This window comes from Sander vitreus, chromosome 20 (genome assembly GCF_031162955.1).
Source record: "Sander vitreus isolate 19-12246 chromosome 20, sanVit1, whole genome shotgun sequence".
Classification (NCBI taxonomy): Eukaryota; Metazoa; Chordata; class Actinopteri; order Perciformes; family Percidae; genus Sander; species Sander vitreus.
Window position 1 is genome coordinate 8,944,840 of NC_135874.1, and position 107,700 is coordinate 9,052,539.

The 107,700-nt window shown below is 41.6% G+C and overlaps 1 protein-coding gene across 1 annotated transcript; it reads right to left on the reverse strand.

Moving 5' to 3' along the window:
* Nucleotides 1-2,597: 2,597 nt before the first annotated feature.
* grin3ba (glutamate receptor, ionotropic, N-methyl-D-aspartate 3Ba) lies at nucleotides 2,598-75,986 on the reverse strand. Its single transcript, XM_078278215.1, has 12 exons — nucleotides 75,453-75,986; nucleotides 39,425-40,125; nucleotides 32,718-33,214; nucleotides 31,320-31,591; nucleotides 30,408-30,644; nucleotides 27,272-27,418; nucleotides 26,818-26,963; nucleotides 19,971-20,086; nucleotides 8,920-9,071; nucleotides 8,076-8,240; nucleotides 6,601-6,668; nucleotides 2,598-5,087 (listed from the first exon to the last, which is right to left on the reverse strand). The coding sequence occupies exons 1-12, from the start codon at nucleotides 75,984-75,986 to the stop codon at nucleotides 4,121-4,123; spliced, it is 4,002 nt and encodes a 1,333-aa protein (XP_078134341.1). The 3' UTR covers nucleotides 2,598-4,120.
* Between the last annotated feature and the right edge of the window lie 31,714 nt (nucleotides 75,987-107,700).

Here is a 107,700-nt window from a genome sequence, read left to right on the forward strand (position 1 = left end):
ACTAAAGCATTAGCGCGGAGCAGAAACTTTGACCTTTGAAAGCTGCGTTATGCAGGTTCTTGAGCTAGTAAACAGATCGCTCACACACTAATGATTCAGTACTAGTTTTTCTGCTGGAGACCCAAGCGGTGCGTTTTTGCAATGCTTTAGTGAGATCAGACTAACTACTAATGGCTGTGCCTAAAAAACGCAGATCTTTCAACCCCTTCTGATCCTCACAAGTGCTAAACTGAGCAGGAGCACAGTTTCACATTTTTAAACTCGATGAGCAATAATCGTTGACAGGTAAAAGGTGTGGGGGAAAGAAATCCATCTTAAAATCTAAGCTACATGATTTCTTCACGAATATGGACAACAATGCAATACCAGATATAGAATAAAACTATCAGATTGTTGAAAACAAAAATTACAGGATGGAGGACAGGATGTTTTGCTTTCTCACACTGTACCCATAGGTTAGTTAGTTGTGTTAACATTGATCTGTAAGCTATTGCATATGAATGTATTGTGGTTTATTTGTCTCAGGTATCCATATTTCCATGTTTTTGAGGCGGTTTAATTATGGTTAATATTTCTTTTTAATCTTTTTTTGTCAGCAGTAGGTATCGGGCACCTTTAAGAACACTTTACTGGGATTTGCCTCTCTCACACCTGTGTGAATAGTAGTGTTGGGGCAGATATGCCCTGTTTTGCACTCTTGATGAGGTGAGAAGTTGAAATGGTTTTGATCTTGCACATTTAGCCAAGCTGCTGTTTAATATGCACCTAATAACACATTTTATATTGCCGCTTTTGACTTTCACGGCATTGAAATTTGTGGGAAGTTAGTGTTTTTGTACTCACGTATGAAGTGGCCTTGACAATGAAAGTCTGCAAAAATCATTAGAACAACATTTGATTTAATGACCATACACTAATGCAAGGAAATTAGTGAATGAATGGATTTTAAATGGGTTTGATGGGGGCCAGATTTATCAAGTGATTGGGACAATGTGCTCATCGTGGTCATTTACAGTGGATTATCCTAGGAGGTTAAAGCTGGAGTTCTGCAGTTCACACTGAAAATATGAGATAATGCAAGTAAATAAGTATATAAATGTTTATTTCAAAACATGAGAATGATCATGATAAAATTCAATAATATGCTAATACACTTTTTTTTTATAAGGGGTAAATTTAAAAGTATTTGTTTAAATATCCAGTACCACAAGCTCTTTCTCATCAAAGACCTAAAATATATATTTCTTCCTCATAGACACCATGGCATGTCAACACAACCACTTCACACCACAGCAAAGTCTGAAACGTTTAAATGTACATCAGTACCATTATAAAATTCTGTTTTAGTAGTATCACTGTCTGGGTCTCAGACCTGTGGGCCAGTGAAATTCCCAACATCTCTTTAAAGTGTTCTCGCACAAGATTGAATATCACAATACTATTAGGTGACATCGCATTGTGTAATGCTAGAGTGATTTCATAAAGGCCTTATTTCCCCAGGTCCTCTGAGCTGTTGCTTGAGAACAACCGCACAAAGTGCAGCTTCCGTCTGTCATATTTATTTTAGTGGTTTTGTTGGAATGAAACATCAATCCATAAACTCTCCATTGTCCATAGCCGCGGGAAGCAGGGAGGCAGCTCCCTCTGCTGGTTGACTGAATAACTTAATGGGAGTCCCAACAGTCAACCTCTCATCTAGCCTGGTTGACACCAGACCCTTCTCAGCTGTAACTGAGAGTGGCAGAGCAAATCTCAAATTCGACCGGAAGTTCGTCAGGGTTTTCCCAGGCTACCTCTCAACCTCTCTTCGTCACTGACATGGGGCATTAAACATGACATGGGGCTTACTTCACTTTGTTTTAGTAGAAGGCAACTATTATGCTTAATCTGAGTGGAAACAGAGTGAAAGAGGACATCTATTTGAATGATTAATAATGATTAAAAAAAGCATGAGGTCTCACTTATCGGAGCTGATTCCCGATCTGCAATGAGCTAGGGAATTGTAATCAGAGTGAATTCATGCGCAATACAATCACCGAGCACAAAATTGTTGCCAGAATTATGATGCGTTCCTTCAGTTATGAATACGTTGAACAAATTATTTCCAATTGATGGCACTTGTTAACTGGCAGGAGCCACAAATATAAGCAGATATGCAACTGTTTGGAGCTGTTTGGGGATTTAGGTTGATAATTAAAAAGTTCAGTGAAATGACTTTGAGATTTTAATTTTGTTCTGTAGTTTTGCAGGACTTTATACAAGCACAATGGATTGTTACATTATTACCAGTATTAACAGTCTGAAGGTGACCTAAAGAGCCACCATCTTTGAAATGATGCCACCATGACATCAACTACAGCACTTTGGAAAATGAGTTTTGAACACCCATCCATCAAATAACACTTGCAACTCTGACCCATGTTGCTGCAGCTACTGATGGACACATTAAATGTAATGTAGTCCTGCAAGTACTGTAATTGGATGGGTCAGCTGTGTTTCTGCCAAAAACAAAATCCTATATAGAGAAAAGGCCGGGATGTAAAGGGGTACTGCATTGATTTAGTATTCCACTTCCACAAAGTTTAGGGGACAAAAAAAAAAAAAAAGAGTCCTGATATTTATGGGTCAAAAGTGGTAGAAATACTAGATTTCCCTATATGATCCTTTTATTGCACTTGATGTGGAGGAGGGTTAACCCAACTTAATATTACCCACCTTTATATTTAAGTTCTTGGAAAGTAGTGTAGTGTCAAAATGTTTATTTGTCATTAGGGATTATTTTCTTAGACTTGAAGCTCATTTCAGAGTCACAGAAGACATATATACTACTGTTTTCACAGGCTGAGTTATACCCTTCATGACTATTTATCATTATGTGTAACACTGGAGTTGCCCTTTAAAAAATACTGCACGTGAAAACCTTGTGTGATGCCCATCATGACACAGGGTAACCATAAGGAAAACTATTTAAATGGCGTGGTACTTTAAGTTAACTCTAAAATAAACCTTAGCAGCCATACAATGGGCTGGGTGTGTGTATTTGGGTCTTGAATCCATTTTACTCTAACAAACCATTTTCCCTTATGTGCATTTTCCTGCCTTAATATCCTTTTTTATGCAGAACCCATCAAATCACAGGGGACAATTACCATCTCAAAGTGTCTGTTTGGAAAGTGCTCAGTTTACAAAGACCTTTTTAATTTGACACATTTTATGAGGGTGGGATTTTGCTATAGAAATATTCAAAAATGCGTCTTTTGACAAAGCTGTATTAGTGTTGTAGTGTTGATGGCGGGACAATACACACAATGATACAAGGTATCAACACACAAAAGGTTTTTTATAAATATTTCATGGGATCTTTTGGTACATTGATTTAGGGCTGTACCACTCTTTTTTCACAGTTTTCTTACTTTGTCATTCACATTTTTGGGAAATTATTACTTGAATTACTCAAAATATATTGTTTTTTTTGCATCTTTATCTCGTGCTACTGGCACACAGATGTTGCGTCTGCATTTTCAAATAGTTCTGTTTGCGGTTTTTTCATATTGGGCAAACTGATTTTTCTGTGCTCTTGTCACTGATGTCTCTATGTGCTTGTAGGCCTCTGTGTAACAGGCCTTAGTGGCATTCAGGTGATAGTCTTGTCTTTGTCAGATAGCTGTGGTTGACGGTTCCTCATGTGAACCCCAGGTCTCCTCAATAAGCACAGTGGTTTTAGCATTGCCAGATTACCCATATTCCCATGGCTAATCCCAGTTTTTCTGATCTTGTTCTTCTGAAAGTATACGCTGATTTGGTTGAAATTATATTGGTTTTCATTCCAAAAGATTACATTGCTTATTTATGATTTCATGGATAATATAGACATTTTACAAGATCTTGAATTGCGGTTAATGTTTTTTTAGTTGTGATTTTAAGCGAGTGTGGAAATAATTCTGTGTGAAAATTATTAGGTTGCAGTAAGTAATGGTGTGAGTTAACATATACTGTCATTTTTTAGCAAGCGTCCCCTAAACTTAACCCATTCCAACACAGCCATCTTCCCACGGCTATGCAAGTACCAACTGTACTACTCCTTCCGTGATCCTACACACCAGAGGCTTCAGAAAGACAATCAAGTCCCACTGCTTACACTTGATTGGTTGGCTTTTGTACTCTCCAAAGTGCTCAGAGTGCGTGATTGGTTAGCCATCTGTCTGTCCAAGCTAGAAGTGTTCCGTGATTGGACAGTTATGTTTCCAGCCCCTGGCTGGTTGACTCGACTTCGCTCCAAACTGGTGGAAGTGCGTGATTGGACAGTCCTTTCTCCCGTCAAAGTATTAACAGAGCGTAACTGGTTGGCTCTCCCTCTGTCCAAACTGTTCACTGTGTTTAATTGGCTGCTTCTCCCGTGCTCCAGAGTCCCAGGACCCCCTGATTGGTTAGCCCTCCCTGTTTGTTGATTATTCAGGGTTTGCAGTTGGCTGGTCCTGTCTCTCTCAGGGAGTTTGGGCTGAGTGGAGCTACTTCTGTCTGTGTTAATAGTTTGTATCCTCTGTCTGTCCCTTTCCCTTTCCAGACTGGTATCCCTGCGTACAAGTCCGCTCCTCTCTCTCTCCAGGCTGCTCTGGATCTCTGCTCTCCTGGCCAGAGCCTCTCTCAGCTGGGTGCGGAACGTCTCGATCTTCCCCTGCAGGTCGTGGAGCTCCCCCTCCCATAGGCTGGTCTGAGCGGCCCTGCTGCCCAGGGGAGAGAGGACCAAGCCTGTGGAAGCCAGTGAACAAACGGGGCCCCCGTTAGCATGGAGGCTAATCTGTGGAGGGGAGGTAAAACTGCCTAGCCCCCACCCTCCTAACCCGAGCCCAGGACGGCCGACCATACCAGGCCTGCCGCGCACTGAGGCGGTGTGTGTGCGCAGGCGGTAGCTGTGGAGGGTTTCCAGGTCAAAGTGCACACGTTTCTCCTTGGGCTCATGGGATGGTGAGGAGTTGCAGGTATCTCCAGCTGTCGTAGAAGCAGGGAGGGATGTGGGAGGAGATGGGGGAGGAGGCTGATGCTGTTTCCTGTGTAGGGTGCAGTTCTCTGAGATACAAGAGGAGGGGCTAGTGAAAGAGAGGAAGATCACAGCAAAGGGCATATATCCAGTGAGATATACTGTACAGCAGTATACATAGATACATTTTTCTATAAGCAAACTGCAAACACAAAATATATATCGTTTATATAGGGATTATCAAGTAAGCAGTACTATCTGACTTAAATCATGTAAATATCACTTGCTTGTTTGGGATATCTATAACTAAATAAAAGATCTAACAGGCTGTCACTGCGAGAAATCTCCATCTTAACAAGTCACTTTGTTATCATGTTATGAAAGAGAAAAGAAATCTAAACGTGTGGCTATTTCAACCCGTTTCTAATACAAATTGACTTGTTTTAAAGAAATAGTTTGACATTTTGGGAGCTTATTCGCCGTCTTTCAGAGAGTTAGATGAGAAGCTCGATAACCGTCTGTATAAAATATTGAGCTGTCAGCAGCTGAGAACGGATTAACAAACAAGATATAATGTGTTACATAGAGCGTTAGAGCAAGGGTCGAATCCAGGATCTTTCAAATAAGGTGAAACGGGGAGGGGGGGGGGGGCATGGAAAGCCAGAAAGTTCTATCAGAAATAAATATAGCGTTGAAAAGTTGCTAAGAAAACATTGAGCATGATTATCAAGCTCTTATCAGTGCCCTAATACAAAAGTGGCACTGCACAAAAGCCTGAAACGTGTGAACTGTGCCACCCCTTTAGACACATCCCTGGCTGCTAGGCAAATTTTGTTACCTTTGGACAGAGCCAGGCTAGCTGTTTCCCACTGTTTCCAGTCTTTACGCTAAGCTAAGCTAGCCGGTTGCAGGCTGTAGCTTTGTATTTACCGTACAGACATGAGACTGTTTCCTCATCTAACTTTCAGCAAGAAAGTGAAAAAAGTTGTGTCAAAAAGTGTCAAACTGTTCCTTTACTTTTAAGGAATTAGAGGTAGTTTTTTGCAAAAAGTCAGAATAAGGGAGATTTTTGCACTGGCAACAAGAAAGTGACATTTGATTCTAGAAAACAACTTGAAATGTAGAAAATGTAGAAATTCTGAACACGGTATTGATTAGGGGTGGAGTGGGAGGTGTGTGGGGGAAATCAATAGAGCACAGTATCGCAATATTTTCCGTGGCAATACTGTATCGATACACAGACAAAGTATCGATCTTTTATTATTTATGTGTTGGTCAGTTTGTCTGCTTGACAATCCCATTTTGCAGCAATAAAATTGAAGTGAGATGAACAAACAGAGAAATGTATCTTTTTAGATAAAACAGATGTTGACAAAGTTTCCTTTTGAAATTGGGAAAAAATGGAAGTTAAAAAAAGGTCATGAATTGCAATATACCGCACAATATTGAAATATGTCTAAAATGGCAAAAATATCGTATCGTGATGATATGGTATTGTGAGGCCTCTGGTGATTCCCATCCCTAGTATTGATTTATTTGAACGGTCTTATTCTAGCTGTTTCACATGGAAGGTGACAATCAAGTGTGTAGATGCAGATGAAGTCAGTTAGTGACTTCATTACTTTTGGTCGAGGTCTGTCAGCTCCTTTCCAACATCCTCATACGTGGTGTGGAGGGCTCGGTGGATTTTCTGCGAGTAGAGAAGAAAAGAGAACTACTGATTAGTAATGTGAAATTTGTTAGCTCTGGAATTAATCAGGAGAGAATTGCCTTATTCTACCCAGTTGTACAAAGTCTTGCTGTGGTGCTCCGCTGAATAATTTCATCAAATAATTGTAAATTCAGTGAGAGACACTTAATTTACGCTTACAATTTTAAGAGAGGTTAAGGTATCAGTTGCTTAAGACCCTTTTGATTTGGGTACTGAAGTGCTTTGGTTAGACTGAAAAAATAATTCCGGTAAGGTACGACTGTGCTTTAATTCTTCCTGATACTATATACAGTACACGTCTGAAGATATCTGAGGAGGAGGAGGGAGACTTTCACTCTTGGTTGGGATTATCTCGAGGGACTAACTCAGACGTCATCCTCTCAGATAACTGAGCTGGGTTGTGATGAATGCTAAAGGCTGCCCGGGAGTGGTTGGCCTTTAAGAGGGATGCAGCAAACAAATGTGAGCAGTCTCTAGTTTGTATCCATTATTCACTCAACAATATCGCTACAGGCACCTCATTTGGTAATGGCTAGACTTTCATTAAAGAAAAAAAAAAAAAAAAAGATGTGACCTTTAAATCCCCAATTTGTGTTTCCTGTGGTGTGCATTGTCATAAAGGCACCACTTCTCTAACAGTCTTATTGCAAAAACAAGCTTCTACTGATCTCTTTTAGTCATTTTTCCTTTCTTTACAAAATAACATTTGAATAGCGTTTAAAATAAAGCATATTTCAAAAGTAAAGAGTAAAACATGATAAAAGACAAGATTTTGAATGAAAAGGTACATTTAATGATCTGTGAAAGATGTTTATAAATCAATTGTCTCGGAAAAGAAAAAGAAAAACATGAATAAAGCACTGCCAATAGGAACAGCTTAATAACTTTTGACTTAATTAACTAATTCATTTAAAATATGCAAGTAACTTTATAGAGCACAATTTAATAATGAATTAGTTAATTAACAAAGTCCTTAATTAGCAATACATTTAGTTAAAACTGTTTAAATGAAATCTGTCCTATAAATCACAATAGTGTTCAGTTTTAAGGGAAATATGAGTCACATTTATTATGAGTTTCCAACAGTAGAGGGCGTAGGCAACCTGCGTTATAGGCGTTAACTCCAGGGGGTAAGGACTCTCACCAACAGCAGTATGCCGCCGTGTGTGTGTGTGTGTGTGTGTGTGTGTGTGTGTGTGTGTGTGTGTGTGTGTGTGTGTGAGAGAGAGAGAGGGTGAGAGTGACTTTTCTCATATGCGTGTGCTAATGTGAAGATTACAGTTGGTCTTTGTGCATCTTTTCTGTGTGTGTGTATGTGTGTGCATGAGAGACTTTGCAAGTGTGTGAGAACGTGCGCATGTATCCGTACAGAATGCATCGACTCACCTGGCTGGTGTGCAGCCAGTACTGCAGTGTGTGCGTGCGCCGGAGGCGAGGGATGACCAGGTGATAGAAGGTGTGTTCACCTGCCAAGGTCAGCAAGGCTCCACCCACCCCCATACACAGCAGCACAAACAGGCCGGAAAAATGCTGGATCCCCATCTGTAGAGTCTGAGGTGGGCGGAGAGAGAGAGAGAGAGAGAGAGAGAGAGAGAGAGAGAGAGAGAGAGAGAGATTGGGGGAGTGACACAGATTAGCCAAGACTTAAGCCGACAGAGGAAAATACAAAGATTGATGATTTGTATTTGCATAATTACCATTTAGGCCACTTTTATGAGTATGCAATTGATATTCTGCTGTTGTCTGTGTTCAGTTTGTCTGTGTAAGCCCATATGAATAGAAATGAAGTAAAGAGGGCGACAGCGTAAAAGACATGTTTGGAAAGAAAAGGACGTGGAGAAAAGAAAAGCATAAAGAGCTGAGGTGGAAGCAAAACTAAGAGTAATATAAAGGAACAGGAGTTAAAAGGGAGATGGCAAAAAGAGATGGTTAATTGAAGAGCATTTTGTCCCCATTTGGTGCGCCCGCATCCCCCCTGACATAATGTCCATCTCTTATGAGGCTTTCATGGCCTTGGAGGAAGTGGAAGAGACAGCAGCGAGCTTTTCCAATACTCTCTAATCATGTTTCCTTCACCCGGCTCATTTCTGCATTGCCTTCGATGGCAAGGGGGGGTGCAGACAATCCGGTCGGTGTCCCAAAGGGAGACTCATTTATAGTACAGTGGCAGAAGGCTTTGCTTTACACACCGTACACAATACATGAACACACTCTCCCACCAATGACTTACCTCAGTGACTGCAAAGACTCGCTTCCCGCAGGGCACAACCTTATACCATTTGTCATGTAGCATGTCCATGAAGCCGTCAGACTTGTAGCGACTCACGAACTCTGACACATTACGGGTTAGAGGTGAGCCCTGGGGCAGGCCTATACCGTAGCCTGAAAGAGGAAACGCACACACACACACACACGTAAATACATATGCTACACGTAATATAATCTGACAGCCATGCCTGAGGAAGAGACCAGAAACTAGTGCCCAACTTGGTTTTTATGTGTAGGAAACCACAGTCAGCCAGGTGCGTTTAGCCAAAGGGCAGATGCCCTCTGGAAAAAGAGATTTATGAGTTTACAGATTTCAGTTGGAGTCAGAATCAACACTTTTTACTGCCAGGTACAGTGCATAATACAGTGCACATTGTCCTGTTTTTTTTTCTGGGGTAGTATTTGTGTAGGGAAAGAACACACAAAACCACCAAGGCTGATGGAAGTGTCCCTTGTGGTACAGAGTACACACAGAAGCGGATCACATTCTGGTATTGAGCTGTTGTTTCCTCCCTTTATCACAGCTTTAGAAGCTTCTCACAAGAAAATAGCAGGCATATCTAATGCCAGGATAAGACTGGAGGACAAATATCAGCCTGCTGTCTTTTATGATCTGCAACACTTGCAAAGGTGATGCCTGATTAGCATCGAGCCAATATTGTCCTTATTATTAAAGTATTGGCCAGATGTGACCCACAGTAAATACAGTCCATTTGTTATGTGGTTATAAAAATTCTGTGTTCCCGCTATCAGTTACCAGATGCCACAGCACCAATCCCTGGCCTCATGTTACCTTCCATAAAAATGAGTCCAAAGAAAGCTATGCCGTGAGGTTTACAAATCTTTAAAGAGAGGTACCTCGAGTTTAATTATTAGAATTGGTATCGGGAGAGAAAAAGATGGATTAGTGCTTGCCTAGCCGAGAGACTTCTGGGATCAATGTCAACATCTAAAAAGGCATCTGAAGCATGCTACAGACGTTTTCAAACTGCTTGTCTTTCTGTTGGAGCCTTGTGAGGCATACAGACACTAGAGTTATCCTACAATATGAAACTTCACTTCACAAGATAAAAAATGACAAATTGGCAAAGTGCCTGAAGCTCAGTCCCATTCCCAACACCCCACATCTGTCAGATTTTTGGGCTGACATCAAGTGGTCTCCGGGGTTGCAGTGGGATCAAGATTGACTCATCCCCCCTACACTCCCTTCAGTTGAAAGAGTGAACATATGCTCATATTTTACCTGACTGTGCTCCTTACAGGCAGTTATGTTACCTTGGGTTATGCATTCACGTGGCTGTGGTCACCCTGGGATGATTTATCAGTGTAATATAAATTGCTTCTGTGTAAATGAAAACACTATGTGGGAGGAGTTGGTTCAGCAGCACCATGTCATATGGGAAGTAACTCAAAATTCAGACGAGGAAATGTAAGTTATGTATGTGTTCTGAGATAGATAAATACTTTTTTTCACCTGTGCACAATATTCCTTCCTTTGTCACCATCAGTTAATGTAATTAGTGTTTTTTTTTACTTTCCTGTGTGCTGGATTATTATTAATTTGTTAATGGACTACATTTCTTTTAGTGAGGTCCCTTAAGATTGCCTGAAGAATATTAACTATATGACACTTCAAACTAGTCAAGCCATCAGCCTATAATACATCCATCCATCCATCCATCTTCATCCGCTTATCCGGGGTCGGGTCGCGGGGGTAGCAGCTCCAGCAAGGGACCCCAAACTTCCCTTTCCCGGGCCACATTAACCAGCTCCGACTGGGGGATCCCGAGGAGTTCCCAGGCCAGGTTAGAGATATAATCCCTCCACCTAGTCCTGGGTCTCCCCCGAGAGATTCTCCGGCCAATCTCTCACCTGAAACGAGTCCGACTTACTGCCGAGAACCCGGACACAGCTCTCGCTTTGGTCGTACAGAGATTGGATGGCCCTGAGAAGGGACCCCCTCACCCCGTACTCCCGCAGCACCTCCCACAGTATCTCCCGGGGCACCCGGTCATACGCCTTCTCCAGATCCACAAAACACATGTAGACTGGTTGGGCATACTCCCAGGCTCCCTCCAGGATCCTTGCGAGAGTAAAGATCTGGTCCGTTGTTCCACGACCAGGACGGAATCCGCATTGTTCCTCTTCAACCTGAGATTCGACTATCGACCAAACCCTCCTTTCCAGCACCCTGGAGTAGACTTTAACGGGGAGGCTGAGAAGTGTGATACCCCTGTAATTGGCACACACCCTCTGGTCCCCCTTTTTAAAAAGGGGAACCACCACCCCGGTCTTCCACTCCTTAGGCACCGTCCCAGACTTCCTCGCAATGTTGAAGAGGCGTGTCAACCAAGACAACCCCTTCACACCCAGAGCTTTAAGCATTTCTGGACGGATCTCATCAATTCCTGGGGCTTTGCCACTGTGGAGTTGTTTAACTACCTCAGCAACCTCCACCAGGGAAATTGATGCCAATCCCCCCTCATCCTCCAGCTCTGCCTCTACCATAGAGGGCGTATTAGTCGGATTTAGGAGTTCCTCAAAGTGCTCCTTCCACCGCCCTATTACCTCCTCAGTTGAGGTCAACAGCGTCCCATCCTTACTGTACACAGCTTGGATGGTTCCCCACTTCCCCCTCCTGAGGTGGCCAACGGTTTTCCAGAAGTACCTTGGTGCCGACCGAAAGTCCTTCTCCATGTCTTCTCCGAACTTCTCCCACACACGCTGCTTTGCCTCTTTCACGGCAGAGGCTGCAGCCCTTCGGTACCTTGCAACTGCCTCCGGAGTCGTCTGGGATAACATATCCCGGAAAGACTCCTTCTTCAGTCGGACGGCTTCCCTGACCACCGGTGTCCACCACGGTGTTCGTGGGTTACCGCCCCTTGAGGCACCTAAGACCCTAAGACCACAGCTCCTCACCGCAGCTTCAGCAATGGAAACTTTGAACATTGTCCACTTGGGTTCAATGCCCCCAGCCTCCACAGGGATGCACGAAAAGCTCCGCCGGAGGTGTGAGTTGAAAGTCTGTCGGACAGGGGCCTCCTCCAGACGTTCCCAATTTACCCGCACTACCCGTTTGGGCTTACCAGGTCTGTCCAGAGTCTTCCCCCACCCCCTGACAAACTCACCACCAGATTGTGATCGGTTGTCAGCTCCGCCCCTCTCTTCACCCGAGTGTCCAAAACATACGGCATCAGATCAGATGAAACGATTATAAAATCAATCATTGACCTTTGGCCTAGGGTGCTCTGGTACCAAGTACACTTATGAGCATCCCTATGTTCGAACATGGTGTTCGTTATAGACAATCCATGACTAGCACAGAAGTCCAACAACAAACAACCACTCTGGTTTAGATCAGGGAGGCCGTTCCTCCCAATCACGCCTCTCCATGTGTCTCCATCATTACCCACGTGCGCGTTGAAGTCCCCCAGCAGAACTATGGAGTCCCCGACTGGAGCCCCATGCAGGACTCCACTCAAGGTCTCCAAGAAGGCCGAATACTCCGAACTCTTGTTTGGTGCATATGCACAAACAACAGTCAGAGTTTTCCCACCCACAACCCGCAGGCGTAGGGAGGCGACCCTCTCGTCCACCGGGTTAAACTCCAACGTAGCGGCGCTCAGCCGGGGGCTTGTGAGTATCCCCACACCCGCCCGGCGCCTCACACCCTGGGCAACTCCGGAGAAGAAAAGAGTCCAACCCCTATCCAGGAGTATGGTTCCAGAACCAAGACTGTGCGTAGAGGTAAGCCCCACCAGATCTAACCGGTAGCGCTCCACCTCCCGCACAAGTTCCGGCTCCTTCCCCCACAGAGGTGTGACATTCCACATCACAGAGAGGTGACATTCCAGAGCCCCAGACCTCCTACCTCTCACCTACCCTGACCTCATCACCACATCCATCAGTTGCAAAACACTTATTGTCTTATATCTTGGTTTCTTCTTAGAAGAAAGTTTGGTAACACTTTACTTGAAGGTATCGACATAATTGTGACATGACACTGTCATAACTATGACATGACACTATCATAAAGGTGTCAAACGTTATAAACAAGTCATAAACGTTTATGACTTCTGTCATTAAGTGTCATTCGGTTTTTGTCATGACAAGTTGACATTGTTTGGGTTGTCTTGATGATGACAACTTGACATTAATCAAAGTGACATTACCAGAAGTTGTCTTGGTCATGACAAGTTGACATTAAATTTGTTTGGGATGTCTTTGTAATGACAACTTGACATTAACCAGGATGACATTACCAGAGGATGTCTTTGTCATGACAGAAGTCATAAACGTTTATGACTGTTTATAACGTTTATGACACGTTCATGACAGTGTCAGGTCATAGTTATGACAGTGTCATGTCACGATTATGTCGACACCTTCAAGTAAAGTGTTACCGAAAGTTTATCCTTCAAGCAGCATGTAGAGTGTTTAACAAAAAAACTTATGTTGGGTTTCTATTATAGAAACAAAGGCTGTTTCTCTTTTAGTGCGAGAAAAAACATTTATACAAGCAACATTTCTGTCAATGCTGGATTATGGTGATATTTTATACATGCATGCAAATCAATCTTCTCTGAAAATGCTGGACTCAGTATACCAAGATTTGTAACTGATTCTAGTTTTCGTACTCATCACTGTAGCTTGTATGAGAGTGTTGGTTGGCCTTCTTTGCACAATCGCAGGTTGGAGCATTGGTATGTATGGTATGTTTCTTTTTAAGGCCATACTGTGTAAACTGCCTCCTTACTTATGTTCTCTCCTGACTCCTAAAGTCACCACCAGGAAATCAGATCATGTGGGCAAATCATGTATGACATTCCCCGAACGCGAACCGTCTTTGGTGAAAGTGCCTTTAAAGTTTTTGCACCCTCATCATGGTATAAATTGCAGAATCAACTTAAATTAGACTACCTACCAACAATGACACAGTTTAAAATTAGGATAAAGGACTATTTGAGTACTAAATGCACATGTGCCGTTACTGAGCGCTGCTGGTGATTATGTTGAGATGATGTTAAGATTGCCAACTGTCTTTTTCTGTTTTCGGTTTGTTTTTCACTGTATATTTTAATATGAAACTATTATACCGCTGTCTTGGCCAGGACTCCCTTGAAAAAAGATCCCTCGATGGGATTATTTCCTGGTAAAATAAAGGTTAATAAAAAAATTGTAGTCTATAGCACAGAGCATCTACTCCACACTCACTTTAGACTCATCCCTTCCGGTTACAGATACATAGTCTCGCATTGCCAGACCTATCTCCACAGCGCTGTGGAGTAAGGTCTGGCTACTCCACAAATACTTTCTGGGATAGGAGGAAAAAAAAAAAACACACTGGGAGCTTTCTTAGTGGGTATCACTTAGACTACACCACTGCATTAGAGCTCTTTTGTGGATCTTGATGTTGATGGTGTTCCTTTTGTAATTACTGTTGTATTATTGATAATTATTGTTGATTGTTGTTGGTGTATCGTGACAGGATGCATAACATAAAAATGTTTATACTAGTTTTCCACTAGTTTAGTTAAATGTATATAGATAACTAGCATGGTTAAGTACTGTGTAGTGGTGTGATACTTTTCTTCAAATATCAGAGGAGAATATTGTACCATTTGTACATGTAATTGGCAGCTGTGGTTATTGATTGCTTTGCCCAGTGACGTTTGCATGCAATAAAATAATGTGCAATTAGAGGACCTGGCGCGGTCACCTATTGGAATTAAACAGCTTCAAAGATATTTTAATTATGCAGTCAGTAATGCAAAGCATTGTTATAGCACATTAAATATTAATCTGTGCTTGATTTGTAAAAATTGTTTCACTGTCACTTGATTAGTATTGTCTTGGACTTCCTTATTTCCCCTCTTTCAAAAGGTGAAACACAGGAAGTGTGTGGAGTAATGACACCAGAAACAGCAATAACATATACAGCAATTCAATTATATAACCACAATGTTTTTAATTAAGTAACGGTTTTAAGTACTTCTCCCACCGCTGTTCATTGCTTTCATTTCAAAAGCGGCACACATTCATGTATCATTACACAACTTGAAAGCTAGAGATAAATGTTACTGTGCCCTTCCCAGGCTTGGAAATTACATCTGTTTTGCATTACAGTCCGCATTTCTGCAGAAACTAAATGAGAGAAATCTGTCCCTCAGCTTCAAATCAAAAGAGGACACGTATTGCTTTACAAGACCTCCTGGGGTTGTTTGTTTCATTTCATCTGTACTGCAGTGAAAGACAGTCATTCCAACAGGGGTTTTTGTGTGTGCGTGATTGTCACGGACTTGGCAGCTGTTTATGTGCATGCGTGTGTGTTGGCGGTCAAGGTGTGTGAGCCTGATGGGGGTTGCGGACAGAAACGGAGAATAGCAAAGGTTCACGTAACTGTCACACTCCGCTTCCTACATGACAAAGACCGTCTTAGCTTTCCTCCCTTTGCTTTAGGCCTCCTTTACCTTCCCTTTCTCTCCTCATTTTTCTTCCTCCTCTCCTCCCTCTCATCTTCCCTCTTCCCCTGTCCGAGGTCATTTCTCTCCCACCATTGCCGCTAGTCTCTCCCACTGTTAGTCCTCTCCTTATCTCTGTCATCCCTTCAATTCCGTTCAATTTCTGCTTCACTCAATTTCTCTCTCTCTGTCTCTGTCTCTCTCTCTCTCTCTCTCAACCCAGAGAGACAGACATTTTTCTGTCTCCATCCGCATTTCTTTAGAGCACTCAGTCAAATACAAGTGGTCAGCCGATTGTCATTTGTTATGATTCTTTCCCCCAGACATCCTCATATTCCGTCACAAGTCCCAAAGCTGTCACTCAAATCCCCCACACACCTACTCACTCGCTCAGACACACCGGTCAGTGCACATCAAGATGTATTCCAAAACATGTACTACCGTATTTTCAAATACAGATAGAAAACGTAACCGTTTTCCAAAGCAAAACAATGTATGATCTTTCATAACTTTAAAAATGATTTTTTTGGAATACTACTTCTTTATGACATCTTTGCTCCTAAGCACTGCTTTCTTTTGTGTTTTGTGCTGTAGTTCTAAAGGATTATCACATAATCCAACATTGGCAAGAATGATTGAAGTCTTGTTCTTGTACTTTTAATGAAGTTTGACTTTGTGAATGTAGCATTCCATTGGTCTTCCATTAATTGCTGCTAGAAATGTAAAACGTAAATTCCTGTGTGCCAGAGGATCCTCTCCCCTCTTTTATTGAATGTGGAAAATGTTAAAGCTGTAATGATTAAATCACTGATATAGCAGAGCCGAGGATCTATATTATAGATTTATATCATATCAAAATGAATTACCAGATTTACTTTAAACTACAAATGTAAGAATTCTTCTGCTCTCTGATGTGTTTGTCCCATTTAATTACAGTATGAACGGTTAAAGATACCGAGTTGTCGGCTGATTGGTTGGCTCGACTTCTGCTTAGAAGTTATTGGTTGTTGAAGCCGGTTTGTACAGCAGACATTTATTAAAAATTGTAATATGAGTAAATTAAGGTTGCTAAGAGATTCATAATATCTGTTATTCAGTAAATTTTGTACAATGTCCAGCCCTATAGGTGACATCTTTGTATTGCTTGTTTTTTTCCAATCAACAATCCAAAACAAAAAGATATGCAGTTTACTATTTTTCAGACCAAATCTCCACAATTTGTAAACTGAAACGAGGGATTTGTTCTGGCTTTATAGCTTGAAAAATGGCTTAAATGATGAATTGCGTATTAAAAATAGCTACTGATTAACAATCGCATAATCGATTCAGCTCTACTTAATTTGATTTCCTTTAACCAGTGCCTATTTTTTTGATGGAGGCTATCTTACTTTATAATTCAACTCTTTGCACACAACACACACACACACACACAAACAAAGGCGTCCGTACGTTACTCCTGCCAGACGTGAGCTGCCCGACCAACAACAGTCTCACCCTGGCAACAAACTCTCTTCTGCCGCCCTCATTTTGATCTTCAGACGTGCTTGAGTGAGCGTGTGTAGACCACTTACGCACACAAGGACACACACACACACACACACACACACACAAAGAGTGGCTGCGTGTTCGGCAGCAATATTATTAATGGGGTGTGTCTAGGCTGTCGTAAACATCTCCCAACAGCACTCAGTGAAAACAGACACACAGCGACACCCCCACACCTCTCTCCACTTAAGAAGCCTGAAGATTTCAGCAGCAGCCCCTCGCCTACGGCGTCTCCACAGTCCCAATTCCTCCGTCTCTCGTCTCCTGTATCTCCTCACCACAAACCGCTCTATAAATCCTGCCTGCATCCTCCTATGGACCAAATAACACTCCCTCTCTTTTTTCCCTCCATCCTTTCTCTCTCTCTGTCCATTCCTCCCCCTCCCTCACTCCATCTGCTTGGGGTGAAGGTTTGTCTTGATTAGGGGACTCTGTTGGCTGCCTCTTTTATCACTCGCTGTGCAGGAAGGCGCAAACTGGCAGTGGGCAAATGAAAGCCCTCTATCTCCTTCTTGTGCTCAACTCCCACCTCGCTCACACCCCCTTACTGGCTCTCCCTTTCTTTACCTTTGTTGTTCTTTCTCTTACTTACTTTTCCCATCTCCACTCCTCCTTCTCTGCTTTTCCTCTCTCACATTTCCTGTCCGGGCCATTTCCTGCTCTTTCTTCCTCTTACTGTTCAGACTTATTGAGTTATTCCCTCCCATCTCATTCTGCCTCATAGGCTGTGGGGGTGAATAACTACCAAAGGCAGCTTGGATTCCTCGCCTGCCTTTTCATATAGACAATGAACAAAGTAGTCATCAAGCTGACCCACTCTATATACAGATGAGACGTGCTTTCTCATCCTCATAATCACGAGTAATGCTACATTGATGTCTCTTGGCTCATTTTGTCTTATGCAGTGAAGAAAGCAGTAGATCTCCAGTGAACAAGAGTTGTACAGTGAGTAGGGAGAGTGGGGTCTTTCTGAGTTCACAGTTTGACTGACTGAGAAATGGTAACAAAGTTAGTGTTTGGTCCCATGTGGCACCCTTACTATATCTGCCTCAGAGGTGGAAAGCGAAAAGAAAAAGGCTGAACTGAAACAAATACACATGGAAGTGCACACAAACGTGTAATATGCATGCACAAAAATGTACGTCAGCGACAGGCACGAGTGCACACGCTCATTCTATACCTGTAAAATCCTTCCAGTGACTAAGTTAAGTTTGAGTTAGAGGTTAAATGCTTGATATATCCAATAAATGTGTTCTGCCAGCGGAAATTTCCCTTCAAAGTCACCTTCGGAAGGCGTATATGTGCAAATGACATGTGACTAGAATACAATAAAAACTCGCTATAATGGCTGGAACCTTTATTTACCTCAATGAAAGGCACCACCGGATCTTTATTAGAGCCAAGACATAATTTCTTTTGACATGTCAGCAGCCTTTATTTGTAAAAGGGATACAATTCAACCGTTGTTGAAAAACATCCCACTGCTCATATGTATTCAGTTCATAGCATACAAATATCCCTAAAGGAAACTACCTCTTCTACTACATTCACTATTGCCATTACTGCTGCTACTAAACATACTAATGTACATCTGGCTATAAAGGTTGTGCAAAGGAACTAATCTCTTTAGCAAAAAGTAAATTACTGGCAATTTATCATTAGCTATAAACACAATGGCAATTAGTCTTGTAAAAGCAAAGCAATGCTTCTGTTAAGCAAGTTGCAGTTATGTTTGCAGAGTAAGATAAGGATTTCATGTCAGTTTTTTTGCAGGATATTGTAACCGAAGCCAGTACATAGGTCAGCATGTTCCACTTCATGCAGCTCATATATTTTGGTAATATTTTAGTACTTCTTTAACAGTGCTAAGCTTGTATGAATTTAGACTTTTTTTTAAAAAGTAGTTTTAGTTTGGTAGTACACATACACAAGTTAAAGGTGTAGAAGGAGCAAGATGAGGAAAAGGAAGCAAAAGTAAACTTTGTTAAACATGAAAATATGACAGCAGTGTAAATTGTTTTTTGTGAGCTTCCTGGCTCTTTTCTGTGGCTTTTCATTTTTCCTTGCTTGCCATGATCATATGGTGATTTATTCTGATAACAGAAAAGGCAATGACTTTACTTTGGAAAAAAAAATGTCCTCCCACTTAAAGTCCAAAAAGCAAAACAATTTCCTTCAAGAATACACAAACACATTTAATACGCCAGGATGCAACCAATCAGAGATCTCACTCACACCCATACACATGCATAAGCTCACTCATTCATGTCGAAATCTACGAAAACTTGAATATTTTAACTCCCTTTGTGGATCATTAGCTGCTTTTTGATTGGCAGTTGATTTGTATACATGCTTCATGACTTTGCTGAAGTTAATTTGACATGTAAGTGTTAAGTCCAAAGTGCTCCGACTAGGCATTGTTGTTAATAATAGATGGTTAGGTACTTTTACCCTGCAGTGTTAGAAGTTCATCCAGTGAATCACTGTGTTATTCTGTCAGTCATGTAGCTAACAGTATTTGATCTCCTTTCTGAATGCGTGTGTGAGTGAGTGAGTGTGTGTATCTGCATACTAGATGTTTCTTTCTACGTGTGTGTGTGTGTGTGTGTAGATGTGCATGCTTTAAAGTGTAAATAATATATACTGTATGTTTGTGTCTGTGTTGCATGAATGTTGCATGAAAGAGAGCGGTCTTATACAGTATGCCATGTGTGTACAGGTATTTCTACAAGGGTGTGAGTGCATGAGCCATTTTTGGTTTGTGTATATGTCTGTGAGTACTTAATCACCTTCCATCTAGGGACAAAAAACAGGTCCCCAATATGCCTATTTGTTTTAGGATAATAAGACTAGATTTTAGGGTTAAGAATAAAGGGAGGGGTCAGACATGTGAGCCAAAGAAAACAAATTAGTTTATAGATGCTGTTTGCCACCAGGAAATGACTGCAAGTCAATACAAAGTCCTCACAAGTAACACAAACAAGTGTGCGTGAGCCTGCATGCTCACCTTCAATAGCGAAAGGCTTCCCCACAGTGAGCAGTTTGCACTCCGCGTCGATAGAGACCTCAAAGTCCAACAGGGCTTTGTCCATGATGAACGCATCCAGGGCAGGAGGATCTGTCCTTCACCACCAACACACACACACACACACACACACACATCACAGGAGAGAGACAGAGAAGCATTAATTGAAGACAACAAACCTTAAACTTTTGAAGACCTGTAAATCTGATTTACTTGCAAAGCATTCTCACACTCCCCAGACCCATGCAGGAACCCTGTATTTAGGTATATCATCCTGTTTTGTCATTTATACAGAGGATGAGATTAACTGCATTCTAATACACTGTGTAAACACATACATCATTACCTAAACCAACAGTCTCTGTGGCAGACTGATAAGACATTATACACACTGCCGAAGACTCTCCTACTCGGGCTATATCGATCCAATTGACCCCTAATTATAGACCGTTCCGCTGACGGGAGATACGATTCAGGTTACAAAGCACAACACACCAGATTTGAATTATATATCTAACAGACACACACATATAAATAAGAAAACATACACATTTTCTGACACACAGCCAGACATTCAAAAGTAATCACACACACACACACACACACACACACACACACACACACACACACACACGTCGACTGATCAAATTACCTGAAACTTCTTGTTATGCAGGATGTTTACTGCTAAACATAAGGTTGACTTTACAAAGTCAACCTTATGTGCTGGCAAAGCAGACTTCTTTTGGGACTAAAGAGGGTCGGAAGTTATCGTATGCCAGGCCTAAGGATAAGTGTGATGTATGTGTGTGTGTGTGTGTGTGTGTGTGTGTGTGTGTGTGTGTGTGTGTGTGTGAGGGTGCATGTGTATCGGCCTTGAAGTGTGCAAGTAACAACGCCTGTGTGTACGTATGTGCTTGCATTACTACCTCAGAGCCTATACATTAGTGTTCATGTGCATCAGCATGTGTAGCCCAGGGTGTTCGGTCTCTCCAGGAGAAGGCATTTGAGTTTTTTCCCTCTAAGATTTGAGTGCAGTATTGAGGTCAGTAGTTCTGCCAACACAGTATTTTACTGCCTCACTCCGGTTCTCTGCACTGCTGTGACTTCCACTTCTGCTTCGCCTCGCACGCAAACAAACGCTGCCTTCATCTTCCCTGTTCTCATCCTCTTTCTCTGAACAAGCGCTTTGTATCTTCCCACCAGTATCACAAAGTCAGCACATGCACTATCTCAGCATCTCTGCTGGTGCTCTATGGAGTAGGCATTGGGTCTGAGAAGCATGCGTGGTTGCTGTGAGTGTGTTTGCTGTGTGTGGTACACAATGTCTCTGTACTTGGGTAAGCCAGGATAAACACATTTTTGCCAGCATGTTTGAATTCCCGTGGTGAAATCGAAATCGTTACATTTAATCAAGTGCTGTCCATAAGGACGTATTTGAGGTACTTGCACTTTACTTGAGTAATAGCCCTTCAATGATACTTTATACTTCTACTCCACTATGTTTTAGAGGGAAATATTGTAGTTTTTACTCCACTACATTTATTGGACAGATTTGGTTATTAGTTACTTTACAGATTAAGATTGTACATACAAAACACATGCGTTTATAAATTATGGTGGATTGTTATAGATTAAACTATCTCAAAAGTATATAAAGTAGTTCAAATTAGCAGTTTCTTCTTTTACTTTTGAACTTTTGTCTCCCACCTCTGTCAGTGAGAGTAATTACTCAAACAACGTGGACGTGCTTAAGAAACGCAGTGGGATTCATAATAATGCAGCGACGCTGTGGTCTCTCCCCCCTTCCTGTCTGTGAAGGTATTGGGTAATAAAAGTAGACTGAAATACCATTTAACCAATCAGAGAGGCAGAATAAGCTAGCCTGCCAAGCGAGACCCACATCAAGATGTTGGGTCTGGGAACTCACCATTGACAGGGCTCAATCTGAGGGGCGGGATAAACGGTTGTCTTTCAAATTCCCTCTGCACGCAATAGGATAGAGCTACAACCAGGCAGAGCAACGAAGAAGGTAGCGGAGCTAGTTGATAGATTCAACTTTTGCCGTATCCGGTCGACAAAACTCCGAACACATCTTCCTTTATTAAGAATGACTTCAGTGCCGTTCTTTGTTCTTTTCTCAAAGAAAAGCTTAACTCCAAGTCTTCCGGAGTCGTGGCCAAAGCTGATTCAAAAGAAAAAAGCCATAAGCCTGCCCACCGACTCTATACACGATGTGATTGGCCCGGCCAGAGAGTTGCTAGACTGAACCTGGCTGCAAATTACATTTGCTGCCGCTATGGTGCGTCTAGATTTCTAGGCTGTATTGGCATCCTTCCGGTGTGCCAGCGCGGGAATGCTGCCACCGACACCAGACAACACAACTCTGGTATATTGAGAAATACAGAGAGCACCCTGGAGGTGATAGGCTTAATCAGGGCTTAAATGTCACGGACGTTCCATTTATATGTAAAAGTTCCACACTCTTTTCCACTTTAAGTACATTTTGCAAAAAAAGACTTTCACACTTTTTACTTAAATTACATTTTATTCATTGCAGGACTTTTACTTGTAATTGAAAGTTTTTTATATAACTACTATATACAGTAGTAGTAAAAGATCTGAATACTTTCTCCACCACTGCTGAATTACAGTAATGTAGTCTGTGTCTCTCTTCTGTGAGAGTTCATATGACCCACATGTGGGTATAATTTAAGTTATTAAAGCTGGTTATCAAAGCTATTAGAAGAGAAGGCAATAAGAAAAAACGATATTTTAATTTCAATTAAAAGAAAAGGATATAAATGAAATTAAAATGAATGCCTATTACCACATTTCCTTTACCAGCCTACTAGGTGTGCTGCCTAACGCCATTTTTATTTTGCTCTGCAAAAAACTCAAGGGTATAAATGAAGCCATTAGATGAAACATCAATGACTCTCTCAAGGACACTAGTACCCCAGATATGCTTAGGCTATTGGAGTATTCTGGTAATGTGTTTACATGTGTGAGCATTATATCCTAGTTGAAGATACTTGGAAAAACACTTTTGGTGTTGACAAACCCAAATATGCTAGCTGGTGTTATTCCAATAGAAACCAGGACACTGTTGCAAGGTTTGTGATCTCTCCTCCTCTACTCGAGATGCGAAGCAGTTACTTAGTTAAAAATAAGATTGCAAAGGATGTACAGTAATGATAATCCACATGCACAAATGTGTTTGAAAGTATGACCAGTAATGTGAAGGATAAATGCATTGTTGATGTTGTCTTCCATTACTAGTGATCAGATTGAGGAGGGTAAATCCAGCAAACCATTCAAGGCAACAGAGTTCAGGCAGCCAGAAACCAAAGTGTTCATCCTGCTGAGGTTACTGTAGTATCTGATTGACTTAAAGTCTTTGTTATAACAAACATGGTTCCATTTGGCTGAGGTATATGGTTAGAGGGCACATTCCAGAGGAAGTGGCTCTGTGGGGGCAAATGGGGTTACTGATTGATTGACCCCAGGACCTGGATTCATCTATCCCCATCATCACGCCTCATATTACACACAGCTCAGGGTATACATTTTCAGGTTTGACCAGAATAACCTCAGAGCGACAAATTTCAAGATTGGGTCGGTCGTCTCTCCAGATGTCCATGGAGTCTGTAAATTGATGCTGAAATCTTTGATGTAATAAACCTTTTATAATCAAGGACAGTGTCAACGAAGTTCCTTTCCCACACATCGGCAACGCAGTGCTGCAACTTAATTTACCACATTACTCAAGTTAGTCGAGAAATAGTCTCGCTTTGCCAGACCTTCCTCCACAGCGCTGCGGAGGAGGGTCTGGTGCTCTGGTTTATTGGCATTTCTTTAAACCAATCACAATTGTCATGGGCTAAGCTCCGGACAGAGCCACGGTGCCACTGCAAAGTAGCCTCGGGAAGGAACTTGTTTTGGTGGAACGTGTACATTCAAAGGTTGTTTCAGTCGTGCAACAGAAAACTCAGATTGGACAGATAGTCTAGCTAGCTGTCTGGATTTACCCTGCAGAGATCTGAGGAGCAGTTAACCATAGTCCTCATAAATCCACCGGAGTTTAAAATTCCAACACAAAGAAAGCAGAAGGTAACGGACATCTGGCCGAAAAGAGTGAAACCCGGCGGAATTTCCGGCGGCAATGGAGTAATACCGGAACTGGAACGTTATGGATATAGACTAGTCAAGAAATGCCAGATTTGCTGTGAGAGTTACGGACATGTCTTCACTTACAATCAGAAACCTGAATGATGTAATTGTCAAGTATACAGGGAGCTGAAACAACAGGTTACATGCTCAGTATTAAACACATAACCAGTGATGGGAATAACGGCGTTATAAATAACGGCGTTACTTTTTTCAGTAACGAGTAATCTAATTGATTACTCTTCCCATCTTAATAACGCCGTTACTGCCAAAAAATGTGGCACGTTACTATAATTGAAGCAGTTTTTTTTTTTTCATCAGACCAACTAGATCTCTGAGCCAAGAGGCAAAGACTTTTTTTTTTTTTTTACTGGTCTTCCTTGGTTAGTGGGCAGTGCACGAGACAAGCGCATAAATGCTGACGATTGGCTGAGGTTGAGTAAAATTTCATGGTAAGCCAATCAGAGGTAGAGTTGGGCGGGTGTTCAAAAGCACGCTTAGTCGGACACACAGCGAACAACACAAGCGAGTCAGTCAACGAGAGACAGGTATGGCAAATAATCCAAAAGTAGCCTTCTCTAAATGGAAGTATAGCCATTACTTTTCCCACCAAGAAATTAAAGGAACGAATGTAATCGTGAAATGCACATTATGCCCTGGTGTCTATCCACGTTGGTGTCAAGTAATTCAAATTTACTCAAACCATCTTTCGACGTTTTATTTGCACTACAAAGAGTATATGTATATATATATTTTATTTATTTTTGGTATAGTGCTTAACAAGCATAATTTAATTTTGCCCAGTTGTGGCCTGTTGAGGGGCAATAAATATCAAAAGTTCCAAAACATCTATTGTGTCATTTGTATCGATCCACTATATAAACATAATATCTACAAACATGGCATTTGATTGGAGGCTAGTCTCACGTTGTCCCACAGCAACATTGAAATAGTTTAGATTTTTGTACATTGTTTGTTATTAATGTAATGTATTGTATTAAGTGTCCATTTCATTATAATATTCAGATTTATCATAAATAATTGAACATGCACATGTATTTTAAGTTCTGTTAAAGAGGGGTGGAGGTGGGGTCACATTGGAGCATTTAAAAATGTACTTGAAAGTAACGCAATTTGTAACTAGTAACTAATTACTTTTTAAAAGTAACTTGCCCAACACTGCACATAACAGAGATTGTGTGCATGTAGACTAGTAACCCCACCCCAGATCTCGATGCCCTAGGTTCCTCAACAGGCTTTCTCTCACATCATCTGGTAGCAGTCTGCTAACCATTGCCACAGTCAGAACTAAACTCAAAAAGCAGCATTTAGTTACTATACTCCAAAGAGCTGGAAGCAAACTTTCAGAGGATGTAAGACTTGCCCAAACTTTTATTTCTACTGTCTTTGAATGAACCATAACCACTCTCTGACATGCTCAACGTTCTATTTATTTCTGTTTTTATCTTTTTCATTTCTTTTAAAAACCTTCCTATCCTTTAAATGTGTGTTTTTATGTCGTATTCAATATTTGCATGCATTATGTAAAGTACTTTAAACTGCTTCTGTGAATTAATTGTGTTATACAAATAAACTTGCCTTGCCTTCCTGCTTTCATCTTCTCACAATCCCCATTCAACACCCGATTCATCCATACATCATCAGCCCTCATTTCATCAACATTGTCCGTGGCCCTCATTCATCTCTATATTCAACACTTTTAATGAACAGAAATATTTTCCCTCCAATGGCGGATGTAATTTATGCAATTCATAGGCTTTCACCTCACTTACACCTTGTGCTAAAATGTAGTGTCTCCGGATAAGGAAAAGCTCATACTAACGCAGGGTGTAAATTATTGCAGCTCACAAAGTGATAAGTACGCTGTCAGACGTAAAAGCAAACAGCGTGTTCAATATAACAAGAAACCATCCACCGATGGGTTTGACACGACATCACTGCAGGTGGAGAAAGATCAAAGTCAAAGATCCAAAAGTCAAACCTAAAAAACTAATTACATTGAGCTATTGCATTGATGTTAGACAGAAATGTCGGTTTGTATGAACAGTAAAAACAGCCTCGCTGAGCTGGAAATCAGAGCATGCAAAATGTGAATCGACGATGTCGTTGGGTGACACGTTTTGGAGTTGGTACACTGACATTTGATTTGTGGGCTTGGAGAAGTTTTGATTAAAATATCAGATCCAAATCTGATTGAAGGGTGTACAACTCTTGATTCAGATAATGTGCACATATCCAAGGAGTTCTTACATTATTCACTGTCTATGGATGGCCTCCAGGTGACATCATGGACTGTATTAACTGTTCTAACAGATATTAGAGAAACAGCACATATACATTCTATTTTAAGGAATGATTTTCCTCCGAATTACAACAGGTTCTTAACATTTTTATTAAAAAAGTTATTAAAATCGCCTCCGATGGCTATAAATCTGCCACATTTGCTCTTGTTGTCAGGAGTCAGAATTGTTATGTGCAGTTAGCATGAAAAATAAGTGCACAGAATACAGAAAACCACAGATAATAGATGTAAAACATGATTGGATTGTTTAGGTCTGGATTGCATTTTAATGAGAGGTTTAAATGAGTTTGTTTGTTTGTTTCCAAATGTACATTGTGTGCATGTTTGTTTGCATCTTACTTCAACATATGTACGCCCTCTGGGGTGGTGGGCTGGTTGAAGCGTCTCATGTACTCGTGCATCTCTGGGAAGCTCTTCTTCATGTAATCCTCAGCGCTGCTCTCCCTCACCGTCCCAAAACGGAAGCCCAGGGATGGATGGTGCAGCTGAGGAAATGACACAGAAAGAAATGGATGGAAGAGAGGATAGAGATAGTGGTGGAGGTGAGAGAGTGAGAGCGAGAGAGTGAGAGAGAGAGATGTCATGATGGGGCTCATATCAAATTCACTGTAGCCCTGAATTCCCTATAGGGTTTAGGGATATGAAAGTGATAATCCTTCACAAATAATTATTCTCATTAGCCTGTCCTTGTGTAAGATTAGTTTGTGTACATGTTGCTGTGGGTCTCTATGTGTGTGTGTGGGGTGCTGACATGCATGCAGTTGCAAGTTTGTGTCCTTGTATGCAGTCTAACCTTATCATCATGAATTCCTGAGACCTCCTCGAAGGTCTTCTCCCCGACCATGACCGCAGCTAGGTTGGCGGTGTAGCTAGACAGCACCAGTAAGCAGAAGATGGCCCAAAGGTTCATCAGGAAGCGCCCGGTCCAGCATTTAGGAGTCTGCAGAGTGGAGATGTATGCCAAGAGATATTTTTCTGTTTGGGTTTGTTTTGCTTCTGTGTAATTATTAAAATAAAAAAAATAGCAAATCTTGCTGATGAGTGAATCTAAAAATCTCTCAGCTCAAAACTGAAAAATTTCACGACGTCAAGACAAAAATGAAACAGGCTGACAACAAACATGGAGTAGACTGAGAAAACAAAAAAAATGCACAGGGGTTAAAATGATTAAAAATACAAAATGTGTGAAGACAGGGGCTTTCAGGTGTTGACATAAATGCAGAGCCCCTCGAGGCTCTCAACCTCATCCCCCTCTCATTCTCATCTTCCTTAAAAATCTAAATTTAACCCAGAGTAATGGGTAATCGCGCTAATCAAAACAGACCAGAAGAGACAATCTAACAAAGTGTGACTGTTTTTGAGGCACATCAGAAATATCTTTCCATGAAATTGCCTGCCTCAGGGAATGAATCCACCTGCACACTGTAATCATTTATTTATTCCACCAATTAAAATCCACTTAACTGAAGAAAAGAGAAGAATTTCTAGTGTTTTAAAGGCTTGGGATTAATGAGACATGAATAATACAAACAAGGTTGTAACCCATTATTACGAAGGTGTTCGGTATGTTTTCAACTCTTTGCATAATGAGTTTGGGAATTGAAAGGAGAGAAAGGGGGGATGACATGCACACTATAAGCACAAACTATTCAGAAGTGTTGTTTTTGGGAAGAAATGTGGACTAAGGGAAATGGTAAATAATCTTTTTTTGCACTATGGTGCTTAGTTGAAGATATAATGATCAGGATTGACTGAAACAGGCTTCTCATTTCTGGCCTAGAACTGTCAATTTTGTGAGCTGAAGTGAGATTTGATCAGCGGTAGCTAGCTAGCAAATTAAGCTAACATTTGTCCCATGAGTTGGTTAAAGACACAGTCTCCGGATTAATGTTTCCAGCAGACTTATTTTTAAAACGAGAATCCTGTAAAAGGGGTCTTAATTGTACACTCAATGGCTACATACTGTACATTATATCATGCTTAAATAGTGAGACTAAAGCTACATCTACTTATTTTACTGTAACACAATTCTGTTTGACAGCTTAGCTTAAATACTTGCTCATATTTTCCCACAGTATTTTTTAGCTTAACGTTACAGGAGAAAAGGCTTCGAGGACGAGGACTAACTATTGTGTTTGGCAAACATAATTTCGGGTAACAATGGTCGGGGTTGCTAAAGTGTTAAACCAAACAGATCAGGGCAGAGCTACATTACCCTCTGCTAGTATCCAGGACCAGCTTTCACACAGAGGGCAAATACTACACAGTGAAACTGCAAGTCTTTGTAATCCAACCAACTAATGTAGTTAGTTAATGTGCTCCTTGGCCTTTGAAATAATGCTGGCCTACAGGCCTACAAGTAGTATAAGGCTAAGCTAGTAGCTGGAGAAACTAACGATTGCAGCATTTTTTTTTTTTTTTAGAGAAATACTCCATCCCTTGCACTTTTGCTTGTGTTTTTGGCTTTGGAAAGAACAAAAAAGTGTTTTTCCATTTGATTTATTTGTTTTGAAGACTTTAAAAATGTTCTACATCGTATTAAACCTGAACACTACAATAAAGGTGACAATCTAGTAAATAAAATCTGTACAAAAACAATCTATAATCGGCAGTTTAGCAATCAATTTCCCTGCCCACTGTTCCCCCCCATAGCCTAAACAAACATGACTCTTTGGCTCCGACCCAGCACACAAAGGTTCAGAGTGTTGCTTAAGTGCATTTAAACAGGTTGCACAGCTGCTAATAGACACAACCTGTTAACTGACAATTTGCCAGTTGCCAGGATCAAACCTGTGACCTTTCAATTATCAAGGTCTCTCTAATCACTTGGCCTCTATTCCACCCAAGTCATTTGCACTGCTTCCTTTAGGGACAATGCGTGATTAAAGACATATGATGGTGTGCATACTCACTAAGAGGAGTTACAGGAATAATTTAAGCAAATGATGTTTCAGATATTTATCAGAATGTGCTGCATGAAAATTTGAATAGCAAGCATAAGTTATCATAATGATGGATTTTGGCACAGTATGTTGCTGTTTAAAAAAAAGAATGCAGAGGACACTTTTTCATTTGTGTTGTGGTTGGGTGGTGTCTGACACCATCAGTCAAATCTGACAGGTTTCTGAAAAATGCTGTTACTGCAAAGGTACATTTAATCTTTTTACAGATTTATACCAAACAAAATTAATCTTTGAAGGGCAATACATTGTTTTTCATCTTGCTACATATTTTTTTTCAATGGACAGATTTGCCCAAGTCTGAGGATTTGACTTCCATTTTCCGTGTCTCACACATTTCTGTCTTGTACTAAATGCCAGGCTCTCCAACTTCGCCCACCCACTTGCCCTCTCCCTCTTTACATCACCCTCTGTCCGTCCACTTCGATGTCACCATCATTGTGATGCTTTTCTTTGCATGCCCACTTACCCTTTTAACACTGTCTCGCCATCTTTCTGTCAACCTCATTACCTTCTTTTTGAAGCCCAATTCCCAATGTGCATTCTCACCTTTCCACTGGCCCTCTTCCTCCTGCCTTCTTGTTTTCAACTTTGTGTCTGACTACTTCAGCGAGTTAACCTCTACTCCCTTCTGCTTTTTCCAACTTCATCCATTCCCATCATCCTCGCCATAACTCCTTCAATCTCTGTCGGCCCACTTACCCTTTCTCCTCCCCCTCCCTGTATGTGCATTATACTCCCTGTACCTTTTCTACTTCATCACTGCCTACCTTCTTAACCTCTCCCCTATCAATATTTTCCCGTTCCCTAGCCATTTCTATCATCTTTCCCCTCTAACTTCCTCTTTCGACTTGCCCTTACTGTTTGTGTACTCTTAATGCACATCCCCTCCCTCTTTTCTCTGCACTTTCTATTCCCTGCCCCACCCTGCATAATGCCTATTTATCACACAGAGGAGAGCTACTTTACCTTGGTGGCGACAGTACGTCCAAACAGTATGGCGTAGCAGAGATTGAGGGCGGAGGAGTAGGAGAACACACGAAGCCTGTTCCTGCCATGGGGTGTCATGCCAAAGGGGCTGTTCCACTCGTACAAGGTGAGGAAGAGCGCGGTGAGATGCAGCGTGACAAAAATACCCACCCACATGGACCAGTGGAGAGGCCACATGAAGGCTCCGATGGGGGCTGCAGTGTCCCGGCTACGAACCTGGTAGGTCAAAAAGAATAAAATGTGCAAAAAAAACAAAACAAAAAAAAAACAGGTTTGATTCACTCTCTCCACAAGAATGAAATGTTTGGTACTTTGTGGTAGATTGTGATTATAATTCAACCTACAGTTTGTAAGATCTTGTCAGTAAACTTCTCTCAAACAATCCTAGGCATAATTAATTTAAAAAAATTGCATACATTGTATTTATGTTGTGCTATTCCTCATTCTGTAAAGTCAATAAATCACGTCAAATGGAACCGTATTGTCAGATCATATTCTGCATTGCAGTATGTCAGCCACAGAGGGACATGTTAACAAATCAAAGATTCACTGCTGCATGTTTAAGGACTCTGCTAATGCCTCTCAGACTCATTATACACTTTTAAACGGCCTTTCATTTTGAACTTTCACAATTGTCCACTGAAAACTCAGCAAACTAATTATTCACAACTAATGATCCCGTGTTCCTCGCCAGAAGACCGGGTGAGTGGGACATTAGGGTGACATTAAGTAGCTGCAGACCATATCGTCAACAGAAATAGTGTCAGCCAGAGAGAGAGAGATTAACTAATCAAAGTAGCACTGAAAACTGCGACGCTGCCGCTGACTCACAATGCAGTAAATATTTCATGAAATACAAACTAATCTATTGATGACTTCAAGCAGTTTTACCAAAATGCCCAGGCTGGTGGAGTAGAAGGGCGAGGTGAAATCGATGACCCTGCTCCTGGCAGAGTTGATGGAGAAAGAGGTGACAGCCATGTCAGCGGTTCCGCTCCGCAGGTCCCCGACCAGCCCAGTCCAGCGCCCTGCCCCGCTCAACGCTCCGTACTTCCCGTCTCCCACAATGTAAAGGTCAAAGGTGAAACCCATGTCCTCGGCCAGTTTCTCCAACAAGTCGATGCAGTACCCGTAGCAGCACTTCCTCAGGTCCTCCGGTAGTTCTGACAGAAAATAAGTGACGATAATGTGAAATGTATCCAGATGCTTTGGAAGCAGGGGCAGCACTTCTGGGAATTTGACTGTTGACAATGGATAATGAAAAATGTTGATGGACCCTCACAGCACACGGGCTGGGAATACATTTAGTCACACCAAACCTGGGATAGAAAAAACTTACAACCCTTGAACTATGTATAGGAAATAAAAGAAGAGTTGGCAAGATGGACAGGAAATAACAATTTTTACACTGCCATTTTGATTTTCCTGTCAACATTTTTCGTAAACTCAGTCAATCCGAATTCAGCAGTATGTCAATTGCTCTTGGCAGAAAGAGGTCTGTGCTAGTTGTGCCCAAGCACCAGCATATTGAATTTTGTTGAATTCATCCTCAATACAAATTTCGATTAGCCATCTTTTATTTGCAATCTGCAAATCTGTTGATTGATCCACAATGGAGACTGGACCACAATGCAGTTGTTTTTGAAAAAACAACTGCCTTGTGGTCCTTTAACCCATCAAATTGGACATTAGAAAAAAAAAAAGGTGATGAAACGTGTGTTTTTTTTTTTGCTGTGTCTTTGATTTGTATCAGCAGATTGCAGACGGCAAATGGAAGATGGCTAATCGATATTTGTATTACGGATGAATTCACAAAATTGGAATTCCTCATATTTTAGTGCTGTACAGGCTGCCTGTATATGTTGCCAATAGTTCTAGCCAGATATATAGTACCTGGTATTTCTTTGACACGGCAGTCTTGATCTCTTATTGATTGAATGCCATTGATCCTCTTCATTCGTGAAACTGCGCTGTCGAGCGGAGCCCTTGACATTGCATCTGGTATATTTTTGAACTGGACTGACCAGCCATGATCCCTTATTGATTTTATTTCTAAAAATCCACTCCAATCTGGAGGAAGAACAGTAGAGAAGTGGCCAGTGACAGTAGGAGAGCTATGCCAAGAGATCTAACAGTTTACAAAAGAGAAGCTTGAAGTTTTCATAAATAAGAATTGATGCCTTTTTCCACAAGTTAAAATGTTTTTTGACAGGTATTACAGGAGTTCGTCTGCATTCCGGTGCTTCACCACTACAGTATTCAAAAGACAAATGGCAAAACATAACTCACCATTCCTCTCCCAGTCTGCAACTGAAGTGTTTGGGTTGTGCAGCTGGTTGAAGAGGCTCTGGATTAAGTCGGACCGGTTGGTTCTGGGATCCAGACAGAGCTGACCAGCTGGACACAATCCATCCTCATCCACCTCCCGTGTGAAGACAAATGGGTGTTCCACCAGTGTCACCACCTGCAGGCGGTGTCCCTCAACAGATTCTCCTGGCCTCCAGCGTCCTCCAGCGTTACTGTCCCCCTGGCCGTCCCCTCCCCTCACCCCGGCTCCAAGACCTTGTCCCTGGCTGCTCCCGAACCCTCCCACCAGTCCCAGGATCCCCCCTTCTAGCTCCAGCCTGCCTCGGGTCCACTGGCCTACAGTCACCCAGGCCGGCTGGCCAAGAGCACCCCTCTTCAGGCTCCACACGTGGAACAGCTGGGAGGTGAGGACCCGAGAGAGGCCAGCATCCACCTGGATCAGGCCTGTGGCCCCGGTGAAGGAAGTGTTGGAGAGGAACCTCAAGGGACACAAAGAGACAAAAATAAGTGAAAGACAACAAAGATCCACGCTGGGTTATTGCAATTTAGAAATATAGCCCTCAGTAATACACAATACTTAACCAGATGTAAAATTAGTAAGAAAAACCCGGGAAAAAGCAAGGAAAGTCCCAGACGGGTATGGTCTGGTTGTGGAGCTTTAGCAAGTCGATTCTCAGATGGGTAATTGCATCTCCCAGAAAGTCATAATTAAAAGTTAATGTAGGGCAGTGAGGATCTCCTCCTATCTGCCAGTCCATACAGACAGTCATTGCCATTCGTCTCATTCGCCTGCCGGCCCCACGGCAGAATAAATTAGGAAGAGCAATCCACCGTTTCTACATAAATCTGCCCTGGCCTCTTGAACCATGCAGGAATTGTTAGCTCACGTCTTAGCTTTTGATCATGTGGACATCTTCCGGGGATGTCTCAATGTGGAACCGGAAGTACTGTTTGATCATGTCTTGATTAGTGGGGGATTGTCAGGAGGTCATTGCATATGGTAGGGGTGGTTGTTGCAATGTTAAAGTATGCAGGGATCACTGCATTCGGAAATGGTTGTTGAGCCGTGCAGGGACTGTTGATTATGTCTGGGTCAAGGCTGGAAATGGCAGGTTTTCCTTCCTGTTAAAGGAAAAGGTTGGTAAAGCCGTGGCACTTTCTCAGAGCAGAAAAATAGCTTTTCCCTTTTTGCACTTTGTTTTATTCTCTCTTTTCTTCTGTCTCCCTCTCTCATCTCAGAGTTATATGTTGAATTGATGAGCTGGAGAACTGTCTCCATTAAATACGGGATTTGCGAAGGAAAATGAAAAGACTCATGAGGGTCAATAAACTTGCCTCCAAAGCCAGGCTGGACTAAAGCATGTCTGCAATAGACAGAGAATGTTTCAACATGTGAATGTATGTACGGCTTTATGTATTCTGCTTGCCCTTCTGTTCATTACGCCTTTTTTTTTTTTTACATTGTGATTTACCTCAATGGCACAATATCAATTCATAAACCCGTTCCATGCACAATAATTCTGAGGAGCTGATTAAAAATGCCTTTGATTTGAAAGTCATTCCCATCTCATTCCATGTTAACTTATGTTTCCTCATCAGCAGCTCCGTCTGTCTCTGTGACCATAAAGCGGAAGTGCTAGCCATGCCTTGAGCTGAAATCACTCATGGTAATAACGCGGCTGAATCATCATATCCCATAGACAGCAAATTCATCAAGCCGACCCACTCCACACTCATATACTATACTGTAATGGCTGCGGCTGGCCACAAAAAAAATTAACCATAGGCTTCACTTTACATCTCTTATGTGAGCAGAGAAGTGCAAAGCCCATTTTATTCCCGCAGTTTGTGACACTTCTGGATTCGTTCCCAGAGATAAGAGTGCGAGATATGATACAGAGATTAGAGCAGGGGTGTGAAAAGTACGGCATACTTTTAAGCAGTGTCGCCGCCGCCGCCTTTTAGAGATGGGTTCTGTTGTGTTGCATCAGGCCAGAGGCTGCATTTAAAGAATGACTGTGGATGTCAAAGCAGGTTGATAAGTCAGCCAAGTGGTGTCAGAGAGGGATGGTTTCCCCTCACTAACACCTGGCCCCAAATAAATGTCAGCACAGTGGCCGGTGAATGATGACTCTATAAGGGAGTCCCAGGCATGTGTCTCACTCCCTTATCACTTCATCTCCTTTACTTTGGCGGAAAGTTTACTTTGTCTGTCTGGGATGATACGGATCTTGCTTGTTTCAATCGTTTTAATCTCTTCAGGAGAGATGGAATCTGCGTGGCAGCTGTGTCGAGCGAGATGGCACTGAGTGGCAGATCTCACTCTGATAACAGCATTTCCCCCACTTCTCTCCTTTTTTTCTCCTCCCTCACATCCTTTCCTACACAAGCTTCTTCTTCCTTTTCTTTGATTTTATTTACTATTTTCCTTGAGCTGTTTCCTACTTCCCCTGTCTTTCATCTATGATCTGTTTGTCTTTGACTACTTTCTTCTTTCTGTTCAATGTATTTTTGGAAATAATCACCCAGGGATTTTTTGGATTCTGGACATTTGGAAGAACAACATCAAAAGTGGCTAGTTTCTCATATTTTTACTGTGGCCTTATCCTCACCGGTCCAGTGCTTCGAATCAGAAACAGTAACATTGTGCAGCTTTTGCTCTTGTCCTCCCTCACACCTTCCTCTCTTTCTTATATCTCCAGACATCCTCTCTCGCTCGCTGCCTCCCTCGCTGTCCCTTGGGCATTGAGCTGTTAATTGCCTTTTGCATGTGGAAGTCTCTTATTTCCTTCAGCTTTCTTAGGGCTCTCAGGAGCAATGGCATGTCTGGCTGTTGCAGTGCAGGGATAAGAATCAGGGAGTAGGCTGGAGGGAATGGAGTCTAACTGGACTGCTTTATCAGTCTCTCACAGGCCAGAAACAAAGGTCACTGACACTATATTGTGGAGGACTGTATTACAAAGAGTTTATTTTGATAGTCTAGACTACGTCCTAATTGGCCCTCAACAGAAAGATTGGGACTTTCCCTGGTGTCCTGATGAAGTTTGAGTTAATTCAAAAGCATTACTTGTTGTTTTCCTTATTGTACAGAAACACTCACAGCTCTGTAAGGCTGTAGTTATGCACAGTGGTGTAACATCAGTACTTTAATATGCAATCACGAGAACAATGTTAATATACTGATGTTTAGCACCATGACTATAGTTTAAGTTTAAGATGCGCTAATTACCCCTAAAGGTGAAGAGCAAATGAGTCTTGATAAAAATATAATTAAAAGGGAATCTTTGCCGATTTTAAACTGTCTCTGTGTCAGTACGGTAGATGCAGATTAACGCATTTTTGCATCATCTGGCTGACTTTTGCTGGCAGGTGAGTGGAAAGCTCCAGGCGCTGTGGCATGGAAAAAGGCTGGGCGCCGTTCATCTGGTGCTGGTGCTCGTGCTGGAGTTGAAAATCTGCAAAGTTTTCCTTTCTTTTGCAGGTATTTGGTTTTGGGCAAATTAAAATTTTGACCTGATGATGGTGCTACATGGAAAGTGAAGGGATCATTGACACCATTACAATTTATCCAGTGTGGTACATAAATACCGAAGTTCATGGCAATCCAGCCAATAGTTGTTGAGACATTTCACTTAAAAACTGCAAATGTCAACCTCATGTTGGCACTAGAGGAAAAAGTCATTGGATTACCAAAAAGTAGGCTTCATCTTCTAAGGACCATGGATGTCTGTACAAAATACAAACTCAATCCATCTAATAGTTGCTGAATTTTTTCAGTCTGGACCAAAGTGGTGGACTGACTGACATTGCTATCCATAAATGTGCTGCTAGCGTGGCAAGAAGTGAGCAATTTAATCACATTAAACCTAATCAACTTGTTTTAATTCTAATAATGAATGTCCAATAAAATTGCTTTGGAAGCCAACAACTCCCACTCCACTTGTTTTAGCCTCTGGCCCTCCATGCCAAATTGTTCTGGCATCCCAGTGCTCAACTTAAGTGCAGAAGGAGAGAACGCTGTGAAAATCCAGCTTGTGATTATGTGGGTGGTGTTGATGATCACTCTCAGCTGGCAGGCATCGTGTGTGTTCAATATTTGCTGTGGGCCCATCTCAAACCACAAATCCTTCTCTCACCAGCACCACGTGATCACAGTTGTTGGATACATGCTGTTTTATCCATTGCTCCGTTATAAAATATCCATGTCAACCGGCAACGCAAATACACTTAACTTGTGTTTGGAGTGAGTTTATGGCATGGGGCTTCAGTGCATCACTCAGTATCAGCCACATAAGAGGGGTTGTAATGTATGTGAGTATACATTTTTTTTCCTTCTGCTGTGCACAAATATGAGGATTTAGTTCTTCTGCTTTGAGTGAAAACATCTATAGTTTAATATGTATTTCAATATGCTCTTTTACTGCGTGTGTGTATAATATAATATCACAGACAGCACCTTGACAGAACCCTGTAAAAAGCTGCCAGAGGCCCTTCAAAAAGCTGCAAGGATTGAAGCAGCAGCAACGGCGAAGAGGAACAGATAAACCTCTCTGGTGTCAGTCTGTGAATCTGTATGCCATAAAGACGTCCACCCCACCCCAAGTATGACAGTGCTATTCAGAAGGAGCCACCCCCGTGGTGCAGAGGACAGACAAGGGCAACAACCAGAGCGTACAGTACCACCAGTGGAGCCAACAACTCCTCCTCACAAAAAATGCCAGTGTCAGTCAGAAAGCTAATGAGCTTACAGACATTTAGGAGCAATTTCATTGCAGTTTTTCAGTAGGGGTGCACGATTCAGAAAATGTCACGATTCAATATTGATTTTTAGGCACACGTTTCGATTCAAAAATCGATTTTCTATTCAAAAACGATTTTCGTTTAAAAAAAAATATTCGCAGATCGGTAGAGCTTGAAGCGCGATTCGAATATGAATCGATTTTTTTTGCACACCCCTATTTGTCAGTGTTTTAAATGTATCATTTGGTGATTTAAATTAGGGCTGCACAATTAATTGGGGGAGGGGGGAGCGCAATATGTGTCAAAGCAGTCTGAATGAAGTAAAGTGCTGCTGCAGGGACTACAAACCGTATCCTACAGACTAAAGACAAAAATCTTTGTTTGGTACAGATCCTCGCAAAAATCCCGGTATGATCAGTTTAATTTTCAGATTTTTCAATTAAAATGAGAATAATGACACAAAAATGATCATTCTCTCCAATATCGTGAATCATATCACAATATCAGTCAATACAATCGCAACTACATATTTTCCTCATATCATGCGGCCATAGTTTTACATACATTTGGTGATAGACTTTTGGAACCTCAGCTAAGCATTTTTTAATGCCCATGAGGCATTTAAGAAAAACCAGTTGGCCTTTTGGCTGCAGGGGTTAAGGAGAGTAATTGTGGTCCAATCCTGACAAGACCACTACTAATTCTACTGCATGTCGCCTAAAGCAACATATGTAATTTTTGGAAGGAATAAGTTTCTCCATTGACCCCTTCGCTGAAATGTTCTTGAACAAATCTGTACCAGCTGCAGGGTACTGCTCTGGAACTGACCGTGCCACTGGCCTTTAGAAAAAGTGCCATCAAATTAATATTGTTCTGTGTGAATTCTTCTTTAAGCACTGGTTCATCTAAATTACACAAAGGCATTTAAAAACTATGTTCTATCAAAGAAAAAATCCACACTAAAGGGCTGACAATAAGTTCTGCGGGTCATCGAGGGGTAACAGGAACTGTATTGGAAATAGATGTTTCTTGATTTCTCGTTTATGTATATTTTCAATATTGTAGTGGCCAGATATCTCAAGCTGAAACAGCTCCCAACACCGGCTGAGTCATCGGGCATCGAGCTCCTGCACAAACTATATTTTACAAGGGAGAGGGGTCTAGCTAACGTTAGCTGTCTCTCTTTCACAGGTCTAGATGTCTAGATGAGATGATGAAGTGACCACACTGTCAAATCTCACAAAACACAGCAAGCGGGAAGACCTGTAACCACAGCACTCGGTACGTTACCCTGTAGAATCATGATATGGATATGATGCGCAAAAGTCATGTTGTAACATAAGGAGTGCTTACATCACAAATTAGACTAAGCAGAAATTGAGAACACGAATGTAGTGGGCACTGTTACATAAGTAAAATATATACAATTTAACTTTCTTCATTATGCAAAATATAGTTTTGACCAAATGAGTACACAAATAATCCAAGGATGTATATATGCTTTTTTCTTTAAACGCACTTTAAACCAAAATGATCTACATAGCTAGATACCGCTGGAGGTAACATATATATATATACATATATATATATATATATATATATATATATATATATATGTTTATATATATATATATATATATATATATATATATATATATATATATATATATATATATATATATATATGTTTATATATATATATATATATATATATATATATATATATATATATATATATATATATATATATATATATATATATATATATATATATATATATATATATGATATATATATATATATATATATATATATATATATATATATATATATATATATATATATATACACACATATATATATATACATATATACACATACATACACACGTTTCTTTGTAATTCGACCTGTATTATTAATGTGTAAATATACTGTGTGTGTGCATTTACCTGGCCAGATATTGTCCTGAGGAGGGCAGCTCTTGTTGGTTTGGTTTGTCGTAACAATTCACCACGTTTGGAATCAGCGCCAGGTCCGGGCTCACCATGGTCGCCGCAGTGAAGGCGCGGCCGATCAACTGCAAAGCATCCCGGATGTAGAAGCTGATTGGCTTGCGGCCCACCTCCCCGTAGGCTAACAGTCCAAGGGGGCCTCCCAGAGTGTGGAGCGAATCTGGAGACAAGGGATATCCCATGATCCACTGCAGTGCTGGTAGTAATGGAGCGAGGCGCTGAGCGGCCCGCAGGATGGAGGAGAGGCACTCGGGGTCAGATCCCAGGAGGAGAACGGAGGAGATAGGAGAGGGGGAGCGCAGGAAACGGGTGGAGAGGATCTTCAAAGCCTCCTCTTCCCTCTGATCCTCTCTCTTCTCCTCCCTGGTCTCCCCCCTTCTGTCCGCGCCCCCGGAGATGAGGGTCATGTTGATGATATCCCACAAATGCCAGTTGGAACCGCTGTGCATCTGCAGGTGAGACAGCAACCCTTCACCCCCTTCCTCCCACCCGGGGCAGATCACAGCTGCTCCTCCCCAGCTGCTTTCCCCCCGGCTTCCTCTGTCCCTGTCCCCTTCTCTCCCCTGCAGGACCGCCAGCAGCAGGCTGCCTAGGGTTGATGGAGGAACACGGGCTGACATCTGCAGGTGGAATCGGTTCTATCAGAGAGGACAGGAAGGAGAATGTGGAAGTCGAAAGAACAAAAAAAAAAGAAGAGGGCCCAAAGAGAGACAAAAAAATACGTGAGAAAGTTAGGGAGAACGTGAGGTAAAATGATAGAGGAGCGAACAAAAAGGGAGAGAAGAAAGGCAGAAGAGAAAACAAGAACAAAACAGAGATTAATAGATACAGCCAAACCCCAACACCTCCGGGCTGAATAACATAAAATCACATTAAACGCAGCTTTTATGAGCGCCTGAGTACTGCAAAAACAATCCCTGTTGCTGCAGTAATTCACCACAACGCTGATCAGAAACAATCAGTCACATTTGTTCATTATCTCGCACTCTGAATGAGAAGAGCCGCGATACAAACAAGGAGTCAATGATTCGCATCTAATCGGCAACATCACAGTTGGCTTGGCAAGACAACAGTAGCATCCACAGTTCATCCAGAAGCCCACATTCCCAAACCCCACTGAAAACACTGGCTTGTTTCATACTGTTCCAAAATGGATAACACTGTTGTCCTTGAATGCAGCTCACAGATGGACCTTCCCCCTCCTTCCTTTGGGGCTTCTATCCATTTGTCATCCTATCAGTGCTCCAGGCAAGGTTGAGGCGGGAGACGGCTTTCATATAGAGAGTCCAAAGTTAGGCTTAACATGGTTTAAGATTTGCTCCCCCTCTTTGAACTGAGATGATAGCTAGGCACTGTACACTATGCTAATAAAACACCCTCTGGCACAAATGCCTATACATTTTCATGCATCTTTATAACATCTGCAGATGAGCACACACGCATGCACACGTGCATGCACACACAAGATTTTTCAGGTTACAAAGCACAACACACTGGATTTGAATTATATACCTAACACACACACACACACACACACACACACACACATATAGATAAAGAAGAAAAGATACACATTTTTTGACACACAGCCAGACATCCAAAAGTATGCACAAAATACACAAACATATTTACACACACACACACAATTAAATCGGTCCATATACAAAATCCATGATGGTACATACAGTATGCATAGAGGAACTTCTGGAATACACACTTGCACTCATGTGTGTCTGAAGATGAAATATCTAAACCCAACCCACACACATTCATTCAAATGGAAATACCCCAGCCGGGAGTACAAAGTAAACAGAGGGACCCTCCGCTGAAAGTCCTTGAGTCCCTTAAGAGAGTAAGAAGAAAAAAAACATTTGAGTGAAGTCTGCAAAGACATGGATGAATTAATGCAGCGTATGTATTTATCCTCCTGAGAGAGGCTAGAAGTGTGTGTGAGGGGACATGTGAAAATAGGCCTCTTCGTTTGAACTCAATGGGGGGCCAGAAAGGTAGCGGAGGAGGGGGGTGGGTGGGTGGGTGGGTTTTTTGTCGTGAGACGGCAGCAGGTGGCACAGAGGAATAGAGATAGGAAGGAGGTGCCTGCTACAGGTGTGAGCCTCATTCTGAATACAACTGCCAGGAATGAAACTAACATCATGCATATTTTGTCATAGGACCCGGAGAGCCCAAAATGTAACGATAGAAGATCAAAACAGAGCCTCAAGGCAGCTGGAGGAATTAGCATGTAAATCCATATCTGCTTTTATTCTAAGTTCCTCTAGGTAAAATCCATCTATGCCATCTATCCTTTAAATATTTATATATGGCCAAATGTTAATGTATGGCTATGTGAGGTTGCTGAATAAAGTATGCTTAAAACATGGCAAAAAAGCCAGAAAAGACAAAAAAAAAAAAAAAAGCTGTAAATCATGCTCCGAATAAATACAGCTTGTTAGAAAACCACAGACGGAATCTTAGAAAATATATCATTGTCAAATTAATTGTAATAATGATCAAGTGCAATACATCCCACAGCTGTGTCAGCTGTTTTGTACCAGTGTTATTTCATTATTTCTCTTGCACTGACAGTTACCGCTAACTTGGTTCACTTTTATAGAGATGCTTTTACAATTTCATTTACATTTGAGGCGTTTAGCCGGGGCTCTTATCCAAAGCGACTTGCAATGAGCACAACAATAGAATTACTTCAAGAGTGGGGAGAATAATAAGAGCTACCCGGAGCATTATGGAAGTATTTATAGTTGCTGCTGTTAGGACAGAAAGCAAATTAGAGTGAATCGAGGAGGCAGATGTGGGAGCTGTGATGCGATTCTAAAGAGATAAGGTGATATAAAGCTTTTCTTAAAGGCGCGAGTTCCAGCCCATAAGATGGGAAAGCATTCTGCTATTTTGACTGGAGGAGGAAGGACTTATTCTGAAATTCTGTGGGCAGTCGAACGTGAAAAGCACCAGTGGATGAAACTTTAAAAAAAGCACATAACTGGAGTTATTGCCTATTATGACTGCAGTCCCTACTTGACCGCATTTGAATGTTTTGGCACAATTAATTACAGTGATATATTAGAGCAATAACTCCCAAAAGAAAATTTTCTGCTGAATGCTTATATATATGAAAAAAAAAAAAAAATCTTGTTCAAAGTAATGTACATTAATAATACAAAACAGCATCAAGTATGAAAGTTCACTAAAATGTTTCGGAGTAAACTCAAACAGCTCTGTGCATTGGCAAAACCCAGAATACGTCAACCCTAAGTGTGGTTTCAACATATTTTAAGTTTAGTATTAGGCTCATATTAAGTGTATTCAGTCCTGCGTAGCAGCAGGGAGAGTTGACTTTGTTGTGCTGCTGTTGGACTGGGAGAGAGCCTACACCTGTTTGACAACTTGTCTTTTGTTGAGATCTGTTAGGCTGTGTTCTAGTCTCGCATTGCCAGACCTATCTCCACAGCGCTGTGGAGTCAAGTCTGGCTCCTCCACACATACATTGCAGGATAGGAGAAAACGCCCTGGGTTGTTTGCATTTCTTTAGATCAATCACAATCGTCTTGGGTGGAAAAAAGCTCCAGACGCAGTGACTGTGGCTCTGCAGAATGGTCTCAAAAAGGAACTTGTTTTGGTGAAACATTTGCTTAACTGTTCATTCAATACAGTAACGTGAGCTATCGGTATTTAAATTAGCTGGATACATGGTTAAAAGTAATTTGCTATCGCCGTACGTACTTCGTCCATAGCGATCCCTACTAATCGGTCCCAAAACATCCCAGTTAGATAAATGCCGCAAACATATTCTTTGTAAATCTTTACAATCATTCCCCGAAAGAACCGTGCAGGCCTGCCTTGTTGCACGTTCCAAAATGTCTTCAAAAGTTGCCATTATAAAACACGTGGCTTGCTCGCTCCAAGTTTGTTGTCGTTTCCCATATCGAAGGGATTTTATGAACGGCAACACACACAGAGCGGAATGTCAGGATTTTTCCTGGAAATGTACTTCCATTGATGCAGACTAGCTGTGTTCAGACAGACAACAGCACTGAATGAAAAATGAAGCCATCTCATTTATTTAAATGAGGCTACGTAGGTGATGCAGCAGGGGGGCCAACACTGTAGGCTCTGGTAAAATAATGCTTAACTTTTGCTGTAAAGCACACATTCCTGGTGAATAGAATGACAAGAAAACCCGATTAAGACGTAATTGACTGAACGCAGTTTGGGCTGACTACAGTGGGCCACTTCTTGAGCCGCTGGTGCCAAGCTATGGTTAGCGCCAAACAGCCTACCGCCAGCCAGCCTCTATTTCTTACACTAAATCATTACACTTTCCTTTTACACACATACACACGGCCACACTTTATGTTATTTATGAAAACTAATAAAGAGCCATTTGCCACTCATTCTTAAACCAGGCTGAAATCATTTTTAATCAAACAATGACAAAATACTACATGTATCATCTTAAAGTATTTCAGTTTAATAAGAACAATGAAATCCCTGTCAGTCATCACTCCAGCCTAATCCTGCCTGTCTTAAAATAAGATGGCAGCATCAGTGTTTATCCCTGTGACACACTAACGTATTTGTGTATAATGTATGCGTATATGTCTGCATACTTGCGCGATTGCCAACGACAGATCTTCAAGTCCACTGAGGCACACTGCATCATAACTTGTCTTTGTTTTTGACATCCTGTGCTTTTGCCTCGGGTCGGGGCCAACTTTGCTGTTACAGTTATCGGACTTTTTAATTTAAAATGTCGAACCTGGGTCGAGTTTTGCTCTCTAGAGGAATGCAGGCGGTATTTTTTTTATGTCGTCACAGTCTAGACAAGATAAAAAGGTGGCTGTACTGTCTGTAACTGGATAGTTTGCAGACTACTGACAGTTTATTCAGAAACACAGACGCATGTCTATGATTTGTGGGGATTCTTTTTTTTCAGTGTTCAGGGACCAGCTGGACACAAGGTGCTGTCTCATGTCCAGCTCTACTGCTCAGGTCAATCCTGATCCAGGTTGATCTTTTTTTCTGAAGTACACAGGTCTTTTCAGGCTTAGTTAGGAATGCAATGGATGTTTTATCTAAGCAGCGACTCATTTTCAACCTGTAAGGACCTCCAGTGTGTGAGTGTGTGTGTGTGTGTGTGTGTGTGTGTGTGTGTGTGTGTGTGTGTGTGTATTTTTGTCTGTATGCTCTTATCTTTTTTCTCTTCCCAGGTAAAAGCGCCATCCGCAAGCACAAGCTTATTTAGACTCAGGATGCAAGATAAGCACAGCTAAAAGGAATGTCAGCATTACTCCAGTATAAAATATAAAATCCATACCCGTTCTTAGACATGTGCAAATTAGGAGCCCAGAACTGAACCTTTGCCTCTTCATAACAAATCCAGAGTAATGTTTGATGTTGCGCTTGCCCAAAGATTTTCAGGTCTTCAAAAAAAAAACTGCATGTGTGCAAATACATGCTCTGACACCCACACACACAGACAGCAGACAGGCACACATGCAGCAGGCACCGGTGCAAGTACACACAAATACAGTACATACACGCCATGGTGTGAATACTCATGCATAAACCCAGAGGGATCTGTGGGCAATGTGGAGTAAGCAAACCGACAGGAGTGCGCTCCCAGTTACTAAGCTCATTTCTTATTTAGGCCTCCATAAGAGAAGCATCAACACTTGGAAGGTGTACAACCAAATGCACAATGCCAAAAGTAAGAAGAAAAAAAAAAGATTTTCCTTTACATAGAAGGGGGCACAGAAGAAACAACAGCACCTGCAGTTTCAGAGCTTATTAGAAAGTAAAATTTGGAGCAAAAAACAAAGAGGTGGGATATATAGAACCTTTACTTTCATTATACAAGTGCATAATGAAACTTCGTCTGGCATTCTTCTCAGAGGGGAACTAAAAAAACAAAAACATTTTATGTTTATATGTGTCAAACATTTAAAAAAAATATGATGATAAAAGACAGGACAAGAGCAGCAGCATCAGTACAACTTGGCAGTAAATTTAAAGTGCATACAGTGCACACTAATACTATTTGATAATTGTCTGTGTGTTGGAGGGTTTTGGTGGTTGAGGGAAGCTTAAGAGGCCTAAGATGTAAGAGCTCTTGTCCTTCCTCCACAGCTTCAGGCTGATGATGTTTTGAAAGCTCACTGTACTGTAGCCTCGGTTGGGCTTAACATCGCACTCATAAATCCTTTGCATCGAGCAAACGACTGGAGACCTTCTCTTATGGAGACCTAAAGCAAGCGTCGTCGTAGACAGCGAAGGCATGCTTCGAGTTGTCCACACTGTTGCATCCAACAGTGTGGACCTCTGTCTGAGCCCCTGAACGGCAGAAACAAACCTCATGGTCAGGGCAACACTCCAAACAAGAACACTTCAGTGAACACATTAATATTTCACCAGGTGAGTTGGCTGTGTGTTGGGAGGATGGATGGAGTGATAGGAAGAGAGACAGACAGAGGGAGATCGGTGTGTGTGAATATATGTTTGAGATGAAAGATGGGAGAGAAATTGATATGTGGTTTAATATCCGTACTTGTGAAAGGAGGCAAAAGGTGATGGTTTGCATCCGAATGCGTGTGTAGCCGAGAGGAGCAAAAAAAGGACAGTGATGGTAGTGTGCCTCGAGGAAGAGAGATATTTTCTCAGCAAGGTGCGAGTCTCATATTTCAAACACCTGAGATGAAAACTGAGCCTATCGTAACCTGAATGTCAGACTAAAATGTCAGAGCAGATGTGGGCTCACATACATGTGTGAAATAATCTCAATCCAAGCAATTTGATTTACCTGCAGTGCAGGAATGGCTTCTGTCAAAGGAGTAAAACAGGACAAACTAGCACCACACTTGTATTAGCTCATACATTATGAATAAAGAAACTGTTGAATTTGTGTAATTTTTTCTGACTTTCTTTCACAGTCCAAATAAACAGCTGTGATTGAATAAGGCCAGCCCGAGCTGTTTGCATAGTTAATGAAGCAACACTGAGCAGCGCTCTTTAGTTGACCAGACGGTGGCTAACCGAGCTGTTTGCCTTGCTGTTGTGTAATTGTATGCAAATAGCATTGTTTAATTTCCTTACGTCTCCTGGCGCTAAGTGTAATATGGGTGACTTTAATCTTTCTCAGCCATGCTGCCTAGGACTGGAGCTAAGCTTTGTGGGTGAAAATGGCTGCAGCTGTTAGCCACATGTGCAGCTTAGGCACATACGCAAATGCACACAGACACACACACACACACACACACACACACAAAACTCCCATAAACACACAGGCAGGGTCAAAAAAAAAAATTACATTGACGTGCTTACACACGCATGAAAGTATGCCACACACTCGCACATGCATGCTAAACACAACTGTGAAGCAATCAGCCACTTAACACAGCAAATGACTATGGTTATCTAAGCATAACAGCCTGTTGGCTCAGAGAAACAGAGTGATAAGCAGTAAGATACACACTATTAGGCGCCACCACAGGACTGGCCACAGATTGAAAAAGGGGCTGAATTTTGTTTCACAGTTAACCATTGATGGAGATGGAGCCATGTCTCCCTGATTGTCACTGCTAAAATTACATACGCAAATACCTTGACTCGATCCAGTGGCGCCCAACATCTCCCATTTAATCATCGAGTGGGAAAAAAAGCATGCGGGAGATTGTGACCTATGGGGACCGCGATGAAACAGCAGGCGAAAAATGTACAGCACACTTAGGTTTGATTAGAGGCAAGTGGTTGATCGTCGCTAGGCTGCTGTTAGATGTGACAATTTGGTGACTGCTGGAAGTATGAGTGTGTTGAGTCCATTAAACATAAGGACCTTGTTAGTTTCCCTGGTACTGTGGCAGGTCGGGAAGGGGAGGGGGGTATACAGTAACATCGTAAAAACACCATTGTAGTCCTGAGCGATTGTGGGAAAAGCCATAAAAGATTTGACGGGCCATGTCTGTTCCTGTGCCTCTTAGTTTATGGGGATCATTCCGAATGGGAGAAAAGGCTGAGAGAAAATGGGATTCGCTCATTTTGTACATCGACATCAAACCAACCGTAATCAAAGTGGATGTGTTTGTGTAGTTGTGCGAGTAAAAACGTGCATTTGTGTACGCGTATATATACACACACACAACGTATTTGTCTGTCCATGAGTGTGAAGAGTGTCTGCAAGAGTATTTGTGTGCAAGTGTGTAAATGTGAATGCCTGTGATTTACAAACCATTTGATGGAATATTGTTCTCAGCATGGCTTCAAATTAATTTGAATGATCAAGACACAGAGCACACCAGTCATTTTCCCGCCTGGAGCATTGCAAGTTACAGTAGAACAGAGAGAACCAGATGACTCCTGCATGCACACACACACGCACGCACGCACGCAGACTGACTGACTGACTGATCACATACTCAAACCAGCCAAGTGCTTTGGGCTTTGTACATTACCCATGAAGAATTTTTTGCTACACAATTTTAAGTCATACAGTTTTATCAACTGGTAATCCAGAGGGAATTAATAAAATGCAAGTGCATATCAAAGCATGCAAAAGCTACCCTGTTACTCTGTAGTGTAAGGTAAATGAAGTGATCCAGTGCAGAGTGTTCACTTTCACTATTAGTTGACTTCTGATTTAAATGAGCCTCCAAGGGCCCTATGAATGTCCTGATGTCATCAATAATAATCAGATAGAGAAAACAGCAGGGGGGACTGAATGTGCTGTTCTGGACTGGTTAGTCAGGTCTCTAGTCAGCCAATGTTAGTGCTGAGTGCACTGCTAGCATTGGTGAAGGCTGTCATCTCAGCACGCTGCATCGGCGCCTCTTTTGTCAGGAGATCCTTTGATCCCCTCAGTTGCACAGATACAGGCCCAGAGCAGTAATATGCTGAGTGGATTCATGTATCATCCTCCCCCCTACATACAGCCTCTGGCCCTCTCACTATTTATGATCATAATAGCTGCCGTTATTTATTAAAAGAGAGCGATTGTTGTCCTTGCTCTATAGACAGTGTTTTCTCTGCCGGAGAGAATAATATTTGTCCCTTTGGTGTGGCCCTGTGTGTGATATGAGGCGGCGTACTGAATATGATGATGATTGATTCCTATGTTGAGCTTTGGAGAGAGGTACACTGGAAGGCTAATCTGAGTTATGATTGCCGCTGTAATCGCATTTTCTGCCCTGACTCATCCATCCCCTCTGCAATAGCGAATACATGCCGTATTCTGATTATGCCGCACATCTGTCAATAACGAGTACTGCACGATAGAGCGGCAACGTGGGCCTGTTCCGTCTCAAACACCTTCCGCTGGTTTTTCATCACCACAATTTTCTAGATCATCTCTCTCGCTCTCTGCCTTCCACGCCACCCAGTTTTATCTTCCTCTGTCGCTGACTCGCTAACCTGCTGGAGATGGCGTCAAGCATTTGCAGTAATCATGCCGTCATGTTGGGGGTAACATAAGCTGTTTTTGGGTGGGCCAGAGGCTGTCAGGGTAGAAAATGGCCTCTTTGCTGGGTTGTAATTCGACCTGCAGGCAGCTAGACCAATGAGACGGCAACATTATTTAGTTACCATGAGAATGATACCAACAGTTCCCCAAGTACAGATGCAGAGTGGCGTGATGTTATTAAAAGTCAGCCCACGGGGAGCATAGCTGCAAACAGAAAAAACGTCAAGGGGGACACATTTATTCACAACACCCCAGTGGTGAAAGCACGCCATGCCAGTAATGAGGTGTCTAGAGCTTTGGACACTGGCTGTGTGCCTGAGTACGTGTGATATTTCTTTAGAGTGTGTGTTTGTTTGTTTTGGTGAGCACGTCTGCTCGGATGTGTGACCGAACAACTTCCTAATGGAAAAGAGTCCGGTCGTGTTGAATACTTAATCTCAAACCAGACTTCCCAGGAGTGTTATAATACACCTAGAGAGATGGAAGTCATTTAGGGGCAGCGTGTTTGTGAGAGGAGTGCGTTTCGGGGCAAGGATGTGTGGGTGTGAGAGGGGGGTATGTGTCGGTTCCAGGATGGATGGGCTTACGGTGAGTAAATGACCTGCCTTGATCAGCTAAGCTCTCCACCCAGACTCCTGGATACCCCCTTTCATCCATCTCTATAAGAGAGAGATGACGGAGAGATGGACAGGCAGACGGGGAGAGAGAGAGAGAGACTGGCTGAAGAGATGAATATGCACAGAAGAGTGTGAACGATTTCAAGTGCAACAGCGAGCATAAAAGGGGCTAATTAGAGACGAAGGAAAGAAATTTGGGAGCATACGCGACAGAGACAGAAGAAGTGAACAAAAAGACTATTAGACTCCAATCTGAGTCTGGGGTAATATGTATGACAAACGGCACCCTGTTCACGCCAGAAGTGCCTCTCTAATGCGACTGAGTTCCAGTCGATTGAGGGGCCATTTGGGGTGAGTTGATTTGGGGCACAGATGAACATGTTGTCTGGCCTCAGCGCACTTCTGGTGAGGAAATGAGCAGAATATGTAGAATTTAAAAAGGTTCATTTCAAAGTGGAGTATCAACCATTTAGAGAAAAAAAAAGAAGAATGCTTACTCTGAAAATGACCCCAGGCATCAACGTGAGGCACATTTTAGACTATTATAAACATGAGTCTGAATACCTTTTAGCAAATTGTTTTGTGTACTAGATGTATATATAGCATTTTGTAAGGTAATGAAATCCAGCAGTAAAATGTCCTTGTGGCGTGCTCTTGCGGTACCAACCCAATCCGCTGCCCCCCGTACCCCGTCTGCCCTCAGGGGAATCGCTTTAAGAGGTCTGATTTGTTCTCAGCATCAATTTTGGTTTTTGGTAAAAGGCTTGAGAAAATGGCTCAGAAAGTAATTTTAAAAGGACATGAGCTCTGTATTAGAAAAGCGGGGACAAGGACATGGATACAGATGCCGATAGAAACACTTTCAATCAGTATGGCTGCACTGAGAAGGAACAAAGGAAAATTCACTCTTATTAAACGAAACTTGAATGAAACTTGAGTCTTATTTTGTTAGTTTTGCCCATCATTTCTGTCAGTTATACAATTGCACTCTCCAAAGTAATGGCTGAAATCTGGGAACACATTAGTGTCGTATTGCCAGACCTACTTCAACAGCGCTGTGCAGTAACATCTGGCTACACCACAGATAAATTCTAGGATAGGAGGAAAAAACACTCTAGGTTGTTTGCATTTCTTTAAACCAATCAGAATGGTCTTGGGCAGCGCTAAGCTCCGGACACAGCACCAGTGGCTCTGCAAAGTAGTGTCGGGAAGGAACTTGTTTTGGTGGAACATTTGCACCCCGATAAAACAAAATGCCACATACAATATTAAATAAAGTTAACTGTTCACACAATAAAGTAACGTAAGCTATTTAAATCAGCTGGATACATGGTTAAACCACATTTGCTCTTACCAGTGTATCGCCGTGTGTACTTCGTTCACAGCAAACCCCACCAATCAGTCCCAAATCGTCCCAGTTAGACAGTAAATCCTGTAAACATATTCTTTGTAAATCTTTACCATCATTCCCCAAAAGAACCAAGCAGGTCTGCCTTATTGCACAATCCAAAACTTCTTCAAAACTTGCCATTTTCAGCGTGTGGCTTGCTAACGCGAAATACATTTATGTTGTCGTTTCCCAAAAAGAAGGGATTTTGAGAACGATAACACACAGAGACTGGAAGGTAAGAGGCAAAGCCTGACAGGATAAAGCCTGACATCCGGCGCATGATGTTAGGCTTTCAGATCCAGACTAAGGAACACTGCAATACGTGGTCCGATAATCAGTTTATACTCAAACCAACCATTTAACTCGATTACTTTGTTTGGCTAACCTGGCAGTATGTTGAAAACCTGTATGATCGACCCAGGTTATATTAAACCAGAATTTCTCTTTAAGAATAGGCTGTCCTTTATCTGCTTTCCTATCCAGACACACAGGCAAACATAAGGCACATGTCCACATAAATCCTGTGCATCTGGGCCTGTCATAGTTTCAGTCTGCCAATAAACTGCAGTGCTAATGTTGTTCTAATTAATAACTTTCCAGAGAGGATTACTTGCAGTGGCTACTGCAGCACTAATTCAAGATAGATGTCGACATTTTCTCTACAACAGCTACCATTGTAATATCTATATTTAAACCTTTGTTTATCCTGGGACGATTTGCTGAGCATGAGTTCTTTTACAGCAACACACTGGTTGACACTTACACATTTACACACAGTCATACTTGGAGAGGTGCACAACACCCGCACATTCTTTTATCCTTGAAAGGAGTTAAGTGCCATGCTCAAAGACAGTTCAGTGGACATTTACGAGGGTCAGGAAAGTGTGCATTCACTCACACTCGCATTCATTCACATCAACGTATTATGGGATTCAAAACCAATGACCTTGGCTGCCAGCTGTTTTCCCCGTAAGTTGCTACATTATGAATATGCACGCCTCACACTGTTTTTCATCAGAGACTAAACTACAAAACATAAAGAACAGCAGTGCAGCTGTCAAATTCAGATTTCAAAATGCAGTAAATCTCTCTCAGGAGGAAAATATTTTGTCCCGTTTCCCTTCCTTGGATAATAGTAAACAGTCATATTTTTTGCAAGATGCTTGATGATTCATCCAAACAGAGGGAGGAGTACTAACAGTTCACTCACAGCTTATGTTGATCTGAAGGTCAAACCTCTGTAGGATATAGTTGACCTGCATGCAGAGTTCCATTATAAATCTAGTGATGTTTTAAAGATACAAACTTAAAACTTTCTGTTGCTGTAATCAAATAGTTGGCTGAATGCCCCAGTGGATACAGATACTATCAGATAACCCAAGTTAAAATTTCAGTTTTTGCAACCACAGTTTTTTGTGCATTTATCCTCCTTATTATCAAGAGCAAAGTAGTGAATCCCTCTCTACTGACTTACAGTTTTTCCACCAAGTCACACCAGATTTGCAAACCATCTAAATGCATAAACGGTGAATATATCTAAAGTGTTGAAAAGGAAAATACCCTGTCGTTCTGTTCACTTAAGGAACCCATTAAATAAAGGATTCCTTCTCAGGGCTAAAGTGGTGTACTTATTAACATACTCTGGGGGGATGATACAGATTTAAAAAAATTGCAAGTAACATTAAATAAATTTGCACTTAACATAGCCCCTGAGGCCCTTTTTCCTTGTAAATATGCCTTTAGTCATTTTGATGACTCATCCTCCATACAGAGGTCTAATTGTATGCAGCCTCTCACTTCAGAGGTAACCTTTAAGCAACCTTAAAGAGGCGCGTGCGTGGGTTTTAACAAACACCTCCTATTGTTTAATTTCTATTCATAACACCAGGCTCAAAACACACCTACCTGTGGGTGAAAGCACATAAGAACATACCAATAATGTCTTTTCAATCTTTTATGCACCCAGCCCTGTTTATTGGCACTTTAGTAATGCACATATAATGGACACTAGGGGCCTCTGGGCAAAAATGAGCTGGGGGCCCGTTTTGATCCACAGGTACACAGCGCATGGCAGAGAGAGACTGCCCTCCCAATAAAAACGACAGCATCAGTTGTTTCAGCAAATACCCCGGAACGAAATATGTTTACGTTCAAGTGGCAAGACCTCTATAGACTTTGACCCAGGAGACCACTGCTTGCTTCTCTTTTCCTACAGACAGTCAATGTTAGTTTATTTTAGCCATGACCACGATTGTTCCGAAACTCTAACCAAGTAGCTCTTATTGTAGTCTCAGTTTGCCAGATCTTCCTCCATAGCGCTGTGGAGGAGGGTCTGGCTAGTCCACACAGCATTCGGGGATGGGAGAAAAACGTGCTCTGGTTTATTGGCATTTCTTTAAACCAATCACAATCGTCATGGGCGGTACTAAGCTCCGCATGGAGCCACGGCAAAGTAGCCTCGGGAAGGAACTTGTTTTGGTGGAACGAGTACGTTCAAAAGTTGTTTTAGTCGTGCAAGAGAAAACTCAGATTGGACAGATATTCTAGCTAGCTGTCTGGATTTACCCTGCAGAGATCTGAGGAGCAGTTAACCATAGTTCTCAGAAATCCACCGGAGTTTAAAATTCCAACACAAAGTGGCCGGCTTGGCTCAAACGGTAGAGCAGGCGCACATATACTTACATACATACATACATAGGCTTATGCATCGACGCAGAGGTCCAGGGATCGAGTCCGACCTGTGAAGATTTCCTGCACGTCTTCCCCCTCTCTCTCCCCTTTAAGACATGCATCCAGCGGAATTTCCTGCGGCACCAGAGCAATCCCAGAAGTGGAACGTCATGGATATAGACTACTCTTACTGCAACCATGACGACAAAAGTCATACTTTAAAAGATGCCCTGTGGAGATTTCTTGTGGAAAAAACAAAAGTTATATGCTTGCACTGAATGTCACTCACCCAAATGCATTGTTTGCATCCTCCGAGTCTAACGAACATGTTTGAATGTTTACAAAGCAGATTTTTTGAACACGTTGAGATCTACTTTCTATCCATGTTTGCTTGTTGCAGTCTTCTTATTCCCTCTCTTTGTTGAGGCGTTGCTAAATACTGTATATACATGTACATCCTCGTGTATGAGCATGAGACAAACAAAACGGGGAACCACTCGTAAAAAAGGCTTCAGCATAATGCTAAAAAAATAGTCAAAAACTCTACAGCGTGCATTTAACTAAATTGATGTAGTACTTTTAACCCAAACCACAATGTTTCCCTAACCATAATCAGCAAGTTATTTAACCCAACCATGATCTTTCCCTAACAATAACCAAATAGTTTTTCGCCTAAACCTAACCAATCCTTGCAACAGTGTTTTATAAGGCACTGACAATTGAGCGACGGTGAGAGAATACACAAACCAGCTTCATTATATTTAGCATTGAACCCCATAAACCAACTGCTACTCTAACTGTAACCATAATATCAACTAAATTAATTCAAAAAGATTTTTTTTACATAGAGCCCCCCCAACCAAAAAAGGCATCAACAATGATAAAAAAAAAAACGAAAAATGTAGGAGCCGCTTTATGTCCTTATTCATTTTAGTTTTTGAATGTGGTTTAGGAGTTCAAATATGCCATCAGTGAAATTGCCACAAACTATGTGATCTCTGAACAGGGGGCATTTGAAGACCCCGGAGGATTTAGCCGATTGGACTTTGGACAGGGAGAGTCCAGTTGGCTTACCGTTTTTTTTTTAACGGAGATACTGTTTTGTAAGGCTGTGTTGCGTTGGATGCAGAGTTGAGAAAACACAGAAGAAAAATTTCTGGCAGAATCTACAGTACATACTTCTAAGCCAACAAGACTTTAAGACCCTCCCATTTATGTACAACTGTAATCACTATACCATTGTTGGGCATTTGGCTTATTTCCTTTGGGCTACAGAATAAAAAAATAAGTCTCTTATCTGGCTCTCTGTTACCTCAGTTTCAGTATTAATTGCTGCATCAAATAAAATGGGGCAAATCTATGCACTAGGTCCTAATCACTTATCTGCCATTAGTGCTTCTAGCCAGGGGGTATAATTGAAGCAGTTCACAGTTGTGGAAAATAACTTGTTGGTGTTATCATCAACAAAAGGCGTAGGGGTGGCCCACTTAGTGCGAAGCAACTATTGTGAGATCAGAGCAAAATACAGGGATTAGATGGCAACTTCTCTGATGCTGAATGTTGAATGTACACATGTACAGTATGATTGTGTTTGAAACAATATGCCTGGGTGTCCATGGATGTATGATAAAACGCAGACCTTTGATGTTGAGTGTATAAGAGGGCGTCAGCACTCGCTAGTGTGTGTGCAGTTCTGTACGGGCGTGTACGCTTAAAGGCAACAGACATATCCAGAAACAAAGTCAGCCAGCGATAAGACCCACACTCGCCACTACACTAATCACACTAGTTCCTCTCTTGACATAACCCAGTGATAAGTACAGCTCTGCTGCTGAAAGCTGAAGAGCAGAAAAAGAAGCTCAGGAGAAAGCAATAATCTTTCTGTAAACGCCAGCTCAGAGTTTAACACTCCACAAAGTCACCTCCAATTTAGATTCATAAAAAAGATTGCATGCGTCAGATGTTCCTACTGTAAGTAGTAGGACTTTTAGGTGCCAAACTTAATTTTCTCATTTGGCAAACACCTCTGCACTGTGTGATCTTTCAATTATGAGGGAGCAAATGTGAGCTTGTATGATTTGTGTGTGTGTGGTGTGCATAGGTCAGCGAAGTTACAGTTGTCTGCAATGACATTTGACCCCATCACGGTCTAAACTAAATGAAAGCCATATCCACTGATCTGTGAATGTCCTCCCTCTCCCTCCCTCCCTCCCTCTCTCCTTCTGCAGCTGCACTTTTCAGTCTTACTTAATATGAAGAGCTGCATTCCTAGCGTTGATTGATGTTGATTGAAACATGTAAAGGGCATCAAGGAGCAATGAGAGCTGGCTCGTCAGCCTATAAACACACGCACGTACATTGGGCTATGTAAATTGTCTCCACTATGTGTATAAATGTCTGTTAGCACGTATGCATGCCCGAGTGTGCGTCCCCTTCCACTCAGTACGCCCGAGGAGGAACACATAATTTACAAAATATCACAGATAATCTTGTCGAGATTAACGATCTCATTTCTGATTAATGCCTAATGTTTAATTAACTCAACTTTAGGTCTTCGTCTTGTCGGAGGTTCCCCTGCATAGCAAATAGGCTCCTTGCTCTGTGTCAGGTACGGCATTGGAGCGAGGAAGTGGGACAGACACGCTTTATATTAATCTCCCGGGAAGATATTTATGGGCTAACCGATGCAATGAATAATTAATATTGCCCTAACAAGTTGAAGAATAACAAAATAATAAATAGCACAGTGCAGAATGTGTGAGATGTTTGTACATAGGTACGCAGGTTTGAGATTGTGTGTGTGTGTGTGTGTGTGTGTGTGTGTGTGTGCGCGTGCATACTTAAAAACTCTCTTCTACTGCTACCCATATTGTACTTGTGTGTGTGCGCAGCAAGCACTGAAATGCCTGTCTGTGTCTAATATGAAAATACAATAAAGGTGTGAGCACCTCTGAGTGTGCATCCACATGCCAAAGCAGGGGAGATTATGCCAACGCTGTGTATAGTATGCATGAGCATGTGTGAGCGCATATTATGTCGGCGATTATACGCTCCTCTTTCTATATAAGACATTTCTTTGAAGCTTAGGTTGGTGTACAAGACAAAGTAACCATGAAATTGACACCCAATCCTGTTGGCCGGTCCACATCCACATCCAAATGAACCACTTAAACAGTCCTGGGCACAGATTCTGAGCCTTTCTAGTAATAATTCATCAATATGAAATCATTGCTTTTATATTTCCTAGTCAGGAAATGGGAGCCTACGGTGTCTTGAACATTTCCTTTCCCCCTCCTGTCTGTCAGCCCCTCCTACTCCTGCTTCCTTCTCCCGGCTGGCATACCCTGCGCCGGTCTGATAACGTGATTTCACGCAAAAGTGAAATCCTCCTCGCGTCTGATGTGCGCATCTCTCACTCAATCCCCATCCACCCCCCCCCCCCCAAACATCCACGCTTTCTCTCCTCTTCCACTACCCCACCTGACATTTGTAGGGCGGCTGCTCAAAGGGAAAAGGTGCTTTGTGGTCGAAGTGTGTGTGTGTGTGTGTGTGTTAGAGAAAAGGTGGGGAAGAAATCAATGTCTTTGGCAGGTGTGTCCTCATATTAAAGAAAGACAGAGAGGAAGGAGTGTCATTGGCAGGTATGCATGTGTCTCAGAGGTAAATGGGAGCTTTGAAGGGTAGTGTAGCATTTGGGAGTACATTTAATATCAGATTAGGGATCTGACAGATGAGGATGTGTGTGTGTGTGTGTGTGTGTGTGTGTGTGTGTGTGTGTGTGTGTGTGTGTGTGTGTGTGTGTGTGAGAAACTACACCCCGAAGAGAGATACAGAGTGAATGATTTTTTGAAAGATAGCCAAGAGATAAAATGACATTTACGGATCAGAACTTCACACGTCTTCCATTCTTGAACATCAGGCAGCGTGTCCTTTCCTTGGGACCAATCTGTCACCTCAGCTGGGCCCCTGAGCTTGGAGAAAAAAAACATGCAGATGGAAATGCTGTCAAGTAGTACCAGCTTTTTATGACTCATAGAAAAGCAGGAGAATGTTTGTTCCCACATAAAGCCATTCCAGAAAAGTTTCTCTCTCTTTCTTTCTTTCTGTACATTTTTCACCCAACCATGCACAAGCTTTGTCATATTCACCCTGCTTCACATTCAGAGTTTTGCACTTTCACACCAGTCCTCCTCCATCCTCCACCACTTTGCTTAAAAAGCACCTCATACTGTACTCTCCCCACATTTCCCAGCAGCAACCATAACATCCAAACCTGCTTCTCTGACCTCTAGGCTACTACACCCACTTATTTACGGAAGCGTGAGCAAATCGATCCACATAGGAGTTTTATGGCACTAGGACTGATATGGGATCCTTTTACAGAGAGTGTGAAAGGTTTTGAATGAACTATGGAACTCTGGAATCGGCACCAGTGGTTCATTTTCAGTTTGGAAACAAAACATGGGAGTTATGGGAGAGCTCCAGGGGGCATAGTACCCCATTCTCTGCTTCAAAAGGTGGGGTGACCAACTTGCTTGTTACACATAAAAACTGTGTGCATGACGCTACACATGAGAATGAAGAATCAGCAGGAGAAGCAAAAGCATAACAGAAAAAACCCCACACCCACAAAAGCCCCTCTACTGGCTGATCTGCACTCATTTTGGACACATTTTATATGGATCGAGACTGCGGCATGTTAATAGTCTCCCCCGTTCATTTTTTTAGTATAACTCTGTGTATGATAAAATCAGAAGCATAGTTTTCTGGTTGGAAGTACGTACAGTACAACAGCCTAAAGACATTTGAGATCACAGATCTCATGATGTTTCAGTAAACGAAGGTGTGGATTTATGAGATTATATGTTAGTTTGTGTCATATTATGTGGTTAATATACATTTAAAAAATCTCATGATTTCAAAGTTGTTTTTTTAGTAAGTATGTTATTTGTTCACCATTTTGTCAACCCATCTGTAGTAGTTGTCTAGATTGACAAAACCTTAAAGTGCCCATATTATGAAAAAAAACTTTGCATACAAACTTTGAAAAAAAACAAAAAACATCCACGCTGTTTTGAGTGAGATAAGGGTTTCTGAATGTGTCCTGCCTTCAGTCTCCGGGTGAGCTGTTCAAAATCTGCACGGCTTTCTACGTAACTGGCTGAGATGAGGGGCCTAGGGGGCTAACCGTTAGCATGCTAGCTCGTTCTCAATGGTAAAACACTGCTACAACACACAAATTCACCCTAATCTACAAAATAAAATTGTATAGAACTACTTACATGTACCTGTTCTGCAGGTATTCCATACGAAGTTGGAAGTGTGCCCTCATTTAGAAGAAGTCTCCCGGCTAATCCTGCCTTGTACAGGCCGAAGTTGCAGGAACAGCTAGCTAGCTCATGTAATCCTTACCTAGCTACTGTGCATGTGCGACTGACAACAAAGATGTTACAGAAGTTGCGAGGTCTCACTCTGTAGCTAAAACCGAGACCTGACACAGGGTGAAAAGAGGAGCTGCAGCAATGTGCAGTACAACAAATATATGGTGTTTTTTGAAAATTAAACCATGTAAACCTATTCTGATACAATCTCAAATTACAATTCTGAACATGAAAATGAGCATAATATGGCCACTTTAAGAACAAAAAGATTGATTCTATGCGTGTGCTAACATGCTCACAATGGCAATGCTAACATGTTGATGTTTAGCAGGTACTGTATTGAGGTTTCCCATGTTCTCTCCATCTTCAACATAAACAGCCAATTAGCACTAAATAAAAAATACAGCTGAGCTGAGTCTGATGGGAATGTCATTAGCTCTGCAGGTATTTGGCTGTAAAGCAAACTTCTGACTTGATTGTGGCACTAGAGAAAAGAAATCAGGGAACCACTTCCTGAGGGGGGTGGAGGGTGGGCGCATGAATGTTTGTACCAAATTTCATGGCAATCCATCCAATAGTTGTAAGGATATTTCCCTTAAAAGCCATGGATGTCAACCTCATGGTCGTGCTATAGGAAATGTCAGGGGATCACTAAAGTCATTAGGAGTCGTCCTCTGGGAAACATGAATGCCTGTACAAAAGTTCATGGCAATCCATCCAATATTTGTTGAGATATTTCAGTCTGGAATAAAGTAATAAAGTGGACAGACACATACAGACATGGCCATCCCTAAAGCCAAGCTGTTAGCATGGCTAAAACCACGGAAGTAACAAGTTAACATTACTGAAGTTTTGAGTCATCTTCAAAGTAGTTATGACATATTACAGATCATGCGGAAGAGAGAGGTGTTTTCTATTTGTTAGAACACAACTGCAGATAATATCATTCATCAATCCCACAATCATAATAGGGAATTTCTGCCTAAGTGAACATCTGACGGTCAGGTTTTATAAGCCAGTGAGAAGGTGGCAGCAGACTAAAAATAGCTCTGCAGCAGGGTCTCATAAATGGGAAGGAGAAACAGTAAAGGGGAACGAAAAGAAAAACACGCACACGGCCAAGTGGTGATTTCATTTCCCTACCTGTCATAGCGCGGCTAAATAACTCTGGTCAGGGTATTACAAGCGCTGGGCTCGCTGGCTCTGAACAGCAATCCCATGCAGGTGGGAAATGAGTAGGAGAAAAAAGAATGGGTGGAAAGCGATAAGAGGGAGAGAGAGGGTGAGAATAACGAAAATAGAGAGTAGGGGAGATTGATAGACCAATAAGTAGAAGTGGAGGAGAAGAGAAAAAGAGGCAGAAAAAGGCATAGGGAAATGGACAGGAACAGGAGAGGGATGGAGAAATGGAGAGCGGAGAAGGCAAGTCTTAATGAGAAAGAGAAGGATGGAAATGGGACATGGGATAAAAATGGCTGAAGGAACAGAAGGCAGTCCTGCTGTGTGGGCTTTTGGATGAACACACACACACACACACACACACACACACACACACACACACACAGAGACAGACAGACAGACAGACAAAACACACAGTGCATCCCAGTGAGGTAGACTCTAGCAGATGGAATTACACACAACTATAACTCCGTAACTGTCCTGGAACACACACAAAGGCGACCGTTGACTTTTTGAAGCGAGAGTTCTCTGGGCAAGGTTACTTCCTTAGCTTACGATCTACACACACACACACACACACACACACGCACACACGCACACACGCACGCACAGAAAAAGAGAGAAAAATAGAAATACTGATTCCAATCTGCACACCATATTGCACAGTGTGTGACAAACTGCAGTGGTCTCCTGCCAAGGGAAGAAAGATAGAGACTGTGTGCGAATGGAAGAAAGACAGAGGTGGAGAGAGACTGCACAGCGAGAGACAATGAATGAGAGAGAGAGAAAAAATGTTTTTTTATTTGTGCCAAAGCAGAGCCAAGACAGGACATTGCTTGCTAATAAATGACAGCAATACAATGACAGTCATTCAAATCAATGCCCACAATGGGCAGTGCAGGTATTATACTTAAAGGTTGCCCAGCCTTTCAGCCAGGATAAGAGTGCATGATCTGAGTATATTTAGGCTTCAAGGACTTTTGATTGAAGTCATAAAAATGAAAGATGACTTGTTGGAACAGAGTCACTGCGGAATCTCTCCCTCAACTTCTCATCCCCTCCCTTCCTCTCCTGCCGCCATCCTTCTCTTTTCCCCCTCTCCCTCTCTCCTCTGCGGACGCTTTATCCTGCCAAAACAGTGCCTTCGTCCCTAACCCACAGAAGTAGAGGCAGGGGTAATTGAAAAAGTTCTCATGCTGGGAGTTAAGTACAGCAGATAAGGAAAAAAGTTGGGTGTTAGCTGCACAACAAATATACAGAATGAATGCGTTTGGTCGGTGAGAGGGTCTGCAGGCAGACAGGAGGAGGAAACGGAGGAAGAGAGATGGTTCTGTCCTGAAGTGAAAGAGAGGGGGGAAAAAACGAGTAAGCAGTAAATGGAGAGTTTGTGTGTGGTAACAGGATAAGGGAGGGAGAGGAAGAGAGAATGAAAGCTCTATCTTATCTACTTTAGCCATCGCTACTGTCCACTGGCTCAGAGTATAATACCCACTTATGCAAATACATCCACATCTCTTCTCCCCTGATACTGTGGAAGCTCTAACAACATTTTAACCAAGTGTGAGTTTTGTCGGGGCTTGCGTGTAAATGTTTCTATGTCTGGGTCCATGTGTAGTTGTGTGTGCAGGAAAGTGCTGTGCCAGGAAAGACACCAGCATCCCCACCCCTCTCTCTGCACAGTCTTCCACGCCTTGCTCCCCTTCATCCCTCATCCCCTCTCCCTGCCTCCACCCTTCCCTCCCTGCTGACAGACCGCTCCCCTTCCCCTTCTTTTTCCTTCCATCTTTTTTTTGTAATCCCTCCTGCCTCTCCCAACTCCCCTGCCCTCTTCTCCCCCTCCTCTCCTTCTCTCAGTGCCTTTGTCTTTTCACGGCCACCTCAAATGGCTTCAGATCAATCAAAGGCACTCAACGGAGTTTGTTAGCGAGCCTCTGTTGTGGGAGAATGAAGCCATGCACCCAGGGGTCTGCCGCCCTCATAATTAAATAGCTGGAGGACTGAATGCTTTCCTCCCGAGGACCTCCAGCTCTCTCCGCTGCCAATCTACCTCCCAGCGATTTGTGCCGGTGCAAAACTAATCACTTAGGCTTTTGCAATCTCAGACATGCTATAGAGAGACAAACAGCAATATTATGAGGTTTTGCAAAATATCCACTGTTAATTAATGCTCTCGGAGAAGCAGATGATGCTGATTTGAAAGCATGGCTAACCCACTGGTTGCCTGGAGAATGGCGGTAGGTATGCTGATGAAATCAACAGTCGATGGGATGGATAGCTCCAGCTCTAGGACCGGTCAATCACAGACTGATTTACGTAAAGCAGGAAAATAAGCTGTGTGTGGTTGGATCAATATCTCATCCTTTAAGTGCCAGCATGGAATTACAACTGACCAGCACTCCTTATATTGTACAGTTTGACCAAGTGCATTACACTCACACGTACGAGCATGCTGTTTGTTAATGTACAGCTGGACCAGTTCCCGAATCCAGACCTGAATTGGACTATTAAATGTGAATGCTTGTTAATCCCTTGTGATATAGTTTTAGGTTTTGCTTTTAGCAATTTTAGATTCGATTTGAGATTTATGGCCTTTTATTGAGAGAATAGCTTGAAGACAGGAAAGGGGAAAGAGAAGGGGGGACAACATGCAGCAAAGGGCCGCGGGTCAGTATTGAACCTGGGCTGCTGCCAAGGACTTAAAGTGGTCATATTATGTTCATTTTCAGGTTCATAATTGTGTTTAGAGGTTGTACCAGAATAGGTTTACATGGTTTAATTTTCAAAAAACATCATATTTTTGTTGTACTGCACACTGCTGCAGCTCCTCTTTTCACCCTGTGTGTTGAGCTCTCTGTTTTAGCTACAGAGTGAGGCATCTCACTTCTGTTCCATCTTTGTTGGGAGTCGCACATGCGCAGTAGCTAGGTAAGCACTGCTAGCTAATCAGAAGCAGAGTATGAGGGCGTGTCGCGCTAGCAGCTAGGCGAGCATTATAACGTGTGTTACAACGTGATGCACGTTTGTCACGGAAGTAAAGGCTGGACTACAATAGAGCTGTTTGGAGCAGATTGTGAACAGTGTTTTCTCTGGAAGATATATAACACTATAAAGGAAAATTAAAACCCAAACAGCATAATATGAGCACTTTAACTAAATTGTAAATAAAGTTTTTACATTTATAGTATTTTTCTTTCAACAATGGATCAAATTACTATGTGACTGATGTCGCACATTGTGACAAACCCATAGATAATTATCACTGAATAACAGTCAGCTGTTTTCAGTAAGAAAGGTCTACTAAACTAAACTGTTTGCTACTTGTTTAAGGACCCCCTCGAAAACGAGATGTTGCATCCCAAGGGGTTACTCCTAATAAAGAAATTTTCAACCAAACTGCAGACAGACAAAGTAGGCAATTAGCTGGTGAACATACCAGAGTATCTAGCAGCGGAAGAGACAGACATTTGTCTCAGGAGTTGGTGGAGACCAAAACAGAACAAAAAGAAGAGTAAAATATTGGACTTTTATCTGTCAGGTGTTCAGAAACATGACTTAATGAATGCTAATGTTGCTCAGTGCCTGCTGAATGTGTAAATAGGCAACACATCGACCATAACAACTATAAGATGAGAACATTGGGTTTTCAGCTTGATGTGCTGCCCCAGATAGCCAAAAGTCAATTAATGCAGCTATAAAAACTAAAAATATAAATGTACATACATAGAGCTCAAGTTTTGCCAGATGTGATACAAAATGTGTTACACTCAGTGCTTGATTAATTAAAGTATTTCACCAACTTGGAACCAGATCAAACCCAACCTATTGCACAACAGATTGAAGACAGGACAGGAATGTACACACTTCTAAAACACACACTGACCACACAAAGCATTTTTTACCATCCAACATATGACAGAAGACGCACATGCCCACAAACCGTAACATTGAAGGAACCCCGCTGCTGCTGAGATAGCCTTGGCAGTAGACCTGTAGCCCAGCACCGCTCTAGTCATGATGGGTCTGATTGAAACTGACAAAGAATGGACACAGAACTGGAATGGGCCGACCGGGCACGTCCCGGTCTATCAGGCATCCTTTAACCAGAGCTGACAAGGCTGCCAATGAATGCTGTAACTGTAATATGGGGCCATTTTGAAAATTACCACAATTAAACAAAGTCTGGAAGTGACTGCCGCTGGAATGTCCAAAACAATCATTGCTTTGCTGAGTCATAAGCTTTGCTTTGTTTCTGCCAAAAAGATAAATCACAACATAACTGGATCACCATGTACACCAGCGACCAGATGAGAGGAACTCATCCCAGTTGAATTTCATGTAAAAACCCAACTATTTATTCAGTTGGAGCAAAAATATAACAGATTCAAAGCATGAAATAGTCATTTTAATGCTTAATCTCTCATGGATGTAACCTAACTTTTTTTCATTGCCAGCTGGAGAACTGGGGGATGAGTATTCAACATTTAAGCTAGCTGGTCCAGGAGTAATTAATGTATAATGTATTGGGTAACCTTTGCATAACAACTGTTTCATAGTGATTTAGTATTTTGGCAACTTCAAGCATGCAAATGATTCATATTTATTGACAGCTAATGATATTCCAGCATGGTGGTCCGGTGGCCCTTTTGGACAGGTGTGACTTTTATTCCCTTGACTAAGACACTTCTCTACCTTCAAAAAGATGCATTTGATGAATGCTGTAAAAATGTCAGTTTAATACTTTCACATATTTTTAGACACTGCGCTGAATGCCTGTTCTTGATAGAGACAAGAAGACAGCTGGATGAAGAAAGGCACGTGGGTGAGAGTGCAGCAGTTTCTTTCTATGGTTTCTAAAGTCGGTTACATTATTACATGCTGTATGACAACGATCTTACATAAGAAATTCCACTGTTAAAAAGCATAGATTTTAATCGACCCTCTTTTGTGGCGTCGCAACCAAAATTGAGATATATCTTCACCCGCTCAATATTATAGCTGACAACTCTCTCACCCTCTCTCTCTCTCAGCAGTCCTCAGCAGCAAGCAGTGTAAAAAAGATATCTCCACCCAACCATTTTGTCCAGCTGTCCTGCTTGAAAAGGACCTTTCAACCAAACCATTCCACTTGAATGCCTCAAGACCAGTCCACTCTGCCAGTGTGTCATAGCTGAAAAAAAAAAAAAAAACAGCAAAAACTCAGCCTGGCATCAACACTCAGCTGCTCATAAACAGAAAAATAAACAAACGGTGCCAACTCCAAAAAAAAAGAAAAAAGAATTAAAAATTAAAAAATCTTCACCATACCGTTTTCCTCGCCTGAGGTAGTTCAGAACTTTATTGATTCTGCTCAATTCTGTACCGTTTTCTGCTGCAGCAGCGTCTTTACAATGCCAGAAACGCAACATCCGTGTCTCTCATAAAATATTATATCAACAAACCAAGAACCAAACTAAGACAGCCTAGACCGGTTGCCGTTCAGCCATGAAGGTATCATACTCTCCTTTGAGACAGAAAGTAATTTGTTTCTGTGTCATGCTATTTGTCATGGATGTCGTCCCCTTTCCAAATAGTCCAGACATTGGTCGTAGAATAAATCTCCAAAAGGGTTATAAATAATTGTAATTTTCTGGTGTGCTTCGGTTCTCCCTTTAATAAAAAAAAAAGCAGAATGAATGAGGGATGGATGCAAGATATATGCATGCTTCTGACCTGAATTATAGTGAAATATTGCTCTGCTCTCTTGCGTGACTTGGCATGAGATAAGTGTGACAGGGAAGCTGCTTTAGCGCTATCTGGAGGACGGTTTGTCCTCTGTATGGAGGGCAATGAGGAAGGGAAATTGATCACATCCCGTTTCTCTTCCCTCTATCACAGTTTTTTACCCTTTATTTCTCTCTTCTTTTCCTTTTGGGTCGCACACCCTTAAGCTCTCATTTATTGTCTCCTTGTCAAATTCACCCATCCGTTGCCTTCAATCCTCTCCCCATCAAATCTCTTTCTCCCGCTACCCTGTGTCTCGCAGTGACGCTCTACCGGTTGAACTATGTCTGCATGTCTCCTTCCAGCTCATAAATAGTGTTTATGTGTTAGATGTTGTGCATATGAATATCAGATCATCTTGATGTTTTTTTTTTTTCTGCACCAGCAGTGAGCCTGGGATATTACTCAGAATTTATCTGCCGTTCCGCTCTGCTTTATGGAGGCAGCTCAAACGCAGAGGTCAATACAGAAAGAGAATGGGAGGAGAGAGTGGGAGGGAGAGAGGGAGAGAGACCCAACACAAGACTTCCCAACAAATGACAACTGCTAGTGTATATGATGGATGCTCCTGGATATAATCTGACTGAGCGTGCGTATCCATGCATGTGTGGGATAGAGCTGCGACTGGCATGTCTGAGTGTGTATTTCGCTGTGTTTTGCATACAAGTCCAAGACTTGTGTTTGTGTGGGTATAATGTACGATTGCATCTACAGCAATATGTCTATGTAATATATGGCAGTTACAGGAGATTACAGGTTTGTTACAGGAGGAGTGTGCATGTTTCTGCATTGTGCAGTGTGCATTAATCTATCCCACATAGATTAATGCACACTGCACAATGCAGAAACATGCACAATGCAATGTGTCAAGTGTTTCAGTAAAGTCAGAAAGCAGTGTTTTGGTGGTGTTGGCCATTGTGAACCTCAATAAATCTAGAAATCATAGCAAAAAAAGTTGCTTCTTATAAACCCAGAACTTGCCTGAGAATAATCACTTTTTTTGAGTAACAAAGTAATCCAGCGATGGTTGTCTGTACATATATAGATATATTGCAAACAGGAACTGCTAATAGCAAATTTGTCAGACTTTTAATGGTGCCAGTTTGCCAAAATCTAAACAAATATAAGCCCACAGCTAACATTATACTTCCTGTTTATGTCTTCCAAAGTACTGTTGGAACTACAGTACCAAAAGCATCAAAGTAAGACAAACAAACAACAAACAAGAGTGACCAACTGTTTTTCCTGTTGCAATATCGATATATTTTATTTTACATTACAGTAGACGGAGGGTGTTTGTCTGTGGGCGGCCTACAGTGTCAGACTTTGAAAACCCCTGCTGTATAAATGATCGGAGGCTACACAACATGACGGTCATCAGTCAGCAGCACACTATGGAAGTTGACAGCATGTCCCCTAGCAAAGCCAGCTCTCAAATGAAATCATTTGAAATGCCCATCTAGAAGCTCAAGGCAAAGACACTGTTTCCACAAATAAATACAAATTGGAAAATTACAATAGCGGTAGTAGGCCTTCAATTTTAGTTTACATTAACCCAAAAAGTGAAGAGTTTAACTTCAAACAAAGTGATCATATTTAATATTTAAAGTCTGTGATCCATGGACCTCAGCAGACACCTGGTTTCTTCTTGTGCTGCAGTCTTCTTCTCTTCACTTCTCTTCACTTCTCTACTTTCTTGGTTTGGGGATTTTTTTGCAATCAGCATTTTTTACTTTTTAGCCTTAAAAAAACTCACTTGGTTGTCTGGCCTATATGTTTAGGATCATGGTCCTAGTGCATTGTCCTAAAAACCAGCATTTCAACAGAATGTTCATTATTCAATTTCTAATCTAACGGGCTGGAGAAGAGCCCAATAGGCGACATGGCTGCATTTCTACACATGTATCCTATGTAAACGATTTATTTTTTTCTCGTTTGTTTTTAAACGATTTTTTCGTGTGTGAGTGCCACCGGTGCACTGGTGCGTGTCTCCTTACAGACAGCCTTTCCTCTGCGGGCAGGTGGTGTTGAAGCCCATCCAGATGGGCTCTAAATCATCCCTGTTTTCTTGCCAACTCCCAACATAAATATCCCAGAAGGAACACAGAAGTTACGTTGGGGTCTACCATCTTTCAATCCCCCTGTCTGCGCCGCGCCCGCCTCTCAAATAACTTCATCTCTGACAGCTTGTCGCTCTGTCACATTTTCTTTCACTAGCTTACTCACTTTACTTTGCTGTCTATTTCTCTTTTTTAATAGATCCCCCCCCCCCCACCCCTTTCAACTTGTCTGAATCGTTCACTCTGTCTGCCTGGGTCTGTTTCGTTCTGTAGCCCTGTCTCTTGCTCATTCTTTATCCTTTGTTACTTCACTGTGTCTTTCCTTTCTGGACATTTTCCCCACTTTCTTGTCGTCACCCCCAGGTTTGGCTAACCTGTCGCTTTGGCGCTCGTTCAACCGTGTCCCACAGCCATCTGTCAGCATCTGTTTAATCTCACATCAGCACATGTCTCTCTCACCTTCTCTCACCTGTCTTGCCTCCTGCCTGCCTCTTCCGTCTGCTCGTCTTTCACCTGTGACCTATGGGAACTTCTATAGAGCCCTATATGTGTGTGGGTGTGTGTGTGTGTGTGTGTGTGTGTGAAAGAGAGTGTGTTGTCTCCAAGTCTGCCCTTATCACTGAAGCCCACCTGGCCTAGATTTCTGGTGTTCTGCCTCAGTTGCCACCTAAAATAACACAATAACATGCAATTACACACACACACACACACACACACACACACACAAAAGATGAGAGTAACTTTAGGACAATGTGGAAAGTTGTAAAGTATGTCAACATGTGTCTTTTCATCTGTGTGTGTTTTAAATAAGTTTGCGTATAAGTTTGAGTATAATCTACATGTGCAGTGTGTGCAAGCATCAGACAGAATGTGTGTGTGTGTGTGTGTGTGTGTGTGTGTGCGCATGCATTCACTTATCTGTATGAGTGTGCGCAGGTAGATGTGTTTTTCAATCAAAGATAGCTCGAAGTTATCACTCACTAATCCTCTAATGAACCAGCACAGTTTAGATAAAACAGCCTCCATCAAACTCCTCAATGGAAGAGAAAGCACAAGGCCCAGGCCTCCCGTCATCCCTCCCTGCATTCCCTCAATACCCTCATCCCCTTCCACCCTCCATCATCCCTTCTTCCATTCCTGCAACCTTCGATCTACTTTATCCCTTCCTCTGCTGATCCCGTCTTTACCAATTCCCCACCAGATTCATAACTTTCTTCTAAGACAATTTCTTCCTTCCATTCTTCTCTACCCGATTGCTCCTTTTTTTTTTTTTCTTTTTTTTTTGGGCATTTTAGGCCTTTATTTCTATAGGCCAGATGAAGACATGAAAGGCGAAAGAGAAGGGGAATGACACGCAGCAAAGGGCTGCAGGTTGGAGTCGACCCCGCGGCCACTGCGTCAAGGAGTAAACCTCTATATATGTGCGCCTGCTCTACCAACTGAGCTAACCAGGCCACCCGATTGCTCCTTTTTTTAAATTTGAAAACTCATTCTATACCTAATTTATCCCGTTGTTCCTTCTTTCCCATGATCCGTAACCAATCTATTTCTTCCTTCATTTTGCTCTCCTTCCCTACATCTGATCCCCCCTTTTTCACATTACTGACCTCCACCTTTTTCCTTTCCTTCGTCAATTCCTCCATACCTTGTTAATATCATCTATTTCCATCATTTCCTCCTTGACTCTTCCTTTCCTTGTTCTCTACCACCCAATTTTTATCCTTGATCCCTTTTTCATGTCCCACAACTGGATTCCTCGGTTTCTTTCTAGATCCCTCCTTATCCATTTCCCCACTAGTTACCCTTTTCTTCCTTGTCCCCTCCTTGCATCTTTCACCTATTACTGTATAATTCCCTTTCTTTCTCTATTCCCTAGTTACCCCATTCTGCAACAGAGTTCTTACTATCTTTGCTTAACGCATCATACCCAACTGCTGGATTCCTCCCTTTTTCCCTTGTTTCCCAACCCCCTTTTCCCCCTTTCAGTATTCGCTACCAACTGATTGCCTCTTCCTTGACTGATCCCTCAATTTTTTATCTCAACATACCTCCCTCAATCCCTCTAACAACTCTCTATAATGACAACCACATCTCCCTGTCTCCCTGATACGTGCAGACATTCCTTTCCATTTTGCATCTTTCCATCACTGGTCTGCTTCATTTATTTATTTTAACTATGGAGGAATATCGTAGTTTGGAGTTACTGGAGACATTTGTTTCACCAGAGGCAAAAAACACAAGTCAAACATTAGAAGACAAACTCAAATGCCATACTGAGCAGCTCAAACAGGCCCATTGTCCTTTTGGTAATACACACACTCCGCTGTTTCTGCTCTGCTCAATTAATCTGGCTCAGTCAAGACTGCACTGAACTGTCATCATAACACTAATAAAGAAAAAGCTTTGAGCTGTTTGCATTAAGTGGCGGGCTTGTCTCAAACTGTCAGTTTGCCTTAGGCTCTGGCTCGGCACAAGTTTTGTCCCACCATCTCAAAGAAAACACTAAAGGCAGCATGGCCTTGTAAAGCCTCATTAGGCTTAATAACCGTTAGTGAGCACAGAGCCGACACTGTATGTGTGTGTGAATTACATATATAAAAAGGTATACATTTGTGTGTGGCTTGTGCATGTGCTTCTCTGCATATGTGCGTGTATGGATGAGGGTGTGTTTGTGTGTGAACGTGTGTGCAGTGTGCGTGTCCTCTGAGAGCAGGGCTAGCTCAGAGCCACAATGCGTCTTATTCAGCAGGGTCCCTGGATTAAAATGTAATTTCATTCAAAGTCGCAAATTGAGTTTTTTACTGTACTAATCTTCATTTTACTAAGCAGAATGAGGTATGTCATTAAAAAAAGGAGTGACTTAATGAAAGAATGCAGGATGGATAGATTGCAGAGGCGAGAGCAATTCTCCCAACAGAACGATAAAGGTTATTCCGAATCATAAACAGCAAAAAATTCATGAATAAAATACAACATGGCTGCATTTAAGTGTGTATTGTAGTGATTATATCTTAGGGAAAGGGCTAATTACAATGACAACATTCGCAGTTTAGGGATTCAACTAATTATAAACTTAAATTGCAGCTGCACAATAAGCTACATTACAAATAGTTTCAGATCAAATTATCAACATTACTAATTGTAAACAGTAACAAGAGCAAGGGGTCAAAGCAACATGATTCAAAAAGCCTTTGTACTTATAATCTGTATACATATGATCAAGATCTGGGTAAAACAAAGCAGGAAGAAACTAGAAGCTCTTCTCTTTCGTAGGGAGTGTTATAATGTAACATTTAATGTGGAAATAATGGAGCGAACTGAACTACAAATTGAAAAGAAATCAGAATCGGAATGAAAATGTGAAAATACAGTCCTGTACAATGTGCTTTATGGATGAATTTGCAGCCAAAAGGTTTAGCTGGGAATAAAGTGACGGAAACAGAGCTTCCACTGTGAAGAATGACAAATAATGAATTCACACCATACCACCCCTCTAACCTAATCACATTCAGGAATCAGCAAAAACCATTTCCTTCAGCTTTCCCTGCTAATACATTTCGGGAATAGAAATCATGATCCACGAAATAATTTCTGAGATATTATCAGCGAATGTAGAATTGTTTGGTAAGACTGCGCTTTAAAATAAGGCTGGCCGCATAACAAATAGACTGCAATTGCATAGATGTTCTTTTTCAATTAAATCTGTTGACAAATGCAAAAACAAATTATTTTATTCTATAATGACTATGCTCCTACAAGCTCCTATTACCAACACATACTCGCATACTGGTAGAATACCAATTTTGCAACCCAGATCATGATTTTTTTGGGGAATTAATTAAAGGTTATTTCTGAATCTCTTCACTTAAAACATCAAATATCCTCAATTTATTTTTTTACACCCGTTCCATGAGACGCTACTGATAAACAAATCACCTGCCCAAATGGCTATAATGCCCCTGATGGGAATTAGAAGGCCATTTACTTTAGACTTCCTCCCTCTGTCCCTCTTTCCTTGCTCCTCTCCTCCCATCCTCACTGTCATAGATGAATGGAAGAGATTTACAGTTAGGGGTCACACACTGGTTCTAATTAGCTTAAGTAGGTTGGGAGGAATAAGCACTTCCTCGCTGAGACGCATCACCAAGTCCCACAGCTGTCTGACAGAGAGAGGAGAGAGGGGAGACCGCAGACGGACAACTGACTGAGATGTCTCTGTCTGCCCTCTGTCCCTCTGTCTGTCTGTCTGTCTGTCTGTGTCCTTTCCTGTCTCTCCTGCTGCTGAAATTTCCCCCAGTATTGCAACACAGGAATATTCTGACAATAGCAAACTTGTGATAAGTAAAGGAAATTCACCTGTCAAGTACATAACGATGACAACCCTGCAGCAGTGGTTTTGGGTGAACTGAAAGGTAGTCTGGGAATCAACCATCACCACAACCTCCGACAAATGTCGCATCACCCCCATCGTGTCTGTGCCAAGCTCATTTTTTGTTTGTTTTTGTCTTCAGGTGAAACGTGAAATATGGCAAGAATTAGCCGATAGTAAAGAAAGATAATGCAGAGCCAAATACTGTACTAATCAATCAATTCTTGAAAAAAAACCCTCATGGGCATGTTCTTTTTATTTTTTTGCAGCATTTTTAAATTTGGTTCAAATTTACTTGACAGTTGGAAAGAAGGAAGGCATAGCAAGTGTCTCCTGCTGCATGTGCAAGTTTCTTTCTGTCTCTGTCTACCTCTCTCTGATGTCCAGAGAAGGAATCTGTTCAGCAGACAAACATGGGCTCAATTCCCAATACCCTGCAGAAAAATTCCACAATTTCAAAAACTCTGGGGAAAAGACTCACCTTCCAGAGACAAACAAAAAAAACCTCCTCCATTTGGATCAATCAGTGACAGATCCAGCAATTTCTTTGGCAGAGGCGTTTGCTTTGTCTCTGCATTTCTCCAGCCCTCCTTCCCCCTCTCCAGAGTACTCCTCCCCTACTGATGCTCAAACATAAATAGCATTTTTAATTAGAATGATATCTTCTGTTTGTGTATTTCGCTATCAGCAGATAAACCAGTGTACTGTTCCCTGTGTGTACAGTGGTGAGTGGCACTCACCACTGCCCTCTCTTTGTGTGTTTAGGAACCTGGCCCACCGCCTACCAGGCTCCTTCTACAGTAGTAATTTCTCACATTGCTTCCTGTCTATGGTAGGTGGAGTGTTAGAGAATCCTTGACTGGCCAATGGCCATGTACTGAAAATCATACGGTCTGAGGGCTGCGACTAATGTTTTTTTTCGCCTTCGACAAAGCAATGGGGTGATAAATTGATCAATTGTTGACAGACTAAAATGCCCCTCACAAGCGGATGGCTTAAAATCGAAAAAATATAAAATTCATAACAAATGTTTTACCAAAAAAAAGGAAAGGGAGCATTCTTGATATGCAACTTTCTTATTCCTATTTTACCTTATTATGTTTTAGGTTCTAAATGGCTGATTTTTCTGCACTTCATTCTCCTAAAGATCACTCTTCCTTGATCACACACTGTGTACTGTGATATCTTTAACCATTTTTAATTTGGAGTTTCTGCCCCTAGTCTTTTTAGCTGTTTGCTACTCCTCATCGTAGCTGCCCTGGTTTTTCCTCTACGGCTTACTAACAAACAGATGTTGCTGGCTGCTGCCAGACACCGAGAACATGTCACCTCCTATGAACCAAGAAAAGACTAGCATGTCAGTGAGAAGAATTGGCTTTACTGCAGCTAACCAAGCTAACCTGCTAAACAGGCGACCATTTATATGAAAATGCTGGTTGGAATTATGGCTAAAAATACAAAAACAAACAGTGAGACACAGAGAGAAAGAGAGTGATGGTTGTTTCTTTCTTTGCCTACTGACTGCTTGGCACATTTCTGAAGAACTGAAAGGCCTCCCACAGCTCAAAAAAAGCCCTCTACTCCTTCCCGGCCCACCCCTTCCTCTCTTTCTCCCCTCATCTCTCCTCTCTCTTTTTGCTTCTGCTCTCGCCTGCTTATCTCCTTGCATTGCCGAACACATTCGTCAAATGGTGTGACTTCTCATTCATGCAAGCTTTATTGAAATCGAATAAGCAATCCATTGTTGACAAAGAGAGACGCGACAGGACAAAGATTTCAGACTTGAACTATAGATCGCGCCCCCCCCTCCTCTCACCCCTTCCTCCCTCTCTCTATACTTCCCGTCTCCCTAATGCCGCCTCTTAGTTCGGCCTGTGTGTGTGTGTGTGTGTGTGTGTGTGTGTCTCAGTTGAACCTGTGTAAAAGTTGAAGCCTCTTTTTATGTGCCTTTCTGTGTGTGTGGTGTCTTGGTTGCCTCTGTGCAAGTGTGTGTGTGTGTGTGTGTGTGTGTGTGTGTGTGTGTGTGTGTGTGTGTGTGTGTGTGTGTGCGAGATGCAGTTGGCTGCTCAGTTGGACAGAGGCGGATATGACTGGAGCTGGATTGACTGACTGGCAAGCAGCTCGAGTGCTGCTGGGAATACTAACATGACACACAAAAACACACACATTTAATGCTTACCTACAAGTTTGCACACACATCGAGCAACACACACATACATGTGTGACCATGCACATATAGTACTGACAGCAGGCACCAAACCTCTCCACAGCATCCATCTATCAATATCTCAACTGTTTGAATGATTCACTCTGAAAGGTGCCAAAACACAGCTGTCTTCAATCATACATGCACGCACTCCCATTCTCTCTCTCTCTTACTCTCTCTCTCACACTCACACACACACACACACACACACAAAAGAGAGCTTAAAGAGAGAGAAAAAAACATTTCACTTTAAACCTCTGCTGTTGGAGGGCTGGAAGGTTCAGTTCAATACTGAGGCAGAGCTACTGTGATATTAAACATTCATGTGAAGGGCCTGCAGGTTCACCAGCAAAAAGCTCAGCTGAGATCAATCTGAATATCAGACTTTGCTGAAAGAAGACAGATTAGTGGGTACAAAGATACTGTACACTAAATGGTCTTTTAATCAACAATTCCAATTATCCATAGTATATTTGTTCTATTACAGTTCCTAATTGTATTATTGTAAGCATTCTTTAAAAAAAATAATTGATCTTATTATCCCTGTTAGGATTACCTTTCCTTACACTATTCCTTTACCCTTAGCCAGACTTAAAAATCTGGCTGGCGAGATAAGTTTTGCGCAAGCTCAGACAACAAAATCCTTGCCACAGGCTAATGGGTCGGCCAAACGATCATCCGTGAGTGTCAACTCTCTGATAAAAAGGTCCAAATGAAAATATGTTAGGCCAGAGGTTGCAGCATATTAAAGTGCAAGGCGCAGAACACATAAAAACCAAGGACTAAATAACCTTTAGTGTTTTCTGTTCCTTTAAAGATAACTGCTACAGGTGCATAGGGACAGCACACAGGAACACACATCCATACCTTAGTCACAAGGGGTTCTGTGTCCTCCAGGATGGAGATGAAGGGGATCTCCAGGAAAGAGGAGAGAAACTCCACCTGGATCAGCTCTTCCCTGGAGCGGGGAAAGGCAAGCACAGCGGACACCCCCCTGACCACCAGGTCCTGGCAGGTGCTACGGGACAACGACTCCGGGTCCCCTCCCGCGGGCGATCGCGCCACCATCTCCAGGCTCAGGTTGTAGGGCAGCAGAGGAGGTGTTTGGGAGGCTGTCGTGGAGGAGTCTGCCCCTCCGCTCTGGTGCCGGAGGCTAGCCAGGGCGCGGTTGAGCGCGTTTTGTATCCGTGCCGGCTGGCGGGTCGGCAAGAGCGCACCGAGGCGCACGGTGTGTCCTATCCGGGCGAGGATGTGGCAAGGTTGAGGGTGCGGGAAGCAGGACTCCGGGGAGGAGAAGGTGGCTAGTAAAAGAAGCAGCAGGAGCGGTCTGGCGGTGAGGAAGAGGAGATGAGGTCTCCCGGGGGCGAGGCAGTAGGTCCAGAGTCCAGAGAGAGACACCATGCTGCAGCTCCGACACGCAACAGAGGAGGACTGGGCTCTCCTCGGCGGGAGATGGCATAGCTCCGTCTTTCTCCCGGCTCCACCGCTTTTCTCGGACTTGATGGTTCTTTTCTTTCCCCCCCTTTTTTATTTGTTGACGCGCGCTGTCGACGGTGATTTGTTAGCGTTTTGACGTTTTGCCTCTCACCTCTTCAAAGTTTCTATGTCAACAGTAAAAGACGCGCTGGTGAAGGAGAGGAGAGATGAGCGCTCACAGCTTAGAGCGGTCGCCCCGCTTCTGTCAGTCTCTGCTGGAGGAAGGCACACCAGCTGTGAAGAGTGTGTGTGTGTGTGTGTGTGTGTGTGTGTGTGTGTGTGTGTGTGCGCGCGCGCGCGCGCGTGCGTGTGTGTGTCCATGCGCCTGCCGGCCAATAATCTAACCTCTCACGGAGTCTGCCTCTTGTTGAATTTTAATGAAAATTCGTCGTCTAACATTTCCTTCCGCTTCTTCGGGTCCCAGAGAGAATTTGCACTAAATGTTTTCATTCAGAATTGAAACTACAAGCAATCAAAGATGGTTCCTTGTAATTGTTTTATGATTAAAAAAATAAATAAATGTAAATTAGGCTGAACAATCCAATATAGAAATGAGTTTGCTCCTTTTGGACCAGAGTTTACTCTTGTATTTTAGTGGAGGATAAACTCACTCACATCAATATGCTTTCTTCATACTTTACCCTATGGCAGGCAGACATCTTAAGCAAAGCACACATTTAGAGCATAATACGTATTGAACTGTTGTAAGTTTCAAAAGGAGAGATTTCTTTCCACACAAAAAAGGAGATTGGATGGTGTTCTAAATGGTGGTCATTTGTTTTAAGTTGAGTTAATGGGACACTTTTAAGCCCTCTCTGCAGCTCTGACCACAATGTCCCTGCCAGGTTGGCCAACACAAAGCTAATAGCTTGCTGAAATCTCAATTTTCCTCTAAGATTTATTCCCACTTCCTTCCCATCGTCCAAGTAGAACATTAGTCGTTGTGTAACCACATCTCTTCAGCACCACGGACAGCGCCAATGCCATAAAAGAGATCTACTGTGCATGCTAATTTGGCTTCATGCAAGTGACAGCACTTCATTCTCCTTCATTCTGCACTTCTCTTCCCCCTGATCTAATTTGCCATCGTTAGAGCAGAACATTCAGTAAATCTTTTATGGCCAACGGAAATCTGGGCAGTGGTGTGTGGCTATTGGGGTCCCAACATTCTCTTTTTTTGATAATTCCTTGTTTGTCAGACACCAATGATGCTTTAAACCTCCTGTTATTCTGCCTCTGCTCATCTTTCTCTCTCTCTAGCTGCAGCTTTGGCATGGGGTGAAGCTGCATGGCCATTTCAGTGTGAGGTCTGACATGACAAGGTTTCTCTGACGTACCTGCAGATAGAGGTACCAGGTATCTCTCCTTTTCCTCATGCTCCACTTGCTCCACATAGAGACTAGAGATGTTCCGATACCAATCGGTATCGGCTCCGATACTGCCTAAAACGCTGGTATCGGTAAGTATTGGAGTTCATGCACCAATCTGATACCACGTAATAAAGCCCTAAAGAAAAAATATGTTAAAAAGTAGTTTATTTATGTTCTTTTTCCATTATAACTGACTGTCAAACTGCAGAATAAAAGAACGTTCTGTGGCATTCATGTTTCACAAAGAGTTTAACCTGAGCCAGACCGACAACAAAGATAGAAATAATATCACATCCATACAGGGATAGTAGTATACAGTTGTTAAAACATAATAAAATATATGACACACTGGTATCGGATCAGTACTCGGTATCGGCCGATACGCAAGTTCAGGTATCGGGAAGCAAAAAATGGTATCGGACCATCTCTAATAGAGACAAGATGAAAACTAACACTGTAGGCGTTGGTCTGCTGCAGAAACCAGCAACATTGAACTTGCATAGCTCCTCACACACTCTCCCTCAGGTACCTGTTGAAGTCGGGTAAAAACAAGTACAAACTAAATGTTTCCATATTCCTCTCCGTTTATGTTGTGAAATGTGAGGATTATTGGGTCAAGTCAAGTTCATCACAAAGAGCCTTGCTGTAAATAAAATGTGCAAATGTACCAGGCTGCTGAAGCTATTTTCTATATCCAAGGTGTCAAATTGTATCCACAAAGACCAGAAAATACCCGTAATCAAATGCTACAGGAACAGTTTCTCTTCTAACCTTCTAATCATATTAAATTGACAAAAAGAAAATCTAGAGCTCAGATTTCTAGTATTTATTCTTTTGACTGTATGTCAATAACATTGTAAAAGGATTATAATTTATTAAGCTGAATACGTGTAGATCAATGATTCCCAACCAGGGGTATGTGTATCCCAGGGGGTACTTCTGCTGCTGCAAGGGGTTATGTGGAAAGGTTGTGGAGCAGCTCAACTAATTTGAATATTTTTTTTTAATTATGATTTGATTAAAAGAATACATCATATGTAACAACTGAACACTGCATGTTGCAGTTATGTCCTACAATGGCGCATTGGAAACTAGTTTGCAAGCAAGCACAGAAGTTTGAACAGGTAGTTAGCTAAATGAAATGAATAAATGGCAGAAATAAATAGCTACAAGTAATGACTAAATCGTTCTAATGAGTAGCTAAAAGTAGTGGAGAAACTGTTAAAATGTTTAACTGAAAGTATTGTATAATCGGCTGAAATGGTTAGCTAAAAGTAACGGATAAATGGTTGAAATATTCCGCTTTGCTCCAAGTAGATACATAGTAGTACGATTGCTGACCAACCCAACCTAACAGATTTTTATAAAAAGAATAGCGAAGAATAAACCATAATGTATTCATGGACCTCTCATTGAAATATAGATTAGGCAACACCAATTAAATATTGTTTGTTATTTTGTTTGTTTGATAGATGCCGTATCTCTTTAAACACTAAATACCACTAAAGTAGCCAAATTAACTTGGCCTATTTTACTCTGTAGATGAAAAATCAATAAAAGCATTATGGTTGATTACATAGCACTCATTATGTAAATTACAAAATCTATAAATCAAAATGACTCTTGGAGGCAAGATGCCCCTTTACATTGGCTTATTTTACCTTCAAGACTGACTAGGTTTCTGCACGAAGACACTGTACATACTGAAATCACACACAAACACCTCATGTTTATTTTCCAGTATATAGATACGTTCTTAATGGGCAGATCTTTCTCCAATTGCCACTAAAATGTAAATACCACTCTACACAATATGAATACCATCACTCACAAAAAGCCATAGAGTTAGGCTTTCAGTCTCGAGAAAGTAGTCCAAATCAAATCCGCCATAAGAGTAAAAGGAATGTGAACTGTAAAATTAATTAAATGCATTGTTAAGTATAGACACTATAAACACTAGAGGCTGGTAGGTGGCTGCATGACGTACTGATGCATTGGGAGCACTGGGAATAGATATTTTTCAGCAATATAGGCATAAACAGAACTGAGAAAAAGGTAGACCCAGATGTATGTTTATTTTTGGGCAAAGTGACTTGTTTGCTCTTTTGCATGGATATAAATCCGTGTTCAAGATTAGAATAGAATTTCGGAAGCACAATACATTCCAGGATAAGGATGCTTATTAAACAGGGTCTCAAGTGTGGATCGCAAACCCCCTTTGGTGCCCAATCCCTGCACAGAGTGAGCGATGTGTCCTTTAGATTGTCCCTAAAGGTTGTATACAGGTGTCCCACATGCACACTTTATCTGTATTAATGTTTCCTATTAACAGCTTCACCCCAATGGGTGTATTTGTTTTGATTATGTACATTGCAAGGGATTAATATTGAGAATAGGATTAAGCAGGCTTCAGAAACCCAATTAAAGAAGCCCTTCATCTTTGCTAGCGGGGGCCACATCTCTGTTTCACTGTGTGAGGGATCCCTCCTCCTGTTCGCTCATCACCTCCTGCCCTCTGTCTCTTCCACACCTCTCTCTACCTGCCCCGTCTTTGCATTTTAAATGTGCACACATCTTCTCTGCACCCGTTTACCTTTTCGTTTATCTCCCCAGCTTCACCCATTTGGTCCTGCCTTCACGTTTGTCCCTTTTTCCTCTGATCTTTTTCTCCCACTCCCTCACTCCCCCTTCCATATTTTGTGTCTCTTTGAGGTAGACGGCAAATGTGCCATTTGTCCCCAAATATACAACCCACACCATTAAACCACATCAGTGATTAATTCCTGAGCTCCAACTGCAATTACACTGGTAGAAGACTGCTGGAGAACATAGTGGTTCAGCAGAGGGGTGAGCCAACAACAACTGCCAATTTCAGTAAGGGTGGGTGCTCCTCTGTGGAGGGTGAATGGTCTGTGTCTGTGCATGTGTGTCTCATTGTGTGTGTGTGTGTGTGTGTGTGTGTGTGTGTGTGTGTGTGTGTGTGTGTGTGTGTAAATGTAATCCTAAATAATCTGGCAGTACAAGCCCAGGTAGCACAGAGGCTGTTGAAATGCCAGGGAGCTGTGAGTTAGTATTCCTGGCACAGTGCTAAAAGGCACTAATATCACCTTTTAGCACAATGTTCACTAACAAGGAAGGAAGGAAGGAAGGAAGGAAGGAAGGAAGGAAGGAAGGAAAGAAGGAAAGAAAAGAAAAAGAATTCACACGCAGCAAAGCCGAAAAGGGTTGTAGAGAGCAGGAGAAGATAGACAAGTGACGAGAAGTGGGAATGTTTAGGGAAGATTTGGTGTTGGCATGCGTTGTGTCTTTAGAGTTCAAAACAAATTAATGACATGAGTTCATACCTCGCCGTTCCTTTCACCCTCTGCTCCCCCTGATGTACAAAGACACTGGTCCAAGGAGAGAGACTTATCTGGTAGCAACAGCAGCACCCTGCATGTGTATGCATGTCTTTGTTTGCAAGTCTGTGTGTGTAGGTTTGTGTGTGTGTGTATGTTCATGTGTACTGTAAATGTGCGTGGCAAAGTACACGCATTGTAAGAGTTTTTGTGTGTGCGCGCCATTGTCTGCCAAGATTTCCCTTTTTTTTGTTTTCCAGCTTCTGCTCATGTAGCACTCAGGTGGTAACAGGTTTTGTTATTGTGGATTTCTGAAGGCTGTTTAAAGACTTTTGTGGTGTTAATATATAGATTTTTAACAGTAGTGACTCTAAAAGTACAACAATGATAGGAATTGGTAAAAAACACAGAAAGGACAAAGAAAACAAGGTTAGAGACGTACAGAACTTGACATGGTATATTTATACATATACTCTATAATAGTCATAATTCTAATAACATTTTGCCGTTAATGTGACAAATAAGTGTAATACCCAGTGTTAAAGGGGAAGTCTGTTTTTGTGTATTATTGTGTTTGCAAGGGGAAAAAAATGAAATACAATAAGGTAATAATAACAAAAGTAATACATATTTCTGAAAAAAATAAAACTAGGTGGTAACAATAATGGAGAAATGAGAAATTAATTAATAAATGAATGATGAAATGAGTTTCATATTTAGTCAGTTATTGTCAGTGTTGGGAAGGATACTTTCAAAATGTATTCCGTTACAGAATACATGCCCACAAATGTAATTTGTAACGTATTCCGTTACGTTACTCAATCTGAGTAACGTATTCTGAATACTTGGATTACTTTCACATTGAATTGCATTTTATAAGTGTAGGATTGCGCCCATCACATAAAGATTACTAAACAGGCCTATTCTGGTGTGTTCTTCTGTTCCAACTGGCTGAATGTGTACCTGAACAAGCAGATAGATTTGTGTATTTGTAGTCCCGAACTGCATACTACAAAAATCTAACCGCAGTCTAAGCTACCATGAGCTAATTTTAGCTATAGTTAGTTAACATGTCAAACGGGGCTAGTCAGTCTTTCAACGGCTCTGGGGCTAGTAAATAAGCACATAGGAGAATGTAAAGTCGCACGTCAACAAGATGCTTCTTCAGGTTGGAGGTGGAGTAATTTGGACGCTGAAAGGAGGTTGGTTGCTGGCAAGCAGAGGTTGCACTGCACAGTTATGTTTCGTTCTCCCTGTTCTTTCTTTAATGTGAAATGCGGTTTGAATTTCCAAGATAGAAACGCATTCCTGCCCTGGCTCTGTTGTGCCGGTTCCGGCTCCATCTCTACAGTGGGACAAAAAAGTATTTAGTCAGCCACCAATTGTGCAAGTTCTCCCACTTAAAAAGATGAGAGAGGCCTGCAATTTTCATCATAGGTACACTTCAACTATGAGAGACAAAATGAGAAAAGAAAATCCAGAAAATCACATTGTAGGATTTTTAATGAATTTCAATGATCAGTGATCACGCAAATAGTGATCGTTTTCATATTGGGGCTTCTGGGAAATGCATGTTGCGAGAGTGAATAAACTCATGAAAGAGAGAAGTATCATCATGTAATCCATGGATTTTAACAATGTAACTGTATTCTAAATACCAACTATTTAAATTGTAACTGTAACAATACAGTTACTCATAATTTGTATTCTGAATACGTAACGCCAGTACATGTATTCCGTTACTCCCCAACACTGGCTATTGTATATGGAGGGTCCTCGTCTTAAGAGCTGTTTATTCTGTTGTTGAGGGATGTGGAGGTTGGGGCACTGATGTCACCCGCAATAGGAGGAGGATGTTGCAGGGTGACAATATGTCCTTGTGTGTGTGTGTGTGTGTGTGTGTGTGTGTGTGTGTGTGTGTGTGTGCGTGTACAGTATATTGGTTTGTGTTAAACGAGTAGGTGAGTGATATTGATAGTGATAAATGGGGCCCAACATCTGTGAAATTAATCTAGTTATGTTTTAATGCCCTTTGGCTTTCTGTTGATGTACTCAGATATTAGAAGGTGCCACTGCGATGTTGAGGTTACATCTGTGCAAATGTGAGGTTGATGCCCATTAAAAAAGGTCTGAATAAATGTATATCTACATTTTGCAACCTAGGCGGAGCAGAGCGTGCTGTGTCTCTGTACAGAGCCAGAAAGCAGCACACTCTGCTACACTTTGTAATCCCACAGACTCTCCCTTCACTTTTTCCCAGCTGGGAAGCAAGACACGGGAACTTTTTGGGTGTTGACAAGCTGCGGTGTTAATTCATGGACAAACTGCACTAGACAACTCTGCTCCGATCACCAACACCTGCCTGCCCTGCTGCTCGAGGATTTAAAAATGTGCGGCCCAGATGGAACCAGTATAAACAAACACTCGCCTCAGTGTTGCATGAATGCTGTCGACATGCGAGTGTGACGCTAACGGTACGTTTGCAGTTGAGATGGCGGGTAATACTAACTAATGAATGGATTGTCATGACATTTTGTACAGGCACTCGTGGTCCCCAGAGGATGCAGTCTAATACTTTATGGATCCCCTGACTTTGACCTGCTGATGGCGCAAGAGGAGAAGTTTCAGTCAGTTATCCAGTTAAATATCTCAATATCTACTAGATGGATAGGCACAACAAACATTCATGGTTCCCAGATGGCATGTTCTATCGATCTTTGCTATCTTTTTGTGCCACAATGAGGTTGATATTTGTGGTGAGATGTCTTGAAAACTGTTAGTATAGCTGTCATTTTTTTTTTTTTTTTTACTTTGGCGATCACGTCATCTTGTGCCACCATCAGTTAAACTTTTAATTTAACCAATACCATATAAAACCCATGATTAAATATCTGCAAAACATTCCCCTCAACGTCAGCTGTACTTTGTGTTTGGTGCTAATTAGCAAATGCTAGCACGCTAACACTGAAATGGTGAACATGGTAAACATTCAGCTAAACATCAGCATGCTAGTATTGTCACTTTGAGCATGTTAGCATGCTGAACTTAGCATTTAGCTCAAGCTACAGCATCACTGAGCTATTAAAACGCATACCATATACATGTAGCAACAACCCCGGTTCAATTGAATTTGCTTCATTTGCTGTTTTCATTACACTGGCAGGCAGGGCTATCGACACCAGTTGTCCCGGGCCGCTCCTACTTTTACATAATCTGCTGGAATAATTTGTCAAAAATGCATATTTATGATAACTTTGTATTTGTGAGTCACATACAATCTTGCAATTGTTTTTTTATCGTCGATTTTCCTTGATATAGTGAACGAAAAACAATTTTCCTTTACCTCCTAATCCCAACAATGGTTTGGTCTTTCACGCTACTGTAAGATCAAAAGTGTAACATCTAGCCAGCCCCTCCCCTCCCGCCAGTAAACCTTCATCAGAAGGCTTCAAAAGTCAGGTGCTCAGAAAAGAAGGGAGAAACAAAAAGAGAAAGCGATAGCAGAGATGCAAAGTACTTTATGGTTAAGTATTTGATAAAATAGAGTGTGGAAGAGGAGAGCTGTTTTGCTGTGTGCAAATGGAGCAAACGTTGTGTGTGCGACATGTGCACAGTCGGGGGTGGGGGGCTTTGGCGATCATCTTGTGGGCACGAGCTTTAAGAACAGGAACACAAACTATCTTCTCACGATCACTACAAAGAAATGCTCTTTAGTAGTAAAATATTTCACACAAAAAGCTCTGAAAAAATTAATATGAGAATGAAATATTCAGAGTAGAGTTGGCCAATGTTGCATTTTAGTGTTTATATTTATGTATTTTTTAAATTGGGTGTGAATATTTTAGATGTCACTTGAGAATTGTATAACACTTACTTACTGTACACAAATGACTATGTTTGCTGTGTCAGTTGCCCCTCTGTTCTTTCCCGGTGTTGCCAGGGAGAACTGTGGCTGATCAGGAAATTGGGTTAAGTTGGTGTCTTTAAAAGGCCTTCGATCCTCAAACACAAAACAAAAAAAACACTCAAATGTAGCTTTATACAAAGAGCTGCTACCTAAAGAAATTAAATTGCAGAAATACAAGAAATATATACTTGTAATACAGTAACATAATATTTTCACGTTTAATGAGTTGTCCTCACTATCGCCACACAAATATCACTCGATCCCTTCGCCAGCCTAATAAACTCATCTACACTGGCACCAACTTTCCATAACAAAAGCATCATCAACATGTCTCATTAGCATCTCGCCTTGAGTAAAAAAAAAATAAAAGCACTTGAGCACTCCTGTGACCACACAAGTGGTTCCGATTCCATGATTGAATTCACAAATCCATTAAAACCCAAACTGTGAAGGTAAGTTTTGGGAGGAATACATTGATGTTGTTGCATGAATAGAGAGAATAGAGACTACTGGCAGGATAGTAAGTAGTAGATTTAGTCAAGTACCATCTGTGGTGGAGAGCTGCACTGATTAGCCCAAATAGTGTTCAAACGTGCTGTAGTCAAAATCAGCTTCCAGAAAAAAAAACCCACACAAGCACGTATCCCATCTCAGTGAGCCAGTGTGTATTTAAACAGAGTAAAGCACACCTACACACATCCAAACTGAGCGTCTGTGTTTGCAAGAGAAAAAAGACGGATAGGAAGTTTCTTTTTCTGCGAGTGTAAGCACACAAATGTGTGTGTCCGCTCAATCACCTCCCTGTGAGACATTGTGGGATTGTGCAGGTGACTGGGGTGAAGCGTTAATCAGGGCCTCTGGCAATGTGTCAGTAAATATATATATGTGTATGATAGAGGGAATATACAGTCAATACCCAAGGGAGTATGTATTTGCGTAGTTGCCCAAGGCATGTGTGATTAATATGTGCATATCATATTATACTGTACATACCGTTCTCTGAGATTGTGTCCACAAACACACACTTTGAGGCTCTGTTCTGAAAATTACACTGATCTTGTTAAGTTAAAAACAGTCTCCATCCAGAGGATTAGAAAGGCCTCATTTGCCTGCAGTTTTGTTTCCTCCAACGTTCTCAATTGACATTCAGAGAGGAGGGACTCAGCCCTAATTAGGTTGGCTCACACATTCCAAGATTCAACCAATCAATGGTCCGCTAATGGGCTGTCAGTCACACGACAAGGCTTGGGACAGGTCAGGGTCACTAGAGGAATGCCTTAATTTCTCAGCAGAATGGGACAAAATAGGCCAGATAGGAGTCCGGCCAATGGGGGCAATTATAGAAAATGATGAGGTCCAATAGTGGGACACGGCGTTTAATGAGCAGCAGGATGGTGGAGGGGGTTATACTGTGAGACTTTTAATCATTTAAACTTTCCCAAGGTGGAAGTTTGGGCTTGCCTGAAGCTCTTTTGCTGTGTTTCTTCCTCTTAATGCTCCCTCTTGGTCTTTGATTATCACATTGTGTTCAGATTAAGTCCTCTGACTCATTACGGGCTTGTGCTAATCATGAGCAAAATTGAAAAGACGCACATGTATCGACTGACATCTGCAGATTTTCTCTGTGTTTTATCTCAGTCGACCCAAGCACGTAACACCTGGCGCTGATGTAAAACAAAAGACGGAAAACGAACAGATGCTGTTTGTGCTAGGCCTGTTCTTGAACAGCTTGTTGAGGTTTGTGCTGTAATTTTTCCTAGAGGAAACAGATTATATGGGCCAGAAAAACGGATGGGAATGCAAAACTATAAACCATGGATACAATGGCTGTATAATCTTCTCAGAAAGCCTTTCTTGTCAGATTCTTGTCAAAGCAGAAACATATTTTACGTCATTAGTTAATATGACACAGATTGTTTGGGGCACAAGACTGACATCAAGGCTGTCGACATTTATTGTATTCCTCCTTACTTTACCACAAACTCGAGTTTATTGGCTACTCAAAATTCCCATGGTGACACCAGTCTTTGACAGTTTCACACCACTGCATAATGAAAATTTGCGCGCAGTTAGAATGAAATGTTTTATTTAATCATGACATTGCTGGTGGGGATTGAATGACAGCTACTGAATAATTTACTCACACATACAAATGCAACAATTACAAGACAAACAGCTGTGACAGAGATTTCACAAGTTTTATTCATATGATCAAAGAATGACATCCCTGTTGTGATTTTAAAGCTACCGCAAACATTATTTTGTATATTAAAGATAGATCAAATGACACACATCACCAACCAGAATTATCACCCAACTCTGCAGTTTCCCTCAGCTCTACGTTTTAGCCATTTTTTATCTTATTGTTCAAGCTGCAACTGTAATGATTCAAGCTCACTGCTTTCCTAGCAGGTAGCTGTATTCAATTAAAAAGCTCTCATAAATTGGCTGCACGCTACCTGCCCAGCACCAAACAACACAAGTCAGCGACTAGTTAAGCTGCCCACACATGATCAGAGGTGAAACCATGAGGTACGGCTCAGCATAGTGCAGGCAGAGGCAAAGCGCAGCACAGGTATGCGTCATCATTCCTTCTGGCTACCTTCTTTCATGGTTGTGCTTTGAAAGGGCTTAGTGGAGAATTTGCAGCTCAAGAGCCATTGGTGGAGAGCAAAACAGAGCTAAAATAACACTGAATATTCAGGTGGCCAGAAACAAGAGTCAAAATGAATGCTAATGTTGCAACTGTCTGTTGGCTTGGTAAATAGACAAAAGTTTGCTAATATGTTCGGCATAAGAATTTTATAAATTGTTGTCAAGCGGCAACCTCCGGTGCTGAAAAATCAAGCCAATGGGGAAGTACCAAAAACTGCAGTTCATCGAGTGGAGGCTGGCTCCAAAAGGGAGTCAATCCCTATTGACCCCCATGTTAAAATGCCAAACTCTACAGCAGAATTAAACATGTTTACAGCCTGGTACAACAAAACGAGTGTGGTCTCTATATCTAAGTTCACCCTTCATTACAATAATTTGACTTCACATGTTTAAATTATATTCAGGCTCAAAGTTCTGCATAATTAAGGGCGTTACGGGTTAAGTAAAAAGTGGGCAGCGGGCACCCGCCACCCCATATACAGTATAGAGATTTACTTTTCGACGCAGTGGGCCCGGGTTTGACTCTGACCTGTGGCCCTTTGCTGCATGTCATTCCCCCTCTATCTCCCCTTTCATGTCTTCAGCTATCCTGTCAATTAAAGGCCTAAAAATGCCCCAAATAAATCATCTTAAATAAATAAGTGGGCAGCCGTCAGAGCAGGCTAGACTGTAGGCTTCATTAGGATCGCCTCAGCTTCATCCACGCTCTACCTCTTTGCCCATTTTTGAATTAACAGATGTCAGGCACTGCCAAGATGGCGACAGCCCGAGTCACCAGGAGCCGCCGACTTAAAGCTTCATTTTAGCTGTTCAGAAACCTTTGGGTGACGTCACAGAGACTACATCCATATTTTATACAGTCTTTGGTCAACGTTCACTGCTTGATCCACTGTCTCAAAATGGCCAAAAAACCCCAATAAAAGACATGAAGAGTGCTTTAAAGATTAAAGCAGCTATTTAAGACAATAAATGATTTAAATTAGACTCTTTATCATTAAAATAAAGAACGTGCAAGAAAATGGTGTGCATTTTAAGTATGTCATTGGGCCAGATTGACAGAAAACTTATTTTACAGCACATAACTGGAAGATACTGCAGCTTAATTAAAGCCTTCAGTTTCATGAGATGGCAGAATAAAGCTTAAGGATCACTTCCAACATATTTATCCTCTTAAGTAAAACATTAAAAAAGTGCATAGAGCGATGCTAGCGAGGAGGAGGAGTGACAAGTTGCTTTCCTGTGATAAGTGATAAGGTTTATGGGAAATATGATGCTAATTTAGAGAAGCACAAGCACTAGAGTACCAAGACTAGCAGTATGAGATGAAGTCTATACCAGTCCTCTCAACCATGGTTTCTTTTGTGTGGGGCAATTACAGCACAGCCTCAGAATTAATTTCACAATGACGTACTGTGTTTCTCGGTTCCTCATGCAGCATCTGTAAAATATATATAGGATCCAGTCTGAAAACTTTTACTGTATATAATTGCATCAATTACTGTGCTTACATTCATTTCAAAAGAGTCCACTTGGTGTAAAATTCCTCAAGTTTCATCTTTCAATAAAACTTTGACTTGAGTTCTTGCCTTATATTTCTCAAGAAGCTTAATTTCTTCATTTCATCATTGTGCTCTTCATTTCATCATCACATTCAAGCCTTTGATCTACAATATTTGCCCATTTCCATACAATCTTTGTAGATTGATTGAGCAAGTTAAAGTTAAGCTTAAAGACGGTTTCAGTAGAGAACTTGTATCTTTAAGATCTGAATAAATATAGCGCAAATGGTCCTTGATCAACCTGATATGTGTAAACTTAATCTGTGTGTTTTTCATTTCATGCCTGAGGGTTGTGTGGGTTAATTACATTTGTTTTTGGTTAATTTACAGGGAAAAGAAAATTAGCTCAACCTTGCAACTGTTTTTCAGACTGCAATTGCCTTAGCCCCGGAGAACTAAATGAACCTTATACTTTCTCTCCTAGATAGAGAATCCCTTGAAACAGCAGTAAAGATGCAGCCTACATTAAACATTGCTGGATCAGTTTCTTCACGCTGTGCTGGAAAATAGGCTGCAGCAGACTGTCATGGTGGGAAAGATGTACATGTTGAGTTCCACAGGTTAATGTCTCCCTGGCTAACAGTGAGCGGCGATAATTCGTAAGAGCCGTACCCATTACTCCCATTGTCATAGAGGAGCTGCACTGTGCTGAGCTGGCAGTGCTAGGTGCAGGGGATTACATTAATATAGGCCACTATGCCTCTTCTCCCCAAGCGTGCACAGCACTTTGCAATGCATGGAGTGTGTCTGTGTGTTTCGGGGGGGGGGACCTCACCTCAGAGCCAGAGCACAGGCCAGCTGGGTAATAATGAGAGGTCCTGTATGAGGCTAATATGAGCTAATGTGTGTCTTCTATGATATATTCCAATCTAATCAGCCTCTTTCCTGAGTAGGCCATTTGTCACTGCATAAACATGGGACCTGCTAATGAAGTTGACGAGGACTGGTCCGACGTAATTACACATTCCCATAAGGCCATCCGCTCTGTCCATCTTATGCTACTCCTTCTCTTAACCATTGTCCAGACCACTGAGACGGTCATATGTTTCAGGGTTAAAAATCTGTCATTGGCAAGTAACAGTAGTCTTGAATACGTTGCTGTACAGTCAAGAATCTTTTACATATCTGAAATTACAATCTCGAAGATCTTTATTTCGTTCTCTTTGGAAGCACCTATGGCAAGTTTCATTGTCTTCAGTCAACGCTCCTTTCTTGTTTTGTTTTTTCGGCCATAGTAACATTTAATCGCAATGCTAGCAAAGACCCGAAAAACGGTACGCTGCTTCAAACACATGCAAATTGAAGAGCGAGTCTGTTGTGTTAGCTCCGCCTACCCTCTCTGGTAGATCAACCACTGCCATAGGCTCAATCACCATTGTGTATCCTCATTCGTTGGAGGATTTATTTATTTAATGAAAATCTTTGAGATTATTCCTTTAAAAGGAGTAATTTAACATCCCGTGAAAATCTGCCTTCTGGTGACTTAACTTATCACCTTGCTGCAGTGATATAAATGTGTACTCTGGCACCCAGAGACAGCACTGTTGGGTGAGGTTAAAGGTGCAACAGAGCGCACTTCTAACCACACCCAAAACATAGAGTTGCACGATATCGACAAAATGTGATATCGATTATGAATATTGCGATAGATATTAATTGATATTTTTAAACCTATGTAAAATTACAAAAGTTATGGGGAAAACGCATCAAAAAAGATTCATAACAAATTAAACAAGTTTTTTACAACACAAGGTTTATTTCAACTGTAATATTGGACTGGTACAACATGAATGAATGAATGAATGAATGAATGAATAAATAAATAAGGACCATGTCTACAGAACAGGGGTCTCATTTATAAAACTGTGCGTAGGATCCTTACTAAAAGTGTATGTACGCCCAAAAGCCAAAAATGGCATACGGCAAAAACAAGTCAGATTTATAAAACCGTGCGTACGCACATCTGTAAGAAATGTTCTCTTTATAAATCACAGATTACCCAAGTGTGCGTACGTGAATCGGCCTCTTATCCCGCCCTGTACACGCCCATTTTTAACCATAAATAGTCAATGCATGAATGCTGATATATGAAGTATGTTAATGGCCTGGCAGTTGTTCTTTCGTTACGCCGAATCATGATCTGGCGGAGAAAAAGCAAAAAACTTCTCAGACGTTCAGGAATTGCTGCAAATTGAATTATAATTTCGGCCTGTTCTTGCACCGTGTAGGGAAACCTGATGTATTACCTACTTACCTATATTAAAGCTCCACTGTGTAATTTTTTGAGCCGATTCTTAGCAAAAAACCCCTTTGTTCTTTCACAAATATGTGCTCATTCATGTGTAATTACTTCCACCAACTAATCAAAGTATTCTTGTACGCGTACAATCTGCCATTCAGAATCATTCAGAATACATAGGAGCGACTCGCACGAATGACGAAAGCCATGTTGCGCCTCCATCTTTAAAAATACATAAGCCAAAGTGGGACATACCTCTGCCTTTCACGCTTTTCACTCAGTGGCACTGACTGTGACGAATGCCAGGGAGGGAGGGGGAGAAGATTACTTGCTACTGCCGGCAGATTTGAAAGCCTGTTGAAGATGGAGGATTGCGCCTATTCTCGAGGACATGTAACTGAACTAAAACGACAACGCAACAGACAAAGCAACAAGACCAAAGTTAAAGTGCCCATATTATGCTCATTTTCAGCTTCATAATTGTATTTTAAGGTTGTACCAGAATAGGTTTACATGATTTAATTTTCAAAAAACACCATATTTTTGTTGTACTGCACAGCTATCTCTCACTGCTGCAAATCCTCTTTTCACCTGGTCTCTGTTTTAGCTACAGAGTGAGACCTCTTTTCTTCTTCTGTACTATCTTTGATTGCACATGCGCAGTAGCTCAGCTGTAGATCATGTCAGCTAGCTAGCTCCATAGACAGTAAAAGAAAAGCTGTTTCTCCAACTTCGGTCAGTTACAAGGCAGGATTAGCTGGGAGACTTCTAAATGAGGGCGCACATGTAAGTAGTTCTTTTGTAGATTATGGTGAACTTGTGTGTTGTAGCAGTGCTTTGCTATTGAGAATGAGGTAGCATGCTAGCGTTAGCATGCTAACGCTAATGCTACGAGCTAACGGTGGCGGTCAGCCAGCTCGTTTCGGCTTGTGACATCACAAAGTAATATTCAGTTGGTTGTCAAATACAATTTCATCGCTAGATGGGAGAAATTCTTACACAATGTAGCTTTAGTAATACCGTCCAAACGGCAGGCATTACGCCACTCAGGGACAGTTTCGATATACCAGACCTAGATTTAACAGAACTACATATTATATCTAAACAAGCCTTAGTGATAAAGTTGAAGATTATATATAATATTTATAAAAAAAACAACAAAAAAACTAAAAAAACAATTAGCTCTCTGCCATTTCCCACAAGAAACAGCCGGTTGCTCCCAGAGTGGCGAGGACCTGTATTTGGACCGGGATGACACGGTTCCGGCGCGATGCCCTTTCTACTGGACCTAATTCAGTACATAGATCCAAGAGCACAGCTTTAGGGAATCTAAATCTGCATATTAGCCAGTCATCTTCGTGGTCCCTGAAGTCTCTCTCTCCCGATTCTTCCATTGGCGTAGTCCTCCTGCAGTGCCATCATGCAGCATTATGCACGGGGGGTCACCGCAGTATTTATATGTTTACAACAATTTGTGATTATTAACACCTTACCAAAACCACAGCATTAACTAGTGGTATCCCCCACCCCAAGATACAATTTGAAGACAAAAGAAAGACACTTTTCTTCATGCAGGTTTTGTCAAGAACAGTATTAAAGTTCGGACCGATAACGAGGACATTAAGTGTAACGATTGCTTAACGGCTGTATTTCCAGACTTTGACATTTGATGCTATCCTGTATTCCATGCAGTCGGGCCATCTCCTCCTCCTGGGCTCCGTAGCGGACTCTGTAACGGTGAGACAGCGCCGATTAAATATTAAGAACAAATTTTTATTTAAGATGAGTTGGATTTTACAAGGTGTTTATGAACAATTATCACTCTGTACAAGGGCAAATAACACTGCTGGATTTAACCTTCATGACAACGTGGATGATATGGAGTGAAAAAATGTGCGTGAGGCATCAATACTTGAAAATATGAGTAATCATTATTCCCACATTTACTTTCTGCAGTCTGACTTCAGTTCACCACCTCACCATCTGCGTCGCCAATTCCCATTGTCTCCAAAATGTGCGTACGCATGGGTCAGAGTTTGCATGGAGGGCCGCACATTTTGTCATTTATAAAAGTTCGGTTTTTATAAATCACAACCTTTGCGTAGGAAGTGGCATACGCACATGTTCAGCACCATTTTGTGCGTACGCCACATTTATAAATGAGACCTCCGGACATGTTTTACTGGTTGTACAGTATAAAATAAATAAGTAAAGAGAACAGGACACGTGGTACGCTACATAGGGTTTGTCACGTAGTGGACCTGTGCGCTGACGTGCACTAACATGTGCATGTGGCACGGTAACTGGCCAATGAAATGATGATCATTATAGCGTTTCATGCAGGCTCTAAATCAAACACAACTAAGCCACACAGCCAACGGACGGGAAGCAGCGCAATATTATTCCACAAAATAAAAATATTGCATACTTATTGCAACACTTTCTATATAATATTGCGCAACGTGATATTGTGATAACGATATTGAGTCGATATATCATGCACCCCTACCAAAACATCACTGAGATGTTATCACCTGTAGATATTGTAAATGCATTAGCATACAGGTTCCTGTCTAGACATTTAGAGGACATGGAACAACATTGTCATTACTTTGGGAATAACCCTTCTGAGAATAACATCTGGCTTTTTAAATGCACTGCTACGTTGACCAACTAGTTGCTAACATTGTCTGCCATTCGGTGCTGGGCAGGTTTTCGTTGCTGAAACTGCTGCCTGGTGCCGTTAGAAATGGGTTAATGAGAGTGGTGAGAGTGAATCAAGACAGTGAAGCTGTAGAGGTGAGGAGAACTGCAGGGTTGAGTGATAATTCCATGTGGGCCTGTCACTACGAGCTCCCTTTACGTCACACAGTTGATCCATTGTTCATATAAAAACACATTGATAAGTGCAGCTTTAAAAATTCATAACGCAAGGAATTGAATGTTTCATGACTTCTGTTAAGTGCGTGCCCTCTGCTTGTGTACCAAATTTGTAGCTGTGTTTTACTTTCAACTCTGTTGCATGGAATGCAATTGCTGCTAAAAGGAGAAACAATGTCGACAAGAGCTATTACATCACTATTTGGTTTCTCCGACGTAATAAAGTGCCATTCATGTGCAGTATACCATAACTGACAAAACTTGATTACAGGGTCACTCTTTGTCTCGCTTAATCACCGGCTCACTGAAGCACTCAACACCTCTCTTTTCTTCTATCATCCCTTCTTAACTTCCTTTCCCTCCTGTTTTTTTCCCTTCCTCACTTCTTTATTTACTCACTTAAGACTCCACCTTTATCCTTAATTTCTTCCTTCTCTTTTTTCTCTCTCATACCCGCTTTCTTTCTCTCCTTTTTTTTTTTTTACTGAATCATGGTCTGATTCACTGCTTTTACATCCTTCCTTCTTACCTCCCCTCCTCTTTTCTTCCACTCACTACTTGTTCACATGCGTTGCTTACTCACTCATCCCTTTTCCCCCCTCCCTGTTTCCTTCGCTCTGTCTCCATCTGTTCTACTTTCACTTGCTTCCTTCATCCATCCTTGTCACTTTGTCTTCAGTTTCTTTTTGTTCTGCTTTGCCTCAAATACAGTTGCCAGCGGTTCACTCCACTCCTCCTTGTATCCCATTTGTGATACTCTCGTACCCGCACTCCCTCTAATGATACACCCTTTTACTCAGCTTTTCTGGTTTTTCTTTCCTTTACTTCCTCCAGCTCTCCCTCACTCCCTTCCCCTGCCTCACATATATTATTCTCCCTTTCCCCCCCATCTTTCTGTACACCCCCCTCCCTCCTCCTATATATTTCTCAACGTCTCTCTTTCTCTCTCCTTCTTTCCATTCACTCTGAGCGATGGTTCTATTGATTCTCTCTGTGATGATATTGCCCAAGGACAACCACAGGGCACAAAACCTCTTTAACTTACCAGATTGTCTGTGTGTACAGTGTGTGTGTGTGTGTGTGTGTGTGTGTGTAACCAGAGGCCAGTTTAACTTTTAGGAGTCATCGCTAATCACATGTCAGAAAACAGCTTTTGGCCTGTGTGTAATGTGTAAGTTCTGTCTGTGTGTGTGTGTGTGTGTGTGTGTGTGTGTGTGTGTAGTTTAAGCCCTGCTAAGAGTCTGCAGGTATCAGTGGGTTCATATGAAGCCAGCAGGTATCTGTGCATGTGTTTTTCATCCGGTTGAGAAGAAGTTAAAAGAAGCTAAAAGTTTTGTCCTTCAGCTTTGCCGATCTCATGCTGGGGTGTGGCCACAAATCTCCGACTGGCTTCATGGCCACACATCAGAAGCTATCAGTATGCGTTTGTGATAATTCCCCCCTTCTCTCCAAGCTCTTGGAAAGCCTTCCGTACTGTTGGCTCGCACAACAGGTGGACGACTGCCGTCATCGATGCAGATGCTTCTAAAAGTAGCCAGATTGCTACTGCGAGCTTCCTGCAATCTGCACAACACACCCTAAATCACATGTGCGCATACACAGATGCACGCAACTACTTGGGCATGATACATACCCAGACCCTCACACATGTGCACACTCAGATCAGAAAAGATACCAGGAGAGGGAATAAGACAATAAAAAAAGCAGGGTCTGCAACTTTTTTTTGGCTCCCTTGTTGTACATTTATTTAAGTTCCCTGACATTTTGAGCTGCACAGCAGATATTTATTCAATTCATTGAAAATGAACCTGCAGTGGTGGCTATTGTAGAAATTCCGCTTTGCATGCAGCTATCCTGCATTAGTACTGCAGGATAGCTACAAGGAAGCAATTTGTTTTGGTTATAGTATTCCCCCCGTAAGTACAGCAGTGGTGCGGAAAGCATCCAATATGTCTTCCCCACTTCATCCCCACGGGCTGCATTTTATTCAGTTATGTAATGTTGAGCTGTAATTGTAACTGTCCATATACCTCTAAACTCAACATTCAGCAAATAAGCTGAATAAGCTCAAAAGAATCCCTATTTCACACTACAAATTAAGAACAGAAAATTGAGAAAATACTGCACAATTTATTACCCAGAAGAAGAAGAAAAAAATAAGTGTTCGCGTCGCATGATCCGTTGTGCACGTTAAGTACCCAATTACTCTGGAAGATTTCTTGTGAGGTTTCACTTGTGGTTTTGCTGTTCACTGATAAGCTTTCACAACATGTGAACCACTTGTTTATGCAGGGAAAATCATGTTTTATTCAATACACAAGATTTCATTTTACCAGAAGATCCTGTTGCTGAGTTCTCATGCTGTTTTTTCAGTCTTGACCACTGAGAGGGAAAATAAGACAGTTTCTAGATCACAATTAATTTGGCTATTTATTCTTCAGACCAACGTATTGGACAAAAATCCAATCATTTGTTCTGCTGACTTACCGTTTGGAAGTACACTAAGTAGAATATTATTCACTCACTTAATTTCCCTGAGGCCACCGACGCCACACACACTAATCTCTCGTTTGTATTTAACAATATCCCTTGTTCATGATGAATCACGATTGGGTTTTTGTAACTCCATTACCATTATAGGATGACCTTTTCTCATACGCTACACCTCAGGTGTGTACTGGTATGACAAATTGAAACATTTATGAGCGAGAGAAGAGTGTGCAGCCGTTGGTGTCGGATGCTTATGATTACGTGTCATACGGTAGAATGTTACAGTATGAACGTTTGCTTGGATGCTGTTGCTTAGTGCATGACCCTAGCCATGTTTCATTTGTAACACCTCCTGAGATATGGTGTACAATAATTGCTCTGAACCACAGGCGATTTAGCTATTTTTCCAGGATAAGATAACATAGTGCAAGGTCTAATGGAGTTCCCGCAGAGAGCAGAGCGAGATGGGGCTGTACAGAGAGAGAGAGAGAGAGAGAGAGAGAGAGAGAGAGAGAGAGAGAGAGAGAGAGAGAGAGAGAGAGAGAGAGAGTGTGTGTGTGTAATTGGGGGAAAACCCTTAATCTTTACCTAATTCACGCTGTGGCTGGTATGCGCCCACACGCATTCCCACTCATCCTCATCTGATCATTCACACACTAAGTTCCTGTCACACACATATGGCCACGCATGCATGCATGGCTGTGTGCACACACATATACACTCTCTCTGTACAAAGCCAATAATACAAAGTGAGAGCGTGCATAAATTCTTGTCAGTGGTAGCAGCTTGCCTAGTGAAGGTCAGTGCACTGTTTCTCAGTGAGCCTGCCGTTTGACAGATCCCCGCTTCCTCCAACTACATCTGTGCACAGCCCGCTTCTTCCTGTTGTTCTTCTCTTTCTCCTTTCATTTTTTCAATTTCTGCTTCTGTTTCTTTTTAATTCATTCTCCTTGCCGCTTTCCTTTTATTCATTCATTCATCTACCCATTTCATCCATTTCCCCTCCATTTAAGTTATTCCCCCTCTGTGCCATTCTTCGTTCTTGTTTGGTTTCTTTGAACTGGAACTCCCTTTGCTTTTTTGGCTCTGTGACTCTCTCCTCTTCTTTTTTCAGCCTCTCTTTGATCCGTACCCAACTTCTAGTCACTGTCTCGCCCCTCTCCTTGTAGATAGGCTCCTCTGTCTTACTCTTCAGTCACTTTCTCACTCTGTGTCACGATCCTTCTATTTCTAGCCAACAGGAAAGTGAAAGTTCACCTTTAATAATGAAACAGAGAAGTACACAAACACGTTTGAGCAGCAAATTCAAATGCGCTTTTCTTTCACTAATCCTACCGTGTCGCCACTGCCCTCCCCCTCTCTCTGTACACTTTAGCCCAGTATTTGCTAGTGTATGCATGTGTGTGTGATCTAAGGATGCTCTGTGTGTCTATCAGACGCAGAGCTAATTGAGGTCATTGGTGGTGCACATGCTGAAGCAGGGAGACGAAGAAGAAAAAGCCCACAGCTTTGAACCTTCTTTCTGCTCAGCACACTGCCAACTAAATCTATCATCATACACACTAATAACACACACACGCAGGAAGGCACACACTTAATTTCTGACCAAACTGAAGCTTTTAATCCTCGGATTTTAGTGAGGCTGTGGATGTGTGTTTACAGTGTGTTTGTGTGGCTGGCTTTGTTGTAAATGAATATGAGGGTTTGTAAGGTACTCCTATGGAGGTATGGTGTAGAAATGAAACTGAATCAGAGAATGCTACAATCATCTTTTAACCTGGGGGTGTTTCTGTCCTTCGTCTGGACACACACACACACACACACAGACGGACACACACACAGACGGACACACACACAGACGGACACACACACACCTCTAGGGGCAGCTGATGGGGACTGATAACTCACTGACATGGAGGAATAAACCAAACTGTCAGTGTTCATTTGAAGATCTGTGATGCCATTCAACCCAAAGAAGTTCAGAAAATACCGCAGTGCAATCGTGAACAATGCTTCATGCTGGAAAACACACATCAAGAGCTTTGTACATCTTTGATTTCAGGTCTTTGTGCTGGAGCTACTGAAAATTGGAGTTGAATGTTAAAGCAGTGGAATGAGAAGAAAGCGCGACATGCCTGGATTAAACCATCATCCCCTGGATGCTGGTCCCATGTCACCCCATTAACTTGTTTACCTCTCTCAAATTTACAGCCTGCCTTCCGAACACTTGGCCAAGAGACACATTCGGACGCAGTAGTGTCTCGCCAATATAACTGTATTAAATTGTTAAAGTATATATGTTTTATGGACTCTAAATATTGTATTTGTTTTTCAATAAAACTGTATTAAACTGCTTGTTTTTGTTTCTTATACTGTCTAGCCATGTGCGCAACATATGTTGTCTTGTTTCTTTATGTATTATGTGTATTGTGTATTATACCTGTATTGTAAACCTTGTACAATCTGCTTGGGCAACACTGTCTTTAATAGTGTTGCAAAATGGGATGAGCTGCTGGTTCTGGAAGATTTTCGACTCTGTAAATTTGCTTTTCTAAGTTTTCTTTGATATTACCCTCGATATTTGATGTAGGAACTCAGAAGTCTCAATGACACTGTAGGTCTACGTTACGGCCATCAGTTTAAATTATTCTGACTTTGTTTTTGATGTCCGATGGCTCTAAATAATGGATACATCCTCTAAATCCTCTAATGATTCTCATGGACCTCAGCCTCCATTGCTATGGAAAACACGCCATTTCTGCAGAATCAGAGCATTTCTTTGTTGTAATTAGGAACAAAACACTGCACCATAGCTGTCGAATTCATCCAAACCGGTAATCAAAGTAATCTATATCTTCCATTCGCTGTTAGTGGGGCAGAATTTTTAGCACTTTGATTGGATTGTTATCGAAATGCTCCCTGGAATTGTAGTCGACTTCTCTCCTTACGTATTTAGAACACAAGCTTGTACTTGAGCCCGACCGATATATCGGCGGGCCGATATTAGGCATTTTCCAAACTATCGGTATCGGCATTTGTAATGGCCGATAAATGAATATTTAAAAAATAAAAATGGACAAAACACCCTTCAGCCATGTTATGAGTGTTGACGTTGCATAGTTTGTACAACGTCCCTGTTGGCAACACTCGTGTTTAACCCTTCAAGTTTCATATCTTAAGTTTGTATTTTTATAGTTTATTTTTAAACTGCATTATCATATTTTAGTGAGGACTCATAAATAACTAATGTTAGGGAAATCCGTTTGTTTTGTTACGCGTTTCTAGATTATTTGTTTTAAATGTATATCGGCCGTTATATCGGATTTTTAAAATTACCAAATATTTGTATGGATATCGGCCATATTAAAAATCGGTCGGGCTCTAGCTTGTACCTTTGGCTTTTTAGCCCATGCTTGAACAGAGACAGGAGTTAGAATCTCCTCCCATATCAACCCACCCATCTCCATATGCCTGAAATTCCATACATCACGTGATAACTGAAAAATCTCCATGACAACTGAGCAACTCCATCCTCTGAGGCCACAAGATGCCGCTGGAAGTTTTCAGTGAGAGGAACTTGTACTTTTTTGTTGTTATCAAACAACAGCCTGGTTTTTATTATTTTGTACTCAACTGAAGAGATTTATGATCGTCCAAGCCTTTGAAGTGCTCAGATGGCCCAGAATAAATCCTCATACTTTGCAACTCTGTTATGGTTTTGCCAATAAAGATGTGAATTTGAAGAAGAAAAAAAAATACATCAGGAGTACCTTGGTAGCCGAGTGGTTACAGTGCATGCCATACAACTGCAACGTTGGTCTGGCCTTGAAACCTTTGCTGCATGTCATATCCCTCTCTCTTCCCACCCCTGTTGTTGCGCTGTCCTGTTTAAAAAAAAAAGGCGAAAATGCCACCAAAAAAAGAGATACATCACTTTCCATTGACAATCTCCATTCATGATGCATCTCCTTCAGGCACTGCTGCATCATTTCTTATGTACAAGACCATTTGGATCATCGATTAGCAGTCTGCAGAGGCAGAAAATGCCTGAGGAGCACAGGATCACATGGGTATGAAATAGCCAAGGGCTCAGAGGAGAAATGATATTGTAGACTGCCATCGCCGCCGGCACGAAGTGCTACCACGCACAACGGTGACCATTCATCATACAAGCTAAGCATTAATTATAACCGTTCATAATTAAGCTCTGAACTGACAAGTAATGAATATTGATCAGGAAGAAAAACAGTCAGTCACTCTCCTGCACAAATACATCACATTTACTTCTGAGATCAATACCTCACGACAGTCTACATAGATGTCAAGGTCAAGATCTTGAAAACAGATGTCAGTGGCCTAATATTCCTCATATTACCGTCGCTATTACATGCTACAATGGATATCGGTGAAGCCATAATCAATTTCCAGGCATCAGGCCAGTTGTTAGATGTTTATGATGTATTTTTACTATCACACTGAGAGACAGAATAATGGCCTGCTGGGTGTGCGTTTGCTTCACATAGCAAACAGAGCTCTTTATTGATCGGCTTGTGTGAACTCAACTGAGTCAGACAGACAGGAAAATACAGACCCTAATGGATAGAAGTTGATTCCAATGAGAGACGCGATTCCATTCCGGTAAATCTAATTTGGAAGTCCCGCTTGCTTGAGAAATTGTTTGTCTTCTATAGCCGATAGAATTGAGGGGCATTACGATAAACGTGTATATATCAGGAGATTGACTTGTATGCATTGAAAAGCTCTTGGTATTTCATTCATGAGTCTCCCTCTGCGCTGGACCCGATTCACAGCTGGAGTTAAAGGGAATCAAAAATCTTGCCATGGGAACTCTTACATCAAAGACAGACGTTTCTCTAACTGTAAAGAATATAAAGTAGATATCTAGCCGACGTGAACAGTGCTTTAACTATTTTGCAGCAATCCAATTAATTCCTGCAGTTCAGAAACGGTTACAGCCACTTTGAGACTCGGTTCATTAACCACAGGCATACATTTCCCCTCTTAAACCCTCATATCTAATGATGCCCGTGGCTCCATAAAGTTGTGTGTTGGTTAATGCTGCTGTGTTTTGTGCTCCGCAGACACTACACTATGTCATTTATGTCCAGTGTTACCATACAGCATGCAGTATACTGTAGGGGAGATTTAGTTTCAGCTCAGCCAACAACAGGGGAGTTAGTCCAGACCTTGTTACATCTTGGATAATAATCCTTCCAGAATAATGACACTTGAGTCTTGGATGATTTTGCACAGTAAATAAATCAGGAGATACAAGATTTACAAGTGCGCTGTACAGTAAACCACTTTTACACAAGATCTGATTGTCCTGAAATGCCATAAAAAGGGAAACTCTGAATCATCTAAAAGCCATATAATTTCCTTACGGCCATCGCCGTTTCGCTTTTCTCTGCAGTCCCTGCTCCCGATTAGATTATGAAGAGCTCTCCAAGTACAAAACAGAACAACATGTTCTACTTCACTATAGTTTGACATTTTGAGAAATAGGCTTATTTACTTTCTTGCACAGAGTTAGATTAGATGATTGATACTCTAATTTCTGTACGGCTGGTTACCGCTTAGCACAAAGATCCGAGGGGAAATAACTTGCAAGGCTCTGTCCAAAATGGGGCTGGGCAATATGTCGATATTATATCCATATGGTGATATGAGTAGTACTAGATATCCTCTTACATTTTGGATATCGTACGTGTGTTGTCTTTTACTGGTTTTACAGGCGGCATTACAGTAAAGTGATGTAATTTTCTGAACTTACCAGACTGTTTTAGCTGTTCAATTATTTGCCTTTACCCATTGTAATTATTATATCCACATTATTGATAATTATTTATCACAAATATTATTGTTAAAAAATATTTTGTAGAAGTACCGTCAGCCCTATAATATCGCCACAATATCGATAGAGATATTTGCTCAAACATATTGTGATATTGGATTTTCTTCAGATTGCCCAGCCCTAATCCAAAAGGTAACAAAAATCACCTACCTACACTTTTAAAGCTTATCAATTGACAACTTGTATCTAATTCTTTACACTGCTTTGTTGAATACTCGATTCTGACAAGATGAATCATGGCATTCTACATTCTGTTATTTCTGAATAGCACACCGCTGCTATGAATAACATAAGCCTAGACTCAAATTATTGATTTACATAGTAATGTAGCTGTGTAATTAGCGGAGTCCTGCAGACCCGCTCACTCTATTATCCCATACTTGTTTAATCCTTACAAAAGAAAAGTGTAAAAAACAACTATTTGTGACGGACTATCTTTTGGCCATAACCAGTAACTTTTGATTAAAACAAGCCAAAATCTGGGTTGTGATCGTTTAATTTGTTGTACATACAAATACAGCTTCATGAATGACCATCTTGCTACACTGATCTGCCCTATGCCGGGTTTTAAAATCCTTATTTGCACAGTACACAATTCTTAAAAACGGGGAAACTGCATTGTGAACGAGCTAAATTGTCTGTTTCGTTTTACTGACAATGCTTCCTGAGACGGGTGTTTTACAACATTTACCAAAGTAGAGTAAAAATCGAAATGGAATGCAATTGTGCAAGACCACAGTAAAGCAGAACAGAGGAGAGTATAGCTTTGTGCCTTCACCCCTTTAAAAGAAACACGTACAGCACTTACAGCCCCCGTCACAGGCTGGTTGAGAAGTAAACACCTAAGCCTTTCTTCCTGTAACTGTTTCATTGTAAGCAGTTTCTTTAGATTCATTATTAGAACGGGATTGAGGTTGATTTAAATCTGAAAAAATATTCTTAATTAATATATTGAACGACATATTAGGTGACAAAAAGATGAGATGTAAACAAAAGGGGATAATGAGACCTATAGTGCATTTGACTTGCTTTGAGTCAATAGGCTACTCCATTGCTGGAACTAATGGCTACTTGTACAAACAAGTTCTTCCTCACATCATGTTATTGCTGAGGAAACAAGACAAGCCAACTGCATCTCGGCCCTTTTCTAACTAACTTGCATGCGCAACTTTATCCCAACTTCTCCAAACTAAAACAAAATCAAATGTGGTATCTCCAAGGAAATTTAAGACACCAAATAAATGTGTTGCAATTAATCTCAATTCTCGCAGTGTGTGCAGGCTGGCCAGCACAACTTATTAAAAATATGTTCACCACTTTGTTCACAGTTTTCATGTTATCTACATCATCTTGTTAGCTCCTTGATTGAATTTTGTTAGGCGGAGAAACATGGAGGAAGATAAAAGAAAGAAAGAGTACAGTGAAGTCCTTAGAACAGATAATTAGAGTCAAATAGATTAGGATACAGAAGAACTGATCATTTATATTATAATAACATATAGTAAAATAAGGACACTCAGTAAGGAGAATTTAAAGTTGAGTACAGGTACGTAGGGTCTTAAAGCACAGAATACAATGACAGTAATATGGAGTATTTCACACGGCAGTACATTTCAGCAAACTGAAACAGTCATAATATCATTAACTGTATGATCATATCTCACTGCAGGTGCAGGTACAATATATAGGACTGGGCCCTGAATGTGGTAAGGGAAGGATTTCTTATACAGAGCTGAGATAAAGCAGATCCCCGACCTCTCTGAATACCTCTGCATACACACGATCCACATCAGCACTGCTGGCAAAACGCACAATGCTTGTGTATATGCTGGCGTATAATGAAGGTTTGCACACAACCAAACATGCGCATACTGCATCGTACTGAAATGCAAGGATGCTAATGTCCATACATGGACATACACACTCACACACAGGCCTATACAGGCTAAGCAGCTGATGACCCTCGGCTAGCTCCCCTTATCAGTATAAGCCGGTCCTGGCTTAAGGATAAGCAAAGGAAACCACTGGAGCCGACACTTTGGATAGATTTAGGAAAAAAATTGTAATGTAGAATTTCTGCAACCATTAATGATTAACTCTGCAATTTCACAATGTATGGTATAGTTGCCTTGCAAACACATAGTGTTAAACATTTGGGATTCCAGTCTGGGGATTGGCTGTGCTGTGTGCACGGTTTATAATATTGAAATATATTGTAAATTGCACCTGCAGGGCTATGGAGAGTATTTCCCCTCACAATGACACTTTTTATTACAACCCGCTGAAAAGGAAGTAGTCAAGAGCTTCTTTTCGCCCCTGAGGTTTTAAATCGTACATTCTTGTATTAAGTTTGCCAAAGACAGATCAGTCAGTGGATTGAATCAGAGGAGTAAAAAAAAAACTGTCCTCGAATTTCTCAGCCACTTAAATCCCACATAGGCACTCGCCAAAGCATCGCAGTCATTTCAGCAGCCAGTGGTGAAATCGCAAATCCTTTTGCTTCTGCCACCCGCAGCTTAGGGCTGCAGAGCGAGCGGAGTGGCAGGCCACGGCGCCAGTCTTTGAGGTACACACACATGTGTATATTTATATATATATATATATATATATATATATATATATATATATATATATATATATATATATATATATATATATATATAAAAATAATATAATATATACACACACACACGACTGGAACAGATGAAACGGCCTCTAGGATGGCCCGCTCCGCTCACAGGTAGGGCTGTGTGTGTGTGTTCAGGTCAACATGTGTGCAGTGCACGCCTGCGTTTTGCATGTGTTATTTGTCGGCACATCCATTGCAGTGTGCTTCTGTGTGAGACTCCAGCACCATTTCCTGGTGCCTGGCTCAGTGCTGATAAGGACGCGGTCCTCTCAAGGCTGAAATGCAGTGCAAATTGAAGAGACAATTAGTGCTCTGTTGTTCTACAATCAATGAAGTTGCTGCAGCACAGTTAAAGCAAACAACACTATTGAATTAGTATGATGATAGGTCAGTGGCTGTCACTGTGGCCACTTAAACAAGTGCTTTTGTAACAGGTTTGCCAAGTAACAATTGAGGTGTTTTTACAGAATTGTGTATTCCACTGCCGTTTAGTCATTTCTGTGCTTCAAACTGGCAGCTTGAGGCTTGATTTATCCACTGCTACCATGGATCTCCAACATGAATCTCCTGTGCTGGACATTCCTCCCTCAGTCTCATTAATTGTCAGCAAAGGCCACCTCTCCACACACAGAGGAGCACCAAGCATCACCCTGGCTGCTTTCTGTAGCTCTGAAAACCAACAGGGCCCATCTGTCATCGGAGTTGCACTGTATCAGATACCAATCCATCTCCCCTTCCTAAAATACCAGCTTGTTCTCTTAATTTCCTCAGCTCCTGTGAGAGCCCCTTCCGTCTTTTCCTCCACATTCCTCCTTTCCTCCGTTCGTCTACCCCTCAATCCCGCATGCCAAGATCAAACTGTGAATTACACAAGTCCTTGAGAAACCCCGATTCAGACCCTCTCGTGCCCTTTCGTGATCCCCGCCCGTCCATCTATTACTCCCCTCTTTAGACAACTCCCCCTTTCTTCCTCCTCGCCAGCTCTTCTGATACTAAATCACCAACAACAGTTATCTCAGCCTGCAGGAGGGAGGGAGGGGAAAACATAGGGAAAAGAAAGGAAAAGAATTTTAACATAAACTAAAGAATTATGTCAGCTGCACACCAGGGACAGTAATGCTGATTTAAAATTATTCAGGCTTCCACTTTTTGCTCTTGGTCCTGCACCATTTCAGTTCTTTATACAGAAACTAAATTTTGTTAGAACATTCAACATTACAGTTATATAACAGTTCACCTATTTAAAATCACATAAGGGGTAGGGAAAGAGTAAACTTTAAATGACATACATTGAGTAATTTATAATTACTAATAAGTTGATTTATTTACCTTACAGTATTGAATGAGGTAAGTAATTGCAGTTATTTTACAGGTGTAAAAGTGCACTGATAGGCTGCATGAATGAGTCACATCTGTAAAACAGGGGTGAGCAACCAAGATGCTGCAGAACTTCAAAAGTATGGATCCGTAGTTTTTGACAAGCCTGTACATTGATAAAGACATCGGTTTTTAAAATGCCCAGCCACTAAAGTTCAGTGTGCTATTTTTGAAGTGTAATTTCAAGTTTACACTTTTTCAGGACAAGACAATGATTAAATACAAACTCCAATGTCTTATCCAAGAACACATCCAGCATCTATATCTAATGACTCTTGAGCCAACAGTGGACTGGTTGTGCTTGGTATGCATAATCCATTACAGACAAAAAATAAAGAGAGGAAGGAAGGTGGCAGCTGGCTGAAGTACAGCGAAAAAGAGGAAATAAAGAATCAGAACCAATACTCTTTTCCAGTCCTGTCTTGACCCACTGGGTTTTCATTCATTGCTCTTCTCTGCAGTAGTTTGACGGACAAGCCTCTGCCATCATGTAAAGGTGTAGGGAAACGTGTCATCGGTCTTTTCTGGTGGACTGATGTCAACCCCACTCTCATATGAGACGCTGTTTGCGTGACAAACGGCCATGGGGTGTGCCAGCCAGAGCAGATGAGGGGCAGAGGGAGGGGCATGCGGGCCATTTTGATATTAAGATGATGAAGACACTGCTCTGGTTTTCCACTGAACGGCTCGGAGCCAGATAGCTTCTTTAGAGAAATGAATTAGGCTCAATGTCCCTCCACAGGAGACCAGACGTGAACAGAAGTGAACAGAATAAGAAGAGAAAAAAAAAAAAAAAAAAAAAACACATAGCGACTGATGTTTGCACAGAAGTGACTGATGATATGCTAGATCAGGATTTCCTTTCGCTGAATTACTCAGGCCTGTCCTGAAATTACAGTACAGAAGCTCCTTGCTGCATTGTTTGGTATTCGCCTTTGTGCCTGGTCTATTTCACGTAAGACCTGGCTGGTGTGTTGGTGTGTGTGTGTGTGTGTGTGTTTCTAATCTCTATTTATCCAGGGAAGGTCTGCTCAGCGCTTTTACTGCAGAAACACTCTGGTTCACCTTTCCATATTAAAACATTTACATCTATGCATTTTAAAGAACAATTACAGTTATAACCTGCTGCTCCTGCTTTTGATGAACATGTTCAGGGAATACACACCTGATAAATGCTTCAAGACAATTTTGATCATAGTTATGGGAAAGGAGAGCATATCTTTTCTCATTCTTGCTGCCTGGATATCCCAGCTTGTCTTCCAATCTGAAGTGGCGACTTTCCAAATTCAAATACATTTAAATGTGACTTTATGTAATCAT

Coding starts and splice junctions, on each gene's coding strand:
- grin3ba (XM_078278215.1), bottom strand. CDS start 75,986: ATGGTGTCTCTCTCTGGACTCTGGACCTACTGCCTCGCCCCCGGGAGA. Junction 20,087..26,817: donor GAGGGCGTACATATGTTGAA/GTAAGATGCAAA, acceptor TTGGTGGTGAAG/GACAGATCCTCCTGCCCTGG. Junction 5,088..6,600: donor CTGACAGACCTCGACCAAAA/GTAATGAAGTCA, acceptor CTCTTTCACTAG/CCCCTCCTCTTGTATCTCAG.